Below are 144,179 nucleotides of genomic sequence, written 5' to 3'. Positions count from 1 at the left end.
TATCTTTAGAAAATTCAACTTCAAAAGCATTGCCTTTGTCACGTTTCTTCATTATTCTACAAGTTCCAAACTTCTTCATCTTCTACTATATGTGCCAATGGAAAATATGTTTTTCTTCAAATTGTTAGCCCCAACTAATAATGTAATTGATAGTGGGAGATTGTTAGTTGATAATGCTATGAATGTATTTAAAAGAGTCATATTAGTTGTTATATTTTCATTGATGTCAAAGTCTTAGCTTGCTAGACATTATGCTAACTCAATAGAGTACCATATCATTAGATTGATGAAGAGGATTTGAAGAAAATATGATAAAGACAGAAGTGATATGTAAGGTATTTAATGGGTACTTGAATGAGTTGGATAGTGATAATGTATTATTGGTGATTATTTTACAATCATGTATTGTTGTAATGTATTGAAGAATACAAGCGTAAGTGAGTGACAAAGTTAATGAAGGGGAATTTTATTCACTGAGTGACGGTAGTATTGGTAGAGTGATTAGAAAAATAAAAGAGAAACACAATGTTTCCCGAGCGAGTTAGTAATAACCAAACTCTATATTACTTGAGTAAATGTTATGTTTATTGAGTAATCGTTGGATGAAAAAGTTAAGAGAATTGGAATCTAAGGTAGACTTTTGATGAAATTTGGAAAGTTTGAGATGGTATAAGGTACGAGTCAAATTTTAATACAAGATCTACAACTGGGAAAATTCAAGAAGGATTTGATGGTGGAGATTGAAGAAGGATAAGGGTGTGCACAAAATTCTATGAAAGTTATATTTTTTTAGTGTCTCGATTCATTATATAAAGTTTCAAATATGGAAAAAAAATTACATGATCCTAAGATCGACAAATGTGATTAAGCAGGAAAAGATGGAAGGACCTGGAAGCTTTGAGAAAACTATTTAAGGAGGAGACACATACATTTTTAGGTTGTTGGTTGATGTTGTTGAGTATATTGTTGATCATATTACTAGAGTGATAATGTGAAGTTGAAGAAGGTGAAAGAAGATTTTTGAGCCAGGAGAACTGAGAAAAGTTGAAGAAAAAGAAGGTTTTAATATGCTTAAAAGTACAGAGTGAAAGGAGATCGAAGAGAAATATCAAACATAGAAAGAGAAAGGAACATAGATCTGAACAAGAAAAGGTAGTTGCTATTCTTAACAAATCATTCTATATTGTTACTTTTTAACCATTGTACCAGAAAATCTCAAAAGTACTGAGTGGACCTATCAAGTCTATTAAATCCTATATGGTAAAATTGATTAGTGATGTTTACAAGTCCTTTAAATAAAGCCACTATTCAGTCAAACACAAGGAGTGATAAGGTCTAGATGATCTTTTGGTGAAATCCTCTAACAAGGTTATGTTAACATTGTGTATGTAACCTTTAACAAGGTCATCTACTAGTAGAGCTTACTTTAGGAGAGTGAAAAAAAAAATTGGTTACCAGTCCGAGGTGGCTTTTCCCTTCATAGGGTTTCCACATTTAAAGTATGGTGTCAAATGTGTGAATGTTATTTGTGTTGCAAGTTATTTTACATATTTTACAATTTACTGCACCTTGATAATAACTAGTTTTAGTGGTTAGTGGTAACTAAGTAATTTTATTGACAACTGGTAATACAAATAACAGTAGATAACAATTTGGAATAAAGTGAATGAGAGAGCTAAATGATAAGTTGAATCACTACACTAAGTGATTGTTGTACCATTACCTCATCTCCAACCTCAAAATTATTTTGTCTCCTCTTCTTAATTTCTTTGTGTTTATATTCTTGATCACTATCGTGTGGATTAATTTTCACTTCTTCATGCAAATTCTTCATAAAGTCCACAAATTCTTCAACCTCAACACTATTCTTCACTTTAGCATCCAAACTCCTCAATTCATTAGTTTCTCTAAGACTCGTGCCATTTACAACCTCAAAAGTAGTCTTCTTTGTACTTATATTCATAAAATTATTATATGTGAACTCAACTTGTGGCAAAAAACAATCCCAATTAGAAGGTTTATCGTTAATCAAATAGCTCAAAAGGTTACCCAAACTAATCACAACTTGAGTTTGTCCATCAATCTGTGAATGAAATGTAGAACTAAAGTTAAGATTAGTATTCAGCTTCCTCTAAATTTTCCTCCAAACATAACCAGTAAACTTAGTATCTCTATCTAAAATGATAGTCTTAGGTAATCTATGAAGTCTCACAATCTCTCTAAAAATTAAATCTACTATGTGCATTACATTTTATGTCTCCTTACAATGTATGAAATGTGCCATTTTATAAAAAAATTCAACCACTACAAAGATAGAATAATTACCTCTTCGAGTTCTAGATAATCCCAAAAGAAAATTCATATTGATATCTTCCCAAGATCTGTAGAATAGTAAAAATTGTACAAACTAACATTCTGACTACTTCCTTTAGCAACTTGACATATTTTATGACTCCTCACCATCTTCTAAAAATCTTTATATATCTAAGGCCAAAAGCAAGTTTCAAAAATCATCTTCATTGTCTTATCAATACCAAAATGCCCTATAGGTCCACCAGTATGCTTCTTTTTAATGATATTATCCCTTATAGATCCTCTAGGTATACACAATTGAACTCCTTTAAACAAAATGTCTTCCTTAATGAAATTATCAGCACGATGTCTCGTTCATTAGTCACAAGGTTCTTACAAGCTTTCCAAGGTTTTGCAAAATCAAGATCAGTTTCATAAAAGTTCTTCAAATCCTCAAATCCAAGCACATTAATTCTCATCTTTGTCAACAAACTTCTTCTTCTACTCAATACATCTACAACCTTATTAGACTATCTTCTTTAATTTTGAACAACGCAAAATAAAATTTATGCATGTACTCAACACATTTCATATGTCTCTGATTCAACTTAATATGAATTTCTAAATATTGTAAGGCTTTATGATCAATGTATAACACAAACTCTCTAGGAATCAAATAATGTCTCCCTTTCCTCAAATCTTGAATAATTGCATAAAAATTTTGAGCATAGATTGGATATTTCCTCTTAGCATCATTCAATTTCTCATTGTAGAAAGTTGTATAGGATTACCTTCTTGACTCAAAATAGCTCCAATGAAATTACCACTAGCATCACAATGAACTTGAAAAACTTTGTAAAAATTAGGCAAAGCAAGAACAGGTAATTCTACAATCTTTTCCTTCAATGCTTCAAAGATTCTATATGCTCCATTTGTCCACTTGCAACCATTTATATTACCTCTCATAGTCTCTATCATAGCATTACAAATTGAAATAAAATTTATAATAAACTTTCTATAAAAACTTGCTAATAAAATTTCTATAAAAACTTACCAATCTATGAAATGATGTGACTTCTCTGTCACTTTTAGGTGTAGGTCACTTAGGAATAGCTTTAACCTTTTTAGGATCTATCTTCAAACCATCAGCAAAAATCACAAAACCAAGATACACAAGCTCCTCTTTCATAAAATAATATTTATTTATGTATATCTACAATTTCTCTTCTTTCAACCTCTGCAAAAATTGTCTGATATGCTCAAGGTGTTGCTCATTAGTCTTGCCATAGATTAGTATATCATCAAGATATACAATCAAAAACTTACCCAAGAATTTCTTTAGAACTTCATTCATTAGTCTGATAAAAGTACTAGGTGCATTAGTTAAACCAAAAGGCATAACCAACTACTCATACAAACCTTCATTACTCTTAAAAGAAGTCTTCCATTCATCACCTCCTCTGATTTTAATCTGATGATAGCCACTTTTCAAATCATTCTTTGTATAAAAATTGCTCCACTCAATCTATCCATAATGTCATACATTCTAGGCAAAGGAAACCTATACTTCACTATTATCTTGTTTATAGCTCTAAAATTTGTACACATTCTCCATTCTCCATTTTTCTTATATGCTAATAGATTAGGTGTTAATGTTGCAGCTTCAGTCATATTGAATTGACGTAGAGACAATTCCTCTATGGCTTTCAGTCAATAATAAATTAGAGAAACCTTCTTATGTAAACTCATATATTTATTATATATATTATATATATTAATATATTATATATTATTGTATGTATTTTATATATATATTATTATTATATATAATATATAGATAAGTTCTATATTAATATTAATATTAAAATTGACTAATTAATGATTGATCTATAAAGACATGTCTCTTCATGAGACATGTCTCTTCTATGAATATGTATAAGTCTTCAAAATTTGCACTTGGAGATACAACAATCACAATGGCAATATTATTTACATTTGCAAAAAATATCCCATATTACTCAACATGGTATTAGAGCCTAACTGCAAATGTAGAAATGAAGATATCATTGAGAAGGGCTAAGACTCAAATTCTCTATAGATCAGATCAAGATAGATAAAATATGATCTCAAAATGAGGCTCATGTTATGGACGAGGAACTCAGATGTAATATTATGTAGTGATCCACGCAAGACTCTTGACTTGTGGTAGCTCTATCTTGATGGATGAATGTGTTGGAGTTGATGAAAGCTCAACCTTACAACTCCCAAGAATCACTTGCATGAAAACACTTATCATAGAAAGAGAAAAGAAAAATCTATGGAGGTTGGAATTCCCAGATCCACAGATGAGACATTCTTGATGAGAAAAAAGATAAATTGTTATCATCAAAAGTGAATGAATAAATTACAAAGAGAGAACATCCTTATAAAGGAGATCAAAACCCTAACAAGTAATGAACCTAGGTTGCATGATAATAATTAATAAAAGAATTAATTATTATATGCCTAAAGTTTAGCTTAAGTAAATTAGAGATAATAAGTGACTTAATAATTAAATCAATATGATTTAATTAACAAGAAAGTAATTCATTACTCTAACACGCCCCCTTAAGCTAAACTTAGGCAATAACTAAAAGAATAGAAACTACTGCTGAAAGTAAATTTGGGTTCTAGCCAAAAGGCATGATGAGGTACCCAAGCACAACTAAATCTCTCCAAAGAGGAGAAATAGAGAAAACCACATGGAAAAATCCCTAATCCAAAAAGAGATGGAAAGAATGTTCCAGAAGATATGAACAAAAGGATGATCATGAAGAACACCACTAAAGCATGAAGCTACAAACACTGCCAAACTGTTGATCTAAAGAACCTCCACTATATAGAACATGACTAGGTAGAGAAGACTAAGTCTGAAGAGCTGATCAATCAAAGATGGAAGGTATCTTCATGGCCTCCAAAAATAGAAATGAAAGAATATCCATATGGTAAATGATCCATCTCACCGAAATGTATAGGTATCCAGCCACTGCAATTGCCTAGTACATAAGATCAAATACTAAATACAGACCTCACTTCAAATACTAAATACAGACCTCACTTCAAATACTAAATACAGACCTCACTCAATTGAACCAAGAAAAAAATAGAACCAACATTACCCCACCATAATGTTGAGAGGTAACACACGAACATTGAAACAGAATGCAATATCTCCTACAGAAAGAAGAACTAGGAACATTGAGAGTGCAAAAGAAGTACAAAAACCTATAATGGTATGTGTCATTGACACATCATGAGGCTAATGTCATGGAAGGAACACTCACTTGACAAAGGAAGATGACAAATATGGACAACATGAAACCCCCAAGGAAATTTATAATGTAGTGCGAGTACAACAAAACATAAAGACGTGCAAGATCCCAAAATGTAATAGAGTGACACTTTATCTTGGTGCGTTTGCAAAAATACAACAAAAGGATGTCAACAAAGATCAAAAGAGACATTAGGCTAGTACAAGAGATAGTAAAACCCATGAAAAATTATTTGAAGCAACAAAATCGATCTCTAGACCTAAAGCAACCAAGATATCCACCAAAATGCAAAAATGAAAAAAATTGAATGGGATGTGCCTGGAGCAGAATCTGGAAAATAGAATGTCTCAAGATATGTCTTCCAAAGAGAAAAATAGAACTCCTACTTTGATAGCCAAAATAACCATAAAAAGAACACTGAAACTAAAAATAATGAGCATCACTGAAACAGGGTTGGAACCAACTTTCCAGCGACATCTCATTTGCAAAAAACAAAGTCTCGATGAGCAAGTTATAATGAAAAAATACATGTAGGTTAGAAAAGTGTTTGAAGGGGAAAATAAAAAACATTACCACCTTAGGAGCTGTGCCAAATGCCTTAGAAGCATGTCCATCTGTACCAAAAGTTTTGTATCAAAATTGTCTCGATTTGTTTGCCAAAAAATTTCAATTCATGTGCCAAAAATCTTGATCTAGATACCAAAATTCTCAATTTGTGTGCCAAAAAATCTTGATTTCCATGCCAAAAAATCTTAATTTTTGAGGAAAAAATATCGATTGATGTGCCAAAAAATCTTGATTTCTAGGTCAAAAATCACAAAATCATCACCTCTAAAAATGTGCCCAATCTTGGAGCAATATATTTTTGCCTCAAATTCCAACTATATCCAAATTAGACAAATTTTATATGAAAATAAGGCTTTTTGGGTACTTTGAGCTCAATGGTGATGTCCATTTGGACTCAAAGTGCACCAAAAATATGTGACCCCCAGATCCAATTCAAAATTCCTCTAAAAAATGAAACCCTTTGAAACAAAGGCATAGATATAACAGCCAAGCCAAAACCACTCATTAATAGTTTTGGAAATAATCAAGACTAGCTAGGTTACTAAGAGGGGATGGGTGAATCAGTAACCTCAAAAACTTTAAATTAATTCAACACTTAACCATATATATCATTCACCATTCATTCATCTAATCTACTGCATGCATGAGAAAAGATAAACATTCATAACACATGAGCATGGTATTTTGGTGACCCAAAAACCTTTCAAATAGAAAGTAAAACTGGGGTGGAGATGATACCCACAAAACTTCACTACTGTAGTATAAATTTGGCTTGTTAGGGCTTACATTGACCACTTCTGATGATCTACCCTATTAAGAGCAATTTGGACTACTAGGTCCACCTTGTTAGAGGTTTTACAAACATAAAATGAAGTATGCACTCTGGTAGGAGGTTTATACAAAGACTGTTAAGTCTACCCTATTAAAGGATTTGGAAAACTGATTCACCTGTCAAGATGAAATAGTAAATCTGACTTACAACTTGATTACTGAATAGATCTTGAAGTACAAATCACCTCTTGTGACTAATATGTCTTTGCTACTCCTTAATGACCTTGTTGAATACTCTATTCTACTACTTATTCACATTTACCCTTCTCAAACATTACATATCCATTCCTCAACATACTCATTATCATCATATTGCAAATGATGCAATACATTACATATATACCATTTCAATAATTGCAATTGCAAGGTTGGCTAAAACAAAAGTAAACAAAATATTACTGAGTTAGCGAAATAGTAGAGAACTCGGGCTCTTCAAGCTGACTTGGTGACCTTCTGATACTTGACATCCACTGCATTACTCGGCATCGTCGTGCACTTGGTAGAAGTAGAAGCTCTGTCCATACTAATCACACAATCTAGCTTGGAACTTGGCAACCATTTAAGACTCAGTAGATATAGTGTCACTTGGTAGATACTGTGAAGCTCGATAACCACTATTTGTTCGGTGAACACTGTAAGCTTGGTATACACTGCTGAACCACACATTCACTTGGTAGCTTCAGGAATACTTAGTGAGAACTACTTAACTATTGAACTTACAAGGTAACCACTGAATGCTCGATATAAACTGTAGACTGAGTGATGAGCTTGGTAGCCATTCAGAATCGAATAAGTGTTATCACTAATGAAAAACACAATATAATGCCAACAATCTCCCCCTTTGGCATTAGTGAAAAAAACACTTATGAGCCAAAACTTATGTACACTAACATTTTGATTTTTCAAAATTGATCTTTGTAAAGTTGTTGTATATACATATCTTACATATCTCCCCCATACATATGGCATAATGTATACATAGCTTTTATCTGTACATATATCAATTTATTTTCTCCCTTGATTTCTCCACAAGTCTCTTACCATCTCTTTATTCCCCCTATTCTTATTATCTCATACTCCCCCTTTTTGACAATAATGCCAAAGAGATATGCAAAATATTCAAATAGAGACATCAAAATGTGAGAGAAATTCGAAGTGTACCTTAAGAATAAGAGCCAATGTCTTATCCCAATTATCTTACAAAATTTTGCAGGTAGAGAGGGCCACTTGAACTTCTGCAAAAATTTTAATCATATGATCTGCTACTAAAAAATTGTTATCTTGGACCAATGTTTTTGAATATGCAATATGTTTCTACATTGGATCCATAACTGGAAGGATCATATTTTGGATATCAATTAGTGTAGACCTAATCTTGGCTTCCTCTCTAAGTATCTCTGCCTACATTTTTGACAAAAATTTCACCTTCATGTGATGTGATGAGCTTGAACTTGGGTCAAGCTGTAACCTTTGAGCACTAGCCTTCATGTCCACATCAATCTTATTCAATTTCTCCTTTATATCCTTGGTGTACTCGGTAACATCACAAAGCTTACAAAAAACTGATGTTACATTTGTGAAGGATTGATCAAGGTTGCTCAAAATTGAGGATAACTCTACCTAATTTATTGCAATGTGCTGAGCAATGTGCTCAAGCACCTTATTGTCAAATTTCTTCTCTGCCTTCTCAATGAGCTTCTCTTGGCCAAAAGTGTCCTCATTGAACTTATTCACAGCCTCTTCTAATTGTAACATAATGTGTTGAGATGGATCAACATCAACACCTATAGCCTTAGTAATTATATTTTTGGCATTCTCAATTATAGTAAATTCTCTGACTCTCTCTTCTCTAAGCTGCTTCAGCCTTTCCTTTTGCTCTAAAAGTTGACTGGCTAATCTCATTTCATTAGTTGTGGCAGTATCTAGATCTATCTTAGGAATAACAATTTCTTTGTCCAAGTCTATGTCTTCATCAATTGCTTTCCTAGTAAGCAGAAGTTTTAGAGGAGTCTTTGGTTTTACTTATGTGCTTACTTCCTTGGACTTAGAAATAGAAACAATAGTTGAAGTAGCTGGACTAGCAGAAAAAACTTGAATTGGTCCAATTAAAGGAAAACTGAGAGAAGTACTAGCTATATCCAAAACTGATGTACTTCCCAAAAATGTAGTACCAATAGGTAATGTACAAACTAGAATATTTACAACTGACGAAGAACTGACTGGAACAAAAAATGGTGCAGTTAAGCTATAGTAGACAAAATTGTAGAACAAACTAAAAAACTTACTGAATAAGTTGTAGTAGAAGTTGACATAATTTGAGAACTGGCAGCTGTGCATACTGTTGAAGTAGATTGCTCGGGTGCTAATGAAGAGGGTTGCAGCTCGGTAGATGAAGTCATAGACACTTCCATTGTAGATACCTGGAGCTATGAGGTAGTGGGTGCTGATGATATTTCTGATGTAGTTGTAATCATTCCTACTAAAGCTAACTCCAACCCTGATGATGTTGTTGGCTTATGTGGAGAGTGAGGAAGGGAAGCAATGACTTCTACTGCAATTTTCATTGGATCATCTTCTTCATTCTCTTCCTTGTCTTCCTCATCAGCTTCTTCCTCTTTCTCTTCATCATCAACCCTTAGTGCCTAATAGTCTTCAACATCAACAGTAGCTTCTTCATCATCACTATCACCATCATCATCCTTGATCTCAACTAGATCATCACTAGGACCTAAGGTTTTGGTAGCTTTTGCTTTGCTCAGCATGGGAAGGCTAGTAATCTTGTAAATCATCTTTTTGGTAATCAACATGGGTTGTTCTAACCATAATTGACCATTGTGCACACGACTAAGAATATACCTAATCCATTTTATCTGAAAACTCCTTGGCAGGTGCGAGATATGGGTCAATCCTTTTGTTTCTAAGTGCTTGTGCTCGAGTTTCAATGAGCCATCAACACACATTTCCTCTAAAGCACTATCCATTTCTAGGGTTCTTATCTCCTAAATAGAACACTTAAAATGAGTGTGGATATCATTAATTAATAGTACCTTTCATAGAATTTGAGATTGCGCACCATTAGTGTCAAATGCCTTCGCAACTACTGGAACTAGCTTGAAATTTGGTGCTTTCCACTCTACACCCTTAACCAACATCTCTGAACCCCTCTTTGCCTTGCTACTATTGGTTCTTCTAGATGCCATCATTTCTTGGTAAGTGAAAGAAATTTTTGAACAAATTCTTCACTAGAAAATCACTTGAAATCGCTTGGAATCACTTAAGTGCACTTGGAAATCTCTTAGCTATGTGAATACTGAAGATGTGATGAAAAATGTAGTTGAATTCTACCCTTTTTCATGAAAATTCACCATTAATGCTAGGTACCATACTGACGTAGTGTGTGACAGACTGTCATCCACTCACTAGCTCTTGGTGATCAAAAAAAACTTTACTTCTCCCGACCTAGCTCGGTTGAGTTTGTGGCTAACCTTGCTTGGTATGAACTGAACTCATGTGATCCTTTTGTATCTGATATACTGATTTGCATCTTCCACTTTCTTCCATTTGGAACTACTCAAGATTTAGCTTGAAGATGCAATTCCTATCCCTCCTTGAAGAATCTAATTAGAAATGGTGGAGTCACCCACTTCTTGAGTGGCGTTGCCATCATTTGAATTGTTTCACTTGGTAGATTTAGGAATCCACTGCTGTCTCATCTACTTCCTGATATTATCAGCTTTAACTTTCTTTTCATCTTCAATTCTTCCTATGTTCATGTAGTTTTTAGCTAAATGACCAATTTTAGTGCATGTATAACATCTTACTATTGAATCTCTCTCTATTAAGTGATGCCTTGTGCAATCTATGCCAATGTGTCCATATTCTCCACAATAGTGACATCTGCACCAAGTATTGTAATCCCAACCAAATATTGCTTTGACAATTTGTTCAACTGGATTGAATGGTTTGGATCTACATTCAGATGTCTTGTGACCTTGTTTCTTGCATTTGTGACATTTACTTTCAAATTTTGATTTATCCTTGCACTCATTAGCTTTATGACCATGTTTACTGTAATTGTAGCACTTTCCATTGAATTTTTTTTTTCCATTGCTCCAACATTTTTTTAATGTATGACCTAACTTACCACAGTGATTGCAAGTAGGTCTTTGATTCCTTTGGGCACCTTGTTTGGAAGATTCACCTTCTTCTTGGTAACCAAGTCCTGCTTTACCCTTTTTCCTATGAAGATTTTGCTCACTTTGTTGATTCAATTTATCCATATTTTCTTGAGATTTCATCATCCTCTCATTGAGTTTCTTTTCAGACTTTAGATTAGCTTTCAATCTTTCATTGATCTATCTTTTAGTGATTAGATCATTCCTTAAGTTTTCATTTTTAGATCTCAGATTCATGATTTCCTCATTTGCATTGGAGAGCTGATTGATAAGACTTTCTTGTTGAAGGGATTGGTTTTGATTGTTCCTTCCCTCCAAGTCTTCATGTGCCTTATTCCTTTGTTCCAAGATTTCACACATTCTTATTGACTGAACTTCTTGTTCTCTTTTCAATTTTCTTACCTCTTCTTGTAGATAGCCATTCTTTGCTAGGAGTTCTTTGATTGCCTCATTAGCTTCATTTGAACTACTTGATGGAAAAAATTCTTCAATATTTTCTTCAACATACTGATGATCATTCATTTGTCTTGCAAGTTCCTTCCTTCTTTTTCAGGGATTGGGAAAAATGCTCTTTTTCTTCCTTGAGTTGAGCTATGACCATTTCTAGATCTAGCTTCTCATTCTCATTAGATTTGTCAAGTCTGAATATCTCCATTGTCCTTGATCTTTTCTTAAGCTGTCAAACTTTATCCTGAGAACCACAATGCTCTAATACCAATTTTTGGAAATAATCAAGACTAGCTAGGTTACTAAGAGGGGAGGGGTGAATCAGTAACCTCAAAAACTTTAAATTAATTCAGCACTTAACCATATATATCATTCACCATTCATTCATCTAATCTATTGCATGTATGAGAAAAGATAAACATTCATAACACATGAACATAGTATTTTGGTGACTGAGAAACCTTCCAAATAGAAAGTAAAATTAGGGTGGGGATGATACCCACAAAACTTCACTACTGTAGTATAAAGTTGGCCTATTAGGGCTTACATTGACCACTTCAGATGACTTGCCCTATTAAGAGCAATTTGGACTGCTAAGTCCACCTTGTTAGAGGTTTTACAAACATACAATAAAGTATGCACTCTATTAGGAGATTTATACAAAGACTGTTAAGTCTACCCTGTTAAAGGATTTGGAAAACTTATTCACCTATTAGGATGAAATAGTAAATCTAACTTACAACTTGATTGCTGAATAGATCTTGAAGTACATATCACCTCTTGTGACTGATATGTCTTTGCTACTCCTTAATGACCTTGTTGAATACTCTATTCTGCTACTAATTCACATTTACCCTTCTCAAACTTTACATATCCATTCCTCAACATACTCATTATCATCATATTGAAAATGATACAATACATTACATGTATACCATTTCAATAATTACAATTGCAAGGTTGGTTAAAACAAAAGTAAAAAAAAATTACTGAGTCAGCCAAATAGTAGAGAACTCGGGCTCTTCAAGCTGACTTGGTGACCTTCCAATACTCGACATCCATTGCATTACTCAACATCATCATGCACTCGGTAGAAGTAGGAGCTCAGTCCATACTAATCACACAACATAGCTTGGAACTCAATAACCATTGGAGATTCAATAGATATAGTGTCACTCGATAGATACTGTGAAGCTCGATAACCACTATCTTTTTGGTGAACACTATAAGCTCGGTATACACTACTAAACTACACATTTTCTCGATAGCTTTAGGAATACTCGATGAGAACTGCTTAACTATTGAACTTACAAGGTAACCACTGAATGCTTGATATAAACTGTAGACTAAGCGATGAGCTCGGTAGCCATTAAAAATTGAATAAGTGTTGTCACTAATGACAAATACGATATAATGCCAATAAATAAAACAAGAGAATGAAGATCTGGAGCTATGATACCATGTTGGAGTTGATGAAAGCTCAACCCTAGCTACTCCCAAGAATCACCTGCATGTAAACACCTATCACAAAAAGAGAGAATAAAAATCTATGGAGGCTAGAATTATTAGACTAAATAATTATTGTTTATGCTTTACTTACGTTTACTTAGGTTAAATGTATTTATTTATTAGTTGTCATCTAGGAGTTGTTGACAACACGAGAATTTGTTCCTACCTTTTCATACTTATCCTCTCGCCTACTTGGAGGATAATCCACCTTTTGTGGACGTATGCTTAGTTGTCAATGTTATCTCCTAGCAATTTCTAGCTTGTTCTACAAGCTTCCTAGAGGCCTTTATAAACAGACTCTCCTAGTGTATTTGAATATCATAGATCATATTGTATAGCAATTACATCAATTCATTTTTTATAGAAATCTTCTTTTTTGCTCATCAAGAAAGTCTCATCTATGGATGTGGCAATTCTTACCTGTATAGCTTTTTTTCCCTCTCTTCTATGATAGGTGTTTGCATGCAGGTGATTCTTGGAAGCTGTGGGGTTGATCTTTCATCAACTTTAACATGGTATCAAAGCCAGATGTATTGCTAGTTTGAAGGATTTTTGAAGTTGTGATTCAGAGACACAAACCCTAATTTTTTTGTATTTTTTCTTCAATTAGGAAGAAGAGAATTTTTTTTGGAGCACTTTGGGCCTAAACAGACACTGCCATTGTGTTCAAAAGGCCCATTACAGTTAGAATCCATATAAAATTTTTGATTTTTGGTGACTGTAGCTTCTAGCAAAATGTTTTTGCCCTCTTGGAAGGTCGTACAGATGAGTTTTCTAAAAAAAAAATTAAAAACCAATTTTCATAGCATTTTCATCATGCCATCATGGCACCACCACAATGCGTCCAGCACGTAGCTTAGGTGCTACCATCATTGGTAGTGCAGCTATGGTGCAGCTGCCACGCCATGACCATTGCCACACCACCAACCCTCCACCCTCCGCTGTGATGCTACCCTATTTAGTAGCTCCATTTCCACCTTTTCCAGCAACAACTACCCCTATGGCCATCACCATCCACCAAGCCTAGTGCTGACACGTGGAGCAATCAGCATGTGCCACATGGTACGGGTGCCATGTTGGCACCCACCACGTGGTCGCCATGTCAGCACTCCGTACTGCCATGTGGATGTCATGTGGCAATCTTTTTTTTCCTTGATGACCTCAAAGCCATCAAATTTAGCACTATGAAATGTTGACATCAACATGATTTCAGCACTGCATCAACACTCCTGCCTCTCCTTCAAGTCCCTTTTTGACCTACTCACAGTTTTTTAACCATAACTTGAGCATATGGAGGTAATTTTCTGATCCAAAAGAAGCACTGGAAAGCTTGTTCTAAGATGGAGACATTTGAGTAGGTACTTTGTGGTTTTAATGCAATTTTTTTGCCTATTTTTGCAATCAAAGTTGGATGTTCTATTTTCACTCGGGCAAGATTATCTTGTGTGTTCCATCTCTATTTTTTGAAAACGTTATATTTTTTGAAAGCTACTTCTGTCTACTTTTCATAAATATTTTAATTTCCTTTAGATTCTATGTCATTCTCTTTCTATCATATTTTTGGCATTTTTGCTCTATGGTGGATATCTTGGGTGTTTCAGGTCTGAGAATCATTTTCATGGTATGGGATCTTTTGTTTTGGGTTGTACTATCTTTTGTATCAATTTTTTTCCTTTCTAATCATTGTTGATATCATTTGTAAGCATCTTTATGCAAATGCACTAAGATAAAGTGTCACTCTTCCATTTCAGGTTCATGAACGTTGTTTTGAGATAGTTGTACTCACACTATTTTATAAAGTGCCATGGGGGGGATAGTTGTTTTTCGCTTTTGTTCCCTCTTAATTTTTTTCTCATGATGTGTTAGTGACACGTGCCTTTATAGGTGTCTATACCTCTTACTCTCTCTCATTGTTCTTGGTTCTTTCTACACAGAATCTTGGCCCAACTTTTTAGTTTCCTGTTACCTCACCTCGTCTATATTAAGGGGGGGGTTATTCTATTATTTCTAATGCTTCCTTGGTATGATGGTTTGATAGTGTGAGCTATGTATTTAGTATTTGATCCTATATACTAGGCGATTGCAATGGTTGGCTACCAATGCATTTTGGTGAGATGGATCATCTACCATATAGACACTCTCGATTTGTGCCTTTTATTTTCATGGAGGATCTTCAGATCGATAGTTTTTTTCTGACAGAGTTTGCAGCTTCTTCATGCTTCAATGATGTTCTTCATGATCTTCTCCTTATTCCTATTTTCTAGGAAATTCCTCTAGTTGGAGGCTTCTTCAGTTCTTCACTAGATTTTTAGCTATTTCTTTTTGGAGAGGGGTTTTCCCCACTAGGTTTTTTGGTTTGTCTCTAGTTTACAAAGATTACATTGCATTGCTTTGCATTTTTACATGGGTACCTAACATGGCCTATTTGTTGGGACCCATTCTACATTCCATCTTAGATTTTGTAAGCTTAAGTGCATTCCCCTAAGTTGCACTTAAGGGAGGGTATTAGAGTAAATAATTATTATTTATGCTTTACTTAAGTTTAATTAGGTTAAACACATTTATTTATTAGTTATCATCTAGGAGTTTTTGACAACATGGGAGTTTGTTCCTACCTTGTCATACTTATCCTCTCACCTACTTGGAGGATAATCCACCTTTTGTGGACATATGCTTAGTTGTCAACCTTATCTCGTAGCAATTTCTAGCTTGTTCTACAAGCTTCCTAGAGGCCTTTATAAACAGGCTCTCCTAGTGTATTTGAATATCATATATCATATTGTACATGAATTACATTAATTCATTTTTTATAGCAATCTTTATTTTTGTTCATCAAGAATGTCTCATCTATGGATGTGGCAATTCCTGCCTCCATAGCTTTTTGTCCCTCTCTTCTGTGACAAGTGTTTGCATGCAAGTGATTCTTGGGAGCTGTGGGGTTGATCTTTCATCAACTTTAATAGGAATTCCCAAATCCACATATGAGACATTCTTGATGAGCAAAAAGAGAAATTGCTATTATCAAAAGTGAATGAGTAAATTACAAAGAGATATCATCCTTATAAAAGAGATCAAAACCCTAACAGGTAACTAACCTAGGTTGCATGATAATAATTAATAAAAGAATTAATTATTATGTACCTAAAGTTTAGCTTATGTAAACTAGAGATAATAAGTGACTTAATAATTAAATCAATATGATTTAATTAATAAGAAAATATTTTTTGATGAACTAGATGTTTCTTAGCCAATGTAGTGATTTGAGTGAGCATCATCTATGGTGAATCTTTTAAGGCACAAATCACTTAATGAATGACAAATTACTTGTGATCAATGGTGATTTCACATTAGTAGCTCAGGTTGGATCAATCAAGAAAATAATTTTGACAAAATGATGATTTGGGGCACTGTGAAATGAGCTACCACATGTTCTAGTTATGCTTGGTAAAATCAATGATAGTACCCTCATGGATCTTCTAATATTGATCTTCAATACAAAGGTGTGACTTATCATTCAATGATATATTGGAGCCGCTATTTTTGAGAAATAAGTTCTTCTTTAGAAAAACATATCATGCATATGTTGTCAGTAATGAATTTAATCTATGCTATGTGCCAACAACAAATTTATACATCTCAGAAATCAAAGGAGATTCTTCTTGTTCAACATCGAGAGTAAACCAAACATAGATAGATATTGAACAAGAGTAATTACTTTAGACAAAATCCATCATAGGAAGAGCATATAATAGGAATCTAATTATAATAAGAAGGAAGGTATTATTCATGGAGTCAAATTTAAGAGTCATGCACTCACATTATCCTCAATAAATATAAACTACAAATATAGAATAAACAGAGCGGATACAATCAATAAACTACTTGATTGATTGTTGACCTCATTGAATAGGAAATGGATCTTATCTCCTTAATCCTATCAATACATGTGGTATCAGCAAAAAAAATGTACTTTTATAATAATAAATTGGGTTTGGCCACTTGGTTTAACCCTAATATGACTATGTGCTTGGTAATACTAGCAAGAATGCAAATTCCTTATATGAGATAGAAATAAAAGGGACCCTCAGATTGCAAGTCACATGACTAAATATGACAATATATAAGCCCCAAAGTCTATATGGAAATGATGGAAAAAGGAATTAAGGAAAATCCCATGCAAAGGTCCAAACACTTGAGCAAATTTAAGTAAGTGATGTGGCCCACAAATGAAAATTCAACTAGAGGTATGGCCAGAAATCCTATTTGAAGATAGAAGTGTATATAAAATTATAGAAAGAAATTCGATGGGGTAAGAGACCCTGAGCCAACATAAAAAGTTGGTAGTGAACAAAACAAAGACATTGATGGGCCAAGTGACTCAATTAAAAGTGCACTTAAAGATGGAAATAAACCATTTACAATAAGGTGGAATCAGTTAAACATAGTTCTTGAGGGATAAGGTAAGTATACATGTATGCATTATTTCATTCTTATGATAATATTTCAAATATTTTTTGCATTTCTATATATAATATGATGAATATGAAATATTTTGACTAATGTAGAACAAGGTGAATATATATCCATATTTTCTCTGTATTATTAAATCAATGAATATATATATATATATATATATATACATGGTGATTATACATGAAGTCAAATATATATTTTCTAAATTATTTGTAAAGAATATAAGTGAATTTGGTCACCCTAGATGTGACATTAATAAGAAAACAATATGTTGAAAATATAGATTTAAGTTAGATCTATATTATATTGAAATGATATTATTATGCATAATTATTATCATTGGGTATTATAGTATTCTCTCTCTTATTTATATTTCTATACAAGTTATTTTCCTTGATCTTTTCCTTTGAGAATGTTCTTGCAGAAAAAAGAGGGAGATTGAGATTCAGAGGGAGCTTGACATTTCATTAGATGCAACCTTGAAAGAGAGGAAGAAAGTAGAGGAAACATGTATTCTGAAGAGTAAAAAAATATGATCTCATTAAAACCAAGGCAAACCCTACTACATATCAAAATGAAAGGTGAGAAATATTCTATAAGGAAACTTCAAGGACCCTCTTGAAATTGTGAAATCAGATAGAATCAAAGTAACTGTATAGAGGGAACATTACATACTCACATCAAGGAGATGATGATATGAGGAATAATAGAAATGATGGATCAATCATGGAAACATAACTTCAATACATTCCTCAAGATACGAATTGCATAGAACAAATTTATTGCTCATGAGAACTAAGTATCACTAAATAGATACTATCACCCCACAATGTTGACAAAATGAGTGAGAATATTACATTGTGGGGGGGAATAATAGCCAATGTTTCATTACCATTGGTTGGAAAAAATTTATATAAAGACATCATCTCATTGTATGCATATGGACCTTCATTGGAGAAACTTGTATCAAGAACATTAATGTACAAATAAGTATTTATTATTATATTTACTTTCTTATTGTAGTCTCTCTCTTATTTGTAATTCTACACATACTATAAGAGTTATTTGCCTTGATATTTTCCTTTGTATCTAAATTTGATCTTGTAGGAAAAGAATAATGACACATTAGGAAGCTTATGATAGTAGCTTAAAAGAAGTTGTGACAAGGCTAGATAAAGTGAGGCTCTTGAAGAAAACATATTTGATGATTGAGATTATGAGTATCCTTCTACATTAAGAGGGAGTATGAAACTTCTTTAAAGGCAACAAAGGAGCTTAGAAGATTAATACTTAAAGGGAGTCTAGAAATACATGTGTGACTGCATGATTTTGATGGGCCTACTCTTGAGTGCATCATGAGGAAGTATTGACTTGTCACTAGAAAATCAGAATTTTGATATCAGATTTAGAGTGAGTCTAACAAGAATCCTTGGGGGAAGAGAACCTCTAAGGGAGTAACTATTGGACCTAACTTCCCAGGATCATTGTTCTAAGGGATAATTTTGAAGTGCAATCTTTTGTGAATGATATCTTCTCTATGAGGAGAAGTTCTAAGTGAAAATCCTTGTAATGCATTCTTCTTTGTGAGAGAGAATTGAGGTGAAAGCTTTTGTACCACCCTCTAACTTGGTTCATGGTGGTTACTATTTCACATATGATATGTAATGAAAGGTGGTGATCTTTCATTGACATATGTAAATAGAAGGTAACCATTGTAAGGTGACAATATTATAAATGGTAGACTTGTTATCATGACAGACTTCATTAAGTTTTTCCCCAGAGTGTTGGAAGTCATGATAACGAATGTATCATGGTTAGACAAAAGGTAACCATTGTAAGGTGATGATCTTATAAATGGTAGACTTTTTATCATGACAAACTTCATTAAATATTTTTCCTAGAGTGGTGGAAGTCATGATAATGAACTTTTCATGATCAGACTTCATTAAGTTGTTGTCCCTAAGTACCAAAGATCATGGTACTTGTCATGATAGAGATGATGACATTGTGATTTCTTGTTATTTGATATACTATATTTTTCCTAGAGTGTCAAAAATCAAATAACTCATATCCTTCTAAGATATAACATATTCCTTCAGATAAGACTAAGACCTTTCAATAAATCCCTTCAAGCCAAACAGATTTGGGGAATATTTTCTAGCAAGCGGGATTGGTGTGATATCATGGAAGATAAATACCCTGGGAGACCTTACATCAGACAATTGTTTAATGAAGACACTAATCCTAGGGGCTCTTTCATCTAGAATGGATTTCTCAAAGCTAGAGAAATGGCCAAAAGTAAGGCGAAATAGAGAGTGGAAAAGGGTACAGAGATTATGTTCTGGCAGGACAACTAGCTTATCCAGGGGCCTCTCCTCAATCTTCTAGCTTTTGATAGATGGGCTAATACTTGCATTCAAAGGTTTGGCAGCAAAGTCAGCAACTACAGATTAGGCTTAGTTTGGTGAGACCTATCCTTCATAGTATGATCTTGAATGTGGATCAGGACTAGCTAGTGTGGGAGAACACTTCTTCTGGCTTTTACTTGGTGGCCTCAAGGTACCAATCTCAGTTGAACCAAAATTTCAAACCAATATGAGCAAAGGCCTAGTACTTTGGCCTTACTCCTAAAATTAATATTTTCTTTTGGCTTCTCCTCCAAAATAGGGTGCTTACTATCGACAATCTCATCAAAAGGGGTTTTTATATTCCTAATAGATGCATCCTTTGCAAAAATTAGGTCAAGTATATGGATCATGTGTTTACTCATTTCTCTTTTATGAGAGAGGTTTGGTCTTTTTTTAGCCAAGCTTTTGGGTTGGACTGGTGTGCCCCTACTACAATTACTGAATTCCTTAGGCAATGGGACAAATTGTGCAATGGTTCTGGTCTTCAAGCCATCAATAAATGGTCTTTGCCCCACATTGGTTGGGGAATATGGAAAGAATGCAATAACAAATATTCAGGGAAAATAGCCTCCTTGTCAAGATTGTATTTGGTAAAATTCTTAATGCTCTTTTGGAGAACTACACTTTTTGCAAAGGTACTTACTTACCCATTTGCAAGAGAAACTAAATGTAGTAATTCCACATAGAAAAGAAGAGAGGAATGTCAATGGACATTGCCCCCTATTGGATGACACAAAGAAAATTTTGATGGGATGGTTAAAGGTAACCCGAGACAAGCAAGTAGTGGTGGTGTGATTTGTAATTGCTACACCTATGGCATTGTAGCGATTACCTTCCCTTTGGGGCACCAAACCAACCACTTCGCTAAGGTGTGTGCTACCCTTCAAACCACTATGCTAGTTAAGAATATTGGTGTTAAATTCCTTTGGCTTGAGGGGGACTTGAGCAACATCATTAAATTCCTAAAAGGTGAGCATCCTCTATCCTGGTCAATCAAGAATTTGGTGGAAGCTACCAAAAAAATCTTTCTCACCTTCAATAGGGTCCACGTTTCACATGAATACAGAGAGGCTAACTCAATTGTTGACTAGATGGCCAATGAGGCAGTCAAAAGGAAATGTCATACAAGTGGATCAATGGTGACAAGATTCTAGAAAAATCTAAAAGCATGATAGAGATTGAGAGAATCTAGGGGAGGATGGGAAATATTAAGAGTAATAATGAAAGGTAACAGTGCCACAATCACATTAAATTTACTGAGAGCTAAGCACGGGTTGAACACAAGTTAGCTTAATTAGGAGGCTTTTTGGCACACTTTATGGGTGATTGATAAGCTTAATTTCTATTACATTCCCAAGAAAAAAGGAAAGCTTTGTTTCAGTGAGTTTTATAAGCTTTTAGCTCTTTGTTATCAGAGGTTGCAAAAAAATTATACTCTACGCAACAAGATGGTGGGAAAAAGGCATCACAAAGAGCCGGAGGACAAGGCGGTGAAATGGAAAAGGAGGTCAAAGGTATGGGAGAAACTAAGGTATTGGAGTATTTCCAAGTTCATTGAGAAATTGCATGGCTGGAACACTAAGATAACTGATCTTATGGTCTTGTCTTGGAAAGATGGGAGAATTAAGATTGATGGGGTTGATTTTCGAGTAAATGAAGTCGTCATACTAGAGGTCATTGGTTCCTCTGCCGAGGGAATCAAATTCTTCAAGCACAAGAAAGTTTCCCTTAATGTGATGAAATATTTTGCTAAAGATACCAAGGAGATGAAAGAACTAGTGAAGATGTGAGTGTATTATGAACCAGATTCAATTTTAAAACTCTAGAGGTTCATCCTAAGGGTGATTATTTCTTACAATAGGTTGGATACAAGGTATGATAGAATCTGTACCAATCACTTTGTCATCCTGTAGACACCTAAAATTGTCCAATTGAGCAAAAATACCCTTATCTAGACCAATTAAATAGATATTTATTATTTATTTAATTTTGGTCTTATTCTACCTCTAATTAAATAAATTTACATTTATTTAATTACATTCGTCTTTATCCCCCTATCCTTGATATAAATAAATTTATATTTTTCTAATTCTATTTCCCCTCATCCCACTTGCATCTTAATCCTTCACTTTAGTTAAGTAAATTACTTCTTTTACTTAATTGATTCCTTTTAATCCAACTTGGAATTAAATATTAAATTTAATTCTATTTGAGCACATTGCTCCTAACTTTAACCCTCACCTAGCCTCACTTCCCTAACCTAACCCATCCTTCTAACCTAGGTCAATCCACTTACCCACTAATTAATCCTAGTTTCCCATTTAATCATACCCTTAATCATTTGCACAATCCTAATCAAACGATTAGAAAACCCTAGTCACATGTGACATATGACTCTTACACTCTTACACATTTGTCCCCCTTAAATGTGAACCAAAGTTGCTCACACATGTGTGATAAAACCTTGAACTTCCAACCCCTTACACATGTCATTGACCCATCACATCAAAGGTTGCTCACACATGTGTGAGCATCTTTCCCCCTTTGAATGGTCAAAACCCTAATCCACATGGAGTCGACTTGGCCTCCACCTCATCGATCCTAAGAGATCTTGGTCCTTTATCTTACATTGAATCTCAACCGCCTATTTCATCTCTTTTCCTATAAAAGAAGAACCCTCTCCTTATTTCCATAAGAAATCTTTAACTCATTGTTATGTTGCAGGAATGTGAGCAACCACATCCCAAAACAATAAAATCATCAACAAAGTGGTGATTTTAGGAGGTTTACATTAGTGTTGTTTTGAATAGTTTAAATTGTTGTGTTTTCATTTCATCACTATTTACATATTTACTTCCATATTTTGAGGTGTATGTAATGATGTAGGAAGTAGTATAGTTTCTTATGCTTCTTCTTTGTAGTATTTTACATACCATGCATCCTTAATCACTTTAGGTATGGCACATAAATCTCCATACCCTTCTACCTCTTCTCCTTAGTTAATAAGAATATAATGGGTCACAAGAAGAATTTGTATTATAACCCTACTTTCCATTAGGGTCCGTTATTACTTATCTACAAGCACTTCAAGGCTCAAACCCATGGCAAATCCATTGCTCACAAGGTGAAGTCCTCAAACGACATAGAAAGCTCGTATCTCCCTTTAGATACTGAGGATGGTGTGGGGCTCTACTCAGATGAGGAGGAGGAGGTGGCCAAGATAATTAAAGATTTGGGCAAGCAAAAGAAGAAAAAGACCAGGAAAGGCTCAGTGTGTAAAAGTTCCAAGTTTGAGGTTAATTCAACATAGGATTACAATGAAGAGGACAAGGGGATGGATACAAAAGAAGAGACTATTGTGAAAGAGGAGGGGACTTGTAAGGTTCAGACTCACAGGAAGGTGGGAAGCCCAGCCAAGAGGAGAAGGGGAATTGAAAGTGCAACTGATCAAGATTCTGGCAAGGGTCAGAAGACAACTCCCATGGCCTAGGAGGTTGGGAAGGAGGATTATGGCAAGGGGAAAACCACTATTTCTTTCAGCTCCAAGGGCAAGAAAATGGTCTAGAGGAACTTCAAGTCTCAAACTGTGAAGATGGGTATTGTTAGAGAGACTATTCAACCCAAAGTCTTAAAGGGTGATGATGGTAAAATCCATCTAGAGGAACTGATTGATCCAACAATGGTGGTTTTTAGTGACAATGTTAGGGAAGTGGGGATAAATCTCCTTAACAATGTTTGCAATAGCATGTTGGACAACTTTCAGTCAATCAAGTGGATATTCCATGAAACTAAAGAGCTAAAGGATAGGGTTATAGGGCTAGAAGGGAAGGAAGGTGCTGATGGGTCTGACAAAATCAACATACTAGAAACAAGGATCACTGAGATGGGTAAGAGAGTGGACATGATGGAGTGCACTCTTCACAGATTGGCTAACCAACACCTTAATAGTATCAAAGGTTTAAATGATAATATTAAAAAAATACAAGAGATTATGAAGGTAGGTACAGACGAGAATGTTGACATGGTCAATGAGGAAAATAGGGCTCCTAAAGCAAATACCAACCCCCTAGATGACAGCCTGAGCTATAAAGCAAGATTGAACAAGAGAAAGAGGGATAGGGAAGATACCCTAGAAGAATATTAGTTGATGACTGAAGCTGTAGAGACCATGGAGAAGCTAGAGCTCAAGACTACTAAGCTGGTCAAAGAGGCGGAGCCTTGATCTATTATCCTAGCTTTTCTACTTTTTCCCCTAGTTTTTGTTATTTAGATGGGTTTGTCTGCTCCTTTAGAGTCTTTTATGTTTTAGGATTGGTTTGTGGCTTTCTCTAGCATGTTGTTTATTGCAATTCTCTTTATGTTCTAAACTATAATTCAGTTTTATTTTGTTTACTCTGGGGTTTCAAGCACCTGTTAAAACCTGTTTTACTTAATCAAAAACATATTCTTTTGGTAGGCATCAAGGATTTGATACTAGTGCACATACCAAAATAATATGTGTATGATGTATATCATATTATTGATATTTCTCGTTGAGTCATACTTCAGATTATATTAAAATATAATATCTAAGTTGATGGCTTTATGTTGATATCCATAAATATATCATTCCAGGGATGATATGTCTTCATATACTTAAGAGCATAATGTGTTTTATAATAATCCTCCCTAGTAAGAGGGAGTGTTAATGTTGTAGCTTCAGTCGGATTGACTCAACATAGAGAAAATTCCTCTATGGTTTTTGGTTAATCATATATTAGACAAACCCTCTTATGTCTACTTGAATATTATGATATATATATTATATATTATTATATATGTTATAAATATAATATAATATATATATATATAAGTATATATATATATATATATATATATATATATATATATATATATATATATATATATATATATATATATATATATAATATATATATAAGTATATATATATCTATATATATATATATATATATATATAATATAGATATGCTATATGTTAATATTGATATTGACTAATTAATGATTGATTTGTAGAGACATGTCTCTTCTATGAATATTTATAAGTCTTCAAAATTTGCATTTGGAGATACACAATCGCAATAGCAGTGTTATTTACATTTGCAAAAAATGACCCATGTTACTCAACATCAGGTACTACACAAAGACTCAAAATTTCTCAAGTCAAACCTATCTCAAGAAATTCTTACTCTTGTATATTCAATTCTTCATTCTCTGCAAGTGTTAGCCTATTTCGTGCTTTATTAGGAAAACTAGCTACAGGTATCATATCCATAAAATGAATTATACTTCTCATAGGGGGTAATTCATCATGAAAATTATCATAAATAATGTCATGAAATTCTACCAATAAATATCTAACCTCATGTTCATGCACAAGTTCATCTCATTTATCTATCCTTCTAGGAATCGAAGCAAAGAAAACATTTTGTTTCTTCAATCTTTCACAAACTAATCTCCCTGAACCAAACAAACTCTTATAGAAGTACATTGACTTTCCTCGAATTTCTCAACCAAAGGCAACAATACTCGTTTCTTACCATTAGCCCAAATAGTATACTAATTCAATCTACCATCATGCAAAGCCTTCTTATCATACTTCCAAGGTCTTCCCAAAAGTATATGGCAACAATCCATAGGTATGATATCACACAAAACTTCATCAAAGTAATTCTCAATCTTAATTTTCATAATACATTATTCACTTACTAGAAATTTATGTTCATCCTTGATCCAACCAATGTCATAAGGCTTCAAGTGCTCCAATCTCTATAATTTTAACTTAATTACCAATTCCTCATATGCCAATTTTTTAGAGCTACCAGTGTCAATAACCACTTTGAAACATTTGTCTCCAATCATACATCTAGTCTTAAAGAGACTTTTCCTCAAAATAGGTTCATTATCCAACTTCTCATTCAATAGAGTTATTCTCATCATCAAGTTCTCTCCTTTCTCAAGTTCATTAGGTGCATCAATAACCCCTTCCTAAATCAAAATATTTCTTCTACTACTTCCCACTTTCTTACCAGAAAATGTACATTCAAAACCTCTATGTCCTTCCCCACACTTTTAAAAAGTACCTTTAAATCAAGATCTATTTTCTCTTTTTCCATTATTCTTATTCCTAGAGTAACCAACATAATTACCTCTAGTGTAGTTACCTTTTCCTCAGCTTCCTCTGTCTTCTTTCCATTTAGGTTTTTCTTTGTCATTAGATGTGCTCATATCTGCTACTCTCTCCATAAGATCTTCCTCTACATCATTGAAATCTTCCATCTCTTTCCCTTTGTCTACTCTCTTATTTCTTTTCTAATATTTCTTCAACTCTCAAGGCATACAAATATTCTTCTTCAACACTTTCCATCATTAAAAATCTAATATCATCTTGTATAGAAGTCCTCAAACCATTCAAGTATCTAGAAACTTTATCAACCTCATCATCAATATGCCTAGATGTCCAACTTATAAATTCTTTAGTATAATCTCTCACAATCATGTCTTTTTGTCTTAAGTTTTGCATTCTTCTTAACAAATTAACTCGATAATTAGCTGGAAGGAATTTATAGTCTTAATCTTTTATTTTCCCCTTCTTTGTTGGTGTTCCCATCAAAGAGATGTTTGTCCTTTCAACTTTGTGGCCACTATCATCACATTCCTATCTAAAGGGATACTTTCGTAATCAAGATATTTCTTAATCTTAGAGATCCAACCCAATAAGGCATTAGTATCAAGTCTTCCAATGTATGTAGAAAGTTCAAAAAGAGGTTTTTCATTTGCTATATGCAAAGATCTTACAATTCTCTCTTCATCTTGTTCCACCTCAAGTTCAAGATTCAGCATTGGAGTTGCTTCTTCATCACTAACATCTTCAAGATGTACTCCTCTTCTTTGGGTTGTTTCAACAACTTCAAGTCCAGTTGCAATTTCTCTCGATGTATCCATAATAGCATTATTTTCATTTCCCTTAGCTCAAACAATTTTGACAATAGCTCCTATGATAATCATAACCTTTTGCAAGTTATAGGTCAAAAACTAGTTCTACCAGTCTTCAACAAGGTTCTACACAATTCCAAACTTCACCAAGAAAGAAACTTTCTCTGATAGCACCTGACACAAGGATGGAGGGACAAAAGAGACACCTCCCAACTACCATCACTTAGAGTTACACATGGAAGACACAAAATAGGAAAACAAAAATAAATTTAAAGGAATCAATACACCACTGAAATATAAGCTTTATTCAGCATGCCAAGCATAAGGCCTACCTAGTTGCAGTTATACACATTCAAATTACAATCAACAAGATTAAGAGCTCAAGCTTACATAGTCTATATTTTACATTTTCCTTCTATCTAAATTATCCTAGATCCCCACTTTTATAGCTAGCAAGACTATAAGTTGGCCTATTAGGCAATTTTATTACAAATTATAGGTATTGTTCCAAAGGAAAATTGAACGACCTTTCAAACAAGAAAATTAACTTTTGCAAGGACATGGATAGGTCCACATGTGATCCAAGAAGAGGTCCCCAAGCATGCAAAATGCCATGATGTTGCAAAAAACCTCATTGAAGCCAAACATGCACATTACTTGAGCTACCAAGAAATCAACATGCCTCAAACAAAGAGAAGTATAACTCCCACAAATGATATAACTAAGTTTTGTGAGCTTAGACAAAGAATCCACGTAGGTTCACATTAAGGAGCTAACTACATGGAAGAGAAAAAATTAACAACAATGACCATTCTTCAAAACAAATAGGAATAATGAGAGGGAATCCTTTTTGGTGATGTGAGATTTCCAAAGTACCCAAGATGCTTCTACATCAAAAGGCCACAATGTTACTTTATTTTAATGGCAATCAAATTTTAACCCTAATATTCCTAGATAAGTTGTTATAAAAAAATTCCTTGTAGAAATTCTTCTTAGTAAAATTCTTAGACAAATTAGGATTATGATGGGTATAGCTATTGGAAAAGAGATAAGTTATTTGGAGTCATAGACAATTAATATCTTAGTCAAAATGCAATTCAATACTAAATAGATCAAACACTTAAAAGTGATTACAAATCATTTGATCTATCATTTCCACCCTGGATTTCATATAGGGTTTATCAAAGACAACCATTTTTTGAGATTTTGGTGATGGAAACAGAGAGAGTAAATTTTGCAATCTTGTAACTATGACCTTGAATATATATCATATTAGATTTTTGGGGCAAGTCCAGAATAGGGCTTGGGAGACTGGAAGATTTATGATTCAAGATGATAATAATGCAAGAACCTTAAGTGTTAATTTTTTTAAGGATGAGGGTAACACCGTGACTTCCCTTGTCTCTAAGAATTTGTGTCCCTCCCAAGAACCTCTCATTGGTTTAGAATTGGAAAGGTAAAATTGTAGAAGAGAGGAATGTTGACAACAATACAAAATCTTTAATAGATAGAGTTCATAACACTTACATTCCCACAACAATAGGCAACATCATAAATATGGATTTAAGCAATTTTGACAAAATTTTGATTATGGTTGAAGTTGGGATATCACAAGACAATATTGAAGAAAGGATCTAAAGATTATGTAATTAGATCTTGGGAAAGGCAGTAGAAGATAGTTTGAATGAAGAGATTCAACAAGAACAAGAAATCCCTCAAATGAATGATCCTTCTCTCTCATTCTCACAGCAAGAAAAGATGGTAAGGAGTGTTGAGCATAATATGGTTAATTGCAAGAAATGATGTGCAATTTTCAAAGTGTGCACAATGAAGTAAGAGCCAAACTAATTCAATGACATAAAATAGAAGCCAAGAATGGTGTTATTGATTCCATAGAAGATAACTTGGATAATGAAAATGAAAGAATGATAATAAAAAGATTTTTTCCCAAACACCACAAGTGAACAAAAAATAATCCATTTAGAAGTTGAGACAAAATATAACAGTTTAGGACTCTCTTTTCAAAAAATTGAAGAATCAAATTGAGAAGAGATGGTGGTCACTCAGGAACTTCCTAGGGGGGGAGGAGATAGGTCTATTCAAGAGGAACCTTAAACATTAACTATATGTTAAATTGGTAAGTGTTTAACAAATTAGCAAGATATTGATCATATTCTTAGTGAAGCAATTATGAGAGAAGTTGAGGATGAAAAAGATTCCCCTGAGGAGGAAGGTGTCAATTTACTTAATATGAAAAATAATTCTCTAAGAATAACCATCAATGAAAATGGAATAGATCTCCCCATTCATGGAAAAAAAATAGGTAAGTGAGGTAGGAAATCTATTGAAGAATTGAGATTATTGTATGGCGCTTCGAGTAACTAATAGAAGATAAATGATTTCTTAAATGTAGGGAAGGGGGAGTTCCTTCCCAAGGATCAATGAAGCTAACTTCATGGAATGTTAGGGTCATTAAACCCCCTAACAAGTAGCACTTATTAAAGTGTTATTTAACTACTCTTGACTTCAAAAATCTATAATTACTAGAAACCAAACTTACCCAGTTGGAAGGAAATAACTTTAGAAAGAAAATAAGAATATGAAAATGTAAATTATAAAAATTTGTAGGAGCATCTAGTGAATCAGTTATATAATGGGATCCTAGAAAGGTAGTTTGTGAAAAAAAAATCACCCTCCCTAGCTAGATGAGGGCATTAATCAAAAGCATCAAAAGCTCACTTAACTTTCATCTCATCAATATCTATGGTCAAATAACCACTGCAGATAAGAAGGCAATATGGTGTGCAATTGAAAAATGCATGGAAATCAACACAAATCTTTTACTTTATTGGTGGAAAACATTAATGTGATGCTAGACTCAAAGGAAAAATATGGGGGGCTCAAAGATAGATTCTCAACCAATGCTAGATTTCAAGGACTGGTTCTTTAGAAATTGTATAATGGATATCTCCTTGAGCAATGGATTGTACACATGGAATAATCAAAGAAATTTTTTTAGCTATATAGTTGAAAGGTTAGATAGATTCATCTTTAAGGGAAACTTTGTAGGATTCTACTACTCCTTTCCTTCTTCTATATTGTCGAATGTTGGCTCGAATCATTACCCAATTAGAATATAATTCTTTTTGGAAATAAAACCTTCTAGGAACCCCTTGAAAAAATGTGATTTTCTGGTCCATATGTTCTTAAATTCTTAGAACCTTTGTGAGAGGAATAATCCTTTACTAGAATTAGAATTTTTTGTTTTATGGAAAAAATTAAAGCATTAAAAGGAAAAAAATTTAAATGGAAAAAATAACATTTTAAAAACATTTTTGCAAAAAAATTAGAGATAGAACAAAAATTGAATAACCTAAATGAAGAAGTTATTAAAACTGGTATGGATAACAAAAATTATCTCCTAAAAAGGGAACTTTTAGCAAAACAAGAAGATATATTGGCTAAAGAACAAATTTTCTGGAAACAAAAGTCAAGGGAGACTTGGATTCTGAAGGGAGACCAAGATACAATTTTTTTTCATAATAGCAATTTGAACAAGCATAATATAAATAGAATTCTTAAAATTAAGAACTCGGGTAGTGATTTAATAGAGAACCAATATCAATTGGCCAAAAAAATTGTTTCCTTTTTTTACCAATACATTGAATGATTAGGACTCCTCAAAATTGGCAACAAGTGATGAATTTAAGTATACTAACCAAACCAAATACATGTTGTTTAGCTAGATTTAGTAGGATAAACTTGTGAGATCAAAGAAAAATTAATATAATTACAATGATACACACACACACACAACTATAATTAAGTTTTCCATTATATTAATTATATTGATGAATAGACATGTCCCCTGAAGGGACGTGTCTCTTCTCTTGGTTTATTCCTCATACAAATACAAGAAGATGTTTCCATTTGTAAAGTACATACCAAACATTATGTTAGTGCTATTACATTTGCAGTGATCCTCTTGAAAATTTAACATGGTATCGGAGTTGGATTGCATATGTAATAAAAGTTAAATTAATAAAATCTATTGTATAATGTGCATGACCAAACCATAAATGTAGAGGATGATTGTATTTAGATTGTGTTGGTCATCAAGAGAAAGTTTGGAGATTGAGGGAAAAATAAATTGTAGGAAAAGAATCAAGTCAGTGACAAACTGAAGGATTTAAGAATACAACATTGATAGGAGAGACTAGCTTTTGATCGTGTGGAAGAGATAATTATCATTAACTACTACTGGTTCTGTAATGGTAGACCCTAGAAATTATAAGCATAAATTAAAGATGGAAATAGCATCACAACAGACTAAGCAAGGGTATAGATTACCATCGGAGCCCCCACAAAATACACAAACCAACGTTGGCATACAGTTTGAATGAGATACACCAAACTTATTGCAAAACCATTACGATAGACATCTATCATTTGGAAGTACTTGGGGGGCTATGTAGTGTTTGAGTGCCTTTGAAGATCACTTATTTATTCAACAAGGTGTTTTTATTGACTCAAATTGCATTATATCTTTGACTCATGATAAATGAAGGCATTGTCCTCAACTAATTATTGCATCATGATGGAATTAAGAGGGAAAAACAAAGGGTTTCCCTTATGAAATGTGAACAAAATAGGAAAGCATTTCATTGGATAAGGAAAGAAAGAGTTTGGCACATCTAATTCACCATCCACCTATAATATTTAATGCTTTAACCAAACATAAAATATTATTGGCTCATTTGAAGAGGATTTACATTGACTCTACAACATTGGTGGTCGATGTTGATCACTTTGAAATTCTTATTATGAGGATAGCCAAAGTTGAGCTCTATGTCAAGTTGGCCACATGGCATCCACATACATGTGAGGGAATGAAATAAAAGAAAGGGACTATCCCCATATGATTGAAATACCAACATCCAACAAATAACAAATGGAAGATTATAGTTGTTTAATATCATGAAAACCGTGAGAGTTCATAACCCAAGTACAAAGTTTCCAAGCAGACATTGCACGTGGCACCGCCCTCCAATCAAATTTGTGAGAGATGTATGGAGAAGTTGAATACCACATATCACCATGAGAATGGAGAAGTTGAAAAAAGTTATGGAAAAGTTGAATACCACATTATAAAGACTCCTACATTTTATTAGGTGCTTTGAAAAGAAACAAATGAGTAGAACTAAATAGTTCAAAATTATCCTATTGCTATGGTAGGCTAAACCGAGAAGCACATTGGTACTTGGTGAAAAATATTTGGTATTTGATTGTGTTGTATACATCAACCAATGATATCATGATATAAGATTAAATGAAAAGTATGATTAAGCGTTGAAAAGTCACAACCTTTGTGTGAAAAGTTATAGAAAAGGTTGAAAGGGGTGGAGATCCACCCACCTACTAAGGAAAAAAAGGATTGATATCAGATTTAGAGGGATTTTGACACTCCATTGTAACCAAGTTTGGATAAGAAGCTCATAAGAGAAATGATCAGAGGGAGTCTGACATTTCCTTAGAGGCACCCTTGAAAGAGAGGGAGTGGATAGAGGATACGATTCAATCAACCTTCAATGATCTCAATCATATTGATTTAGAGGGAGTAAACCATGTTGAGATGGATTCTTTAATGATCAATAAATTGTAAAAGTCAAGAGGATTGTGATTTATGAACATACCTCATGAGTATGTGATTTTAATGGGCCTACCCCTTGTGTACATCATGACGAAGTGATGACTTCCAAATGATTTCACTTGTATTTGTAGAAGTTATTGAAAGGTGATGATATTTCAATAACTTAATTTTCTATTGTAATGGATATCTTATGATGACTATGAAAATCATCATAGATTAATTTTGCATGGAGGATGTTTATATGGTAAGCATTATGGGAATGCACGTGCACATATCTTATAACATTTATTGAGAACATGGTGAATGTAATGCAAATTGATGTTCTAGAGACCATTACTCACAATACTTGGTGAATATCTTGCATCTCAACATTTTGAAGGCCATTACTCACAGTATTTGGTGAATATCATATATTGTTATTTTGGAGACCAATATGAAAACATGATATCAAAATGGTGAATATCATATGTTGATATTCTAGAGACCAATGCCTTATTGAGTGCATGGTGAATATCAAGTGTTGATATTCTAGAGACCATTATTGGGAGTTTTGGGTTATATCATATGTTGATATTGTGAAGGCCAATACTCTTGATATCATATGTGCTATCAAAATGGTAGATATCTTCTAATCAAATTTATCTTTGAAATTTTCCATACCTAATGTCACCAATGATGTAATTTGCATGTCATGTGTTTATCTTCCCTAGCTAAGCAGGAGTGTTGATGTTTTGGTAGCTTTAGTAGGATAAATATGTGAGATCAAAGATCTATATATATATATATATATATATATAGATATATATATATATATATATCTATAGATATATATATATATATATATCTATATATATATATATATATATATATATCTATATATATATATATATATATATATATCTATATATATATATATATATATATATATATATATATATAGATATATATATATATATATATATATATATATATATAGATATATATATATATATATATATATATATAGATATATATATATATATATATATATATATATATATATATATATATATATATATTTTTCATTACACTAATTATATTGATGAATAGACATGTCCCATGAAGGCACACATCTCTTCTCTTGGTTTATTCCTCATACAAATACAAGAAGAAGTTGCTATTTGGAAAGTACATGCTAGACATTATGAAAGTGTTAATACATATGTAGTGGTCCTCTAAAAATATAACAATACAAATCTATGATTGGAGGTTTACAATATCTAACTCATAAAAGACATGAGATATCTAATGAGGTTTGAATTATTTCCAAATATTGAGTTGATCTGAATTATAGGTTATGGTATGATAGAGATGATGATTTCCCACTTCATGTATACATTGATACAGGTTGGGAAGGTAATATTGATGAAAAGAAGAGAACTAGTGGAGGAGAAGTCTTTCTTGAGAAGAAGTTTCATGGATGAGTAAAAAGTGAGATTGTACATCACAATCTCTATCAAAGCTTAATATGTTGATATTATTATTAAGTTTACACAAGTTATTTGGATGAAACAAACATTGAATGTTGTAAAAGTTAAAAATGAATCAATTACTCATTGTGTCAATTCAAGTGATATTAATATTTCAAAGAACATTCAAGTATCATTTCTTGAGAGATAATATGAAAGAGAAAGAAGTAAAGTTGGAGTATGTGGCTAAAAGGGAGCAAATAGTTGACATCTTTACAAAGCCCTTATCAAATGATGTCTTTGAATATCTTAGAGGTATACCTGGGATAATGACCCCTCCTTTTTTAAATTGATTGATGGAGGTGACATTAGTCCAATATTGTTAATTGACTTATCCTACATCTAGACTTGATATTTTTGGGAACTACTCGTAAGAGGGATTAGTTGTGAAGTTGAGAGATTGAGTATTGTTGAGCTATGTGAAGAGTGTCTTGGCCCAATGTCATTGATGTCAAAGGGGGAGAGAGTGATTTATGTGAAAAATATTGTTAACATAGAAGATTTTTGAAGAGAGAGTTGTTGCTTTGTGCATTGAAGGTTTTTTACATCATGTGTTTCTATTAATGTCAAAGGGAGAGATTGTTGGATTGTTGTTGAGATTGAGATTGTTAAGAGGTTGTTAGATTATTGTTGGAAAGTGAAATTGTTGTTGTTTATGTTTGGCATTAATGTTTTGTTGATGTCATCATATGCTTATTAGAGTGTACCTATCATTTTTCAATGCAAAGATAGGTTCAATGGAGACACAATTTGGTTTTTTTTTGCAAATTTTATGGAATGATATTTAGTGGTCTAGATGCTATGTTTGTCATCATAAATGGTGGTGAGTATTTCAATGAAGTTGCAGAAGAATTGATGAAGATTGGTTACTGTCACTATTTATTGATGAATTATTTCATATAGTGGTCTATTTTTTTGTTTGGAAAGCTTTGATGGAGTAGGATTTTGATCTATGATTTAAGAATCTTCCTAGAGATATACATTCTTATGTTGTTGCATATTTTCTTGAGGATAATTGGTTGGGAAGATAATTTGTTCATTGGACAAAGAAAGAGAATTCATTTCCTCACTGACTTAATCCAGAAACTTGTTGCCTTGATTATTGTGATTTTCTCCTTGAGTGTAAGCATATTAATTATTGTTGTAAGGTGTTATATATGTATTTTGGTAAAAACTTATGGAATCACATTGGTTAATGCAATTTATTTTGGTATTAGGTCTCATATTGAGTGAACCTCATACATGTTGGAGACGTGTATGAGTAAGTGAATTCATCTGTGAATTCAAAAGGGATACTGATGAGGATGATATAATGAGAAGAAATGGATGCAAAATTTGGATCAAATCATTTATCATATTTATTAAAGAAAATTATTTGTGGAATCTAATATTGTGCTTCAGGGGAACTATATCGACATAGTTGACACTTTTAGTTCATTTTTTGGATTGTTGTCCACAATGAATTGTTGTTCACTCTTTGGGTTGTTTCCCTTATTGTAATTGGATTTTTGTCCAAGCATGATAGTTGCCCTTCCTGTATTAGAGAAATGAACTCCAACTAAGTGCCTAAGTGCACGTTCATTCCCAATTGTAACTCTAACAAGGCTCTATATGTGTTAGTACATCATCTTGTGGACTTGATCCCCACTGGGATTTTTCTCTTGACCACTTTTTCCTCAAGAACAAAATATTTGGTTTTATGTGTTATGGTGTTATTTTCTTTGTATTACTTTCAAGGTTTCAAATTTGCTAAGTTGTGGATGGATAATAGTTTGATCCACTCACAATTAATTTTCCCCACTCTTACTTGTGTGTGGTGCATTGTTATTACTAACACTAAGATGGACAACAATGTATTTTTTATGTACCAACATCAATAATGAAATGATTCTCTAGTTATAACTATTTATCTTACTTCAATGACTTGTGAATTTAAATGTCTTCTACTTCTACGACTCTTGTTTTTGCACCTTTTGATGTTCCATGGGGTCTTTTCCTATGACTTTTCACATGAATTTGATGGTAGTTGGAGGTGCTTTTGAATGCATTATCTATGCTAATTTTGTGAGATTTTTAATTATATCCATTCTCCTATTTCTAGTCAACTTCTCATGGTAAGTAATGAATGTCAATTAGGATGTTGGCACACCTCTTGTGGAAAGTGCTAATGGCGAGGCCTTATCGTATAACTAGTTGGTGGAGCTTTTCTTGTGTTGCTAGATTTGTTATTTCTCATCCTTCCAAAGGTAAACCTTATTCTCTTCATTATACCAAGACATCCCCTATTATGGTTTGTGGCCTTGATATGGTTGAGTGGATTTCTATCAACAATACAAGTCAATGTATAGCTTTTATTGGTCTTGGCCTTCTCTTCTAGATCTAAATCACTAGATGATTGATCATGAAACCCCTAAGTTGTTGGTGCCATTGATATCTTCACTTGTGCTAAAGGTTTTTCATTGTTTAATTTTATTCTTCTAATGACCAAGACTTGGTGCAAAGAAATTTATGGACTTGGGGAATTAATTTTCTCATTAAAAGCTTGGATAACTTTTAATCCTATTAATTAACCATTCAATATGTGTCTAATGTAGGGTTTTCTTCTTAATCTTTCTCTTCGATTTTTGGAAGTCTCTTGTTATGATGCAATTACCAACTCTATGACCACTTGTAGAAGGTTGATGATACCACTTGCTTCATTGGTCAGAGTTAACTCTCTCTAACTAAAATCATGGACAACTTTTGACCCTCTTATTAAAAACACTTAATGTGTGTGTAATGTGGGTTCATCTTCTTAATCATTCTCTTCATTTTTAAGAAATATCTTGTTATAAGATCATTGTGAACTCAATCGGCCACCTCTTGAAGGTTGATGATACCACTTTCTTCATGGGCTATTCTACTTTTGACCACATCTTAATCGGCATTGACATCTAATCTAAAACTTTCTCAAAATATATAGTTCTTAAAGGTTATCAACTCAACAACTAGATTATGAGGGGGGGCCTTTCATTGTATGGATGCTTCTCAACCGATCACCTAACTATAGATTTCTCTCTCTCTCTCTCTCTCTCTCTCTCTCTCTCTCTCTCTCTCTCTCTCTCTCTCTCTCTCTCTCTCTCTCATGTCATAAATGCACTATTACTTGGTTGGAGGATATTAATGGTGATTGATTGGGTCTGAGGGATTCCAATTCTTCTCTTGATGACTCTTTGCAAGTTGATGATTACTTATCCTAAGATTATGTTGTGCCTCTCAATAATAGTGTGGCCTCCTCTAGTCCAATGCAATTTACTCTCGTTGCGTATGTTCTACTCTAGTCCTTAGTGGTTGATGCTTAGTAGTTTGTTGTAAGTATTATAGACATTCCAAAGGAATTTCCCTTCTTGATCCCATTTGTAATGATGTTATATACAATAGCATTACATGTACTATTATTATGAATAGAATGAAAAGGTGGCTTTTCCTCCTCCCAAACTCATCCCCAAGTTGTAAGTAAATTTATTCCCAACCCTTAGGTGGGTTCCAAGTTGTACTATAGTGTGTAGTATATGACTCATTTTGGCCTTCATTTTTATATCAAAAGTTTGTTTGTGACCCAACATATGTGGGGTCAACAAACTTTTTTTGTTTCTTTTAGTAAAATAAGTAGTTGTCACTATAAATATTTATGTATAATGTTCACAACTTAGATGTCACCTCCTACCTTTTTCATTTTTTAAGTTTTGCATTTGGGTATCCATTATTATTATTGTTAAATATCCTAGGATTTTAGATATGTTGTAACTTGTAATAGCACTTTCAAATTTTATATGTGTTTCAAGTTACCTTCTCAAAGCATATGCATATGGTTTTAAGAGGCACATCTCCATAAAGACGTGTCGCTTCAACTCTCATTAGTTATTAATAGCATTTGCTTGTTGCCATGATTAAGAGTGTGATAATAACTTATACACACACACACACTCTCTCTCTCTCTAAATGAATTAAGTATATATCTCATATACATATACAAAGTATTTAATATATATACAAATATCTTCAGTGTGTTTTATCCAACTGAAACTACACTAACATTAACAATCCCTTAGGGAGGATAAACATAGGGGTAGATATTACACCATTGATAATATTAGAAATGACACATAAGGAAATTTTGATCAGAATAAGGTACTTAATAAGGTAATAGCCTATCATAATATCAAAAAATGGTATTCACCAAATACTTGAGCAATGTCCTATCAGAATATCAACATATGATATTCACCAAGTATTCAATAAGGTAATAGCCTATTAGAATATCAACACATGATATTCACCAAATAAATATCATATATCTATACAAAAAACTCATAGATCATCAAGTGAATAACATCTAACACGTTGTTGTTGATTTACAAGATGAATCCATCATGATCTTTTTCAACATTTATATAAAATGTATAGCATGATTTAAGTTATTATAAGATTGTCACCTCCCAATAAATTATGCATTTATACAAGGATGATCATTCAAAAATTGTCACTTCCTTATGATGTAACATGGAGAAGGTAGATACGCAAACAACATTAAAACTTTACATGAATTCACCACAAATACTATCTTGTAGTGTTGTTAGTACATCCACCATGAAACATATCAGATAATAAGGTTTTCACCTCAAACTTATCTCTCATAGACAAGAATGTATTACAAGGGATTTCACTTGGAACTTCATCTTCACGAAGAAACACTAAACTTTTGACCTCCTTTTCAAGGTTACTAATAAAGTGTCAAAACTCCCTTTGAATCTGATATCAACTTTTTCTGACCTCGTAGTACAAGGTTGTCTCTAACGAAGTGTCAGACTCCCTTTGAATCTATTATCATCCCTTTAACATCCTGGCACAAGTCTTCCCATGTTTCCCTAGTTCAACAGTTATCCTAATAGAAGAAGGCCTTCCAGCCTACATACATGAAACTTTATCTCATGAATCATAGTTCTTTAACTGCTATAGTTTCTCATTACTAGAGAATCCATCTCGACATGGTCTACTCCCTCTGAATTAATACAAACAAGATCATTAAAAGTTTGACTAAAGCATATCTTTTCTCTTTATCCAAGGTTGTCTCTAATGAATTGTCAAACTCCCTCTTATAAGTCTAGGCTGAACTCCAATCCCAAAAATTATAGGACCATCATGATTGGGCATACATTTGCCAAACTTTATGCTACAACATTGAATACTATTTTATCCAGTGAGCTCGACAGGAGGAATTGCAAGGCTAAGGGTCAAGCTGGATTCAGGGCAGACTACCAGACCATGGATCATATCTTTACACTATGGGCTATTATTGAGGAGGCTCAGCATCATTTGGAGAAAGTCTACTTATATTTTTTGGATTTTCATAAGGCTTTTGATTCCATCCCCAAAGCAGCCCTTTTTCAAAGACTGAGAGATATTAGTATTTTTGAGATCTTATTGATAGCTATTGCGAGGTTATATGAGATAGTGATTGGTAGACTTAGGACCACAGAGGGCCTCTCTGACCCTATCCAGAGCACCATTGGAGTGAAGCAGGGCTTCCCTCTCTCGCCCACCTTGTTTGGGATCTATATTGATGAGCTTGAGGTTTTTCTCAATGACTCCTCACTTCCAAGTGATGGTTTTCATCTACACCAGGTATTGATCTCCATCTATACTTTACAGCTTTCATCTCCTAGGAGTCAGGCCTAGACACAGCTTATTACAACCTTCTTCTCACCCTTAACTTAGGTTCGGGGTGTGAAACGTTTGTACAGTTTCCTTAATATGGGTCACTCTAGATCTGTGGGACCTGGCAGGAACCTCTTCACCAACGAAACTCCTCTTGTAGCACTCAGCTTCATCACAAGGCCTCTAGTAGCTGCATTGATTAGTCATTGTTGGACTTTTTCCCTGTGAGGATAGATACCTAATATTTTTCATGATGTCTCCTACTTTCTTCTTCTTTTGTTGTAATTGTTATTTTGTGGACATCATTTGATGCTTCGTTTGTCTACTATTTTCTTGGTGTAAGCTTCTAGTCCCATAGGCCCTCATTTTGGTCTTTTGTGGGACATTAATAATATTATCTAATCTTATCTTATCTTGATATAGAAGGATACTTCATAATCACAATCATGAAAAATATTCTCTTTAAGAGCCTCACTTTATTTGTTGTGATCATTAGATGACTAATGAGTTCTAGATCACAACTTCTTAGGAGCTATTGCCATAAGATTGAGTTTTGAACAATATTTGATAGCATGTGTAAAGTACAAACCTTCATTTCTTACAAGAACATTTATCTACACATTAACATCATTGATCCAATGAAGGTCCATATGTGTCAAATCTGAAAATGCCTTTTGAGTCATCTACCCTATGAATCATCATCCCTCTAAGAAGGTTCATGTTGTAACATTGATTGTGTCTCTTCTCTGAAATCTCCCTAGGATGATTCAAATGGAAATAGAATATTGGTATGTCTCGTATGTATCTTCAACAAACAATCATATAAATGATACTAGCAGTTCCATACTTTTGTGCTTGAAACGATAAGTCGATAGGTGCTCAATAATAACATTATTTTTTAAAAAGAACTGCTAGAAGAATAGCTCCCGCCTGTGTTTTTGAAAACTCCATTCTTGCCCATGATGCTTCAGCTCCTACCATTTCCGCCCATGATTCTTTTTCCTGCATTGCTGTGGGGGTGGTTGGTGGTGCAGCGACAGCCTTTTTTGTGGCCAAGCTCCATGTAGCAACTTCTTCTGTTATGACTATCGATGCCTCTGGTGCAGTTGTTCCTACTATGGGAACCTCTCCTACCCGTGTGGTTATTGGTCACTCTCTTATCTCCTATATAGATGTGGTGGATTTTGAAGCAGGTATTGCTTTGGCTTTGAGGAAAGGGTCTCGTCCGGTTGTGGCTAATCGAGAGGTTGTGCATGTTCCTATTTGTAAGTCGCTCTTGCTTCACCTTGAATATAACATTGTTGATGAGGTTAACACATTTGCTAATGATTTCTCTACTACTGCTACTATCTTTTTCTTTAGGGTTTTTTGGCCCTCTCTCACAAATATGCATGCTTGGATATCCAAATTATGGGAACCAATCATTTTAGATTTAGTTTAGATCTACTTGTGGCTAGGGTTTTTTTTGTGAAATTGTCTAATGATGAGGATAGGGATTTTGTCCTGTGTCATGGGTTCTCTTGGGAGGAACGGTTCCTCCTAATGGCCAAACCTTGTTATCTGGCTTTCAACCCGACTAAGGAGTTCTTTGATAAGATTCCTCTTTAGGTTCGATTGTTGAATCTTCCCCTTCATCTATGGCATGACTTAGTCTTGGAGGTTGTGGGCGATGGCCTTGGGGATTTTTTAATGGTTGATTTGGTTTCATCCAATGACTTCAAGACAACGTATACTCGTATCCTTGTGGAGATGGATATCTCTAAAGGGCTCCCTGTTATGATTAAGTTGCCTTCTCCAAGTGGTTCATGGATCCAACTTCTTGATTATGAAGGTATTCCCTTCAGATGTAGGAAGTGTCATAATACTAGTCATCTTGTTGCTCGTTGCTCTTCTGATAAGGTCAAATCAAAGAAATCACCTTCTTGGTGGTTGGGAATTTCAGATGATCATTATACAGTTCATAAAGTTGCCTCGATTGTGGAGGGGTTGAATAGTCCTTCACATAATGATCTCACTTTGGATGAGGATTTTGTTGATATCTCGCATGTTGTACATGGTGTCCCTTCTATGATTTTCTCTCAAAGTTTTGTTGATGTTCCATCTCTTGTCGACTCAATGGTTCCTGACTCTTTGCCTACTTTGAGTCAGAATTTCATTGTTATCCCTTCTTCGGTTGTTCTTGTCCAAAACACTACTTCTAGCTCTCAAAAGAAAGGACCAAAATGTAAATCTCGATGGTCTATTTGTGACTTGGGTTATTTGCCCTCTTGTTAGGAACATTTGTGTGTGCCTCTAGTTTGTCGAGTGATTTTCCACAGTTGTCTAAGATTCTCATTGTTATATCTTTCTTGTCCAATTGTATAAAGGTTTCGGGTCCTTTCAAAACCTATTTTTACTTAATCAAAACATTATTTTTAAAATATAATCTTATGCGAACAAATTAGATTATTAATAATTTTCAATTTAAATAACATAATATTTACTAATTTTTAAATAGATTAATAAATATTATTTATTTAAATTTAATTTATCAAATACGAAAAAAATCATTAAAAAAATTTCATCAAAAAACTGTCTTTAACAAATATTCTATTAATTAAATAAATTATAGAAACTAAAAAATAATATTTAAAGAAAAAGCTAAACTAATATGAAAAATAATTTAAAATAACTTAAAAACTAAAGCCTAAATCAATTTTAGAAATGAGAAGTTAAATAAATAGATATCACAACATGAGCTAATGTGGAGAGCACAAGTAATTATATTTTAAATAAATATAAAAAGAAAAATAATAGTTAAAAGTGAAGATTTAAAATATAATTTTATGTGAACAAATTAGATTTTTTATAATTTTTAATTTAAATAATATAATATTTACTAAAATCTTTTAAATAGATTAATAAATATTATTTATTTAAATTTAATTTATCAAATATAAAAAAATTAATCATTTAAAAAAACCCCTTAAAAAATCTATTATGAAAAATTAATAAGAGAAATACAAAAAAATAATATGAAAAAATAACGACGTCTCTAACAAATGTATATTCTATTTACTAAATAGATTATAGAAACTAAAATAATAATAAATTTATTTTAAAAAAAACTTATATTAAAAAAAATGAAAATAATTTTAAATTTTAAATTTAAATCAATATTAAAAATCAAAAGTTAAATAAATAAAGATCACAACATGAGGTAATGTGGAGATCACAAGTAATTATTTTTTTAAGTAAACAGAAAAAGAAAAACAATAGTTAAAAGTGGAGATAACAACTAATAAATATCAATACAAGACTTAAAAATGGAGGTAGATAAAAATGACCGGTAAATAATTAATGGGAAGGAATTACAATTTTTCAGCTAAAATGACAACTTTTCTAGCCAACTGACAACTTTTTTGACAAAAAATCTCTTTTGGGAGGACCCTTGGGGAGGAAGCTCTCTTCTAGGAGGACTCTTGAGATTGGCATCCCCCATTAGAAAATATGAATATACTAGTTGATCTTAAAGAACAATTAATCCAAGTCTGGGGGTGTAAAGTCAGTAATTATAAAATCAAAAATGATATTAATGATAGCATAAGTTGGAGATGGAAAAATTTAGATAATATTGACTTAGAACCAACAATAAAAAAAAGGTGTATGAAGACATCATTAATAAGAGGAAAATAAAACAACTAGTGAGAAATGACAAACTCATATGGGCAACATCAAAAGATGGAAGGTATAACATGAAGAATGTTTATAAAGCAATCACTTAGTCTCAAAGATGGGAAGAAGTATATACTCCCCTTAAACTTTGTCGGGATTCTTCCTGTCTACCAAAGGCAAGCTTCTTTTTGTCGACCGCCTCACAGGATAGGATTCTAACTACTGACAGACTTAGAAAGTTGGGCATTGAGGGGCCTTCTATATGTGTGCTATGTAAGAATGACAACGAAGAAACTAATCATCTTTTATATAAGTGTTCATATACACAAAAGTGTTGGGAATGGCTCCAACATATGTTGGGTTGGACCACACCCTTGCCTGAAACTCTGAACGATCTAATTAAGGGCTAGCCTATGGACAATAGTAGAGGTATCTATGATAACCTCTGGAATATTTTCCTTTCTATCCTTGTTTGGGATATATGGAAAAAAAAAGGAATAGAAGAATATTCTTCGATCAAGAGATAATGGCTTGTGAGATAACTAATAAAATCGAAGTCTGTATAATTGAAACATTAAACTCTCATCTTAGAAAGATTCCAAAAGAGGAAGGATCATTTTTAAAATAGGATGGTCTTATGAAAAAAGGTTGGAAAAACCTAGTTAATCCCCCACTAATGTATCAAAAAAAGAATAAAGAGGCTAGGAGCAAATGTAGTTGGAACTCACCCCCAACAGGATGGACCAAATTAAATTTTTATGGAGTCTCAAAAGGCAATCCTAGTACTACAGGGATTGGATGCATCATTAACAATGATTTTGACAATAGGATCAACCACTAACAACCTTGTTGAATTAGAAGCCCTTCAAGAAGGCATCCAAATCTACCTGGAGCTAAGCACTTCAAAACTTATTATTGAAGGAGATTCACAGATTATCCTAAATGCTATCAAAAAAAGGGAGACACCTAATTGGGTTCTAAATTCTAAATTGGAAGAAGTTCTAAATCTCTTGGACCGACTCAAAGATATTTTGATTATGCATATTTTTTGAGAAGGTAATAAAGTAGTAGACCAGTTAGCAAATAAGGGAGCTAATGGTGAAAATTTTTTAATATTTAGTTGTAAGTAAACTAATCGGAAAGTAAACAACAATATTAAACAAAACTGGATAATGTAAAATTAAGTCATATTAGCTAAAATAGTATATCATACTAACTATTAATATAAATGCATACACATCTGAGCATATAAAGACATAAAAAACTATAGATATATATGTATACCTTCATGTATAAAAGTGAAAGCATTGACTCCTTGTAGAAATCAACGGGAAAGATGGAAAATTGGAAAAGTTTTTTTCCAAAATGTTGATAGATTTTAAAATAATAAATTTGAATTCAAAATAATAAAAGTTAAGATAATAATACTTTCAAATTAGAAAGGAATTGTCAAAAGGCCCTTAGTCTACTGGTGAAGTTTAAAGGCTCACAAAGAGCCCACCAAGGATCAAGTTTTGCCAAGTGCAAGCCCCCCGACATCTAAAAGGGATGAGGTCAAGATCGTGCCCCAGGCGAATTTGGCAGAATGGATACCCCTCAATCATTGGTTCTTAACCAAAGAGGCTAGGTGAAAAAGCTAACTTTCATTCAAAAAAAAAAATTAAAAGGAATGCAGTCAGTATATTTGGGAGCGCAATTTTGGACACTTTTAAACTCTTTATCCCTACGTCTAGTAGTTCTCTAGGCGGAGTCTTACAATTTAAGTTTAAACCATGTAACCTCATTAATTCTACTGTTTCTTCCATCATTTCATGACACTAGGCATCATCATATACCAATATGATTCGGTTACATGTAGGTGGAATCAACAGATGATGTCTAGTATTCAAGGCTTTTCTAGATTCTTCGTTTGAGATTTGTTAGTTCTCTATTTATAGTTTAATTGGTATTGGACGCTTCTTACTCCATAATCTGTTTCAGTCTGATTGAGTTATAAGCTTAGGATGGATACCAATATCAGTTTATTTCATGCCTCGGAGGTGCAGACCATGGCATTTAAAGGAAATGTGAAATCAGAAAGATGGAATCAACTATTAAATCATGTGGATGACATGACTAGGATTGTTGTGAGTCATGTCTTAGGGGAAGGTATGTTCAATTATAATCTCTCTTCGAGAACCAACAATGACATTATAGGTTCTTTCATAGGTTGTCTTGTCAAAGCCAAAGTAGAGAAGTGGACTATGATTAGGCTTTGCTACAATTTTTTCAACCCAATTTGGTGTGTAGGTCTTGAAGAAGCAATTATGAGTATTGATGAGAAATGTAGGATCCCTCTCCCAGAGATGTACATGGCACATCCACCTAGAAGCTTTGAGTTGGCCATTGTTCCTAGGCACCCCTCTCTAGTTATTCGAAAGAATGCCTTATTTTTTCAAGTTTGGCCGAAAATAGAAGCTAGCATACATTTTCTTCTTAGGTGGAGAGGGATCTTAGAAGATCATAACAAGGACAAGCTCAAGAATTTTCTCTGCATCTTTAACTCCTATATACAACTGGGAGTGTAGCTCAAGAATCTGGAAGCTCTGGATTTTCTATATTACGAATATGGAAAAGTCCAATAGGGAGAAAAGTGCTTTTGAATTCTCGCCAAACTTTCAAATCGAGAATCTAAAGGATATTGTTGAAATCATCATGGTTTAGTGGAAATAGGGTATGTTGTTTATTGGTGCCCCCGACATGTTGGTTTTGTTTGAATGAAAAATATTGTTGATATCAAATGTTAGTTGGAGATTTTCTCTTCATGTTTCTCCTTTCTTGTAATTGGCATATATGTATTCTGGATAATTATAGTTTAGGGTCTATTGTCTCCTCCTTATAGCCTTAGAGGTTTTGATTTTGTGATGGGCTCCTCCTTATCCACCTTTCTGGCGATATTTTAGTATGTTAGGTTTCATTAGTCCTAGGCTATTATTATCACTATAATCTAAGTTTATCTCATTCCGAAATAGAATTATAGTTAGTGTTAATCTGTGTTGGTGAGTTTTGGCAACACATGTAAGATGATTTTAGGCTCTACATACAAGTTATATATCAATTATATAATAATTGTGATATTAATTTCAGTAACTATGTTGCAAACTTCAAATTCACTCATTGCATTCATTAAGACGAGAATGTGAAAGAAACAAATAAAGAATCAAATCTATCAATTATAGTAAGAAACAGAAAAAGGCAATAAAAGAACTTAACAAGAATGGTATTCCACCTCTAATACAACTTAACAAGCCTGGATAAATATATATCACTATTTTGGATATTACAAACATGTATAATCATTTAGAGGATTAGAATAGTGAAAATTGATAAATCAAAAACTAAGTCTATCAACGCATAATATATTACATATAGATAAGGAGAGAAACGTAATAAATATGTATTAGAAAAAGCAATTGCAAATCTTGTTGAATTGCTTCATTTACTCAAGTTGCTCTAACACTACTAATATTTGTGGAAAGAAAGACATTGATATGTAGGCTAATAGAAGAATTATTGCAAAAGGTATAAGAAGTTGCGATTAGACAACCCAAATACTGAAAGGAGATTAACTCTTCAAGGCAAAATCCTTGTTAAATTTCATTCAGAACTTTTCCTTTTTCCAGTGTTATGTTCCCTTCTCAAAAGATGTCTATATGTTATTTCATGTTTATCATATTTTGTATTATTTTAAAACTGGGGTATGCCCCTTTTAAATTGTATAATATAGGACTTTAGTCCCGGACAAGATTGGAGGTTTTCTTGCTCTATTATTTCATACCAGTGTCTGCTCTGTAATTTAAATTTAATTTATTCAAATATAATACAAGGCTTCGACCGTTTACTAATAAAATAAAATAAAAACCAAAAGTTAAATAAATAAAGTCACAACATGAGGTAATGTGGAAATCGCAAGTAATTATTTTTTTATAAATAAACGGAAAAGAAAAAACAATAGTTGAAAGTGGAGATAACAACTAATAAATATCAAAACAAGAGTTAAAATTGGAGTCAGATAAAAATGACTGGTAAACAATTAATGGGAAGGATTTACAATTTTCTAGCCAACATGAGAACTTTTCCAGCCAACTGACAACTTTTCTGGCCAACTAACAACTTTTTCGACAAAAAATCAATTTCTGAGAACAAAGTTCCCACAAATAGTCTATTGGCTAAAATATTGCCTCATTTTCATTGTATTCAAAAATATTTCCGAATCAATCTTTTATTTGTATTCATGACAGCCTATATTTAGATACTTGACATTTCTAGATATCTGAATAAGATCACTCTTCAAATGCTTTCGAGTGACGAAGATTTCACAATATACACGCAAGTAGAGACCCTGCTCTGAGACCATGTTATATATTCCAAGATTTTGGATATGTTGTAACTTGTAATGGCACTTGTCGATTTAATGTGTTTTTCAAGTTACCTTCTCAAAGCATATGTACATGGTTTTAAGAGGCATGTCTCTGTAGAGACGTGCCTCTTTAACTCTAATTAGTTATCAATGACATTTAATGTCATGATTAAGAGTATATATGTAAGTTGTACACACACACACACGCACACGCGCACACACACACACACACACACACATTAAATGAATTAAGTATATATCATAAGTGTCATTCATACATATCTTATGCTCAGAGACACCCTACTTTTCCTCTACTCATTTTCATTATTATTATATATTACAGGAGTCCTACTCATTAGTTTTGGATTGTCATATTTCCAAATTCACGTTGTAGTTCCAACATCATTCTCTACTTATGATTTTTCACCATAGCTTTACAACATTATGTACTTTCATGAGCGTTTTCCTTTCTTTTTCAATTAAGAACTTGTGACTAAACTCATATTAAGGGGAAATGAGTCTTTTATAGCATATCCCAAACCTGCATATGTTTTCACAAGATGTATAAATAGTAGTTACAAACTTGCATGTTTATCTATAAACTATTATAGATTATAACTACTTTCATGTATGGTTTTTATTTTCTGGTAAATGAGGTTTTTTCAAAAACTAAAAGAAAAATTTAAATTCTAAAGAACTACTTTGTTTTCAATTTTATACTTACATAATATATCTTTGATAAACTTAATTTGACAGACAACTGATGAACATTTTTAACAGCAATTTGTGGAGCTAATAGCCCTAACATAACAAATTTGCTACTTATTTTGAGCTAAACTCTTATGTAATATTTTTTTAAAAAAAATTAAACAGTAATTATACAAACAACATTTAGAAGGTAAATGAAGAAGAGGGAAAAAATGACGATATAATATTTTTTCAGTTAGCAGAACTACTTAAATATTTCAATTTATCCTTTCCTCACGAACCTTAACTTACTTAAAAGAGAGATTGTATAAAACAACGGCACAAGGCCATGGAATTATACGTACGAGGCCATGGAATTGTACGTGTATACATCACAAAATGATAAATGATCTAAACATATTTAAATTTTCGCAATATGTACATACATGCTTATGCATAGCGTATGTCATGAGATTTTCCTGCCGAGATCAATTATGGCAATAGTAAATGATATCATATATAATGGAGATCCGCAAGTTTCGAGAGAGAAATGTGTCATGCAAAATTTAACATTTATAGGTCCACGTGGTTATGTCTGCTGCACATGAGAGAAGAACTCGAGAAGTGTCACTCCTATTAGGCTCATTGGCCAACGAGGCAAATTGCTTTCTTAAGCGAAGTGACAGGGAAAAGGTTGAAATGTGTCTTTAAAACTAGTCATGGGTTCATCATACATGATGTGAAAATGGTGTTAGGCGAAGGATATTCTGAAAATGGATCATAGATATCGTGTCGATTCTGATATTCCTGCCATTTTTTTGGCTTCCTTACATGGCAGAGGCAATGTATAGGAAACCATGTGTAGAAAAGGTATTTTGACAAATGGGAACTATTTTTAAACTGAAACAAAAAAAACAATAAAGATTAGTCACAAACATTTCTGGGGGAATAAATTAAAATTTTAGTTTTCAAAGATTTAAAATCTAAAACATTTCCACCATCACTATTTCTGTGAAAATATTTCGCCTTAGTTTATTGGTTCCGCATCAATAAAAATGCAATCAATTATTTGTTTACAATTTAACGAAAATTAGTCTAGTCGTATTTTCTGTTCATCACATATAAATCAATCATAAGATATATGTCTATTTTCCAATAGGCATTACTTGCCATAGTACACGGTGTAAATAGTCCTTTTTTGGCTAAACTTCGCTACCATGTAATCAGTATTTTTATAGGTAAATGTTCAAAGAAAAATAATTTCTTTTTGAAATATGTTTGCTTTAAACTCTATGCAAGACTATGGGAGAAAATTAAAACAATCAAAATATAGAGTTAATTTCTATCTTAAACTTCAGATTTGTATTCTGAACTTCACGGATAAGGGTCATGACATATTTTTTTTAAGTTTCTGGGAGCCAGGAACATCTTTGAAATCCTGCTTGTTAGTATTACGAATCCAATTAATATTGAAAGGCACCTGCCTTAAGTAACTCTAGATGACCAAAAACTCGGGCCATCTGGACAAAGAACATTTTATTAGCTATAACTAAACTATTACAAAAATTATTATAGCGCTTGCCTAACTCATTGTATAATTTCACTATATCGTGTTCTCAGATGAATGTACATCGTGTTATGAACAATACATTTCATCAGTCATACAAATACTTCACTGACGAAACCCTACTTTCTGGGAAAGCCAGTTACAAGTATCGAAGAGACCAATTTTTAGACCAAGTATACAAGATCAATTAGGGGAATCTATTCAATACATCGTTGGACATTGAACTGCCTAGTTGTCCTCCTGCCTCGTAAGGAAACTGCATTGCAAATTAATGTACACGGTTGTGGCAAAACCTTGCCTTTAGTCACTTTCATAGCTTGAAAGTGCAGCATCTGTCAACCCTGAGAAAAGCTGTGTCTCAACTAGAAGCTGTAGCATTAGAAAAAGGAAACATTTAGAAATGCTTCATTAAACGTACAAGATAAAAAGTCTGTGCATGTACTCTCTACACTGCTGCCTGCATGACCATAGATGAGCAAAATTACAGTTGACGTAAATCTATTATGCCATATGCTATGCAATGTCCCCAATTTGGTATCTTGGTTAGAGGGTCAATATCGAAAAGCATGAAGTTAAGTAAAGTTGCATAATGCCTTCAACGAACCTCACATGGATTAGATAGATAACAATTCAATCTTCAAAGTGACTGTGAAAGTTGATTTCTATCCTCTAATGCCTGTGAGGTGCTTTTAAGGAAATTCCTCCCTAGTTCCCACAAACACTTGCAGTAAAATAAAATCCAGTGATAATTCTGGATTCAACCGTGTCAGTTAAGTTTTTCCATCACCATTTCAGATCACGCTCTGTGATCCATCATTGGGATGATGAAGAGGGAAAGGAGAAAAAATGGATAAAACATAGAGATACCTGCCACAGTACCTCTAATTAGCTATAAGCTATGTGCAATGCAAATATGTTGTTTTCCATGTGAAATATTCATGGTTGGTAAAATGGAGGATGATGTATGAGCCATAAACTAGAATTCAAGGACTTGCTCAGCAAAAAGATGTGATGCATCAAAAGAGGTTTAAAACATGATACAGAAAAACACTGTATATTACTCAATAGGGTTACAAGTACCTTTATAAATGGTTGATCTCTGCTAGGAAAAGAATCTATGAAACTATCCTTCAGAAGAAGTGAAACCTGAGAAATATGAGCAAAACCAAAACCTGATCTTAGGTAATAGCCAAAACATTTCATTAGGAAAGACAAATTAACTAAAGAGACATCTAACCCAAAAAACTAAAATGCACTCAAAGAACTCAAAGTTTACCCTATCATTATTTGATTGCACATTTGTAATCGTATGTGAACGTAAGTCTGAGCAAAATGACTCTAAATAGGTTCTGAGAATTGCAAGGAAATCTTCAGCTGCCTTCACCTGCAACAAAATGTATTATTAACACTTCAGTACAAAAAGAGAAGTGTAAGCAACAATAACTACATTTCAAAGAATTGGACAGGACGAGACTAATACGTAAAATTATCAATGACTATTACTAATAAATAACATCTAAACAAGGCATTATAAGTTTGAAAAGTAGAAGTGCATTAAATGCAGTTAATACTATAGTCAGAGGCTAGAAGAACAAAAATATTATATATACATATTTATGACTTAGTTCTGTGCAACAACAGATAAAGCTCCCATTGAAAAATCCCTTGTGTCTAAATACATTACTAGATGTCTCAAGTACAAAGGAAATTCCCAACTCCCAAGTACGGAAATATAGATCTGGGTAAACCTTGCTCAGACTTTCTTACACTGCGTTTATTAAAGTTTCAAAAGGTCTTCCTTCAACATATTTGTTAATTTTTTCCTTTGCAAGCTGGCAGCAATGTGGGTATTGAATTGTTTTATCCAACCCTCTTAATTCCTTGACAATATGCAGTTTACAAATTGATCCAGACAATCACCTGGCAGTTTCTTGTAATGCAGTGGCATGAAAGATAAACCACCATAATTGAAATTAAAAGATTAAAGCATAAATAGCCTTTCATAAATATGCCACAATACAGAAGAAAAGAGATTTTTCAAATCATTTGCAAAAGCTTGGCTAACTAAATTTTACCTTCTGTCAACATGAATTCACTACTTTCCTTTCTATTAGTAAATTAGCATTTTAAATTTGTCAACTTGTCCACATTCACTTTCAAGGGAAAAAGAGTAAATTAGGTCTGCTAAAAAAGCCTTGAAGTTTGAACAACACCTGCACTTCATTGCACTTGTACACGGGGTGTCTTCCTGCTGACTCGTTCTCCATTGCCAATTTTGCATGAATAGGTTCTAATGCTGATGCTAACTCTTTCTGGCGAGGCAATGATGGCATTGAGCCTGTCTTTACCTGGAAATGAGACATAGTAAAACAAAACAAAAAGGTCAAGTTAAACTTGTGAAGGATCAAAAGTTTACTCTCTAATTGCAATTAGAAGGTAAGACAAAATAAAAACCCATTAATACAAATATTATATATATATATATATATTAGAAAAGGCATATTCAACATGGAATGGCATTATCAAGCATAAGTACTTGGCACTAAAACTCAAATCTGAAGATAAAATAATCCAATAATGTACAGCTTATTCGTAGAAGAGTAAAGACTTCATCCAGTTTAAAATAGCAATCTGCTAAGTACCATTTAAATAAATACTAGAAAAACGCTTAAATGGTTAAGGGGCCTCATCCATGTCTTGTGCTCTAACCACAGCAGCATTTCATTGAAAGCATTTAAATTTGAAAAATTCTGACAGAGAAAAACGTCCAACTTATGTTCAGTGTTATTATGACACACAAATTTCAACATTAAATTGTATACGGAACACACCTCTTGAGAATTCATTGCACAATCCTACGATATGTTTGAAGGCATTTCCATCTTGAAAGTCAGACTAGTTTCGATCTTTAGTACAACCAACTCACAGCATCATTACATGTGTTTACAAAGAATATGTGAATTTTATTTTGTGTTCAAGACCTAAGACTTTGTGTACTCTAACCATTTCAGACAATTAGAAGCTAAATCAGTAGTTTGAATTCCTGATCATTTAATATAAATATTTTTGGCAGGTATTTTCAAAATATGCTGAGACAATCACAACCTATATAGTCCAAGAACATGTATTCTGCAAAGAAATGTAATAATGCTTGGAGATATTTGTTTATTAAAAATCTCCAAAATTCCTTGGGTATGACTACACACAATTCAATCATTATGTGGCTCGATTTCAGAATACATCTGAAAAGGTGTATTGGGGTCAATAATTTTTTCAAGTAGAGTATCCCTATCAATGGAAATTGCAATTTGAAGGCCATATCCATTGTGTTGTTTGATCAAGACAGGATTTAATTTGCAAGAATTGTGCAAATAACAAAGCCAGATAAATTGCATGCCCATAAGCCTCATTAATTGCTAAGAAAGACATCTTATTGATCAAATGGCATCCATATAAATTGACAGCCAAGCTAGAGCATCTACAAAGATTTACCTGCCGCTAAGTTATGACATGATATAAGCCCACCAGAACAGTGCAACAATTATCTCAAAGTAAAGGATTTGCCACAATGCCATTGCTAGAACCATTGAAAAATTTTGCAGATGAACACAGATGCGACCAAAAACAACAGCAAGAAACCAAAATTTTTGTGGAGAAAAGAAAATCACCAAACCCTTGATGTCATGCTAAAATCACCCATGGAAAACTTTTTGTTTTTTGAGAGAACTCCAAGAAAACTCCTCCATGATTTTTTGTGGAGAAAAATCAGGAAACACAACAAAGATTTTTTGGGGGGTAAAAATAATAGAACCCAATAGTAACTAACCCAAAAATAATTTTTTTAGGAAAAAGTTATAAGTAAAAATAATAGAACCCAATATTAACTAACCCAAAAATATTTTTTTTAGGAAAAAGTTATAAAACACAACATACCCAAAGTCTAAAAACAACCATAAGCAAGAACAAGAAAACCTTCCCGTTGCACAGAGGAGTAAACAATCCAACGCAAGTAGAGGCGGATGAACAGAAAAAATCCATAATTTCTATAGTTAAATCACACAGAAAGAAAAAGATAGAAGAAAACTCAAGTACAGAAAACACAATCCTGCGTAAACAGGCCATTTCAAGGCTCTAAAGCATTAGTGGAAATGCATTTAAAATCTCACTGCATAAACAGATTAACTCTCTGAGCAAAAGGTTGCACAGATTTCAGAAAGCAATGCCACAAACTAGAAGAAATCCTACCATTGACCAGAACAGAACAGACACAATTTTTTAGATACCAAAATGCGAGAATAATATTTTTTTTTCATTGAAGTATAAATTAAATTTTTTGAAAAAATTCCAGATTTTTTAATGAAACAAATTCCATGTAGGAGGCCAAATATTTTTTTTGTAAAATACCAAAACTTTAAAAATCCCATTGACTCGCTCTGATACCACATGTAATTTTAAATCAATGTATACAATATAGAAGAAAGGCTCTATTTTTAAGAGATTAAATGACCAATATTGAAACATTTGGTTTTAAAATTAATAGTCATTTCCCAAAGAAACGGAAAATTTATAGACATAAATTTTTTGATCTCTTAAGATTATAAAGGAAAGTATATTCAAAGAAAAATTGACCAAAATATCTACAGGGAAGTTATAATTTCCACAAGAGCATATAATCACATGATAATTGAGCAAGACAACGATGATTTGCAAAGAATTAGCTTGAAGAATATAACAAGGCTAAAAGTATTTTCAGGGGAAAAAGCCGCTCATTAAAAATAAAAGTTTATATGTTGACTGAATGTTAATAAGCTTGGCACACACAATTCTCTGCAGTTTTTGAATCCCACCATGTAACCCTAGTCTATTAGCATGTCTATATTTGACAGACAAGTTAAAATGTAAAAATTGCATACCTGGTCTTTGTATACATTCACACGTACAAGATTTGAAACTTTAGGCCTCACGTCATTTGGCTTGTGTTGAACACCAACCTTGTAAAAAAATTAACAATCAAAATCAAAAAGAAAGTTGACAAAGAAAAGTATCACAAGAAATTTTATAATTAAAATTGTACCAAACAAATTTAACCTTTTCAAATTTTGAAAAGTTTTCCATGTATATATAATAAAATAACAGTTATCATAGGCATACACCAAGTACCTTTCTAGCAGGCAAACATATAAAAACTTCTTCTCGGTGCAAAGATGCTAGATTAAAAAAGGCTTTCATGTAAGAGTATGCAGTAAGGTAGCATGTCTATAATGAACAATTACCCAGTTATATTTCAAGTTTGGAATTTCTATTAAAAAATTGTCTCACCCATTACCACATATGATAAGACATCCTTATTTCTACAAATGGACTAGCCATCTACGAGTTTTCATTACAAGGATTATTAAATGATGAATTTCAAATAATGTGTCAGTTAAAAGCAAACACAGAAACTACTGCAAAACCATGAACGGACTTCAAAACTTACAATAAATGGAACAGGAGCATCCAAGAAGTCGAGCATTTTTTTTGGTAAAACCTGAAATAGTCAAGATCAACATTCAATTAAAAATTAAAGATAAACTAACCGGTCAAGTGAGTCATACATGGACTCACTTGCTACACAGACTAAGCCAATGTAGCAGCAACATCCAAATGCAGACACTAAACAATGTGCTGTAAAGTTGAAAACATTGAAAAAAATGCATTCCAAGATCTATTTTACAACAGTTGAGCACTCCTTACAATCATAAATGCATTCCATTTACAAAATAAAATTCAATTTAATATTAGAATTTAATTTTTAAAATTCAAATCAATTCAATTTTTTAAATTAAAATAATATTATAAGTTTGAAAATAAAATAAACTTTATCAAATTTAATTCACTTTAATATTTAAGAGTTGAAAGGGGGATTTTGGGAATTTATTATTTCGGAATATGAATTTTTCCTTAATCATTATTTTTTTAAAAGGTAATGCGATTGTAGCCTAGGTTATTTTTCCTTTTTTATAAGTATTATATATTAGGCTCGAGTAGACTCGAACCCAAGACCTCCTAAATGAGAGGTTCACAATTTACCATTATGTTGTAGGCAGTGTAACAAGGGGACTCACACACCCCTCCCAAACCTCTAAGTACCCGTCCCCAAGACGTCCCCGCACCGGGTACTTGACTACCCAAGTAACCCCACCTCTGCCATTCCGCAACCATGCTGCCGCTAGGATGGGTAATTGAATTTCTATTTTAATTTTGATTTTTGAAAGTTGCTATTGGGTATGCTCTATTTTAATTTTGTATGTTCTACTGAAACATTATTTCATAACTAGAATTTCAAGTTCTATATGTATACTATACAACACCCTTCCCTGCCTTGTCCTCTGGCCATCCCCTCGCCATCCCAAAAAGGAAACCCATTTTCCCCGCGTTCCGAAAACTTGTCCTGACATACCCCAATACCAATGTTACATTGGTTGTAGGCTCTTGCCTTAATACTTATTTAAATACTAAATTCAGATTTTGCTGAAATATTTGTTTGGGTTCTTATGAATGGGAAAAATTTGATTGAGAATTAAATATCTATGATTCTAAATTATGAGAACTAAAGCTCTTGTAACGACACTTCGACAATGAAATGAGAAGGGGTTAGTGATAGAGATCGGGAAATTGAAGCTTATTTAAGGTTTTATTTGGGGATAATTAATACGCATGAAGGATCTAATTATACTTATATGCCCTTTATAGTCAAACGGATTTCAGACTTCAGAACATAACTTGAATTTGGTTGCAAAACTATAGTTGCATTATTAATGTGATTCTTTGTATGTGTTTATGATGCAACTTTATGGTGGATATTTGGGGGTTCAATTGACCCTTAGGATTTAAGATCTGAAGGCTTTGGAGTTTATTTCTACAAGAAAGGTATAGCCATTTTTATGTCTCGGTTAGTCCATGTGTGGTATTGTAACAACACTTGTTTCGATCATTTTGCCTTTTAACAAAAAGGGGGTGACAACCATTATTTTGTTTAAATCTATCTTATTTGGTCACCTTGTTTTACCTATTATGTAGTTCTCTACTCTAAATAATGTGATTCCTTATATGTGTTTATGATGCATCTTTATGGTGGATATTAGGGGGTTCAATTGACCCTTAGGATTTAAGATCCAAAGGCTTTGGAGTTTATTTCTACAAGAAAAGTATAACCATTTTTATGTCTCAGTTAGTCCATGTGCGGTATTGGAACGACACTTGATTGGATCATTTTGCCTTTTAACCAAAAGGGGGTGACAACCATTATTTTGTTTAAGTCTATCTTACTTGGTCACCTTGTTTTACCTATTATGTAGTTCTATATTCTGAATAATTATCTTTATGGATTATGTTACTCTATGTTCTCTATGGTTTGGATGGTTATGGATTATGAACTGTGTTGGAAGTGGATCATATTGATGTTGGATTATCATTATTCTCATGTTATGAGACTTTGCAGATTGTTATTATGATTATGAGATATCCATTATGGGATGGATGATATTTGGAGTCGTATTGGGATGGACAATGGATTCTTGTATAGATGTAATATGCTTTCCCATGCTACATTACTTTACTTTGGTGAGTTACATTATTATTGTTTGAGTCTTTTGTGGAATTAGTTTAATCTTCTCTTTGTTTTCTTTTTAATGGACCAATGGGGGTGAGTGCCCTAAGTGGTAGTCAAGGAAGCTCATTGTAAGTTGACTTAATAAGTGATAATTTAATAAACTTTGGGATTGGGTTAAAATATTAATAAGATAATTGTGTTCCTTGCACATACCTCGAGTGCTAGTACATGCTAGGATGGGAGTGGGAGAATATGCTTGATCGAGGTCTTGCATAGTTAGTAGGTCTTGTCTGTATGAAAGAATACTCATGCCACACATAGCCACTAGGGGGCCAAGGTCCTAAGAGAGTGTCAAGGTAACCATAGAGTTAATTCATGTGATGATACTTCCCCATATGCATCTTATGTTCCCTATAGTATTTATGTATTTAATTATCTGTGTGAGGCCTAACGTTATCTCCTCCGCACGGTGGGAGTAGGCCATTTAGGTTCCATGTGATACCATTGATATTTCGAACAAACTTAAACCAATGTTGAATGTTCCTGTAGCAATTGTACCTCCTTATTGATTCTTCTTGTTGGAGACTTGTGTTTATCTTTACATGTTTTTTATCATGTATCTTGTATCATTTGAGTTCCTTATGGGACAATCTATTATATTTGTACTTGAATATTATTACATACCCAGTGGATTGTGTAGTGGATGTTATGTCATTGAGTATACGTTATGGCATTAGTTGTATTTTTATATTCATTTATGAGTTGATGTATTTGACGTTTATCTAAATTAATAAAACTTCAACATACAAGATTCAACATCAAGGAACCCTTGAAAAATGTAATTTGTATTTGTATTGCTTATGTGTATGTGATGTGTATTTATTATACTACTTTTGCATTGTTATCACTGATGTTGTATAAACTATTAAGGGAAAAAAAAAATTGTTTAGTAAATATAGTGACATGTTAGGTTGATTTCTCTTGGATTCCCTAGCCGGGCGTTACATATACATGGACTAGGCTTTGACAATGTAGCAGGCACATCCAAATGCACAGACACCAAATAATGTGCTGTAACATTGAAAAAATGGCACTTTCAAGGTCTATTTTACTGCAATTGGGCACTCCTTTCAATCATAAATGCATTCAAACTCCATTGAGCTCATGACTTCACTATTTTTCAAGAGAAATTTCTGCAAACTTTGAAGTTTTGACATGAATGCTTTGGCAAGGTACATAGCATTAGTAGGACGGAGTTTTCTGCATTTGCAACCCTCCAAACGTTAGTTTTTTTTTGTTTGCAGCATTTGAGTGCGTATTTGAGAATGGAATCATTTTTTGGCAACACTACAAAGCAACAAAACCAAAGTTAAGGGCATGTTTCGTTATGTTTACAATTTTTTTAAAAACCAATAAATTTTTGTGCTTGGCATAGGTTTGCTCCAGCAGCATTGAGAACATCTTTGTGTGTGGTTGTGGAGCAATGGTGCCATTTGAAACACCCAGTATCTTTGCAAAGGAACTACTAACAGAGAAGAAGACTTTCAGAGTGAATAAGGTGTGAGTGAGATTTGTGTTTGGGCCAGCAAAGAGGGACTCTTGGGAATTACCAAAGTTCAATTTTGAATTACTTATCAAGCATTAGAACTAAATTTCTTATACATTTCTTAATTAAAGTAGTGATTACATTTCTAGATTTGTTTCACGTCCATTTGAATTAATGGAGAAAATCTAGCATTCTACATTGAAAAACCATCTGCAATTTTTGTATTTTTAAATTTTAATGCTAGGATTTCCAACATTTGTTTTTCATCTTTTTCTAATACCACCGTTTACAATTGCATCTAAATAGCATTAGGAAGTGGAAGCCATGGTTAAAGGGACACCACTTTGAAAGCACATCATACCACCACCAACCGCAAGATCTATCATTTATGATAATCACGACCTCGATGAGTGTAGGCATTAATTACATAGATCCTTGACAATAACATATAATTGTGCCATTCAGCCAAAGGTTGGAAGGGAGATAAATGTAGCCCTAGCTTTGATCAACACATTACAGAAAGTGAGGACACAAGCAGCCATTGTGTCAGTAACAAATCCTGAGGCGGTGAAAATATCAATAGAATATAGGGACAGATTGTGGGCCCCTTTCATGGTCCACAAATTTGAGACTTGTCCACTTCATTTAACTTCAGCCATGGTCAGAGCTTTTTTGTGCCACTAAACACACCAAGTTAGCATCCTTCAGTTAAAGGTAAAAATTAAAACAAGAACAAGAGTGAGGAGAAAAACATGGCTTGTAGAAATTATTGGTATTACTGCAACTTTCTGTTCAACGTGACAAGAAGTTGATATTGAAATCTAGTCACAGCCTTCAACATTGTTAGTGTAAAATGCACCTAATTAACATGTCTCGAGTGATCTGTTGCTCCAAATGCAATTACAAATACCCAGTCAATTGTGGAAACTGTGTATGAACAGAATAAATCTTTCCATAAGTATGGATACAATATATTAATAGTTGATTGGAAAAATGGAACCAAACATTCATCAAGCAGTTATATGATGATCTTAAAGTCTATCAAGGGCTCATGCACTGTCAACAATGCATAGCATTTGGGTATAATGTTGGAATAGGTTGCACTCGAAGTTGAAACAATCTATCTGACCACAATGTATCCTAACCAATAAATCTTTCCTTAATAATACTATCCTAGACTTCGATCCTACAATCACAACATGAAAGAAACAAATGCAATATACACGTATAACAAATCAGTAGTCATTCAAACCATAGTATATAATTAAGTTACAAGCACCAAGCCTAAGAGTGTTTGTCCATCCCAATCTTCTTGCTTAGCAGCTTGTATCTGCCATCTCTAATCATCTGTTGTCTCCCTGTTCATAGTTGCCGTCTTGTGGTTTCAGGCGGGGGTTATAAGGAATTACTTGACTTTGCAAGTGGTGCTCTCTTTGTCCTAGGCTTCAATGGACTTACTAGGACAGGATTCTTACAAACCCCTAATATATGGCAATCAACATAGACTTGATCATTATTGATTTTATGTATATAATCAACATATGTTTATGTAATAGTAAGAACGTTAGCATAACAAATATTCCAAAGAATATGAATTTATGCCTCGTTCAAATCATGGCTTCTTGATATCTGTCTTTGCTGAGTATGCATTTCTATTGATATTGCTGTATATTCTCAGATCTTGTAAAAATAACTGCTGTTTTTATTTCTCTTTCTCCTCCTTGCCTTCTACATTTTATATCTTATCATCCTCTTGAGGGGAGGCAACCATTGTGAATAGACATGCCTCTCCTTTCCCCAATTAATTGACTAATTGCCTAAATCCTTGATCGTGCCTCTTCCCTTTAATTAAAATGTAATTTAGTTGTTGCTTTTTTTTTATAAATCTAATTGCTGGGCTTGTAAAGGAGATCACTGGTTTCGATCTGATATCGCCGGTTTGTAAATTAATCACTTGTAACATGACTTCCAATGTTTCCACTTATATTTGGAATGTTCTATTGAGACAGCAACATGAGAGTATGCCCTTCCAAGATTGATTTGTCCTCAAGCAATTCATGTTTGGATGATTGAAGATCTCCTCTCCTCACGTAGCATTTTCCTTAGGTAGGCCCTTCCATGAGATCAAGAATTCAGGCATAAACTTATCCCTCAATCACTTCTCTTTCATCATCAAATAGGAGTAACTCCACACATGGGTGACTTGTTGCCCTAGCACTTTCTTCAATCGAGATACACGAAAGATGTTGTGGATATAGTTGTTCTCAGATAACTCCAATTCCTAAGCTACTTCACCTATTTGCCGCAGGATTTTATATGGTGCATAGAGTTGGGTCTTTAGTTTCTCCGCTTTCCTTAGCTTGATGGAGCTGATATGGCTATAACTGCAAGAATAGTAATACTAATTCTCCAATTTCAAATGACCTTTCAGTGCAGTTTCAATCTGCATAAACTTTTTTGTTGATTTCTGCAAGATATGAGTTGTCTTTAAGGGTGTTGCTTATGTTCATACTTAGTTGAATGAAATATTTTGCCCCCAGTACTCAGCTTTCTTGTGAAATCAACTTCTGAAAGGTAATTAGTTCGTATTGATGCAATGCTATGAAAGGACTTGTTTGATTGAAATGTGATGAGTAGTGTTGTAGCAATATTCACCAAGATGTAACCATTTATCGATGCATTTTATTGGCCAATAACATAATTCCTCAGGTACCCCTCTATCCACTTGTTAACAATTTCTGTTTTCCCATCTATTTGAGGGTGGTAACTTGTGTTAGCTGTAAGTTTTGTTACTACTAATAAAAAAAAGGTCTTGCCAACATAGACTAAAGAAACTGACGTCCTGGTCACCAACAATGTTCCTTAGAATACCATGAAATTTGAAGATTTATCTGAAGAATATTTTAACCATTTGTGGAACTTGATGTTCAGTAGATATTTTCAAAAATTGTGTCTATTTGGTGAGCCATCTACCACCATATAGCTGCAATCCTTCCCCTGAACTTTAGGTAACTTTGTTATGAAGTCCATGGAGATACTTGCCCATGTTTTTTATAGTACAGGCAAGAGTTGTAAAAGACCTATTGTTGAACTAACCACCAACATTCCCCTTCGGGATTCGTGACATGGTTTAACCACCTCCTATGCTCTGTATGTCTAGTGGTTGTATCGGGCATTGACAAGCTAATCTTTTGGTGCAACAACCCTAGCCGGTAACAAGTGGTATCAATGCTTGGTCGTAGGTTTGAATCTCCTCAGGTAACATTGAGTGATGGATTATTAGACTAGCTGCTAACATTACCCTTTGGGATTCGTGACATGGTTTAATTGCCTCTTGTGTTCTATGTCTAGTGGTTGTATCAGGCATTGATAGGGCCAATCTTTTGGTGCAACTATAGATGGACTACTGGTAGAGTACTGTCCAAGTTGCAAAAACTGATCGAGTTTTCTGGCCTGGCGAGTTTCACTGGTGCCAAAAAACTTGCTGCATTTTTCACAAAAAACTTGTCGAGTACTTGTCAATTTTTTCTTAAAAAATTGGTCATAGTTTTATAACAACAAAAGGCCCAAATAATTTTCATTTTGCAATATTCACTTTTATTTTGCTAAGAGGGGGAAAACAGGCTTCCAAACACTTGCAGACTAATTTCTATCATTTTGAATCAGACTTGAGGCAGATTTGGAGCAAAGTTTTTGAAGAGAATGGCATCAATGATTTGAAGAGGCAGGCTATTGAGAACAGGGTAGATTTGGTTTCACACTAGATGACATTGAGTTGAATGAGTAGACATTGCTAGTGCCAAAAGAAGCTAGAAGCAAAGCTACATCCAAGATGGAGAACGAGCCACAAACTGTGTCAAGCAAATAGAGTGGGGGTACAATCATTCCCAATGCAGACTTCGAGGACTCTACCCTCTAGTTCTACCTCTCCCTTTGTTTTTACTAGAGCTAAGAAGAGGAAGATGGACTTGGAAAGATGTATTTACTTTAGTTTTACATATATTATTTATTTATTTGCTTCCAGCCATCAATATTCCTCATAAGAATGTGATTTTGTACTCACTTTGTGTTCAAAATTTTTAATATACCTAGAATAAGCTTGTTTCTTTTGTGTTCTCATTTATTGACTCATTGAATGCATCTTCTCTTTGAATTCAGCAAAAAAATGCATTTCTAATTAAATTTTAGCAATTTTTAAGTCCCAAATTTTTGACAAAAACTAGCTGAGTTTTCCCTGAATTTGCTTTTTAGGCGTTGGCAAGTTTTTGGCTTCGACGAGTTTTCCAACTATGGACCATGCAACGAAAACCCTCACCTATAACACACCTATTTGGTGGCTTTGTTTGGTTTTGTTTCTTTGGCAGAACATTGATTCTTCCACATGGTTCAAGACATCTCTCTTAAGGCCTTTTTCAAAAAATATCTCATATTTGCTTGTAGGTTTTATTATGCCCTCAGCGGCTTTCTCATAGGTTATTTTGGTTCTCCTTAATGATTCAATCCTTCATCCTTATGTTGGACACAAGGAATATCTTATCCTCATATAGGATCTTCTACTACTTTGTACTCTCCATTTGGCAAATTCCCTTCCAGTATCTGATAGGCCTATATGTCTTTTCCATACTCTACAATGATATCATTTTTCCAATCTCCAACATCTATTATTGTGTTTAAATGAAGTCGTTTAGAGAAAGCCCCTTCTATGTCATGTCCCCTTTTTGGGACATTAGAAAATTTAAAGACATTCATATAATATTAAAATTGACTATGAAAGCGTGGATTAAAATTATAAAAGGTCAATTTAGTATTATAAAGTGGGTTAAAAGTGACAAGGAGAGATAAGACAAAAATACAAGAAGCGAATCGAGGAGTCACAACTTTGGGGATTAAAAAGGAGAGAGACTCATTCATTCGACATGCTTGGTTTATGATTCTGATTTCAGTTTCTCTCTTGTGAGAGTTATTCAGAAAGCTTCAGCTTTCATCCAGCGTGAGGATGCAGCCCCTCATGCCAGTAGATAGTGGATGCAAGCCCATTGTTCGTGGAGACGTCACATCGGGTGTCTCGCATGTGCTTACAGGTTTTTTTCCTTAATATTCCAATCTAGTTGTAAAACTGTGTTTAAGATTGGATTTTGAATGTTAGTTATTGTATTGCTAAGGTATAATGCAAAACATATTTTAAGGTACTTTATGAGAATTTACTAGTGTATATTATTGGTTTGTAATGCATCTTCATATGTTTATGTTCTAAATATTATTTTGAGAAAGAAAACAGGTAAATATCGATTTGGGATATTTCATGCTACTTTATCATCCATCCCTTTGACATATTCAAATCAAAACAGGCTTCCAAACACTTGCAGACTAATTTCTATCATTTTGAATCAGACTTGAGGCAGATTTGGAGCAAAGTTTTTGAAGAGAATGGCATCAATGATTTGAAGAGGCAGGCTATTGAGAACAGGGTAGATTTGGTTTCACACTAGATGACATTGAGTTGAATGAGTAGACATTGCTAGTGCCAAAAGAAGCTAGAAGCAAAGCTACATCCAAGATGGAGAACGAGCCACAAACTGTGTCAAGCAAATAGAGTGGGGGTACAATCATTCCCAATGCAGACTTCGAGGACTCTACCCTCTAGTTCTACCTCTCCCTTTGTTTTTACTAGAGCTAAGAAGAGGAAGATGGACTTGGAAAGATGTATTTACTTTAGTTTTACATATATTATTTATTTATTTGCTTCCAGCCATCAATATTCCTCATAAGAATGTGATTTTGTACTCACTTTGTGTTCAAAATTTTTAATATACCTAGAATAAGCTTGTTTCTTTTGTGTTCTCATTTATTGACTCATTGAATGCATCTTCTCTTTGAATTCAGCAAAAAAATGCATTTCTAATTAAATTTTAGCAATTTTTAAGTCCCAAATTTTTGACAAAAACTAGCTGAGTTTTCCCTGAATTTGCTTTTTAGGCGTTGGCAAGTTTTTGGCTTCGACGAGTTTTCCAACTATGGACCATGCAACGAAAACCCTCACCTATAACACACCTATTTGGTGGCTTTGTTTGGTTTTGTTTCTTTGGCAGAACATTGATTCTTCCACATGGTTCAAGACATCTCTCTTAAGGCCTTTTTCAAAAAATATCTCATATTTGCTTGTAGGTTTTATTATGCCCTCAGCGGCTTTCTCATAGGTTATTTTGGTTCTCCTTAATGATTCAATCCTTCATCCTTATGTTGGACACAAGGAATATCTTATCCTCATATAGGATCTTCTACTACTTTGTACTCTCCATTTGGCAAATTCCCTTCCAGTATCTGATAGGCCTATATGTCTTTTCCATACTCTACAATGATATCATTTTTCCAATCTCCAACATCTATTATTGTGTTTAAATGAAGTCGTTTAGAGAAAGCCCCTTCTATGTCATGTCCCCTTTTTGGGACATTAGAAAATTTAAAGACATTCATATAATATTAAAATTGACTATGAAAGCGTGGATTAAAATTATAAAAGGTCAATTTAGTATTATAAAGTGGGTTAAAAGTGACAAGGAGAGATAAGACAAAAATACAAGAAGCGAATCGAGGAGTCACAACTTTGGGGATTAAAAAGGAGAGAGACTCATTCATTCGACATGCTTGGTTTATGATTCTGATTTCAGTTTCTCTCTTGTGAGAGTTATTCAGAAAGCTTCAGCTTTCATCCAGCGTGAGGATGCAGCCCCTCATGCCAGTAGATAGTGGATGCAAGCCCATTGTTCGTGGAGACGTCACATCGGGTGTCTCGCATGTGCTTACAGGTTTTTTTCCTTAATATTCCAATCTAGTTGTAAAACTGTGTTTAAGATTGGATTTTGAATGTTAGTTATTGTATTGCTAAGGTATAATGCAAAACATATTTTAAGGTACTTTATGAGAATTTACTAGTGTATATTATTGGTTTGTAATGCATCTTCATATGTTTATGTTCTAAATATTATTTTGAGAAAGAAAACAGGTAAATATCGATTTGGGATATTTCATGCTACTTTATCATCCATCCCTTTGACATATTCAAATCAAAATTGTAAGCTTGTATTTTTCTTACTCAAAACAATTCGCAAACATTTAGATCCTTTCTAATTCATTGAGCTTATGCTATTATAATTTGTCTTGACATCGAAATTTTTTACAAGTACAATCTGAATCTGGCCAAGCCATGCATTATGGCCAATATTTGTTTCTCATATATAAAATCGTACTTCTCCATTCTAATGAACTAATGGCTTTCAAATGCAATGGGATACTTATTATGCATAAGAATAGCTCCAATTCCTTCGTTAAAAGCATCACACTAGCATTTAAAGGACATTGTTATATTAGGGATTGCTAGAACAGGGCATGAGCTAATTGCTTCCTTTAGTCTTTCAAAAGTGTGTTGGGACACTTACTCCACACAAGGGCCCCTTTTTTGGTCAAGTTCATGAGTGGTGCAGCTATTTCAGAGAATCATTTTACAAAGTGTCAATAGTACTGCAAAGTCTCACAAAGCCCCTTAGTTGTGTTAGGGTTTTGGGTTGTCGTCATTCCTTAATGGTTTTGATCCTCCATTCATCTACACTTCCTTGTGCATTAATCTTGGTGCCTAGGTAAACAATCTCCTCCAGGGAAAACTCACATTTTGAAGCTTTAGCATACAGTGGTTCTTCTTCAAAAATGTTTAAACTTCCTCAATAAATTATAAATGTTACTCCCATGTCTTGTTGTAGATTAGAATGTCATCCAAAAATATGAGTGGGAACTTCCTTAGTTGTTTCCGAAATATATGATTCATAAACAACTAGAATGTTGCTCGAGCATTTGTTAATCAAAAGGTAGGGCTAAGAACTCAAAATACCCATATTAACATTATAAAGAAAAATTAGGAATGTCTTCTTTTCTCGTCCTTATTTGATGATACCATGATTATAAGTCAATTTTGAAGAAGCGCCTAGCTCCATTGAATTCGTCAATCAACTCATCAAGGTTCTTTGTTCTTTTTTGTTTAGATCCATATAGTCTATACACATTCCCATAGTACCTCCATCTTCTTGACTAGTACTACAAGTATAGATGATGCAAAGGGAATGGAACTAGCTTGAATATGACCCATTTCTAGTAGATAATAATTTTGTCAATCTCTTGTTTGACCTTGTAGGGGTGTCTGTAGGGTGCGGCGATCACAAGTTTCACTCCCTCTTCCAATTTTATTGCATGCTAGAAACCTATTTTTGGGGATACCCCTAATGAGTGTCATTGAATTGTTTTTTTATATTTGCTCAAGATGTGTTGATGTCAATGTGGATTATTTCGCCATAGGTGGAGATTTCAACAAGAATCATACATTGAGCAATCCACTCTCCTTGCCCATGTCTAAAAATCCTTTCCATTCCTTGGGAAAGGACTACTTTCAAGGATCCATTGGGAAACCCTTCCGAGGTGATTCTTGTCATTCATGTTTGTAGTGAATTTTCAAGTTCACAAGATCAAACATGAAGCAACCCAACGAGTACATCCAAGGGGTGCCGAATTGGAGGTCTAATGGTACTATATAGAAAATCTTCTTTAACGAAGTGTTTCCCTACTACGACTTCTACTTGGCAAATTGTTTTAGTAAATCTAACCAAAGATCTTGTGGTCTTCGCTGTTGCGAATCCTTTAAACTTTTAGGCATAGATTAAAATCTCTCTGAGAAGTTGGCCACTTTCTGCGATAAATCACAAACTTCTTGTGATACCTTAACTACTTCTCTTGAGTGGCACCAGTAAAATTGGAACGCCCAATGACTTGCCCATTCATTGCTTATTTTGCAATTTTGAGTGTTTGGAGGAGAGAAGGGTTTTGGCAAAGAGAAATAGTTATTGGCAGCCTTGAAAATCAATCACAAGGGGATTTGAAGTGGGTTCAGAGCAGACTGAAAAGGATTTTTCAAGAAAATCCGGATTCACAAGTTTTTTAAATACTTTTTCTTTTTAGTGGGAAGGGGAAGAGGAAGATATAGATGAATTTCATATTTTACTTGACATTTATATTTGCTTATCATTTTACAAAGACATTTTAATATTTCTAGTTTGCTTTAGAGTTCTAAGTCTTTGAATATGGCTGCCAGCCTCCAACATTCCACATGAGGATGCAATTTCATTCCATATTGCATATATATATACAGAGAGAGAGAGAGAGAGAGAGAGAGAGAGAGAGAGAGAGAGAGAGAGAGATCAAATTGTTTGGTTTGTTTAATCATTTACTGACTCATTAGATGCATATCCTTATTGAATTTTGCGAAAAAAAATACATTTATAATTATATTCAAGTCATTTTTTAAAATTCCAGATATTTTCTCGAGATGCTGCCGATTTATCTTAGATATTTGCTGAGAACATTATTTTTTGTCTTGGTGATAAATGGGAGAGAACGAGATTTTGAACCATGCTTTAAAGCTTTTAGTTTGCAACTTTATCCTTGCAACTACTTTCTATTAGTGAGATTGTGGGATGCCCACCATTCACTAGAGTGATACCCTTATGTCCCTTGAGGGTGCTTTTGATTCTAAATGGACAATGGTTAAAGGCTTGAGAGATGGTGGCCAACATTCCATGTTCTTCATCTTCATACCTTATCTTCTTGTTTAGGTTTTTCTTTGATCTCCTTCTTAGTGGTTACCTTTATTTTATGGGCGGCTCAACCTCCCTTTCCAGGTACACACCCATGGTTCTTTACATTTGAAACACAAATTCTTCTTTCTAATTCACCTTGGTTTGGGCATTCTATCTTGACATAATGTTTGGATTACTAATCCTCATTACAATGGAGGCATGTACTTCCTTCCCAACTACGTGTTTTATCTTTACGAGGATACCTAGTATGTGAGTTGGAGGTTAAAAAAATTGATGAGTCGGCTTCAAATTTCAATGCCTTTTGATTTGCTTCTCCTAGGTATGTCGAGTCCAATGCACTCGCCATACTTCTAATTGAATCTTTCAAATAAGTAAGTCTCTTGAGAGGTTTCCAATAACATGACCAAAAATTGAAATTTGACGACAAAACCTTCTACTATTCCTTGTTGCTTAAGTTAATTCTTTTAAGTACCATTGTGGATGCCTTTCAATCGAATCTCTTAATGACTTTGAGTAAATCTGCAATAAGTAGTTGTGCATTGATGACATTGTGTAATAAGGCCACGGTGCCACGACTCATGGGTTCTTCCAGTGAACTAGAGCACAACAAGTTTTATTGCATTATCCTGCAACATGGAGCTTAATGAAAGATACATGTCTAACTTTTCAACCCATTAACATGACATGATTTTTCCTGATTTTGAAAAGCTACTAAGTATTATCTCATTTAGGTCCATCTCTGTATGTCCATTTTTTTTCTTATAACAAGTAGCTTTCATTTCGGCATCACAATCTAAAAAAAGACCTTTTTACAATCTCATCAACATGATCTATGGGTGGAATGCTTGTTTCTCCTTCCATATGTTCCTCCCTACATAGAAAGGGAGGTTTTGTTAGCCTAGGGTTGGATCCTCAAGGGAGGCATTATCATTACTCTCGAAGTGGTCTAAGTTAGTACCCCTTTCAAGAGAAAGGTTACTATTTATATTTTGAATGGCTTGAAGGAGGAGTTGGTTCTTTCATTCCTCTCCTACTATTCCATGAGAGTTTGAGTGGTTTATGCAGTTTGTTCCATGAAGGCCCTCAACTAATTGCTCTTTTGTTTACTTATGGTGGATGTAAGCTTCCTTCTTTTTCTTCCCAAAGCCCTTTGAGCCCTTTGGCTAGTTTGCATCAACTACCTTTTGTAGATAGCTAAAAAGATGCTCTGATAGAAATTTTAATCTCCCCTTCCTAGTTTCTCTAGAAGTTGCCCAAAATTCACGATAGCATGAAATTATGGTTAGAGCTACATCTTACCCAATAATACGATCCTTGAACATGATGAGTCCATCAAAGCCTTTCTACACCAAGTCTAAGAGTCGCTATCTACCACAACCCTCTTGCTTGGGAACTTGTACCTAATTTCCCCAATCATGTCACGTTTCCCTAAAACTATTGCCATCTTGTGGAGTTGGGCGAAGGTTGTAAGGCCCTCATAAATGCCCTCTTTGTTCTAGGCCACAATAGTCCTACTAGGACGACCTTCTTACAAGCCTTCCATTCTTCTCTGACACCTTAGAACCTCTCTCTCTCTCTAAAGGTATGTTTCGAATAGATAAACACTTATCCTCGTAAGGTAATATAATCGTCACCATAGGTAACATAATTATCAGCAATACCATATGACAATCAACATAGGCTTAATTATTAATAATTATCCATATATATATATATATATATATATATATATATATATATATATATATATATATAATAGTTAGAATGTTAGCATAATAAATAAACCAATGAATATGAATTTATGACAGGGTCTGCATGGAGTTCGTACTGCTATAAGGATCTTATTGCTGAATGCAGTATAAGTAGGAAGTCAGCTTTGATGCCTTTTTCAGATTGTGGCTTCTTGTCACCATAGGTGACATAACTATCAGCAATAACATATGACAATCAACATAGGCTTAATTATTAATAATTATCCATTATATATATAAAAACAACATATGTTTATGTAATAGTTAGAATTTTAGCATAATAAATAAATCAATCAATATGAATTTATGACAGGGTCTGCATGGAGTTCGTACTGCTGTAAGGATCCTATTGCTGAATACAGTATCAGTTGGAAGTCTGCTTTGATGCCTTTTTCAGATTGTGGCTTCTTGATCAATGTCTTTGCTTAGTATGTATTTTTGCTGATATTGTTGTGTATTCTTATATGGCTGTAAACTTTCTCCTTCTCGCTTTCTACATTTTATATCCTATCATCCTCTTGATGAGAGGTGAGCACTATGAAGAGCCATGCCTCTTCTTTCAACAATTAATTGTCTTAAGATTTGATGCAGTACAAGGCAGGTATATCATCAAAGGAGATACCAAGTCCCCAGCAAACTACAACACAGCAGAAGTAAACAAGATACAATTGAAACAAACTCTCTTTATTAACAACAGATCTTGAATTACATCAAATAAACCATATACATGCCAGGTTGTAAGGCCTTCCCAATTACAGTCAATACATATTCCAGATTACAAACAAAACTTGCAACTCTCCAGCTATCCTCTTGCTCTGCCCACAAACGATACTATACAAGACACAATGACATTACATATATAGCCATCAGAACACAGGTCGGTTTTGAGTTCACAATCTCCAATAATAAGAAACATGTTATACAATATAGGACTGACCCTCAATGAATTAATGACTAGATACATAATTCATTATAAAACCTTTGACAACCTTAGATATAGGTCCACATGTTTTCCAACTGTCTAGATCCAAGAGCACATGAGCTAACTCTTAAATATACAACCTCGCCAAAACTAATACCAATTGTAGCATTAAATTGTGCGCACTTAGGATAATAATCCATGATAGGTCCACAATAAGAAGCCAAGCCCACAAAATCTGGAAAGAGAAAACGAATGTTCGCCGAACCAAATTGTCAGACAAATAACTGAAAAACAACAAATAAAGCAAAAATATTTTTGGAGATGCAAGATTGCCAACAGCCCAAGGATGCCCTTGCACCAAGATCGAACCCATTCCCCTTCAATTAAATTGTTGTTTAGTTAATGTTCTATTTACTTAATCTAATCAATGGGCCTGTAAAGGAGATTGCTGGTTTAACAAGAACACTAACTTAGATCTGATATCACCAATTTGTAAAATAATCACTTGCAACATAGCTTCCATCCTTTCTACTTGTGTTGGGTATCTTCTGTCGAGATGAGGGCATAACAGGTTCACCCAAGTGCCTGTTTGCACACAAGTATACATGAGGTGCATCCCAGGCACCAAGTGCACTGTGGGTACGCATCATGAAACCACACCATACCCAGGCCAAACTAGATGTGGACCCAAACGTACCCACATGTAAAACCCACAAGATACCCATGGGGGGCCGAATATAAAGTGCAAAAGTTCTCATCAATTATATGTACCATTTTTTTAACTGAAACTCTAAAACAGCCCATATAAAACCAATTCAACCCTGAAAGCAACGTATCTTCTGCTTTTTGCTCCCAAGTCTCTGTCTCATTTTAGCATTTTGAAGAGCAACTCATTTTCAATGACAGGAATTGATTGTGGAGCACCAGATAGCTTTATGCATCAAAATAAGTATTTGACCTTAATTTTCAGTCTTTTTAAAACTTTTTTTTCTATTAATTCTTGTTTAGAAAAAAATAAGAAACAAGTTTACTGTTTACTATAACTTTTTCTATCTTCATTTTGCACTTGTATGCCTGCATTTATTTATTTATTCTAATTTAAAGTTGTGTAATTTCTTATAATAGCAGAAAAATCAGATTGCGAGAATGGCCACTAATTCTAGTTTAGTGGGTTAGGAAGCAAGCAAAATATTCAAAATTGATAAAGCGTCTCCTTTATGTAGACATACCAAAACGACTGAACAACTTCCAAGAGGTGGGGCATATCTTAGAAATTGTAATGTATAAAACCAATTAAGGAGCTCATATTATGGTGTGAAACTTCACTTTCTGGGCCCTTCTGAGTAAGGGATTAGAATGTGTGAAGGCCCAAGTCCATATATATAGGGGTTAATTACCGAACAAATAGCAAGATGCGGAGAACAAGAATCTGATAAAATGGTTGAACAACAAAACTGATAACTCATCTTTCCACAAAAGGAAAAAAAAGGACTTTACCCTTGATTTAGTAAGGGGGTCCCAATGTTCCTTCTTGCAAATACCCTATATGGCAAGATGGAGTAGAAATTCACACCAGATAAACGAGATCTATTGGACAAGACGTTTAAAATGGAAGAAAGAGAATTAAAGAAGAAATTGCACATTGCATTTTTGTCAATGGTCTTCCTTTCAACTTGGTGAGATCATACTGGCAGGAAATGGTGCCAGCAATCAATGGTGCAACTCTTGGTTTTACGAACTTATAAGTAAGAGAAGAATTTTGTAGGGACACTACTGAAACCAATTAAAAATTATTAGCTTTAATCGAGAGTTTCCATTCATTCCAATGGATGGAAAGATCGTATAACCATCCACTCATGAATATTATTGCGATGTCCCCCAAAAGAGCAATGTTTATAAGGGTGGTTGACAATGAGGGGAAAATCAAAGATGCAAAGTCCATAACGATGCAATAGTCATGGACTCATTAGAATGTTGTCCAAGTCATTGCCAACAATGCAAAAAATTGTAAGAGCCACAAATGCTTAGAATTGATGAAGATAAATTTAGTTAATTTTATTTATGCCATGCTCTATGTATATAAATTTATAATATTTTTTTAATGTATCCTAGATTGCTAAGACACAATTTGCATAACACACAATTGTTATAAGACAACCTTTGAAGGTGTGAGAGGCATTGATTGCAATGGTTAGCAATGGTTATTAGCAATCAATAGGGTGTATAGAAGCCGAATTCAAACAGGGCTCAAAAGGTCAAGTCATCAATCTTGGATGACAACTAATGGGCTAGTGTGGAATATGTATTAAATTTCACCTAGCCTATATGACTATGCTCAATTTGCTGATATTGATGCACCATGTTTGTGGGGTGCCCATGATACAGAAAAATAAAAGTCACAGTAAAAAAAAGGATGACACCAAAGAAACATTTAAATTGATAATTCTTCGTTGCTCGAGCAAGATGACCATGTTTTGCACCTACTTGAATATGACCTAATCTCCTAAGTACCATAGCTCCAAAGTACTTTATTTGCCAAGGAGAACACCACCATAATGATTTTGAAGTTGCCACTAGATACGTGCATGCATTTGCTAGACTCTTGTCAAATCTGGAAGTCAAGGAAAATGTACGAGAGAATTTGACTTGAGGTGTTACTGACCAATCCAAAATGAGTGCTACTTCATGGTGGTACCTACATGGTCAAGATTTTATGTTCCTCCAACCTCTTGTAGTCAAGATTCTATCATAATTTTATTTTAAGATTCTATCATAATTTTATGTTCCTCCAACCTCTTGTATCAAGATTCTGTCATGTCCCCAATTTCTGCCCTTCCTTAGTGACAACATTTCTAGCAAGGTTGGTCTATTTTCTGGTTCCCATAGACCAGCAGGCCATAGAGGGAACCAACCCAGGGGCTTTGAGAGTCATGCATGAGCTTCCCAAGTAGTTTGGAGCAGTAGACAAAAGTTTCCTACAATTTAGGAGGGATTCCTAATTTGTAGGGATTGACTAGGAGTGGTCTAGGAGGCATTTGGAGACCTCGACAAACGTTTTGGACACTTAGAGTGCATCTCCTATTTTTTAGGAGGAACTCCCAGTTCAATGACAGTTCTCTCAAAAGTGCACACAGTAGGGGAGTCATTGGGACTCAATTTTGGTTGATTGGGGCTGTCTCCTACTTTTTAGGAGCATCCCTAGATTTTAGGGATGGACTGCCAGTTGACCCATCTTGTCCGGCATCAATCACAGACAGGTGACAAGGTCAGATTCATGTTTGATTGGTCATTTTGGGCCTTTTGGGAATTATTTTAATATATTTAAATATTTCCTAAGTTGTTGATTAAATAAATTAAAATAAGGTTAATAATATAACCATTTTGGAGTAATAAAGGGATTTTGGCTTCAGTTGATCAGGTACACCTATGTGTTATAGCTCGTTGGAAAGGTCTGGAATTATTATACATGATTTTTACTATCTGTAGACTTTTTGGTGCCTTCAGCTATGGAATTTTAATAAAGTAATGTTTTTCCTATAGCATGGATGACTTTAATTGGGAAAATGTTATTTTATTATATTTTATTTAAAGGGCAAATTGTAATTTCCCTTTAGGGTTCAATTTACAGTTGGAAGGGGATATAAGGAGATGGAGACCTAATTTCTTATTATCTTTTGCATATTGAAAAACTTGTTTTTGTGAATTGGCTCTGAGAGAGCAATTCTTCATCTGGGACGCAAACCCCAGGTTCTGGATTGGCTCGGACGTAGCCCTCAGCAGTTATTGGCATTGGATTCTTCAGACAGTGTGCGTTACTATCAGGGATAGAGTACACCATTCTTTATTGTGGATTCAGGTTGCAGATTTATGGTTTCAGCGTTACAGATTGATTCTTTCAGCTGGGACGTGATTCCTTGTAGTCTTACGGCTGCCATTTGCAGCAATTTGGCATCATTGTTGGATGTAAGCTCCTTAGAACTGCATTGGATTTATTATTTGGCTTTATAAATCAGAAATCTGCCTGGTACGATTTATAGCAATTCTGATTTGGCTCTATGTTTTTATTTATTTTCAGTCTCCTCTCATGTTTATTGTTCATTATTCATTACTATTGTGAAAACTATCAAAAAACACAAAACAAAAACAAAACCTTCTGCAACTTCTGTCTATTCTCAAAGACCATCAAAGAAATCATAGGAAAATATAGTTTATTAATTTAAAAACTACAGCAGATCAGCAAGGGCATCTATCAGGGATCTTTCACTCTTGTAGTCAAGATTCTATCATAATTTTATTTTATTTTAATCTCATTTTGTTCTCTCCAATTTCAACAGGTTGCAAGATCTTCTGCTGAATGGAATTGGAGAACATACTCCTTTATCCACTTAATGAGTCCTAAACAGTTGGCTGCAAAAAGAGCAGAAGACTTCACTTATATTCATTCCAATTGGATTTTCTATCACGTAAGGAATCCTGATACAAGGATGGGTCAGCGAAGCATTGGAATGTAACCCAAGTGTACCAACCTGGATGCAACTACTGAATCTTGCTAGAGTAACTATGGGTGGTGGTCATGAGATGCCATTGGTATTTTCTTACTCCTAAGTTAATGCTAATGTGTGCAAATGCTTGTAGAGATGCGTGCATAGATTACGTCAAATCATGCTTAGTGTCAAGGACAACTTTGTATTAATTGCAATCTATTTCTCATCATGGTTATATTTGACGTTCTTATTGAGAAAAAAAAGAACATGAGAACATGTAGCTGATAATTGTACGAATTGTATTTCTTCGATTTTTTTAACTAATAAATTGTGGCAGATTTTTTACTATTAATACAGGTTTTCTCTATATGATCTAACCGTTATAGATGAAATGCTTCTATTAGGAAGATGAAAAGCTTGTATTAGGAAGATGATAAATCATAGAACTTAGTGAAAAATATTATTGGCATCCAAGAAGGTTGTGGGTTCACTTCTGTTTTGCAATGCTACGCATGCAATTTCTTATTGCTGAAGCACTTTCATCAACATTATTGTGTATACCTCAGCATTCACACCAACTCAGATGCAACTATTAAAGATCTTGCTAGAGTCGCTATGGGTAGTGATGATGAGATGCCATTCTATAATATGATGAATATGAGGTAATGAAATAGCCTTTTTAAATTAGTAATTACAATAGAGACGTGTCCAAGAAGGAAAATTGTCCTCCTTTATAATAAATGAAAGTGGAGAGATCTAGTCTAAGGCAAAATAATTAATGCTACAGTACCAGGGAAACAAACCAATTCTGGCTTATATTAATAATCCTCCAAGGCATGAAAGAAATAACAAATTGATCTCTGAACACATGAAACTTACAGGAAGCAATAAGCTCTGCCATTCAAATGGGCGAATCAAGGGAATGAGTGAAAGGACAACAGCAGATAGAATGCCCTGCATAAGTCAAATCGCATTTATCAAATCAATCATACATGGGATACAACTCGATGATTTTATCTTAGTTAATTGCAACCGTCTGCTCATAGAAAAGAGAAATTGAAAAGAAAGTCATCTCCTAGAAAGCTAATTTCAAATTCATGTATCTCGTCAGTGTCATATGCAATATTGGTGGTCTGTAAACCCTCTTCTTAAGACAGCACATAGCCATGAGTCTAACAATATTCTGTATTTATAAGTAAAAGAAGCATATTTCTATTTAGTGACAAGTTTATGAGTTTGACTTTACCAGGTTTGGACATATGACAACCACCTGCTTCTCTAACAATGCCCCACCAAGTAAAGCCAGCACCTGTAATAGCACAATCTGAGTGAAAACTATTGACAAATCCACAAATGAAAATTTACATCTCTGAATGGAAGTGCAATAACAATTTCATACTTATGTATATAATGCACAAGCAATTCATGAATGAAAGCTAGAAAACCAAAAATAAATAAAAAATGAGGACCATGTGATTAACTTAAATAGGCAACTGAAGATAAAAAAGTATTTTCATGATATAGAATATGGGGGAAACTATAAAAGATAATTATGTCAAATTTAGAATGCAATGCAATAATTGACAAATAGGCTATATGTGGATCAAAAATTGACAATATTAAAGCATATGAGAAATGTGATTACACTTTCAAGTGAGAGCACTCTGCACACAGTGGCAACTGTCCATGAAGACAGTGCAAGTGCTTCCTCCCCAGCACAAAATGCTGCATTTATCTGAAATGCGATCAAATAGCAGTGAGAGTGTGTACCTTTATTGCCAGCAATAGCATCAATATTAAATCACATATTGACAAGTTGAAGATGGCACTTTCAAAATTGGTGGTGAGTATTTGAAAATTAGATAACTGTCAACTATTAGGAATGAGTCAAGATATTCTATGAAATACATGTCATTTTTACATAGATAAATACTTGCCTCAGCTACCTCCAAACTTGTTCGGTGGGACCTGACTTGTGATATTCTCCCACCCATCACTTTCAAGTCCAACTCTCCAGGTCTATGATACTTCAGTTCTGGTAAATGATCAAGAGGTTGAAATGCAATATCTGTTCCTCTTGATGGCAAGGGATACGAATGATAGCCACAAATTATCTGCAACAACTCATTATTGTGGTTCTACCATGTGACAGACCAAGAGTGGAATGTCAGTAATGGAATTTGCAAATAGATTTATAAATATACAAATTATCTTTGGGAAAACAGCAGCATGTCAATATGCAGTTAATTTTCCAGAGCCATCTTTCATGATTAACATCACTAAAACCCCAGAAACAATATCACATTGTGATGCAATGCACCAACACCAAATGCATTTAAGATTTAATTTCTAATCCATCCCATATAAAAGAGGTGAAGCTAAATTCTTAGGACAAGCAAACAAGAATTCAAATACTCTGCTAGTGCAAGAGTGCATATCATACCTTAGCCCATTCCATTATTCCATCAGTCCCATAACCATTGTCTTGCCCGGTAGAAGCTTCATCTACATCATCATCATCTGAATCAATACTACGTATTGAACTGCAATTACACATTGTCAACCATAAGAAGAGTTCTAACATTCTAGAATTATAAATTTGCATTCACTGAAATTAAGAGAAAAAATTGTTGTGATTTATATATGTCATGCCTTCACCAAAGTGGGAGATCAAAGCCTTATAAATCAGATCGCAACCTTTACCAAACAAACTCACACTTTTAAGATAATAACATAAAAACTAAAAAAATAACAGTTAATGTTTATTAGTTAAGACAGGGATTAGTAAGTATAAAGCAGCCATTAATAAAGGATAAAGTAGGGCGGCACTCAGGAAATGATAATTTAAAAGGATACCTTTTTCAAAGAGGTGTCTCCTCAAACCAGAGATGGAGATATAAATGAAATAAGAAATGGGGACCCAAGAGATCACCAAAAGAGAACAATCAAAATCGTTTAGAGGAGCCCACAGATTCAGATATAAATATATTAATTGGCAGCCTAGATATCTCTCTAAATAGTGTAGTCTAAGATATAATGCATTACATCTTGGCTGAGTTATTATTGAAGAGTATTATATTGCTACTGTTATATCTGTTTATGCATACATTGTTGTTCTTGTTATAATTCTGCCTATGCATTATAGAGTAGAAGTAATGATTCCTTAAAAGCTTCATACAATCTGCCATCCTGTGATGGAGGGAAGATATGTGCATATAGGAAGAGCAAGTAGCCGAATGGTCCACCCAAGTTAAATAGGAGGCGAATATAATGGACATACTTCCATGCCCAATTGAGGCCAATGTGACAGAGATATTCCATGCCCCTTAAGAGGCTGAATGGCGGATGTATTCCATGCCCCTAAACTCAATGGATAAGCATGATCTCCCATAGGCTTCATTATGGAGGCGAGTCCATGGATAAAGCCTCAAAGGAATCACACATATACTATGATTTGTAACCTGATTATATGTTTATAAATTATTTATCAATGAGTTAAATTTTTATTTCCAAGCATTAGCTCTTTTATGGTTCTGGATAACAATGCCAGCACTTGTACTCCTAAATTTTAAAAAACAAGATACTTGATCTCCTTCAACTCTATTATATTGGCTACATTGGCAGTTCATTCTTACGTGTGCCTTTTTTTTACGGGATTTTCATTTAATCAATCCTGGCTTTATGAATGATGACATGTCTAAGGTTTGCACATTTAGTTGTCTACCTCTTCATTTAAGGATTTCTTACTTCCCAGACACTACCTCTTCATTTACTGTTTGGTTGGTGGAAGATGACAGGAATTGGCTTTTTCATTATCTGGATTTGAAAATTTTTGCATTTGTTTCAAAATTGACAAAATGGAATTAGAATACCAGACTTCTAATTTTCTCTCAAAACCAGGTTACCAGACTTCCCACTAGCAACTAGGAATTGAGAATCAAAACCTGGCTATGTTTTTTGAGGAGTGTAAAACAATTAGTTTGGACTATTTTTTGGAGTTTGCCTTCAACTCCAAGCTTACGCATAAAAATGTATATTTCCACTAATCTTCCGAGTAAAACAAACAGTACAAGTAAAATCCCAAAAATAGGAATAAAGGTTTGCAAAACCTTGATTTGGCTAAATCAGGATTTGTAGAAAACTTGACTTCTACAATTCCATGAACCAAACGGACTAAGGATCTCTTACTTCCCGGTCTAAGTTATTAATACTTTATTTTTTATTGTTGGAGCTCTTTGCTCATTCACCTACCGTGATCATCCATGGACAACAATATATTTGGTATTGTTCCATCTGTCTTTGTTCCTAGTATCCTCGAACTCATGATAAGTGCCATTCCCTAATGGAAGTCACAAGATAACTAGAAATATATTACAAATACTAATCAGTGCAACAATAAGTTCAATTCAAACAAGCTGCTAAAATTCAAACCTAGTTTATGTCGAAAGTTAGCCCTGAGCAATGGTGGTCAATTTTTTAATTATGCTGATCACTGCAGTAACCAGCCATTATAATAGGCAGTAAATTTTGTTGAATTGTTCTACATGTTAAACTCTTATGCATAGAAACTCACATTTAGATATTCCTTGTTAATCCAAAGAAACAAAATTAGGACTGATTGTGTAAAAAGCATGCTACAATAAAAATCTGTTTTACATGTGACTAATTGATAAGGAATTGTAAAGTTGAACACACAGATCAGATACTGGCATCTACAAGGTTACCATACCATGAAAGATGGATGTCTTCCGAAACAGTAAACAGTGGTTGAAATATATTTAGCCACGGACTTCTAAGTAAAGATAAGGTTTTTTGGTATATTAGTGTGTTTTTAATGTTGCACTTGCACACAATGTGAGTATGGTGTAAACAATAAGGTCCAGTATTCATAAATCTACGGATAAGTAAGGAAAAATATTTTCCGTCACACTTGCAATGAAAGCAATAATCTCGAAATATTTAAGAAATCTTATAAGATGGTGAAAATCTGGAAAAAAATATGTTAGGCATTATATCAACAGGTTCAGACAGTACTGTTTGGCAAGCATCAATATCGAAAAAAATGCATTTTATTACAGGTGCATATATTATTAAAATAATTAATATTTCAAGTTCTAAGTTAGCAGATTGTAACTGGTCAATTATGCAATTGGCCACTGTTTATTTTTGTAATTTTGCCAGCCATCCTGGACACTTCCAGGCATTTAGCTTCTGTTCCCAGGACAATCTCAGTTCAACAGTGGAGATCAGAGTCAGTCCAGGGATTTTTTGAGGTACCCGCACATCCACTAAAGCAGGTTAGGACAGCGGAAGACAGTAAAGGCTCAAGGATCCATCCCCATGTACCCTTGTATTTATGTGAATCCACCAATTGGAGGAGTCAAATTCACAAATCATCAATCCTTCAATTATAATCAATAATCAGAAATGCACCTAAAGTAATAATGTAAAATTCAAGCACATAAAAACTAAAAAGACCAGCATAGCCAGTAGGGACTAAACCATTAATGTAAAGGAGACCCTTTACCTATAGATAGATTCACAACTTGCAGTACGCTCAATTGGGCGACCTAATGATGATGTTCGAATTTCAGGTGTATGCTGTCCATTTCCAACACCATCCTGTACCCTGTCAAAGCTATCACAAACTTCTGATGTTTCTGATATATTATCATCACCAACACTTGCAGTATGTTTAAAATCTCTATCCCATTCCCTTCCTTGGTTAAAATCTGAAGCTTCACTGGTAACTGCACTTTCTGGAGATGGAGGTTCAGATGCTCTTGATGAAAATGAGCTCACTTTGCTTTCAGAAATTAGACCAGCTGCTGCTGCAGTAGCCCCAAATACAGTATCAACAGGAATTGCACTAGCCATCCAATCATCTGGATCGGAATCTATTGGAGAGGAAGTCTTCCCATTCACTCTTTCACGCACTTTTACCATAGGAGGCACATAATCTGTCAATGTCATCTCATTGACAAATTGTGTTATCCTCTCCAGACGCTCCTGGGCAATAATGCTGTCAAATGTTTTAATAATATTAGAAATAGAAATGTTTTCAACTGGACGACCAACTAGACAATGCAAAAGGTTAAATGGCATTTAAATCAATGACTTTCAACCTCTGAAGTCCATAATGTATTTGAATAACAATATTTTATCATTCAAATTCAATCATGTCTTTTATTCAATGAAAACAAAAGTCTAGCAAAGAACAGAAATGCTATATAAAACCCAATATCAATGCTCAAATAAATGAAAACCTTAGCAATCATACAAAATACTCAGGAAAATGTGAGTAGATGCAATACCGCAATTTATTTTTTGAAGTAGAGACTGAATGCAATTTTTTACTTAACATTGAACAATAATCAAAGCAATTGAAGAAAAGACCTATGAAATTTGACAATAACATTCCTGCAGTTGCTTCATGCGCAGACAAAGGCGACTTTCTTTACAAGAAAATAAGGACAAACATGCTTCATGTATATGCCAGCATAAAGCCACATTGTTACTTTATTTTGATTCGTGCATTAGCCATGTTGCTCAGCAGTGCAGAATGACTAATTAAGATTCATGACTAGGCCTCAACTTGACATCTGAACTAAAATGAAAATTGAATAATATCAGCTTTGATGTTTGGAAATCATTACCAACGTACCTGTTCAATACTTCAAAGTGTAGTTCAAAAAAGGGTAATTTGGTGAGAATACAATAACAACGTGGTGCAGAAACCAAGAAGCGGCTAACAGATGAAAAGTTATCAGGTGTTGACGAGTTCATAGCAAGGATACCAGGTGGCCTTTGAACAATTTCTTGCACATAAACACAGATTCCATACAGTGGTGCATTATCTGCAACCTGAGAAAAATAACAGTTAACACAAATTTTGTTTGCAACTTTATTAAGTTTATGTGTTGTCAATAAAATTATAAATCCCAATAAATATAACCAGTAGGCACTGAACCCATAAAGAATGTGATTCACTGAATATACATACAAGATGCAGACTCAAAAACTAATCATTTTTTGAATTAAAATTTAAATTCATACAAATTCCTTGAATCTTTTGAATTGATCAAATTACAAATATAAATTCTAAAATTTCCTGCAAACTGACTAATTTCAATGCCTAGATTCCCCCATGCACATTTACAATAACAGAGTAAAAATAAATTGAAAATAAATGTTCTTTGATCCTGACCAATAAACTCCCAAATATAGGCATCCCCTCCAACCAAAGTACTGTTCATATTACATCTAGCCTTTTATTGTTCGACTTTGCATTAATTTTCAATATTTCCCCTTATATTATTTTGATTTCTACATACAATGCATAGGAACAAAGCAACATGTCTCCTGGGACCTTGGAGACATCTCAGGTAAAAGGATGCACCTCGGATATGCAAGACAAGATCAAAAATATATTCCAAGTTTTGGAGAGGTCAGTTGTGCTCTTCTGTCACTTTTAAAAAGTGAAGCTACGCACCAGGCTTTCTTTGCTTTGCAAAAACACTCTTTGATTTCTCCTGGATTCTAATGAAGCATTATTTATAATATTTTTCAACTAAACAGTCTTAAAGTTAAAAATAAAAATAAAATCGAAGCAATTCAACCTAGAATACATAAAGCCTAGCGAAAAGAGATCCTTCAAGAAGTTAGGAAGATTTATCACAAGATGAAAACATTTAAGAAAGCAAATTTTCTGTCCCAAAATTTTGAGATTTTCTATATTTTTGTATTTTGTGAATCTCAGGCTATTTGGTGTGGTTTTCATAATCAAACCGTAAAACTCTCAAACACATTCTACACCCTTTCGTCATGTTTTACACATTTGAATCTTTGACTTACAAAGCTGTTGTGTATATTGTTAGAAGTTAGAGAGTTGTCCTGAGCTAGCCTTTTATCACTTCCCCATGGGACCAATGGACTCCACTGCTTTTATCCCTGAATTGAAATGAACATAAGAACCTTTAAGTTTGTAAATGACCCTCTTCCAATTGAGAGGCATAATCCATCTAAAGTGCATTTTCATTGAGTATAATCATTTCTTAATAGGATGACATTAAATCAGCAAGTGGAGCTGTTGTGACGGACACTTCCGTAGAACTAAGAAGAATAAAGAGTCTAATACTTATTAAACAAGACCTTGACCAAAGTAAGTAAATTTTTCATCTTGAAACCAATTTAGCATGTTTTACAATTAAACCCTAAGTATTTGAGGAAAGATCAGATTGCTAAAGTGAATGCATGGCAAAGGTAATCTGATGCGTTAGTTGAGCATCACAAGAGACTAAGAGCAGCAACTACAAGGTTTATCAATCAATTTGTTATCTTGTACCTTTTCTTTTTTACAATTTTTTCCAACTTTTTCTCAATTTTTTGAATTTTCATGTTTTGTTACTATCACATTATTATTTTGTTTTTCTTATCAAGCTAATCCACCCTGGGGTTGTAATCTCATATTTAGTTTTTTTCTTTTTGGTTATCATACAAAATGACTGCTAGTTGCAGTTCAGTTTGTCTTAGCAATTAAACTATGATTGAGCAACTTCTTGAACGTGGGGACTTTCATTGGCATTATAGTCAATATGGGAATGAATATAAAGAACTTTTATAGTTAAATGAAAGACTGCCTAATCACAGAAACATCTTAGGAATAAGAGTTTGTCCTAGGCCAAAAAAGGGAACAAATTATGATTTATATCAAAGAAGAAGATAATACTGTAAGTGAGAGCCAAAAAAAGTGTATCCTCTATAAGCACTGGTTGGCCTCCATCCTCTCATGGCACCACCATGTTTACAAAAATGGAAAAGATAATACCCTTCTAGTTTCCATAAAAGAGGCCCATAGGAATAGGCCTCCCCAAACGAGTTAAGAGAAGCTGCAAATCAATGAATTGCCCAATGCAATCATGGCAATAGGTTCCTTTCCACCCTTATTAAATCACCATATTTGTGGCAAATGCTAATGTCCCTATTGATTGCACTAATCCTAGGCATGAAAACACCTTAGTGTCCCAAAAGTAAAAAACTTCCATAGAAACTACTTAATGTCACTATAGTTTTCCCGAATGGAGTGATGTTTCTGAAGGCAGTTGATTGTGAGAGGCAAGCAGAGGATGCAAGCATTAGCCAAGATCGTAATAGAATCCATGGAGATAGTGAACCCACAAAAAATTCCATGGAGCTAAATAATGAAATATTTTTGGGACACATATTAGTTTTTATGAACAGCAATGTTAGCAATCAGAAAAAGCAATACAAAAGACAATAAACACAGCATTTACCCCGGGAAAACCCTACTACTCAAGGGAGAAAAACCAAGCCACAAAGATCAATTAATTAATGATAAACAGGAGTCTGATATACAATACAATTTGGAGCAATAATGACTTCTCCTCTAAATCTGCAGACACTTAACAAAGATACAAATTGAACCATAGATGACCATCAGAGCAAGGAACATAAGAAAACAGTCACCCCAGAAGATCCAAATGTCATCTAATATAATGAATATATCTTCCACCTGAAGAGGTGGACTCTTCATTGCCTTACCAATGAAAAGTCTTCCATAACACATGAAGAGTCCACAGAGACAACTGAAAAGACTGCTGTTACCAAAATGAAGACTCTTCATTGTCTCCAAGTGCCTGTTGAAACAAAGAAACTGCTAATGATGAACTAGAAACATCTGATCACTAGTTATAAAGAGAGATGGCTATCACATATCTTGGGAGAAAGATATGTCCCAAAGTTATATCTTCAACAACACCATGTGACATATACTCTCACAAATGACTAATACAAATGACAGACACGAAAGATTAAGTGGATCAAAGAAATCTACATAGAGATAAGGGAGATTCAGATGTTTGTGACACATCATCATATGTTACAAGCCATCTTTAGGTCATCCAAGTAAAACTTGTTCAAGGTAAGCTAATTTATTATTATATTTTTTTTAAATTGATAGTCATCTATTTTTTACCTTTTTGCTTTTATACCATGTTTCGTTATCCCAGCTCAATTCCAATTGCATATAATCATCTTGAAATAATTCCGGTAGGAGTAAGAGTCATTGAACTCCATGATCATCAACACTCATTGGCATATACAGAGGCAATCAAATACAAAGAGCACTAATGCATCAAATCACTGATCCTCAACTGTGAGTGGTAAGCTTGTATTGAATATGCTGAATTTAACTAAAGCCATCACAAGTATTAAGTAATTATATTGTGTAATATTCTCTGCTGGAATGAACAATAATAGAACACTAGAACTGATGGAAATTTCGTCAAACAATTGCTGTGTAACCAGTATTTCTTTGAATAAACATAATACAGTATCAAGATGTTTTACTGTCTCGTAAACTAACACCAAGAAATGATTATTTCAATCAATGACACTAATACTCCAAGCAATTCAAAGCTAGAGGAATTAACTCAGAACTCAATACTAATGGCTTACAACCAGATAAAGAATTAATAACCTTTTTAACTATAGTTCTCAGAGTGCAGTACGGTTTCAACAATAACATCCAATATATGCAATAAGCAGGGATAAGTGAGTAAATGTGCACAGACCCGTACCGCTGGTGAACACCATTAAGAAATCGTAATAGCAGAAGAGTTTCGTTACTTCACTCCTCCAGACGGCTTAACCATTCAGCTGACTCCCACTCTAAACTGCTCTCCCCTTCCGTGATGCTGGAGAATACTGTCCCATACTGGAAGTAAGTCTTCTCTCACTGCGGTGGCCCAGTACTGATGCTGCTTCTCTCACTGTGGTGGCCCAGTACTGATGCTGTGAGGACCTACTTCATCTTCCGACCAAATGCAGTATCATACCCTGTTGACGACTGTGATGCCCGTGAGCTATCTGTGATTATCCAATGCTGTTACCTTTCTCAACGTTACCAGTGCAACCCAACCTGTAGCACTGGTTTTGAAGTACACTCTACCTGTATGAGAATGTTCTCCTGTCGCAGATATCTCTCTCTTATATCGTATTGCCACTGTTAAGAGAACAACACGTTACCAAACGCCAAAGTCTTGAAAGAAAGATTGACTTACAAAATTTTCACCATATTTTGTCTTGAGGAGTTTATTTTCTTAAACTGCCGCTTCACTATTTCATGGTGCCTGAAAGTGCTAACACCGGATTTCTGAATAGTTTCCTCACCACCATTATTCGTATGCTAAGTTGATAAATCTTCAATCACCTACTCGAGTTCCAACTGGAAATAAATATCCTATGAAGACTGAGGCTACGTCCAACTTCAGATTTTCTCAAGGGTTTTTGTCCCTGAGTCTGCTCAGTCACATTCAAGCAACCAGAGTTTCTGAATATCTGAGTTTATAAAATCTTGTGTGTTCAAATCCCAAGGCAGATCCCTTATTTATGACCTCGGAGTGAGGGAAAAGTGTTGGAATAAGAGATGTGGGATAAAACAACAATTTCGTCCTGTAGTCACTTAAGTCACTTTATAAGTAGAAGACTTTTAAAACAAAAGTAACTTTATCAAAGAACTTTTAATTTATTAAAAGATGAACTCAAGATAAATCTCCCAAGTGACTAGTAAGCATACAGACTGTTGATGCCGTTAATCTATTCGGATGTGGAGATAGATTAACCCAGTGCCATAGAGCTAGTGTGGGGAAAGGGACATGACAGTCCTCCCTTCCCGAGATTGCTTGCCCTCAAGCAATCTCAATGCTGGATGCTGCAAAATAGACTCACCTTCCCAAGTGGCATCCTCATACGATAAGTCTTTCCAACAAATTAGATATTCTCTGACGGACCAGTTTCGCAACTTCTTTTCCCTAGTCTCAATCACCTCTGCCGACTCCAAAACAAGCTTACCCTCCTCATCAAGCGGAGGCAAACCCTCTAAAGGAACAATATGTTGGCCAATAGCCCTCTCGAGGCACGAGACATGAAATACGTTGTGGATTCGGCTATCATCCGGCAAATCCAACTCGTAAGCAACCTCACCAACCCTCTTGGGGATGCAATAAGCTCTGTAAAATCTGGGTTTAAGCTTTTTTGACCCACTTCTCTTCAAGGAGCTCTATCTATATGGTTGTAGACAAAAATAAACCATGTCACCCAGCTCGAAGCTCCGCTCAATACGATGCCGATCAGCATATAACTTCTACTGGTTCTGTGCCTATTGAATGTTATCCCTAAGGGCTTTGAGGATATTATGCTGATCCAAAATCCAATCTTTGGCTAAGGGCGCCCTACTGTCTTGTAATGCCAAACCAATGAAACAAAGAGGATCGTAGCCATAAAGAGCATGGAAGGGAGTCATCCAAAAGGACATATGGTATGTGGTGTTATAGCAATACTCCCCCAAATACAACCATTTGACCCAAGCTCTCTATTGACCTACAATGTAGTTTCTCAAATACCCTTCCACCCATTTATTAACTATTTTGGTATGACCATCCGTCTATGGGTGATAACTGGTGTTGGGTGTCAACTCGGTACTTGCCAGTCTAAAAACCTCCTGCCAAAAGGTACTGAGAAACCTACTATCTCTGTCACTCACGATGGTCCTGGGTAATCCATGAAGACGAAAAACCTCTCGAAAGAACAACTCTGCCACCTGAGAGGCTGACCAATCCGATGCAATAGCAAAAAAGTGTGCGAACTTAGTCAATCTATCTACCAACACAAAAATACAATCCCTGCCTTGGACCCTCAGCAATCCTATAATGAAATCCATGGTTATACTCTCCCATCTCTGAGCTAGAATAGGGAGCGGCTGAAGTAACCCTACGGGAAAGCCCTGTTCTAACTTGTTTTGTTGACAAATCTGGCACTCCCTAGTATGCTGCAAAACATCATCTTTTAGCCCCTTCCATGAGGATCTCTCTCTAATCTTCCCTTTTAAGTTTAGATTCGAGTACTAGGTAGATTCTATTCTTATAATATATAATATCATTCATTACCTCGTGCCGATCATCCTGAAGTATACCATCCATAATCTGGCATGTGTGAGTATTTTTAGAATACTCCACTAACATCTGGGATCTTCAATCTTCTGAAATCTCGGAAATGGTATAGCACTCTAACATTGGGGGTCTTCGGGAAAGTGCATCAGCAACTATATTATTTTTCCCTTTGACATATTCAATGTCAAAATCGATGCTTGGACCTTACTGACCCATTTCTACTGTCTTTCGTTCAACTCCTTTTGTTCGAAGAAGTAACATAAACTGTTATGGTTAGCCTTCATTGTAAATTTACTTCCCACCAAGTATTGTCTAAACTTGGCTAAGGCGTGCATTATGGCCAGCATCTCTTTATCATATGTAGAATATAATAGCTCGCTACCCCTAAGTTTCCTGCTCTCAAAAGCTATGGGATGACAGTCCTGCATCAAAACTGCCCCGATTCCGCTTCCTGAAGCATCACACTTCAAAACAAAGGGTCTAGAAAAATCAGGAAGTGCCAGTACTAGACATGTGCTCATCACTTGTTTCAGTCTATCAAAGATTGCCTCTCAATCCTCTGTCCATCTAAATGCCCCTTTATATGTCAGATCGGTAAGGGGGGCCGCTAACTAGGCAAAACCTTTAGCGAATCGCTTGTAATAAGAACAAAGGCCAAGGAAGCCCCACAACTTAGATGCATCTCTCGGTGGTGGCCAATCAAGGATTCCCTGTATCTTTTCTTGATGTACCTTAACTCCCTCTGCACCAATCATGTGACCCTTATAGAGAATCTCAATTAACCCAAATTCGCACTTAGACTCCTTTGCAAATAAAGAGTGTTCTTCCATAAGGCTAAGGATCTCATCTAGGTGTTGCAAATGTTCCTCCCAAGTCCTGCTAAAGATCAATATGTCATCAAAGAAAACCAACACACTCTTCCATAGTTGTTTTTTGAAGATATGGTTCATGCATGACTGAAAAGTGGCTGGTGTGTTAGTGAGCCCAAATGGCATCACCAAAAACTTGTAGTGTCCATAGTAGCATCTGAAAGCTATCTTATGCACATCCTCCTCTCGGACTCGTATTTGAGGGTATCCTGATCGAAGATCTATCTTCGAGAAATAAACAGCTCCATGAAGCTCATCCAGTAACTCATCAATGCGGGGAATCAGATACATGTTGTTGATGGTCCTCTTATCAAGGGCGCAATAATCAATACACATCCAAAGGGTGTCATCCTTCTTCTTAACCAACACCACTGAAGAGGCAAAAAGGCTGGAACTAGACTTGATATTCCCCATATCTAGAAGTTCCTTAATCGTCTTCTCAATTTCTTCCTTGTAGTGCTTGGGGTGATGATAAGGAGTGGTAAAGACGGGTTTGGTGCCCTCCTCTAGCTCCATGATGTGCTCAAACCCTCTATCTAGTGGAATACCTGGGGGTAAATCCTCAAATACCCTCCTGTGCTTGTCTAGCACCGTTCGGATGTCACAATGGTACTGCTGTCCTGTATCCTGTGTCTCCTTAAAAGAGATGAAACACTGTATCGCCCATTCAATATCATCGTGCCTCAAAATGGCTTCCATCTTGTGAGCTATTATCAACCTGGGTCCACTATCCGATATGGCTTTTAGAACTACCAACCAATCACCCAGTGAGAATTCCAACTACATGATCTCGTAATCAAATGTGTACCTGCAGAGAGTCCTTAACCACTATCTACCCAGAATGGCGTCCAACCCATCCAAATCAACAACGTAGAAATCAATCTCTAAAAGATAATCATCAAACTATATCTGAAGACTAGATAATTTCTCAATGCAACTCAAAACCTCACCACCTACTACCTTCACTTCGAATTCGGGTATGCCAACTGTCTACAATCCTCTCTTAGATACCATCCGTATGCTGATGAAATTATGGGATGCTCCTGTATCCAAGAGACAAGCAATGCGATGTCTCTTACAACACCCTTCACCCTGAAAGGAAGACATGCTGGATCACTAGAAAAAGTGGCTATAGTAGAAGGTTGTTCCGTAGTGGCCTTCTTTTTATCTTTAAGAGGTTGCTCTTCAAATTCTTTCTCCTCACTGTCCTCAACATCATTACCTTCCTATTGCTCTCCTTCATCCTCTAAAAGAACCTCAACATAGTGAATCTTGCCTTTACCAAGGCATCTGTGATTAGGAGTCCAAGGTTCATTATGTGTCTCAAAATCCAAACTAGGAGGATTTGGTTTTTGTTGGTTTTTGTTCCCTTGGGACGATGTAGACCCTCTATAGGGTTTCTTCGGAGGCTGCAATAGTGAAGAAGGTGAATCCAAATCATGGGCTATCTTAATCACATCATCTAAGGTGTTTGGTTTAAGGACCTTAACCAAACCCCTAGATCTGTCATGTAACCCTTCTGTGAACAACATCACCTTACACTACTTTGTCATATCCGGTACCATCACTAATATATGCTGAAACTCATCAATGAAGTTATTCAAGGACACACTCTGTCGTAACTAAGCCAAATCCTTGTAATAAGCTTCAATATCTTTCTTGTCAAAATGATTAACCAGCTTGGAGCTGAAAATCTCGTATGAAGTTATGAGGCCATGATCCTGGGTGACTAAATCGTGATGCCACCAATCATACACTGCTCCCGCAAGGTGCATTGTGGCAAATCTGATGGCTTCCGCCTCTGCCATGGGTTTGTTTGAGTGTCAAATAGGTATCAAGTTTGTCAATCCAAGCTTTAGCGGATGTCTTACTACTGCCATCAAATGTAGGGAGAGTTAAATTGTTCATAGCATGTTTAAGGTCCCTATTTGGTGCTCTAGGTCTCCTATCCTGTTGTTGTCTATAAACCTCCCTTTTCTGATTTAGGTATTGGACAAAGGCCAAATTTTGTTTAATAGGATCGGGAAACAAATCCCATTCATCATACAATGCCATAACGTTGTCCGATAGTAAATTTGGTGTTGCTGGGGTGTTGCCTCTTCTTCTGCATTAAACACTAGCTTTAAAGGTCTGGCAGTGTTACGAGTGGGGGTTCTAACAGCTCGGGGTGACCCAGCTACACTATGTCCTCCATCATGATGGTTCAAGGCTCTCCTATTAAAAGGAGCTAACTGCTACATATTAATTGCAAGTTGTTGAAGTGCATTAGCTATGTTATTCTACCCATCTCTAATAGCCCACAATGTTTCCTGAACTTCCCTGTCCTGTTCAATTTCAAGATGTGCCATTTGGATGTTTATTTGTTCTGCCTGTCCAAAATGATCAACCTATTTAGTGAGATCAGTTTGTTCGCCTGTTCCAAATATTACTTCCTCATCCACTAAATAACTGTCTTCAATCTCAATATGATCTGAAGAACCTGCTTGTTCTCGCTGTAGATGACTGAATTTATACTATCTTTTACTCATTCCCAATTGTCATTTTTGGATAAAAATCGATCTGCCAAAATTTTGTTATTTCCCACAAGATGGCAGGTCTTGTGGCTCTAATACCACTGTAATATTCTTTGCTAGAATGAACAATAATAGAACACAAGAAATGATGGAAATTTCGTCAAACAATTGTTGTGTAACCAGTATTTCTTTGAATAAACATAATACAGTATCAAGATGTTTTACCGTCTCATAAACTAACACCAAGAAATGGTTATTTCAATCAATGACACTAATACTCCAAGCAATTCAAAGCTAGAGGAATTGACTCAGAACTCAGTACTAATGGTTTACAACTAGATAAAGAATTAATAACCCTTTTAACTATAGTTCTAAGAGTGCAATACAATTTCAACAATAACATCCAATATACGCAATAAGCAGGGATAAGTGAGTAAATGTGCACAGACCCGTACCGCTGATGAACACCATTAAGAAATCACAATTGCAGAAGAGTTTCGTTACTTCACTCCTCCAGACGGCTTAACCAGTCAACCGGCTCCCACTCTAATCTGCTCTCCCCTTTCATGATGTTGGAGAATACTGTCCCGTACTGGAAGTAAGTCTTCTCTCACTGCGGTGGCCTAGTACTGATGTCGTGAGGGCCTACTTCATCTTTCGGCCAAATGCAATATCATACCCTATGGACGACTGTGATGCCCGTGAACTATCTGTGATTATCCAACATTGTTACCTTTCTCAATGTTACCAGTGCAACCCGACCTGTAGTAGTGGTTTTGGAGTGCACTCTACCCGTATGAGAATGTCCTCCTATCGCAGATATCTATCTCTTATAACATATTGCCACTGTTAAGAGAACAACTTGTTACCAAACGCCAAAGTCTTGAAAGAAAGATTGACTTACAGAATTTTCACCGTATTTTGTCTTGAGGAGTTTATTTTCTTAAACTACCGCTTCACTATTTCATGATGTCTGAAAGTGCTAACACCGGATTTCTGAATAGTTTCCTCACCACCATTATTCGTATGCTAAGTTGATAAATCTTCAATCACCTACTCGAGTTCCAACTGGTAATAAATATCCTATGAAGACTGGGGCTACGTCCAGCTTCAAATTTTCTCAAGGGTTTTCGTCCCTAAGTTTGCTCAGTCATATTCAAGCAACCAGAGTTTTGAATATCTGAGTTCATAAAATCTTGTGTTCAAATCCCAAGGCAGATCCCTTATTTATGACCTCAGAGTGAGGGAAAAGTGTTGGAATAAGAGGTGGGATAAAACAACAATTTTGTCCTGTACTCACTTAAGTCACTTTATAAGTAAAAGACTTTTAAAACAAAAGTAACTTCATCAAAGAACTTTTAATTTATAAAATATGAACTCAAGATAAATCTCCTATGTGATTGTTAAGCATCCTGACTATTGATGTCGTTAATCTATCTGGATGTAGAGATAGATTAACCCGGTGCCATAGAGCTAGTGCGGGGAAAGGGACATGACATATTGTTACAAATTGACCTTGTTTGGGTGAAATTTACTAAAATATGGACTCCATGGTTGAAAAAAAAATGAGTCATAACTAACCCCAGGAGAATGACCTCATAGAAACATTTTTCAAGGAAGTATGAAAAATCATTCATGACCATTGTATAATGATGTTACAACACACGTACTTTCCTGGTCAAAAGGGTGGCACCATATAGAGATAATGATGTTATTGGTGGGTAAAAGGCTGCATTCAATAGAGGGAATTCATAAGCAATTCTACATGTTCTAGCTCTTCTTCAACTAAGTGGAATTGGAGTACATACTCCTATATCCAGTCAAATGAGTGCAACTAGTTGTCTGAAAAACAAAAAGAAAGATGTTGATTTGGTCTAAGTGTGTTCCAAGTTGTGTCTCTAGTCACATAAGCTAGCTATTAACAATGAGAGTCAATGAGAAATTGTGATATAAGTTAAAACCCTTGAATGTGCTCACTTAGATGTTATTGTTGTTTGCATTCCTTAGTCTCTTTACATGAGGCGGATTCCACATGACATGACTTTTGGGAGAGGCATTGTGCCTATTTGTGGTTCAACAAACCGAATGTTGAATTTGATGCTCTCAATGAAGAGCAATATGAAAATATTCGTTGCAATTTACTCTTTTGATTAGTATTTAACATGCCATCAACGAATTATATATTTATGAGTATTTTGTTTTTCAGCAATTATGAGAATGAATGTGTGTGTGGAGAGAGAGGGGGGGGAGGGAGACAGTTTCTAGACCCAAGAAAAGAAAATTGTCATATTGCACACCCAAATTTCAAACATTTACCAAAACTATAAAAAAATTGTAATATATGCATAATTGTAGCCTTTAAAAAAATTATTTTATTGTTCAATATTAAAATTAATAAAATCATGTTCACAATAGCATCACTATCTAATCAATAAAATAAGTAAATCACAAAAACTAAAAACATTGATATTTATATTTATAAATTTGTATTTTAAAGAGAAAAACTAAAAAATAATTATGAACATTCAATATGCTTATTTCAATTTAAAATTTTAAAAATAAATTACTTGAAACTATAACTTAAATTCTTGTAAGTTGGGCCATGAACAATGCTAAGAGCAGAAAAATTATGGTTGAGGAAAAACTTTGGTACGCTATCGATTTTTTCATGAGAGGTTTTAGGTTTGTTTCTCTTCTCAAAGGGCAATCTATCAAATCCAAAAGACAGGTATTATGATGTATATTTTTGGGTACTGATCTGTTTATTGTATAGAAGCAGGGAAGAGTGAGAAGCTTAATGGTTCCCACGGCCAGAAGAAAGGGCACAGTTTTTTATTTTTATCTATCCTGCTGCTATTTCTCAATGCTTCAGGCACTGCAGATCTATTCAACCATTCATGAATCCAATAATAATTTAAAACACCAAAAATAATTTTAGAATACACTTAGTCCTGTCTGGCACAAATCAAGTCCTGTTTGACAGGACCACCAACTCCCAATCTCGGCCTACAGGCTGGCAAACTGGTAAAACATAGATTTTACACACACACACAAATACAGAAATTAAAAGAGAGATGGATTCATTATCCATTCCTGGTGCATTGCATAAGCAATCTATTATCAAATAGGGCCTGGGAAATTCCGAATCCCCATCGTATATATATCGTAGCAGAATCTTCAAATAAATCTTTCAATATGTTAAAAAGACAATTTTTAAAAGGGCTTTTGGAGATATTGTAAGGACATTCTGAATTCATAAACTAAGAATGTGTTCCAACTTCCAAACATGCTTTTGACTTCTTGCCAGTAACTGATATTTTGAATTTTGATAATCAATCAGCTTCTGTCAAGAATTTAAGGTCAAATAGATATATTGTAATTGGCAGTACCAGGAAGAAGTGAAAATAAAACATCAACTTGTTGATTCCTATAACCTTACTAGATTGTTCCACTATAAAATGGATATAGACTATAGTTCTACTATCAACTACTAAGAATCTTTTCTTGTTTAAAAGCCTCGTTCTGCACTAACACATGCAACCAAATTGATCACAAAAGTTGCATGAATAAAATAAGGGCAGCAAAAACATGAGAAAAGGTGAGATTGATTATAAAGAACAGAATTTACCTTAAGTGAAAAAACAAATGCTAAATCATCTCGATTGAGGTGGTCCTGTGTAGTCAAGACCAAATAATTAATATTTTTGGAAAATGCTTCTTAGCATCTAATTTATAGTTGCCAAATAAACATCTAAAGTTGGAACATTGAGAATGTTTCCAATTTGAACTTTAAAGGGAAAATTTCTTAGAAGCCTCAATATAGATAAATGTAAATACTCCTGCTGGCATGATGAGGCAAAAGAACTTATGTCAAAAAAATGAAAAGCAAAACTAGGCTACAAAGAGAAATTTGACTCAAGCAAAAATTCAAGTAAATTAGATTAGATGTTTAAGTTTCAACACCTTAATCATCTATCTTTTAGCCATAAGAACCTCAAGTTGACTATTTATGATAGAGTTACATACCTGACCATATACAACTTCATTCAGATCACTCATTGAAGGTGTCCTTTCCATTAAGCGGGCCTGTACAAAAAATCCAGAAAAGTCAAATTCAAGATTCATCTTGCTCAAACTTCTCTAAGTATAATAAGTAAATCCTTCCCAACACAATATACAGCATGCAGATATAATGAGACGATGCCTCAACTCAAATGACACCTCCAAAATAGAAAATTAATGCTGAAAAATTCCCTGAAGCTACCAAAAAGGAATTGAAAAATGCAATAAATAATATTGCGAAATAATTGTATAATATTGCATTTATTTTGTTCAAATCATGGATCTTATACAATTATTTTTGATAGCCGAAATAGGTCAATCACACAAAGTACCCAAACTCCTCATTAACCCATTTCAGTTTAATAACAAAGATCCAAATCTGAATTGTGCTCTCATTTTTCAATTCATGTGCATCAAATTGCTTTAAGATTATATTATTTTACAGGGGGAAATCATGGAATTGTAGGGTTACTGCTCCCAAGTTTTTGATATCTCCACAAGTCCTTGCTGAGTCCAATTCAAGTGATTTAAAGGATTGATATTTTTCCCAGTAATCTTGCATGATGTACATACTACATATGATGTGCCAAATAAGGTGAAAAAGAATTGGTAGTAAAAATCTGCAAGAATCCGGAAACCTGAAACTAAGGGCAGAATAGATCTCTCAAGGCAAAATCCTTTGATAAGCCTCTAGTGATATGTAGGACATTACCCAGTCTAACAAATAATTTTGCAAAAGAACCAAGTCATTTCATCCGAATGATTTTAAAAAATACAAAAACATTTTTATCCAAATAATTACATGAGAATAATGCGATCCATCTTCACATGGGAAAGACTACAAATGAGACAGAAGAAATCATTGGTGAGGTTATCTACAGCCTAGCTAGTGATAGAGGCCCTTTGGAGATGCTTAAAGATATTTAATGAGTCCCCCTCCACCTCCAAGGAGCTAATATCAAGATTGTGGGGCATAAGAAGACCCCGGTAGAAACTAACACTTCGGCTAAATGACTAGATGAGACACCTAGATTAATTGCAAAGTATTAAGGATATTGTTCATATAGTCCCTAATATCCCCATCACGTCCTGCAGGTCCAAGGTTTACATTAAAGACCCGTCAAAATATGTTGTACAATATTATCATACAGTATATATTAAGTATATTATAAAAATATTCTACTAGGCTATAAATCTATATAATTCCAATTCTATTTAGGCTATTCCTCCAGAAAAATAAGGAAAATCAATAAAACGTGTTGTTTAGAATATAATATATAAAACTAAAGTCTAAATTAGATCTATTGAATATTAGTAAAATCTTATAAACCCATAATTATTGCTACTCATTTGTAGTTAAAAAACTAATCACTAAAAATAAACGAGATTTTTTTTAAAGAAACCGGGATTTAGAATTTATTTCAAATATGGGTACTCTTAACTTCAATTAAGAATGGAATTAGCAATGAACTTCATCAGTTATTGTTTTCAAGCATACCACACTGTAATGCATTCCTTCAAATTCCAAATGCATTCCAGATCTAGTCAATTGTGGTAATCTCCCAAATTTCAGTTCAGCAGGCAATAAGTGAGGGATCAACAAGCAAGCTATCTTTTGTTAACTTTGTCCATGCCATACAATTGAATAAAAGAAAGGAACTAGCAGTCATGGGATGAACAATATCATGTTGCAAGGGTTGGTACCAGGGCCATGCCAATGACAGCCAACTTACATTTATGATATATTTCTCTAGATTTTTCTAATAGAAAACCCTCAACCCATCAATGCCACACCCACCTACAAAATGCCTACAGATTTGTTTACCTTTAATTACTGTATTTTTTGTTTTAAAGCAAGGAAAAAAGCATTTTTCCATCAGGTTCAGCCAGATATCCTTGGGACAATTGAGGAATGTCTCAAAAATTTCCAACTGTCCCTGGGATGTCCATACATCACATTATATAGCAGTGGTGTTTTGCCACATTTCAGGGACATCTTAGCATTTCAAATATGTTTGTGGTCATCCCCTACGGTATTGCTGTGCTAAAAACATGGAATAGGATGAAAACATTATTTTAGGGCAAGGGATACATCCTGTGCAACACAGAATTTATTAATAACGTGATTAGAGGAAACATTTTATCACAAAAATTTTACATCACTTGAAGATTTCTACCCCTCAACAGAGAAAAAGGCACTAAGATGGGATTCTATTCAAAGTATTTTCTGCATATTCCGGATGGCATCATTGCCCACCACATTTGTATTCTAAACCATTGGACTAACAAGTTTAGGATTCCTCTCGGTAAATTGAGGGTATCATTTCACCAATGATCATCAAGGCTAGCCGCCATGGTCCTTGTGGTGAGAGGGTTTTCCACACTTATGATATCATTCTTTCCAAAAGGTCAAAATAGAGATGCACTTTATTTTTGCATATCCCATCTATTAAAATATTAACAGGCAATAATGTTTCTTGTATCAAAGGCAATTGGTAGTCCAACTTCAAATAGTGGCCAACTACAAAAATAAAGATTTTCTAAGGGATCCAAAGGACTAGCAAAAGGATAATGGCTCTCTTTCATTTTCTTTCAATGGTTAGAGATATTAAGCATCTCTTAGATGCTAATATTACAACAAAAAGATATATGAGAAACCACTCACCTTCAGACATAGCTCCTAAAATGTTTTCAACCCCCCCACTTTTCTCATTCCGCATATAATAGATCCAAAGTTATCAGTCTACAGAGCCATCTTCATATGCTCATTTGTGCTAGACATATATTACAAGAATCATTTCTACTTCTACAGGATCACAGATTGGTGCATTAGGAGTATTTCACAGACACATTCTTTAGGCACACCATCGTCAAAGTTCATTCCTCGGCATTCTACAATGATATCATCACATCTTGTATTGGCGCTTTAATATTGACTAATGTTGAGAGGTTCATTCCTTCACCACATGATTAAGAATATGGCAATTCATCATCTTCAGCCATTGCCTTCAGCAGCCCCAACATCCTTGGCAATGGATCTTCCTTTCTCATGGTCAACTGCAATTTTCAAAACACATTAGACCATCAACATGATACGTTAAGCATTTAATCAACTTGGCTTTATTGTTAAGTTTCACTCCCTGAGATCGACTTCAAGCATGCACTACAATAGATGAAACCTATTTTCTATTTTGTGCAACCAGTCAACAATCTCTCTTAATGTTTTCTGTTTTGTATAGACACCCAGATATAGCGCACATGGATATAAACAAATGCTGAACGAACGACATGCCCAAGAGGAGGTGAAGTTACTAAGGAGTAGAAATAATCCATTTATCTCATTTTCATTATAGGAATTAAAATAAACCAAAAAAAACAATCCTTCGCTACTGAAACTCTAGGTAATGTTAGTCTCGGTACAAAAAGTTAACAAGCTATGTTGATAAACAGATACTAAACAATTCTCACCCTGAACAGATGAGAACAGAAGAAGTTTGCCATGGGAAAAATTCCAGCTACTGTCACCATTCCTAGATAAATTCTTTAGTATCCTCATCAAGAATAAGATTACAAACAGAACAGTTCATTACACAACTAAAAACCTATAAAGTGAGAAAATACCTATGTTACCCCAGGTTTCCGAGATGGGGAAACGGGTTTCCAGGACGGATTTTTTTTTCTCAGAGCAGGGGATGGCAGGGGACGACAGTGGGAACAGCTATATAAAAAGTAGAGAAAATTTAAAATATACAGGGAAATTTTAAATATTCATATAAAAACATGGATAATGCATGCTTATATAAATTATAGAACCTTAACATATAATGTTTTTGTTAAATAATTTAACTTTAGAGTTCACATGAGAGTGGAAATCAAACAAATTTTCAGAACTGAAACATTAATTTTATGGGACAGCCAAGGGAAAAGTTTCCGGAAGTTTCCGAGTTTCTGGGACAGGGAGATGTGGGGACGGGGTCAATTTTTGCTGGAAACGCATCCCCAGGTAACATAGGAAAATACCAGAAAGGAAAGAAAAATATGGGCGCTGAAACAAATACCTTAACACCTCCAGGAAAACAAAATGCAGGTAGGTCCTTGCTCCTCATAGCTAACCTCTTCCCTGGTGGATATTTGAAAAGAATCTGCACAAAAATAGTCAATATCATTTTAGACTATGGAGTAAGCTACCTACTCTTACAAAAGGAAAACTATAATTTACCTCAAACTAGGAAAACACATAATATGTAAAAACAACCTACTCTCCATAAGAAAAGCCAAAATTAATCTTAAAAAAGAAAATTCACCAATAAATTTAAATCCAAATTGCTATCTATTATAGACATAAGGTACTATTAATAATAAATATTTAATTAGAAAAAGTCATATACTTTTTCTATCTATGGTTCTGACTCCGATACCAACAGTGCAATCTACTCATATAGTTTTATTGTCTTAACGAAGTGAAGACGAACTGAAAAACAAATTTCCATCCAAATAAAGGTTCAAAAAGGAAAGAATCTCAACATTTCACCAATATTGTTGTTGTGTAGATATACTAAGTTTCTGTATATTTACTATTCTAAATAATAATATGTATTTAGTATTTACTGGTGAACTATCTATTGAATGTCTGTAAACCGTTCAAAAGTAAAAAATAAGTTTAAGTGAATGTCTATTTACTGGTGAAATATCTATTTAAAAAAGAAAACACAATCTGAAAACCTGGAAGCCTTTTCCAAGGTGCATTTTGCTATTAATCAAATTGAAGTATCAAATCCCATAAAAATACAAGAAAAACTAGAAAAGAATTTGTTTTTGGGCCCTACATAATTGCAAGTACTCATATTCAAAAAATTAAAAACTGTAGAGAAAAAGGTAGTTATAATCATCGTAAATACACCTGCGAGACTGAGACAAACAACCATGCTACAATAAATAATTTAAAGATTTGCAAAAATATCATTCTTGATGGAAGTACATACATCTACATTGCTTTTTCGGCAAATCAAGATGCAAAATAGTGAATATACATGGAATTAGTAATATGGAACACCAGCATAAATAAGAAAATTAGAAAATAAAAGTGTTGAAACACACGCAAATTGAAATAACTCAATGACTATTATACTATGTTGCGAGTTCATACCCTGCACGCCCACAGAGGCTGCAAATGCAGGTGTATGCGTGTGTGCACGCGTGCAGGTGCAGGCTGGGTGCATACAGGTTGTGCTCCCACTCTCAGTCCTGGTATGGCAGGGTGCTCAACCCCATGCATCCGGGTACACTCACAGGGCTGGGTGCACCCAGCCCGCACCTGGGCACACAATCTTTCCTTTTGTAAGGAACCATACTTGGAGAATGTTATCCTAGCATACAAAGAATCCATTCACTCTCCAAGTATGGTCCCTTGCAAAAGGAAAGATTGTGTGCCCAGATGAGGGATGGGTGTGCACCCAGCCCTGTGGGTGTGCCCTGATGCACGGGGTTGAGCACCCTGGCACACCCACAGGAATGAGAGTGGGAGCACATCCTATATGCAGTGAGCCTGCACCCACACGTGCACTCGTGCACACACACACACACACACACACACATACACCTGTATTTGCACCTGCTGTGGGCCTGCAAGTGATGAACCCACAACATAGTATAATGCTCATTGAGTTATTTCAATTTGTGTGTTACTCCTTTTTTGTGTAATAAAACCAACTTTTAAAAAATGTTTTGAAAAAGATTAGCAAGACTACGTTGCAAATAAAAACTAAAAGTCGATTCCCACAAGAAGTTGTAAAGACTAAAGTTTACTTCTTTCCCAGAACAGCAAAGCAATGCTATTTAAAGCTGAAGATGGTGTTCTTTAACTCTGAAAAACTCATCACCTTCTTTTCACTGAAAAGGCAAAAAAAAAAAAAAATCCAGTACATTTGATTCCTTAAAACATAAAAAATAAATTCAAATGTTATAACTCCAAGAGAGTTGAACCAAAAGAATTGGTTGGGCAAGACTTAAGACTACTACCAAACCCTATCACTTTGCAAAGGGGCTTTCCTTGATATCTTTTTGATAATCCTTTTGATGATGGATAAACATTGAATCATGTTTCATGAACTACATTTTGTAATTCAGTAATTGTAATGATTTTCATTGGAATCATGAACATTGCCAGTCAAAATTGTAAATGCTGTTAACAAATTAATTGTGTATGGCCAAAAGAGTCCGGAATCTTGAAGAATAAACAGCATTAAAGTGTAAAAGAATCAGAATATCAGAAAGGTAAAACGTATAACACAACATTGTAGTCTGAAGGAGGGAAAATCTAACATGGAGCCAATTAGGTAAGAGAAGCTTCGCACTCTCATTTGAATTCTAACTAATGCAAGAAGGGCTTAACAGATAAATTACAACCCATGAGTTTTTCTATTGTAAATGTTTGATTAAAAATTCTTGGGCATTGCAGTACCAAAAGTATTCGAAACTATCACTCCCATCATAAGGTGAAACTCCTCCACTATTTTACAACCTTGAGTTAAAATTTCACACTATCCATGTACTAAATGTAGGCCAAACTGTTGACCTATCTTATCACTAATCCACCTACCCTACTTACTGGCACATAAAACCTAATTCACTGCAAAAAGAACGTTTGAATGTACAACTAGAATTCATCCATATATATATATATTATACCACTGTGTGGTCTTTTATATCACTCTCTCTGAATTCATTCGACAGACAAAGGTTTTGATAACGATACAGGACAACCATAAAAAAATCGAAGTAAGTTCATGATGCTAGAAGCCAGATGACATAAATAATATTTCATGTTTGAAAGTGGAAATATAGCAGGGTGTCCAAGAGGACAGCTCTTCTGTATCATACCAAGCTAACTATGTCCAACAAGAAATCCATTGCAACCATTTTTGACAAAAATTATTATTTCCCATGCCCACAACTTCCATAACATCTCCCATTAGCCACCCACCAAAATATCTTACTTGGGCCCAGCTTTCTATTCTTTAATTTTAAAATGAAATAGAAGGCAATACAAATTTGTGACAAGAAATAATGATTATTATGAATGCAACACAAAGTGAGACTTGAAAACACAAACCTGAGGTTCTAATGTGGGCAAGGGTGGGCCTCGATATGGCTGTCTTCTTCCATCAACTTGTTTTGCAGTCTTTGACATTTCTGTCTCCCATGTCTTCCTCTTTGCAAATGCAGCCTCAGTTGCCTCAACATTTGTGTTTGAATGCAATCCAACAACAAGAAAATGTTCGAACAAGCAATTTGGTTCTTGATGTTGTTTACGTTCCTGCAGCAATAAAAAATATTTGACCATTAAATATTTAAATTCGGGCCAGGATGCCACTTTGTGACACTACAGGGAATCATTTTCTTATTGAAACAAAGAGCTTCATATGATTAGTAAGATAGCAAAAATAACGATTAAAAAATCAAATTAAACACCCTCAGCTATAACAAAAACTAAATCAGAAATGCATAGAAATCTCAATACTCTTCTTAGTGGTGAAAACTGTACAGGAGATCTAAAAGTCTATATTGTCATCTTGTGAATATACTCTGATGATCTGATCATTTTCATTTATATTTTTCGAGTGCACCTAAAAATGTAATGATCTTCTTCATGACCACTGTAACAACTGTAGGAGCATGTTTTTTGTATAAATGAATAACAAAATATTTATAAAATTTATTTTTAATTCTAAATTATACTCTAGAATTTTTATCGTATCTGCATATTTTTTCCAAATATATTTTTCACTGAAACTCAAATATTCAGAATTCATCATCTACTAGGCAATTTCTTTTTTAAGAAAACCTAATCCATGTCCATCAAACACTCGAGTAATTTGCATTATGCATGAAATACAAGTTCAGAAATAGTGATCAATATAAACCAGTCCACCTAATCAGCTGGGAGTAAAACTCCAGTACCTTCCTAGCAACCAAAAACCAGGTTAGTGACGAAATTCTGCAAAGATCTTGTGTTCCACAAAAGAGCTTGGCTCTTCAGAACACAATTTTAAGTTTTTCTTTATTAGTTAGAGGTCTGTAGTTGTAAATCCATGGTAATGGCAACATAGTTACACCCAAATTTGGCCAGAATGATACATTATAGTCAACAGACATGCAAACAACAGGAATGGACTAAAAGAAATTCATGTAACCATCTCAAAATCAAGAAAAGAAAAACTGAGGTCCTTGAAATAAGCAGATGCAAGAGAAAGGAATAACTTTTATAAAAGATCAGAAATTGGGAAAAGATGACTGGCCCTGACAGAAGAGTCCTTAACCAATTTAACAAAGTGAAATCATTTGTCAAGCATTTTACTTATCAGAAGCGAGGATCAACACATGCAAAGTCAAATGGAGGAGATAAAACTATTTTCCTACACACATTTATTGAAGGTACATGGTACATGTGTAATTTCCACACCATCTGTTACAGGACTTTTTCCCGTGGAAATAGATTATGATTAAAGCTAAAGATAAATGTAATTAAAATTTATTATGATTGTTATGAAAGGGTATACCTGAGAACAATTATTTATATGTGTTAAATTAATGGAAAAGAGAAGGACAAAAAAAAGAAAAGAAAAGATTTCATGCAGTGAGCATACAGGGTGCATAGTGAAGGTCTTTGTTGGAATTGGAGCATTGGAGAAGGGGGCACACAGGGTGTGTCCAACTCAGGGTACAGCGTACACCTGGGAGTGTCCTAACCAGGGCTGTGTTTTTATTTCATACCGTGAAGGTATGTAGGGTTCTAAGTAAGAATCGTGTTTCTCCTGTGAATGCTTACTTGTCTGAAGAACGGAGACCTGTACGGATCCTCTTGTGCGGCTCTCCGCCAGAATATTTAGCTTCTGTTAACTACTCACAGATATGTATTAAATTCATATAATCTAAGCAATTCTTCTTTTAAATTTTCCAAACTTAATTTATAGTTGTATATTAATATATTATTGCTTATGTTCATTGTCACTAAAAAAAAATATGCACGAATGTAAATTATTTATTTTTACCTCTAGTATTTATGCATGAATGAGTTATCTAACTTTAAATGTATTTATTATTGAATGGTAAAAACTAATTCTGCATAATAAGAAATTACTGAACTTGCATTTGGTATCAGAGCCAGGTTATTAGGGTTGATAAGTTTTAAAATAAAGGTGCCCCTAATTCTAGTATCTGAAATGGTAATCTGTTAAATTTAACAGAAAAAGGCTAAAACTGTACAATTCATTACCTCAATTCACTATTCAATTTAAATATATATATATATATATATATATATATATATATATATATATATATATAGAGTAAAATGAAATTACAAGAGAACCTATTAACTTCCACAGTGTTAGCATCCTTTAGCAAAAAATTTTAACGAGAGGACAAGTTGCGGAATGAAAAAGTTCAAGGATTAATTAACAAGCAAGACCATAAGAAAGAGCATATTATAAATGGACCCTTGAATGTGATAGTGCTTTTCAAACATTAAAAACATTGTTAACTTCAGCACCTATTCTTTGCATTCCAAATTTTAATAATAAACCTTTTGTCATAGTTACAGATGCGTGTGGCTCAGGCATAGGTGGTGTTTTAATGCAAGACAGTCGAGTGGCATGTTATGAATCAAGAAAATTATTACCTGCTGAAAGAAATTATCCTATCCATGACCTTGAACGATTAGGTATTGTCGATGTATTAAAGACCTGGAGACATTATTTATTAGGAAACAGACCACCGAAGTCTTCAACACATATTTACTCAACCTCAGATTATTTTGTGACAAAGAAGATGGATGGAATTGTTAATAGAATATGATTTCACCACCAATATGTACCTAGAAAGGAAAATGTAGCAGCAGATGCCCTAAGTCAAAAACAATTATGTGTTTATGCCTGGACATTGGTTAGAAGTCAATTTGAACAAGATATCAAATCTAAGTTACCTATTGATGATCATTTTAAATTAATTTATGAACGCCTTAAAAATCAATGCCCTAATGTCCACTGAAAGATCAATAGAAAACTACTTGTTAAGTAACAATGGATTTACGTACTATAAAGGAAGATTATGTATTCCTAATATACCTAACCTAAAATCACAAATAATGAAGGAATTCTGCCCTGTGAAATCCCCTTGTCTCCAAATTTCCACCCCAAGACTTGGTCTAACTCACATTGCTGAGCATGGATTATGAGAAATCTGTCAAGTTTTGTGGAAGGAGTAAATTTTTTTTGGTGTTGTAATGAAAGAAGTGAACCCATAAGTGGTAAAATTGCTCTGATTTGAGGAAGCCCATCCCCTAGAAATCCTCCGAATTTAAAATCTCCACCCTCATTTGGGACAAGTTTCTTGATTCAGTTAAGCCTGAGTTAGAAAAGAAAGTCAAGGACGAAATGGCAAGATTTTGAGGTTGTGAAAGAGGTTTCTTGATCACCAGTAATGCTGGCATAATTCCTCTGATGAGAGGATTTCTGCCACTGAAATTCCTGTCAGAGGAATATCTGCCTTACCATGAATTCCACATTGTTTTGTTGTAATTTGAATTCGAAAGAGAAGAAAAGAGTTTAAGTGATCTGATTGGTGAAACGTTGGGCCAATTAGCAATTTAAAGAACTGCCATAAGGTGGTGGAATTCCTCTTATTAGAGGAGTTTCGCCCAGCATAATTCCCCTTTAGCCAAGAATTCTGCCCTCTGTATTATGATCAAAGCTCAATCTAAACTGATGCCATGGGTTTGAAAGCATGCATTTAGAAAGGAATCTGCTAAAGGGGCAAGTTTTTGTTAGGAATGACTTTGTACATGGATCGTACGGTGCTCACCATACGGTGAAAATTTGGTGAGTCCAACATACAGTAAGGCACTGTACGGGTGTCAGCTGCCAAGTCATATAGCGAAGATCCACCCAATGGTGAAGACAGTATGTCCGCTGAAGTGGTACAGTGAAGCTGGTACTCTGAAGCATGGTATCCAAAGCCGAAGGAAGTGATCCGAGGATGAAGGGAGTGTCTAGGCTGAAGGAAGTCTCCTCATGTCAAAGGAAGTGTCCCAATGTTGAAGAGAGTGTCCTAATGAAGGGAGTGACCAGATGCCAAAGGGAGTGACTAGATGTCAAAGGGAGTGTCCCGACTCCGAAGGGAGTGACTCCAAGTTGAAGGGCGTGACCCAATGCCAAAGGAAGCGACCCATGCCAAAGGGAGTGTCTTGATGCCGAAGGCAGTGACCCAATGCCACAGGAGTCACCATCTAGGGGAGTGACCATCTAAGGAAGTGAAGTCAAGACATCCAAGGGGGTTCAATATGAACGAAGGAGCCAGTGATATACAATATAACTTATGGAGTCACCGTACGAGTTGTGTCCGAGTGAAGACCGGTTGGATGGAGGAGTGACCATCAGGACTATCGACTGGAGGAGTGACCAAGGTGTTACAAATAGATAATACTGAGAGGGGGGGTGAATCAATATTCTACAAACTTTTGCCCACAACTGATTATTGTTATTACTTCTTTATAACTTGTATATGAAAGTAAACCAACAATGTTGGACAATAAATAGAACCATGCACATAGAGAACTCATAACAACATTATTTCTTAACTAGGGAAACCCTGGCCAAGCGAAAACCCCAGTGGGGATGATACCCACTAGATGATTCACTAAACGATAGGATCTTGTTAAGGATATTGACCTTGTTGGGAGTCTATGAAATACATATAGTGTCTCGAGTCCTTGTTAGAGGACTAGACCTTGTTAGAAGCCTCAACCCTGTTAGGAGTTGCTTCAACCCTGTCAAAAGTTGGTAGAACAAATAGAATGTATGCAAGAAAAGCCCAATGCCCTAACATGAAATTATACAATTCAATTCTTCACAAGAGTAGATATACATACAATACTTTCTTACTACTGTACTTTGCACTTCTTCTGATCATACATCAAAACTCGCATAACAGAAGGCTTGCATATCTTTCAGATACTTCGCATACCATACAACTTCCACATATAGCACATATGGCATACATTATCTGTGCAAGATAAAATCTTTACTTATACCTTGCATATTTACAAATCTCTGCTCAATTGGCCTTTATGTCTTCACACGCTTGACATTAAATAAAATAACCTATGGAGTAATATCCACATAGTCAGCTCATCATGACTTAGTAATTATTTTGTAACCAAAATAATTCCTAAAGTTGTACAATCCAATTCTCTTCTATGCTCTGTTCTGTATTGTAAAACACCCGCACTGGTATTTCAACTGTAACTTGCGTCGTATTGTTCGTACACACTTGCGCACTCGCATACGTCATCATAACACTGTCATAGAGCTTTCCTCAATTGTGCATGATCTAACTCTCAACGAGTCATTCATACACTTAACATATTTATTTGCACTACTGCAAACTATCTAACACTTAGACAATTTTCTAACTCTAAATGCATAAATGAAATGCTGAATACATGTTGCCATAAATGACAACTATCAAGACATCTATCTAACCATATTACCAACAATCTCCTCCTTTGACATTGATGGCAAAATTTGGCAAAATTGACTAAGTCCCAAAATGATGTCATACATGGTCAAAAACAAATAAAAGTAACTACACAAAACATAACAATTTTATTCATGTTCCGATGGATCATTATAGTCCTTATCACTCCTTTACATTGATACATGAGTGTACTCCCCCTTACATATACAATATACAACTTACAACTATACAATTTTCCTTTACATATTACCCCCCCCCCTTTCACATCAATGGCAAAGGTGTCAAAACTTTATCAACAAAAATTGGGTGGCCTGCTGCTGATCAACTTGATATTCTAGAAAAGCAATCTGCATATACAAGTTTCAGTCTTTCCACTTCCTTCTTCCAATTCTCCTTCATTGTATCTGAAATACTGATTAGTGCGCATAGTGCACAAGATGCCACTTCAACTCACTCAAGTCAGTATAGGCAAATTTGTCATAGAAAGTCTTTGCTGCAAGGCATTCCTCCAATTGCCTCTGCAAAATGTTGATCTTTGCTGACAAAATTTCTCTAAGACTAGAGAATCTCTTTGCTGCCTTCTCCTTATCAGATTCCAAGCCTCTGATCACATCATGTATCTTCTCAACTTCTGCTCCACAGTCCTAAATACTGGTCTCTGGGAGTTGTAACTTAGCAGTGTGTGTTTCAAGTTCACTCAACTTACCCTTTATTTGGTTCTCAAAATTAGTCAGGTACTTGTATGACAGTGCACACTGTCCATACAACCTTTTTCCTTTATCAATGTGCCTTCTCAATTCCTTGATGCTTCCATCAAGTGCCTTTAGATCATTCCTCACATTGGTGCATACTGTATTAAATAGTGTTGTATCATGTTTAGCCTGTGCTTGCGCTGAAGCTACCTCTGCTAAAGTTGTGAATTCCTCATCAAACGTTTTCACCAACTCCTTGGCCTTTGACTGTAAGTCTTGATTTGCTACAGTTGTAGTAACTATCTTCTGCATTCTATCCATGACTTCAATTAATGTCTTCTCCAAAGACTTTACTAATTTGTTCTTTTCAAGCAACTTGCTCAGTGAGCTCATAAATCCTTTTTGATCTTCATCATCTAATATTGTTGCCGATGGGCTAGTTGTTGCAACAGATATAACTATTGGGGCTACATAAGGTATGTCAACCTCATGCTAGAACACTACCTTCCCAATTTCTGACTCCACATGTTTTATATTGGGCAAGAATGTTGATTCTTAAATTACAATCTTCCACTTATGAGTAAGTTCAAAATCTTCCTTTTTCTTCTCCTCTTCTTCTTTCTTTTTCTTTTTTGCTTCCTTTCTCTTCTCATCTTCTTCCTTTTTCTTTTTCTCCTCTTCTTCTAGTTTATTTTTCTTCTCTTCCCCTTCCTTTGTCTTTTCTTCCTTTATTTTTTTTTCTTCTGCTAACCTTTATGTTTCTTTCTTCTTCTCTTCTTTGTTCTTTTTCTACTCCTCTTCTTCTTCTCCTCTTCTCCATCATCATCTAAGTTGGAGTAAGCTATAATATTGCCAACAATAGTTTGGCCATAGGCTGCAAATGGGTTTTATTTTGTGTCCACAGTTATGTGTGTACTATCCACTTGCATGGATTCAATACCCATAACAATGTGTGGTGGTAAAAGTGCCTGTTGTGTCTCCTCTGCTTCTTCCCCTTCACTAGAAGGTGTACTTGCTTGTACATAGACTGGGCTCATAGGTTTGGATTGCACACTTACCTCTGGCACTGTGGTCATGTATTTTACAATTGCATCCTCTGTTTCTTTCCTAACATCTTCATAATTGCCTCCCATCAGAAGAATTGCTCTTCTTTTGTTCCTCAGCAAAGGCTCAATACCCTTCAGAATTCTGTCGGAATCCTCCTTGGAGTCAACTTCACACAGTTTATTTATCATTGAGATCCTCATATTCAGATCTTCTTCCAATACTCTCTTCTTCCTATTATACAAATCTTCTGGTAACTGATTCTGAATGTTCTCAAACTTCTTATACCTCAAAATCATGTTTCTCGCACACGCATTTAATTGCCTTCTATCCATATTATTATACAAACTATAATACTTATTCAATTGAACAAAATTATCATTATTTGTTATCTGCATGTTAAGATTCTATACCTTTAGTTTCCATGCTCTTTTTCCAACTGCAGTTCTGCCTTCCTACACATCTTGCACTACTGGTCTATCTCCAGCTTCATCCTCAGAACTCTTTGATTCACTTACTTGCATAGTTTTTCTCCTCTTGCCTGGTCTACTAGTACTCTGCTTGACCCTTTTCTTGGTTGATTGTACAGGTTCTTACTTCACCTTCAACAATCTCTCTGATTTTCTCTGCACAATAAGTACCTCCACCTCTGGCTGCCTTCTAAGTTGGTCACTTCTTTTTCTTAATGGCTACACTGGTGCAACTGCTATGTAAGGTGCAATAAGGGCTTGCGCACATGGTTGTGCTACTATCACACCTTCTGAAGGTCCTGCACCAACAATAGGAGTTGTTGCAATCACTTCAATCTGTCCACTGGCTTTCATTTCCAGCGCAATGCCTTTGACTTCATTAAAATCTTCCCTTGTCATTCTTGATTCCTTAAGGATAGAATCAATAACCTTCTCCACTTTCTTCTTGCTCTCTTTGCTGTGTAGGTCTGATTGAACTCTTCTCATTTTCTCGTCATAAGTTCCTCATCTAGAGCACTCTGTGTCCTCTAACTGGAGTATGATCTGTGCATACCCTTCTTTGAACTTTGCGCTCATCTCATATCCTATGGGCTCTATGAACTTTACCCTTGGTATCACAACTTCCATACAGGTGTTACCAATTTCCACCATGAAGCATCGTTCATCCTTATATTTCTCCACCATGAAGGTAGGTATTCTATACCTCTGTTTCATTTCTCTCTGAAAACTCTTCAGCATCCTATCTATGTCATTAACTCTGACATTCTCTAACTTTGATTTGTAGCATTGAATCACCATCTTCATTGTGCACTCGTTGCTATCCCAATTTTTCATTCCGGGAAACTTCTTTGTAGCATAAAAGAATAAATGAGTCAGTAGGGACTCAAATCTAAAAACTGCACTCTTTGTCCTCTTCAACTTTGCAATGTTATCCAACAATTGCAATCTAATAATCTCACACAGATTAACTTTTCTTCCTTGCCTTGCCATGACATAAGTTACATGCAAAAATCCGGCTGGTACTAAGGTAACCCTTGATCCATGGTTGAAATTGTACCCTAATATCTTGCTTAGTAGCTTTACTCCTTTGTCTTGAATGGAGTCTACCTTTATGTTTCTTCCATCAAACCTTGTATTCAAGTTTGTCTCGACCATCTTCCTGACATTCTTCTCATTAACAGGATTACACATTCCTAACATTCTTCTCATTAACAGGATTACAACCTTCATTACTCAATCCTGTGACCTTATGAATTAGGTCAATGTCAATAACTACCTATGCATCACCTAGCCACAACATATCATTGTGTACCCTACTCAAAATAATTGGGGTCCAATCTTGATTATCAAACTTCATATAAAACATATACTTCACTAGATTTAAGCCATCTAGGTGCGCATACTCAAACTTCAAGGTTAGGTCATTATTACACATTTTTCCCAAATCCTAATGAATGTCATCATCACCAATACTTTCTATCTTGCAATGGATATAGCTTCTGATATCCTCAAAATGTAGCACATTCTCAAGAACTTACGAAAATGCGCCCAACAGGTCATCCACTAGCGATACAAACAGATGTTTCTTGAATACATACCATGGTCTATCACTCACATCATATACATTCTGACTAGCCATTGAATTATAACTATAAATACTAGAAAACTAGATTCAAACTTTGTAAAATACCTTAAAATCATGATTTAGGGCTTCTGCAACATTTCACTTCACAACCTTTACTTCACACTTCAATTCGTTGTCAACTTGCTCTTCAATTCGCTCAAGGCACTTCGCATGAACAACTGGTACACACAATCTTTGCTTATGATCCTTAAATCATTTCCAATTGCACTACGCATTAAATGCGCATCTACCATAGATTCAAATACTGTCTTTGTTTACTAGTAAGCTTGAATTCTCAATTTCTGCTCACTGCGATCGTATCTAGACTTGCGAACTTGACCATAGCTTCTTCTCTATGTCCTTTACCTTCTATTAACTGCGCAACTTCCAACTCTCTCTCTAACATCAGTTTTGACCGACTGATGTTTCGCTACTACTAAAATAGCTTAATTCAAATAGGATGAGTCACAAACACTCTATGACTTCAACTTCCCTTCAAATGCATCATAAGAGCTATTCTTCCAAAACTGTACAAGAGCTCTCTGGATTACAAGCTTTCACAAATGCTTCCTTGAATTCATCAACATGTTCCTTAATTGCTTCCTTCTGACTGTTGTCACTGTCATTTTCACTTCTTCTGCCATTCTTGTTTTTGTTCCTCCTATTATTAAGATTCCTGTAATAGTCCCTTTTGTCCATTCTACAGAATCTTGTTGTGTGTCCAAAGTTATTGTATAACTGACATACAGATGCATTTCTCCTCTGGTTAGTTCCATTCTGATTCTCAAGTGCTCCACAATTCCTTGCAATGTGTCCAGGGTTGTTACACTTGTAACATATAATCTGCTTTCTTTCACCATTAGGTTTCTTACCATCAATGGATCTGCTCTGGGATCTACCTTTTTCATTACTTGGAAAGTTAGTGTTCCTAAACATTCTACTATTCCCATTATTACCATCAAATTTAGGTTTCTTACATTCTACTACTTCATGTCTATAACCATGACAACTATAATAATAGAAATTAGTAATAGGTTTAAAAGACTTACCTATGCAATCTCTCTTCATATGTCTAACTCCATTACATATCAAACATCTACCTCTACCTCTAAATTCATATCTAACCTCTTTGGATGAATCAACTTTCTTAGGTTCATCAACTTGCTCTGTTATCTTAGGTTCATCAAATTTCTCAGACAAATCAATTTTCTCAACTTCTTCAGACCATTGGATCTTTTTCCTTAGGGGTTTCTACAATAGAATCTGGTTCTTTCCTAATCTCAACTTTCTTTGCTGACTTTTCTCCAATAAGGTATCCAAGACCTATCTTGTCATAATGGGGTCTCTGGTGAAATATTTGTTCATCAATCTTCTCAAAACTTGTGTAAAGTTTCTCTAACTACTATTTGGCTTGTGTCAACTCTCCTTTCACGATAATGTTGTACTTTTCCAACATCGCATGTTCTATCTTGATAGAATCTAATTCAAATGTCACTTGACTCAACTAGGATCTAAGGTCAGCATTCTCAGATTTTAGATCAGGCTCACTTTTACTGTCATTACTCTTGAGACTCAACTTAAGTTCAATAATTTTCAACTCATGTTTCAAGATCTCATTTTCTTTCTTGAGATTTCCTACCTTATCATTGTCACTAGTCTACACAATTGAGTCTTTGCCAGATTTCAAATCATCAATCTTATCTTTCAATTTGCCAATGTAAACTTTTGCATCTTCATACCTATCTTTCAGGTCTCTTTCTTCAATAAGAAGGTCAATCTATTCAAGAGCTTCAAGATTTTTCTTCAACTATTCTATATTTACAGAGATCTTACTTACACTCTTAAGCCTCTTCAAAGTAACTCTACTCTAATACTAATTGTTAGAAATAGATAATACTAAGAGGGGGGGCAGGGGGGTGAATCAATATTCTACAAACTTTTGCCCACAACTGAATATTGTTAATTACTTTATGACTTGCATATGAAAGTAAACCAACAATACTAAACAATAAATATAACCATGCACATAGAGAACTCATAACACCATTATTTGTTAACTAGGGAAACCCTGGCCAAGGGAGAACCTTGGTGGGGATGATACCACTAGATGATTTACTAAACAATAGGATCATGTTAAGGATATTAACCTGTTAGGAGTTCTATGAAATACATATACTAGGCCTTGTTAGGAGTTGCCTCGACCCTGTTAGGAGATGGTAGAACATATACAATGTATGCAAGAAGAGCCCATTGCCCAACATGCAATTATACAATTTAGTTCTTCACAAGAGTAGATATATATACAATACTTACTCACTGTTGTACTTCACACTTCTTCTGATCATACATCACATAAGGCTCGCACATCTTTCAAATAATTCGCACAATAGTTTGCATATCATATAGCTTCCACATATAGCACATATGGCACACATTATCTGCGCAAGATAAGATCATTACTTATACCTTGCATATTTACAAATCTCTACTCAGTCGGCCTTCATGTCTTCACACGCTTGACATTATATAAAATAACCTATGGAATAATATCCACATAGTCGACTCATCATGGCTTAGTAATTATTTTGTAACCAAAATAATTCTTAAAGCCGTACTATCCAATTCTCTGCTATGCTTTGTTTTGTACTGTGAAACACATGCACTAGTATTTTAACTGTAGCTTGCACCGTATTGTCCGTACACACCTGCGCATTGGTATACGTCATCATGACACTGTCATAGAGCTTTCCTCAATTGCGCATGATCTAACTCTCAACGAGTCGCTTGTACACTTAACATATGTCTCTACGCTACTGCAAACTGCCTAAGACAATTTTCTAACTCTAAATGCATAAATGAAATTCTGAATACATGTTGCCATAAATGACAACTATCAAGACATATATCTGATCATATTGCCAACACAAGGCTTACAGTAACTATTTACATCTGAAACAGTTAATGCACCAAATTTCATAACGAATTGTAATGTGTATAAATTGTTGCATGTTTCTTTGGACTTGCATGGTGAAAGTCCAGTTGATTGTAACACAATTTGAGCATGTGAGCATGTGCAAGAATTCATACTCCATTGTATGTACTATTGATTACTGTGATACAAAGAAGTTGCTCGGGTTCTTGGGTGATGGGATTTTTCCCGGAAAGGTTTCCCACGTTAAATCTAGTCTACTTGGTTTATCTTGTCTGCTTAATTTTCTATGTTCTCGTTTCTTCTGTGCATCTCAATATACTGAAGTAGATTTGCAATTTTATTATTTCCCTTGTAAATTGGCATTAGGAAGGCATTTCTGCATGTAGCTTTCCTAACAGTTTCCTTGGTCACAAACTCAAAGTAAAGGCCAACATAGAGATTGTTTAATTGGTGGTCAACACCTCCTTAGAGATTAATGGCATGCCTTAACCACCTCCCATGTGTTGTGATTTAAGGATCATTTCTACAAATGTACTAACATTGCCATTGTTATATATGTGTTCCAAATGCCGATTTGAATCTCATATAAATATGAGAGAAGACATGTCTCATGAAGAAACATGTCTCTAAGGTTTAACCATCATTTAATTAATATATAAAAATAAATAATTGTATTGTATATGTATATGTATATTGTTGATGCGAGTTTTGTATCACTTACATAACATATTAGGATTTGAATATTCGATATAAGATATCAAACATGCAACTCCTCTCTTGAAAAGTTATTGCTCATGGGATATGAGAATAACTCCGATGTTCCTTACTCTTGTGGATGCTCACTCAGTTTTATCGATGTGATTTGTTGGTAATCATGTAGGCGGCCTTATGCTATTCATTCAAGGATGACTTGGACTTTGGTGGAATGGAGGTGATGTGACTTGGTTTGTGAAATGTGCGGAGGCAGATAATGTTGATGGTGGTGGTGATGGAGGATGTGTCTACTAATGGTAATGTTGATGGGAAAGCGATGGTGGTGGAGGGTGAATGGGTGTGATTTGATATTTGACTAACTTCCCTAACTTCTCCTTCTAAACTTCGACTACCCAACTACCCACTATTCTACTCCTACTCCTATGAATGGAAGGTTAGCAAATGGACAGGGATCGGACCTAATGAGAGCTGACCAGCGGCCTCACTTCCACAAGTGCAATGATTCAAAAGAATAATAAACTAGCTTACCACACAAAGCTTCCCAACCAACCGCTAGGATGCTAGTGGCCTAGTATTGATCCCTATCAAACATTTACCAATGCTACCATACAACTATCCATCTACTTCACTCCTACTTAGCAACTTGAAATGAAATTTGCTTCAACAACTTGAAAGGAAATCTAAGTAAGTGGAAGTAGAAAACATGCAATAACACCCAATGTTCTTAATCAACATGCCAATCGCAACAATGAAAAAGAGAGCAATTTTGGTATTATCTTCACAACAATTTCTCCAACATTTTACAAATGAGAGCAAATGGCCTTTTATAGGGGCCAAAAATACAACGGACGGTGGAGATCAAAACAAGATCAACGATCCAGATTGGATGCTCAAAACCCTAATTAGGGTTGCCACCCCATCGGCCAATGAGAAGCCGCCACCTCATCAATGGACCAATGAAAAAAGTGGCAACCAATGAGAAAGCACCAAAATGGTGGCCAATCAGAAATAGACACTTGTCCTATTCTAGAAGAAAGGGAAATTGCCACTTGGGCTTAGATCAAATGATCTTCTAATATAAATCTTCCCTTTTCTTTCATTTTCTTAGCTAAGGCAATGAACTTAGCTAACCTTTCATTAACTTCTTCCATAGGAGGACAAGGTGTGTGCTTCGCCCTGAGTTCTACTGACTTTGCCACACTGCTCGCTGCTTGTAGTATCCTTTCATGATCCTTCTCATATTCCTTCGCAAATCCAATAAAAGTACTGAGAGAGGAAAGAGTGCCCAAATGCCTTTTTCCTGATGGCAACCTTTCCCAACTCATCCAACCTCGATCCAAAATCTATCTCATTGATATCCTCTTTGCCAAGGGGGATTTGTCCTTCCTTTAGTCTGTCCCTCATCCGTATCATGTCCACTGTACCGATATTGGTGTCGGTTATTCTCTTCATTTTCGAGAAGGGGGGAGTTCTAGGCATCATATCCTCTTTGTCTTTCTTAGTGTTTGCCTGCTTGGGATTCTTACTTGCACTAAAATCCTCCATGCTCGTCGCCCTATTACGAGATGGTAGAGTGGTGGACCAAAAGGCAAGAAGAACCAAGAGGACCAATCCTTAGACTAGAACGAAAGAAGGATGTTAGCTTAAGGACCCCTTGCAACTCTAGATGATGAAAATTCACCTTAACCAATAATCTTACAACGACTTTTCGGAATTAGGACTTGACCTTAAGAACTTCAAATCCCTTGCAAATCAAAAATTTATCATGCAATTTACCTCCAAATAAAATTACCCAACCTAGGGCAAAAATCGCAGCCTCTTCAAAAAATCAGAATTTTATCTTCCACAAATTTCGGCTCTCACAAAATTCACCCTCCACAAAATTCGACTCCCGCAAATTTCGGCTCCCACAAATTTCGCCAAGCAAGAAGAGTGCAGATCTACTCTTGCAAAATCACCAACGCCTTGAGAAGGAGAAGTGAGAAGTGAAGAAGAAATGGGAGAGAGGCCTCCTCTTATACCCAACTTTCTTACTCCCCCCAAGCTAGCCGACTTGGACCCTGGGAGCAAGAAAAAACAATAATTAATGCAAAATTATGGCCCACAATTAAATACTTAGCTAAAATTAATTTTGCCATGATGAAAATTAACTTTTTAAATTGCCATTTGGACCAAAATTGCAAAAAGAAAATAAATAATGCCTTAGAGGTGTTAAATATTTCCATTTAATGAAAATTTAGTAATTAATACGTCATTAAAATTGGATTTTGGCTAACCAAAAGCCATTTTTCAATATTAAATTACCAATTTCATTAAAGGCAAAAAGTTTTCAAGGCAATTTTAATCTATTAAAGCCAATTTTTTGCAATTTTTACCCAAATCAATTTTGCTATGCCAATAATTTTTTTTTTGACAAAAATAAAATAAAATTTCTTCTAGAGCCAAAAATCGATTTTTGCAATTTTATTTCACCATCACAAAAATTAATTTTCTTCACCAAAAAATAATTTAGATTTTCCAAAAGACCAAATTTAACAAAAAATTCATTTTTTGAAAATTATCCAAATTTATACAATAATTTACAATTTTATCCTGCCAAATATTGCTCTTTAAAATTTTGTTAGGCCTAAGGATGAAATTGGTGGCTCTGAAAAATCAAGTTGAAACTGGGTGAAAAAAAGTTAAGTCTCTCCCACTGGCCCTGAAGGTGTCCAAGGCATGAAATCTTCAAATTTGAAACCTCTGGACCGAAAAATTGCTAACGCAATTAAAAAAAGGGGGTCCCCAAAATTTTGGAGCGATGGTGTGAAAACCTCACAACATATATGTATATATATATATATATAAGAAATGATGACTTACTAATGACAACAATGTATCTCAGATCGAATTAATCCGACTGAAGCTACAACTTTGACACTCCCTCTTAGCTAGGGAGGATTATAGAACACGTTATGCTCTCAAGCATATGGAGAGATATCATCTCAATATGATATTTTTGGAATGGCATATCAACATATATCCATCAACTTAGATTCAACAAGAAATGTCAATCTTGTGATGTTTGTCATACTTATATTCTTTTTGGATGTGCACTGGCACCCAATCCTTGATGCATATCAAAAGAATATGATATATCCTAGTAGGATATGAGTTATCTAATTTTCGGCACTCCGAAACAACTTAATGAAGTCGATCAGATAAGTAGAAATCACTATATCATGAACTCTACCATGCCAAGTATCATGATATCCAGCACTTTGGGACAACAACTTAATGAAGTCTAATCATGATATGTTTGTTACCATTTATAAGGCCATCACCTTACAATGGTTACCTTTTGTTTATATATGTCAATGAAAGATCATCACCTTTCATTACATATCATATGTGAAATAGTAACCACCATGATCCAAGTGAGAGGGTGGTACAAAGGCTTTCACCTCAATTCTCTCTCAAACAGAATAATGTGTTACAAGGAATTTCACTTCGAACTTTTCCCTTATAGAGAAGAGCACTTCACATTTCTCCCTTTGAACAACAATCCTAGGAAGTCAAGTCCTCTATTTACTCACTTAGAGCTCTCTTCACCTAAGTATGTCTATCGAACTCCCTCTGAATCTCAATCTTCTAAGCTCCTACGCTGCCTTTGAAAAAGTGTTAGACTCCCTCTTAATGGAAGATCCCTTTGTCTAGAGTTTATTGCATAGTCATGTATGCTCATAATCTCAATCATCAAGGATATTCACTTCAAGTGCCTCACTCTATCTAGCCTGGTCATGAGATGACTAATGAATTTTAGATCGCAATTTCTTTGGACCTATTGTCATAAGATTGAGTTTGCACAATATTTGGTGGCATGTGTAAGGTACCAACCTTCTTTTCCTACAAAAGCATCCTTAGACATAAAGGAAAAGATCAAGGCAAATAACTCTTATAGTATGTATAAAATTACAAATAAGAGAGACTATAGTGAGTAGATAAATGTAATACTCGAAGATGATGGATACTTATCTATGTATCCTTGATGCAAGTTGCTTCAATAAAGGTTCATGAAATCATTAAATTCCTCCATACAAGCACCTATCAAACAATGAGAATGGACCATTGTTAATTATTCTCCCCCACAACGTAAAATTCCCACTTGGTCCATTTTATAGAGTTTTCAATCACATCCACCATCAGAATTGTAATGTCTTCTTTCCACCATTATTTGGTAAATTTGATATTGTTACCTTAAACTTTTCAATTTGTCATTTATAATATATGACCCACTTATGTTGCAAGCCTTGACTCCTTGATGGTTCTTGCCTTCTTATTGTTTAAAATTAGAAATGTTACTCCTCTTCATAAAATAATAGAATATACTTCTTCCAAGTAGTTCTCTGCACTACAATTAGTAGATTTTGGTAAAACGTTGTCTTCTTAATACCTTCCATAAATGATGTCTAATCATCATACTCGCTATTGAAATTGTGCCTCCTTATGAAGTTATATAACCATTTATTTTTAACATGCTTGTCTTATTTGGATAATATAATTGATATCTTTAAGTTGTTGACTAATCAATTATAAGTAACAATTTTGACTTGTATCTTCCTTCCAATAGCTTATTGATAATTGTATATTGTCCTTGACTTTCGTAGATCACTTGGTATCTCATTTGATTTTTGGTAGTATTCTTCATTTGGATCTAGAATATCTTGTTCAATCTGTTTAATACTTGCAATTGTGCTGAAGTTTATCTTGAGCCAAATATTCACTAATGTAAAGAAGCAATATGTTTGGTATTATAGATCAATCTTGTTATTGTTTCAGATATTTTCTTTGATAAGTATGTAATTTATTTATTCATTGATTGAATCTTATAATATGTCTCTATTGATTGTTCGATGTGCGAACTTCCTTCTCCCATGGTATTGTTTTCTCCTTTATGCATGGGATATGTTTTTAATTCTACACTTTATTTTTCATCGAGTTTTCTGTTCCCCCATCTAATTCTTTCTTTCTTAGTCCATGCCAAGTTTGATACTTGCATCCAACGCTGCCTTGGTGAGAAATGTCTTCCAGTACTCAGTCATGAGAGAATATTCATCTGCCCTCTTGTTCAGTGTTCTAACTGCACTTCCAGAGTTTTGTCTAACTTAATCCAATCACGGGATCACTCCACCCCCAACCTCTCTATGGCTGGTCAGACCTGGTCTACTACAATATGCGGTTCATAGCAAGCTCACCATTCATTAATGTCGTCTCTTCATGACTATGTTCAAATGATTTTATTAACCATTTCTTATATTCTGTATTGCACACCATTTGTGACTCATTTTAGAGTGTACACGAGAGGAGATTTTAAGGAAACTCCCCTCTCCCACTCAGTGGTAACCAGGTGGGCTATATTGCAAGCGAGCTGTTATAAATTGGCAATATATGTGTGTGTTCCCTTAAATACTTCAATTTCAAACTTATGTCCCTCTATGTAATAATCAAGAGGCCCCCTTTTAAATGCTTTGCCACAATGACCTTACCCATCTGTGTGGATACAATCTACAGAGTGTAAGTGGATTATTTGCCACCATCAAGGGAAAGAGCATAATTTCGGGAAACCAAATCATCATTCCCAACTTTGGAAGCAATGGGTATGGGAATTGGTGAGTATTTGAGGGACTTTGCATTTGAGCCTCAAGAGACTTGGAAAGCTTCGATGCTCCAGATTCAAGAGCTTTTGAAAGCCTTAGAAGTCAACAACAAATGTTTTGTAAATGAATGAAGGATCTTAATGATGTCAATGAGACCATCAGTCTAAGGGACCACAAATCAGAAGTCTTAATCCTGACTCCTTTCTAGATCCAACCTCCTACTATGAATCTTGACAATCAATCCAGCAGTTTGTCGTATCTTATCATCATCAAACAAATTGTGTAAGCTTATGCCATCCCCTAAGATGACCCTGTATTGAGCCTGAATATCCTCATATGCCTTACAATCAGTAAGTGACATTCTGTCTCAACCACCCCTTTTTCGCAGAATCTGCAAATCCTCTCCTCTCACTCCTCTTTAGGATTCTCCCATCTACCAATCTTACAACTGAGATGATGTGATCCAATCCTCAACTGAGCAATTAACATCCTAGCCTTACTATTAATAGCTGACCCCAGATATGCTTGATCCTCATGCCCCTTAGAAGGATTAAAATTTTTGATATAATATGTCTTTTTCCAACCCACGTTAAGAGACCACATGGCAGTTTGAAATTTTCCCCTAACAAACTTCTTTACTTACGTGTTAGTGAGAGCCTTGATAAACAAAAACCAATATTCTGAGCAAGGCAAGATCACAATTGACATTTTAGAAAATGATTTATTCTCACTCATCCTCCAAATTTGGGGTTTCATTTTCTCCAAATTCACAGTTTCATCCAATCCAATTGGATGTTCGCCGACTCACAAGGGAACACTTTACAATATCATTCAAAAAACTGGTCTCATCCTCATTATTGCTGACCTTGTAGCCAAAATGAAATGAAATGTTATGATGTGTCGTTTTCTACTCATTGAGCTTTTTCTTGTCGTATCTACCTTTCTCTTTGTGCTATGAGAATGCATCAACATACATGCACATTCCTTCTTGTACCCATCGGAGATCGGAGATGTGAACGTGATAGAAAATGGGAATGATAGTTGCACCAATTTTAAGCATGAAGCATAGCTCAAAGAGACACAATAACGATTGGGCATAGTTGGGAGAAAACATTGTAATGTGAAGGGAGGACTTCTCCATTGTTGTTTGATTTCCTGCAGGAATGAAATCACCAAGCTCAATTTCTACACCGAGGAAAGCTCAAAAAACCATGTTGATAAGTGTGTCATAAATTTTGGTGGCAAGTGTGTTTTATATGCTCGACATGCTATGGTGGGTCAGTAATTCAAGTATGAAACTACTTAGGGAGTTCACTGGCAGGCCTCGAACTGTCACCGAGAATTACCATATCTCATGGAATCGTCACTCATCCTTGATCAAATTTGGATTATTACTATTATCTACCTCCATGGTATCTTCGCACGATGAGTAGTTTGAAATTTCCTCTCAATCCATTTCCTTCATTCGCTGACTATTGTGTCTACTTCCCATTGAGGAGGCCTTTGTGTTTGTTTATTTATGTTTTCCTTTTTTTTGCTTTACATTTGCAGTTGGCTCTGATACCATGTTAAGATTTAAGGATCGTTTCTACAAAGTACTTACATTGCCATGGTTATAAATGTGCTCCAAATGCAGATTTCAATCTCATATAAATATGAGACAAGACATATCTCATGAAGAGACATGTCTCTAGGGTTTAATCATCATTTAATTAATATATTAAAAATAATAATTTGTATTATGTATATGTATATGTATATGTATATGTATATATGTATAATATATATATATGTATTATATATAATATATATGTATGTATGTGTATATATATACATATATATATATATATATATATATATATATATATATATATATATATATATATATATATATATAATATAATAATATATATTTATATAACATGAATAAATATATATAGGAAATGATGACTTACCAATAACAACAATGTATCTTAGACTAAAGCTACAACTTTAACACCGTGGATTGGGTTAAATTTGACAATTGTATCGAGCATTGATAGTTCGAACTTTTGGCACAACAACAAATGATTCCAACAATTGGTATTAGAGTCTTGCGTCACGGGTTCAAGTCTCCCTTTAATGGATGTTGAAGGCTCATTCGGTGTTGAGAGAGAGATTGTTGACTTGGTGGTCACCATATCCTTAGAGATTCATGACATGGCTTAACCGCCTCCCGTGGTTTAGGTTAAATCTAACATTTGTATTGAGCATTGACAGTTCAAACTTTTGGTGCAACTACAAATGAACAAAGATGTGGCAGAATCCCTTAACTCCTCAAAATCCAAAGGTCTCTCCTTCTATAACATGGTCAAAATGGAAATGAAATGGATGATAACAAGGTTGCAAGATTTTAGGAAAAATTGGTTGCAAGGGAGTGTTTCTCTGAAGTTGTAATAAAGGGAAGGAAGACTCAAGGTGGCTGAAATCCTTAAACTTGAGGAAATCATGCCAAAGTGTCTTATTTTCTCACTAGTTAGGAAAGTTACCATTATTTTCTTATTGGCCCATAAATTGACACCCTCATGTAATTGGTTGTAAATTTGACAACCCTAATTAGGGTTTGTAAGGTTAAATCATGGCCCTTGATCTTGGATTGATCTTGGCCCTTAGTGTAATTGGACATCTATAAAAGACCAAGGACTTCTCAGTTGCAAAGAGTTAGACAGTTGGAGGAGATTAGAGTGGGCTAGCTAAGGGAAAGACTTGATCAAATCCTTGCTATTATGCTTTTAAAGTAACAGATAATTCATTGTTGGTTCTTCACGGTGATTTCCTTAATGTTACTTTGAAGTGTTGCATGGTTCCCTCAATATTTCACTTGGATTCAATTTATTTTTGTGTTGTAATAGTTTAGTTGAATGAAAGTAATTGTAGGTGTTTTCTTAACAGACTCAAACAAATCCAGGTCACTAACCTCGTGCTGATGGTGAGAGTACCATGTGTGGCAAGTCGAAGATTGAAAGCACTTAACTTCAATTGATATTCAATCTTTAGTTTGCATCCATTTGATGGGATTGAAGAAAGGATATTGATTTGAAAGTCATTTGAGTGTACCTTAAACGATTGCACTAGGAGGGTGGAGCTGTTGATTAAGCTACATCTAGTGGTGTCCAAGTCATCCATGATTCCTTGCAGTCATAGTTAGAAAGTAGAAGAAGTAAGTTTAAGTGGAATAGAAATTGGAAAATCAAATATATTTTCATTGCACACTCTAAAGCCAAATCTCTAGAGGTAAGAGCAGTCGATATCCATTGACTCAATAGCATAAGTCCCCTAACTGATTATCCACAATTAATGTGACCTTGAAGTCATGTCATGATCTTACTTTGCAAGCTTAGGAAGTAACAGTGTTATAATACTCACAACAACAGTAGAATATGCCACTCCTCTGGTCTTCTCAAGTTCTCAACATGCATCATCCTGCCCATGCATTTTACAGATCCTTTGAACCATTAAAAATAACCTTTCAAATACACAAAGCAATGTACTCATCCACCAATTACACGAGATAATTCAATATATACATCATATTCCAATATATAAAATCAAACATCATATTCTTTTGCAACACAACAGGGGCTCAAAACAATTACATTTTTCCCTCTATTTGATGACTTAGCCAATAGGGACCTCTTAGCCACCTCCTCTAAATGCATGGCTTCAAAACTTTGTGCAAAAGCTCCATGACCATGTGAGCCTATGTACACGTATCTCTTCTATGTGGTCTTCACAAATCTAACCCTACTATCTCCGTCTGTATTTATTCACTTTGGCACAATTTAACTTCATTTTCTATGAATATATCAGATTAGATTGCATTGGCCTTTGCATGTTTGGTATGGAATTGGATCGAGCCCTTTCAAAAAGTTAACAAAAGAGAAGTAATGTGTCTGGGATGAATATGTGATGACAAACAAGCAGAAACATTCCTCAAAGGCACTAATGTCTCTTAAATTCGATGTGCCAGACAAAAATATCATATTACATTGAATATCTAAAATATTAATATATTAAGGCTTAAGCAATCTTTTCAAGGAAAATTTAACTAAGCTCAATCCTTGCTGTGACCTGTCAATAAATGATGTTGTGGAAAGATAGCCAACTTACAAAAAAAATTCCTCATTCAATCTGTTGTTTGTCAATTTCAAGTGGCACAGCCTGGAAAAAAAACACTAAAACATTGTCTAAACATTCAGAAGATGAAAGGAAAACAAGATCCAAGGACAATGTCTAATTACTAAAGGGAGAGGCTGTTCCCAGGACCAAATCAAAGACACAAATGAGGGAAGATATATATTAGAAATTCTCAAGAAATCCTATATTACTGAATAGAAGTTTGCAGCCAAACAATGACAGTGCAGCCTAATATATGCAACCTTGTAATTTAAGTTTATTCTGTTGAAAAAGATGCCATTCAGATCAACAAAATTTATCCTCGGCATTCGGTGTAACATCTATTTTCCAAACCATACTTGCTTGTTATAAGCAATACTGATTTAGTAATATTAGAGAACATCTCTCCCATGAATATTAAGCTTTAGGAGATCATTTTCATCTTTACTGATAGAACTGCAAATGCGAATCAATTTGAAGTGAAAAGGACATTTCTTTAAGTGGGCTTATGTCTGCATTATGCATATCCAAAAAGTTCTTAGGATATTCTGATTGCAATTATTTACAATGATGATGTGAACTAGGATTGACTTGTATCATCCAAAGTTGTCATTAATTGACTTGTAAGGTTGATAACCTGAAAAAAGAAAAGTTCAGTAAATGGCAATGAGTTAAAGAAAATAAAAATGGCAAATTCTGTTTATCCCATGCTAAACATAATGTTCATTGGAAGAGGGAAGAAAGGGAGGGGAATATCATGGGTTCAAATGCCTACAAACAAGTCCACTGAGAATAAATGGTTAAAGAATTAATTTGCGAATTCAACAGAAGGATTAAATCAAAATTGTATAAAATAAGATCACGGAAAAAAGAAATGAAACAGGCAAACATCTGAATCCATTGCAACCCTTTTCAACATTAAGGTTTGCAGTCAATTTCAAGGCACTTCCTCTAATTGACATGTTGGAAAAGCTTGAGATTAGGGCTCCTACAATAACAAGTAATGTGTACATTACAAAGTCAATGCCAGATAAGCATAAATAAAAATCTATGAGTACCATCGTGCCATATGAATAACTGATGCAATTGAGGAGAATCATTTTCTACTTTCCAGCCCTTCTGGTGAAGCAATTTGGAGCTGATGACAAACATGAAGGATGCAACGCATCTAGATAGATCTGATAAACAAGGTTTGTCAATCCCAATAGCAATATGGGTTGGTAAATGGAGAAATCTTCTCCTAATCAATGCTATCTTCTCAAAAGATCATCAAAAAATGCATAATGGTGATTATATCAGGATGCATATTAGGCATGTTCATAGAATATGCACACCATTTACTCTGTACAACAACTTAACAATAGAAACCATCTGAATTAACAGCAATGGGGCCAAACGATCAAACAAAATACTGCAACAACTACAAATAAAAGGTATCAAATAGAACATGTAACAATGCTAATAACAATTTTAAGAAATAAAGCTGGTACACAAATAAGTAAGGCCGGTCTTGTGGCAGAACAAATAAATAGCCTGGTTTGAACTTTTTTTCTCCCAATTATTCCTGTCAGAATCCATACAAAAAAATTTTGTAATGTTCAGAAAAGATATCATGCATTTTTTGTCTCTAAGAAGTGATGACAGTGCATCCCCCAGGAATCAAGTTACAACTATGGTTCAAAAATCTCAATAAAATGGTCGAATAAAAAATATTCGAGTAAAAAAAACTAACCAACAACTTGTCACTGCCATTTATACAAAGAATTATATCAATCCCAGAAAGAAAATGCCAACCACAGCAAATCAACATAATTTTTTAAAGAAAATTGCAATAAAAAATCGACTCACCAAGGCCTGTAAGTGTAATGCATACCACTGGCGCTTCTGAGTTGTTAACAATTCTGGATTGAAAGATGACTTCCACTCAGACTCCCGGGAATGCAAACCCCATTTCCAAACTTTCTGCAACTGTCGCTTCCATTTCTGCAAATTATGGTTATGTTGTTGCTTTGCAGAAACAACTATTGAGGGACTAGGTCGGACACTTTGTGCTGCTACCACTGCAGCTCTAGCTACCTCTTCAGTAGTCTGATTCAGTATCGAACCTAAATTCTGATCCATTCCTGCATTTAACTCTCCCATTATAATATCATCTATCCTGTATCTGTGCCTACCTCTTCCTGCTCCTAGATGGAATTTTAACTTAAAATTCCAATATCTTCTGAGCAAATAATCAAAATGCCAAAGAAATTAACTGAAACTGAAAACTGCTAGCCAGTCTGTACTGTATCACGATGCAGAAATCCTAGCAAGACCTCTTAAGTTATCAAAGCTAAACAATTCTTCCAAGCCATCCAGCTACAATAAACTTCTCCCTTAATTCTTGCCTAATAATTTGGGAAGTGAAAATGTTTACTGTCCAGCTCTTGATTGGAGCTTCAAAGAAATCAACCTGATCACTGCAACTTAGAAGTTACAAACAAGGTAAACATTACAATTTACCTATCCAAAAAACGAGATACAGCTATTACCATCCACCGTTTAAAGAATTTAATATACCGTGCAACCAAAAACAAGATGCACTTATTGCCATCTCCAATTGAAGGAATTTAAAGCACTTTGCACCCAAAAACAAGCTCCAAATTTTATAAATGGAATTCCTTTTCCAGTCAACTGCAGTTCAACAACAAAAATTTGGAAGTCCAATTAAAATCTGTTCAGTCTCAAGAGAAAGTCTCAAACACGAAATCAATGAAAAACATCCTCTCCTCTTCTAGACTGCCTTGTAAACCAAACCTTTTCCTCCTCTAGAACTGTAAATTCTGCATTAATTTGTGCTCCTTGAAAACTAATTCAGCGAGTTATCAAATTTATGAGCATTTAACTCTCTGCTCTTCAAAATGAGCTCATAACTCATACTTCTCCACCTAAAAATGCCTGTGAATTCTGCGCCTAATATATTAACCAACAACAACACCAAACTTCGTTTCCCTGAAGATGATAAAAACATCGACAGCTTCAACACGGCTTGTTCATAAAGACTTCAATACATCATCCCTTTTGCCAATTCTGCAGCCCAAAGAAACTCTGGATAGACCAATGTCCAAAACCAGGCATCTCCTTCCTCCTGCTGCTCATAACCTATCTGATACCTCGGATTTGATCTTGAAACTACACTAGCAACTTCGTGCGCTTTATAACAAAAATCTTCCCTCATGTTTTGCCCTTCTGCACCATCGAAGCATGAAAATCCTCAACTTTTCACCCATCATTCAACCTAACCGCCATAATAATAAAACATAACTTCCACACTGCAATAAGCAGTCTGTAGCACTAATATTCACCCAATATCCAGAAAACGTGAAAAGAAAACCTTAAATACCAACAGTGATTTAAAACCTATATCCTCTGTATTTCATTAAATAGATGAATTCCCCTGCAATTCGAAACATCCACTACCCTCGTATAACAGCCCTGATATACGCACAAAATGTATGCTCTGCATATATCCCTGTAAAACTATCCGCCGTCTCTTTCTACCGGCAGTTCCGTCTTCAACCACGCCTCTGGTTCCAGTACCTAACCAAAAAAGATAAGTTGTAAAATTCAGTCCATTCACCTAGGTTAACTGATTTATTCCCACTGAATTTTCAACTGGCACCGATCGATACTGAAATGTTTAAACAAGACTTTCAATATTTTATGTATACTTCATATATTTCCATACTGGAAACATAATCGAATCTCCGCTACATATGTATATGCGTATACTGCAAAAAACAAGTCTTTCTCTGTTTGTACTTTAAATGTTTCCATCCTACAAAACTTAAACAAATCTTTCCTACATGTTTGCTTGTCTATAGTTCAAATCTTTCCGCAATGAAAACGATCAACAAAGATTCCTTGTGCATAGTAAACATTTTATACAAATCGTTCCTCTATATTTCTTTGAATATTCCTATAAATTTCTCAGTATATCGTTCAAATCTTCGCATAACGAAAAATACTTAACCAACCTCTAAATACTGAAAAATCTTTAAAAAAATCTTTCAATTCTCAAGAAATCAGATACAACTTTCTTGGGCAAACTTCAAATCTTTTCCATTCTGGACATTTAAACAAAAATTTCCATGTATACATCTCAAATCTTTTAATCCTGAAAACTAAGGACAACAATTTCCCTAAATAAATTCACTGCCCATGCCTCAAACCTTTCCTATATATTTACCTGCGCAGCCAAATTTCAAGAAAAATTCCACATAGCTTTAATGGATTTGCTTCCTAGGATTCCATGCTTCATTAATCCTTCAAAGATTGCATGCAAATAATCACTGAACAAAGAGAATCGCACCAGATGCTGTGGCAATTCAGCTTCCTAAAGACGCAATAAAAAGCAATAACAGTGCTTTTCTCTGCATATTATTCGGCATTCAGGCCATGGATGTAGAGGTTGTAACAAACTTTGACAGAAACACTGATTCGAACTTGAGACCCGTGATGTGCAAAGTCTCGTTTTATTATTGTTAGTGTTTTTTTTTTCACTCTCTTGTTTGTTGCGCTGTATGATTGCAACAGAGGCCGAGTTGTACGGTCGCTGCAAAGAGGGGCCGAAGCATTTATGGCCGGGAATAGGATGCGGGCGCTAGAGGGATGCTGAAGCTTTCTAATTTTTTAAGCGGTAGGGTCACATGGGGCGGTTGAAAGCTAAGACCTCGTAATACATAGGGTTAGTTGATTTTTACTGTTTTGTTAACTACAGTTGATAACTAGACCCAGATTTTTATCAAGGGAGAGGAAATTACTAGACCCAAATTTTGGGGTTTGGGGGAAGGTCGACATGACTCTATTAAGAATATTTTTTTCTTATGATATTAAATGTTATTCTATTTTATTATTATTAATTGAGTTATTTTGTCTTCTTTTTTAATAGTAAAAGTTATTTTATTTTATGTACTTAGATTAATAAGAATGGATAAATGCTCTTAAAAGTCATTATATTTTTATGGGAGTTGAATTAATTACACTGGATACAAGTGGACCATTTTGAAATGTTATACTTTTAATTAAATAAGTTTTTATTAAATGTAAGTGGATTGGAAGGATTTAATATAAGGTGAATATATTCTATTTAATATTTTAATATATTTAAATGAGTTTATGTTTTAATTGAAAATTTTAATTAAATTATTCTTATATTATCTAGTGGCTATATCATATATAATTTGGTTATTTTATATTTGATAGATATAAAAAATCTGAAATGAATAGAGAGATTCATGGTATATCATTAATTCTTCTTTAATTAAGGTGGTCCATTTTTTAAGGTCAATATCTCATTTTCAATTGAGTTTTTTAGTGAAAAGTAATTGAATTATATAGATATCGGCATTTTTTTTTTATGTAGTGGATAATAATATTATGGAGGACCATACATTTAATGTAGAGGTTGTCTTCGAATTAAGTTGTTATGAATATAAGGATCTAAAGTCACCAAGATATTAACTTCACTTTTTCACACCTCTGTGAAATTTGAACAATGGTAGAGATGGTGCTTAAAAAAATTTGAGTGCATCATATATGAATCTTGTGTTTTGGTGGGTGAAAGTGTCTTGTATATTAGAATAAGATATATGAAGTTCATCTTTTATTTTAAATATATGTTTTTATAATTGAAACATTAGTAAGAATGATTCTATACAATAGTGCAATAAACCTTAAAAGTGTGCTAACATTGTTTAAATGAAAAAATTATTATGTAAGAGAAAAACAACCTTATATGAGTTGAATTGTGTTAGTTAAATCAGAAGAAAGTCAAATTCTAGCCTATTTCAATAATATATGACATTTTTTCTCATGCAAAATGCTCCTTCAAATTGAAAAAAAGAGAGGTCATGTGCATTTAATGCTTCTTCAATTGAAATGGTTCACACAAGTTAAATGAAGAGGAAATCAAACCCTCTTAGTATGAGGTAAGAATAAGCTTCATATAGAAAATATTATTTGAAAAGAGAAAAAAACAATAGAAGACCTCATGCATAAAACATTCATTCAGATTCTTTTATCGTACATATAGAATTATATTAAAAAGGAAGGAGAACTTGAACCATTATAATCTTTCCTTTCAAATACATAAATGTGTATTAAGATCTAAACATGTTTTTAATGTGAGAAGAGAAGGAAGGTTAATGGTGTCATAAAATCAAAATTGAAAACTGAGTTAGTTTGAAGAAATCAATGTCCTTCAAACCTTAGTGAAATGCTTTTAAATCTTAATAACTACTTTATCAACAAAGTGTTTAAACCATAACACTGCATATTAAAAATATTTTTTTAACACCTAAACAATGACACAAAAAGTTACTAATGACATTAGAATAGTTTAAACAAGTAAATACATCATATCCGCTTTTGAAACATAATGATCAAAGATACTAGCAAAATGAAATTTATTAGAGGGGCCATCATTGGGCATACTAAGAAAGGACTTCACCCCCCTCATACTTACAATTACAAAATAGGGGTGAAGAATAGTACTAACTAAAGGCATATATATTCACAATTTTTATTAATCGTACTACTATCAATCGAGCAAGTATATAGCAGTGGTTTCAATTATGCCAAAATTAAACCTTGAAAATAAGAAATCTTTTCAGAATCACATGCCCCAACCATCATTAACATTGAGGGCATTAATCATATCAACAGAGCAAAACTAATCATCCCAACTGACAACTTCATGGTCTGTTAATAAGATAGTTGCATATGTAGAGCTTCCCATATTAGGATTATCATTCAAGCAAGCAGTAGTTCTTCCATTCTCATATTTAATGCTAAAAGATTTCATTGTCATATCTAACTTTTCAAGCTCCTCCAACAATGATTTGTATTGGTTCAAATATTTGACAACGTTAGCATCATCTTTATAGACAAGCACATATCCTTCTCAAACAAGCACCATAAACTAGGTCATAGAGATTTCCAAAGATAGGGAAACCTGAACCATAATGAAAAAATGAGTGACTGATTTTAAGCTTAAACTCAATAAGTCTTCTAACATTCTTTGGAAAAACCTCTCATTCATTTCTCTCCACAACAAAACAAACAAGAAGTTATTAATAAAAGATAACACAAAAAATTATAATCAATCAATTGTAAAAGAAAAATATAAAACCTGAATTAATCAAAAATAAATTAAAATTACTAAAATAACAACTACCATACCATTTTAAAACATTTAAAAATGTCATTTATATGATTTTATGTATTATAAGTGGTCTTTAACATTATAAAAATAAACTAAGCATTAAAATAGGAAGAAACATCAAAACATTCATCACAATTTCAAAACAAAAGAATTTTGTAAAACCATTAAAAACTTGAAAGTCAATCTTTTGCCTCTTTGAAAGTTGTGACAATAAGCTCCATGTTCAGCCCCGAATTATTTGGAATAATTTTTACTATTGAACAATGGAGATTCACTATTTATTAAAAAAAAAACAATTTCTATGGTTTGACTGTAGGCCACGATCTCGTGCTATAATGTCCATTTTCATGCTGGATGGGATAAAATTATATATTTCATGATGCTGGCTTATGCGTACTCAATTCCCCATGAAAATGTGGATAATAAAATATAATCGATTGGAAGGAAAAAGTGGGGTTTGACTATAGAATATAATTTTTTAATCATTTACACTGTAAAAGAATTGTTTTAAAAAGGGTGAAGGTCACATAGGTTTGAATATTTAATATGCGGAAAGGACAAAGTGATCCCTGAGCTTAGACCAATGAAAAAGTATGTCTCTCGTTGCCTTCACAAAGGTAGAGTGTGATGTGTTTTATGTGGTTGGACACTTCCTCTCTCTTCTAGAGATGTTGGTCTATGTAAGGTTGGTATCACCTACCGAGGCATCCTATGAAGTCATAGCCTTACAAGACTTGCAAATGCATATAAAGATGTCACAATATCTAGTTTGTGCTTCAGGAGATCATGCATGATCCATATTATAAGATTTTGGGACAATATATGAAAATATGAAGGGAGGTGCGTCTAATTAGAGGAGGATTCCACTAAGGTAGATTATAATATGAGATTATCTAAAGTGGGACAAGGTGCTTGAGTGTTCAATTATTTGAAAATAATAGAATAAATATTAAAAATGAAATTTTATTGAAGAATTATATTATCTATATTTTTTATTTCAATCAAATTTAGATTAAGTTAATAGATGTATATAAGAATGTGGGGTTTTGTTGGCAATGGTATGATTAGCATGATTGGTTCTCTTTGGATGTATATTTGAATTTGTAAATGACTATAAATTAGTCTAGTCCTCAGCTTCTTTGTGTATGTAAACAAGAGTAAGTAATTAGGTAAGTGCGATTTCTTTTGCACTTTTTTTCTTAGTTTGGAATGTTAGTTAAAAGTAAAATTATTACAAAATCAATTTAAAAAAGTAAAACTATTAAAAGAAGATGTATGAACTTTAAAACGTGTATTTGATGCTTAGATTAGGAATGTCAATAAAAATAATATAACATCTTGAGTATTTTTGTATTCAAAGCATATTCAAACTAATGAGGGTTGTAAGAATCATTTATATGAAATTTTCCTATACAATGTTTAAGTATGATTTTTCTATTATTTTATTTTAAGTAAATGATTTTCTTATCATTTTATTTTAAGTAATATAAAAATGAACTTGTTTATTTTGAGATGTACTATTTCAAGTTATCTTGTGGTTAATTTGGTATTAGTATGCACAATAGGTGAATGCATTAAACCTTTTGAGTTATTCTCATTGAGTTGGAAATAATTCAAATCTATATAAGTGTGTGTGTTTGTGTGTGTGTGTGTGTGTGTGTGTGTGTGTACATACATATGTATATGTGTATATACACATATACATATCTATATGTGTAAATATAGATATACATATCTATATTCTCCTATACAATGTTTAAGTATGATTTTTCTATTATTTTATTTTAAGTAAATGATTTTCTTATCATTTTATTTTAAGTAATATAAAAATGAACTTGTTTATTTTGAGATGTATTATTTCAAGTTATCTTGTGGTTAATTTGGTATTAGTATGCACAATAGGTGAATACATTAAACCTTTTGAGTTATTCTCATTGAGTTGGAAATAATTCAAATCTATATAAGTTTTTGTGTGTGTGTGTGTGTGTGTGTGTGTACATATATATACATATGTATATGTAGATATATACATATATATACATATGTATATGTAGATATATATATGTATATGTATATATATATATATATGAATGTATATATATGTGTATATATATGTATATACATACATACATATATATATATATATATATATGTATATGTGTATATATATGTATATCTATGTATATATATGTATATATACATGTATACATATATATGTATATATATCTATGTATATATATGTATATCTATGTATATATATATATATGTGTATATATATATATATATATGTATATATATATATGTATATATATATATATGTATATATATATATGTATATATATATATGTATATATATATATGTATATATATAGATACATATGTATACATATATGTACATGTATATATACATATATGTACATGTATATATGTACATGTATACATATATATACATATGTATATATACATATATATACATGTATATATATATGTATATATATACATGTATATATATATACATATATATATACATACATCTATATATACATATATATAGATATATATGTACATATATATCTATATATACATATATATAGATATATATGTACATATATGTGTATATATATATATACATATATATATATGTATATATAGATGTATGTATATATATATATATGTATATATATATATACATATATATATACATACATCTATATATACATATATATAGATATATACATAGATATATATGTACATATATGTGTATATATATACATATATATATACATATATATATATATACATATATATATATACATATATATATACATATATACATATATATATACATATATATATATATATATATACTAGTTTTTTTTTAATGATAAACTTATTAATTGTAATAGTTGGAGAAAAAAATTGCAGATTTGTGCAAAGTTTAGAGTTTCCTCACAATAGTATGTGTGCATCTAATGACATTTTAGTTATTATTTTTTCTTTTCTTGGTCTCTTTGCCTTCTACACGTAATATGATGTTATTCAAAGTCCTTAGGGATGTGTATGAAATATTCATAGCAAATGATATGCATTCATGTGTGTTGTTAAACAAAATTCTACATGTATAATGTTATGCATTCATGAGTGTTCAAGTTACAAATTTACACTAGAGCTCTTGAACCTTGTTATATAAAGTAGTTGTAGATACTAAGAATGGTAGTCTCTTTGAAAAGATTAGTTAAAGAATAGTTGTTGTAACTAACTTTGTGCATTTATCGATCATAAATGGTACATTATAGATTGAGAGCATCGCAAATTAATAACAAGTTATAAATATTAATTTGGAAGAGATTTCCATATATTGTACTTAGAGATGGTTTTCATGTTATTTTATTTTAAGTCATGGGAATGTACATGTATATTTGAACATGCTTTATTACAAGACTTGACACAATTAATTTGATTTGAGTATGCATTATAAATGAATACATACAACCCTCTAGATTTGATTTTCATATTACTTTAAGTGTAGCAGAGTAATAGGTATTGTATTGGGGTTGTACATAAGTTGTATTGGTTGTGTTTTCAATTACGTACATTAATGCCTATCAAGACTAGTTTGACTTGGGTAATGTTAGTTGGTGTTTTAACCCCAATTTTAAAACTTGGCAACTTGGTCCCCTTGATAACTTTTTTCATATTTTTCCCCTTAGTCTCCCCTAATCTATGTTGAAAAATGCTTTATGGAGTCTTGTTTCAAGAAGTCAATGTTTAGATTGATTGCTATAATAGTGAACCAAGTGACACATGTGCCAAAACTTAAGATCGAGAAAATAAGTTCAAATGGTACGAAGCAGTTTTGAATCACTTTATACCTGTTGAACAAGGTTCAGTGATTCAATGGTTCAGAGTTCAAGTTTGCAGAGCTCAAGTTCCAACTTAATTTTCAGATGTATACCATTGTCAAACTTGGAATGTGAATTCAAACACAAATTCACTGGTCAACTTTCAAGTTTAGGTTCAAGGTTTAGAATCAGAGTTTCAGTTTCAGATCTCAAATTTTAAGTTCAAAGTTCAAAAGGTACGAATCAAAGTTAAATTTCAAGGTGTGAAGAAGCAAACTACATTCCATGAACCCAATCACATGATATCAGTCTCCCTAGATACCCAGAGATCCATATTTTGCTTAATAAAGCTACAATTGTTCATAATTGAAATGATAATTGGCGAAGTTTAATTGAATTACTTCATAAGTGAAATGGCATTCATCCACTCTATAAAGTATGTCTTGGATCTACTGCAATTGGTGTGGTTCACGACATATGTACCAACTGTTTCACATAATGCCCAAATCATGAAAGCATTGCTTTAGTGTATACTATTGGCAGTTTCCATGAGAGGAGATATGATTGTGAAGTTAAAATTATGATGACTCTATTCCATCATCGAGTTCAAAGGTAAAAGAAAATCTCAATAGAAGGAAGAAGAGAGATCCTCATTTTTATCAAAATTTCATTCTTTCAAATTATAGTGCCCTTTCGAAGAAGCTCTCGGATGTGCAGTTAAGAGATCTTCATTCCAATTGAGAAGGCAATACCTTAAATGGCTCCAGTGCGGGAATATGAGCACGTGGAAGGCATGTTGGTGGTCTTGAAAGATATTGATAAGAATAAGGAATTGTATGGCATGATGAAAGGGATCATGGGTTCTTAAAGAATTTTAGAATCGCACAAAAGAGTTGGTACACGCATAGAAGTAAAGGTTTGAGTCAAAAGATATACTCATGACATGATGGCGTCACCTTTTGAAATCCATAAGCGAGTATAGGATATACATGCAACATGTTTGATGGAGAACATGCACCAACTATTTGACCAAATGAAACTCCATACTGACAGCATTAGTGGTGATAGATCATGCATGTATTGTGTTTGTTGGAGAAACCAGACTCCTGTGGTTGGAAGACATCAAGCATAGTGCTCGAAAGGAGAATGAATGAGCTTGACTTTCCTTGATAGATGGCACACGGGCAATTGATAATCTTCAAACATCCAATGAATCTTAACGGCTCATCATGAACTGTTTTCCCAGAGTCTGGATGCACAAGGATGTATATGTCAATAGTTTGGCATTGAAACTGTTTGTGTGTCACAGGGATGTCCTGTACCAAAAGAAATGAAAACATTACTATGCTCATTCCGTTCCCCATGACATTTCACTTAAGTCAACTCCCAACCAATGTCTATGATAAAATAAGTGGCATCTTTAAATGAATTCAACATACAGGATGTATGAAGGCATGTTGTCATCCATAGTGTTGAAGCCAACCCAAGTTGATATCGGTTATGACCATAGTAGTAAGTTTTCCCCACCAAGTCCTATTGATCTTAGATTGGTTTTGACAAGTGAGTGTCAACACACTTAAGCCATTTACTTAGTTCACACCGAACTGGTAATATATGCCGAGTACAACATATAAACATTAGACCATGCTGAGTTGCAATGAGTGTCAAGTCACTCATGCGTTGAGTCACTCAAGTGTCGAGCAGATAGACCACACCAAGTGATTTAGGAGCCAAGTAAACAATGGATGCTGAGTAATGCAGGTGTTGAGTCAGAGCACAAATACATTACATGCCAAGCATCAATGACTTCATATGTCGAGTGACATAGTTTTGACATATTTGTTTGTAATGACACAAACAACTATGTAAACCATTTATAAGCCAACTTAAGATTATATTTTGATATTTTGGAGATAAGGACGAATCTATATTTGGATTTCCTATGCAATTACATGTAGCCAATCAGAAAATGGGAAGGTTTAAGTAGAAATATGGATGAGTCTCAGCTATAGATTCATACCTAACCCTAAGTCTCTTAGTCTTCTTAAGGAGGACGAATCCCTAAACTATCTATGAGTGTGTAAGGGATTAAAGGAGAAGTATAGAGAAGTTTGCATGCACAAATAGAGCATTCACAGAGACTTAGAAGTTACGAAGAAAGAGTGAATTGCAAAATCAATTAGAGAAGAATAGAGGATAGAGAGAAGGATACAACATTGAGACATCTGATCGAGAAGGATCAAAAAGATAAGTGTTTAGAGGTGATCTATCATTAGGCAGGCAAGTGCCAATTACAGGATCTATGCTAAGACATTTTAATAGGTGATTTCAATCAAATCTCTAAATAGAGTAGTCCTAGCAGGCTATATGAAATACTTTAGCAAGGTGCTTAATTAGTTGTAAGTTGAAGTCCTCTAACAAGGCACACTTCTAACAAGGTGTTGAAATCCTCTAACAAGATGAGACCTAACAGCCTTTGTAAGCCTTTAACAGGGCAAACCTTTCACAGGGTAGACCATGATTCATGGTCAAAACATTGTAACCTTAATTGGATACACTTTACAACTGCAATAGTGAAGATTTGTGGGTGTCATCCCCACCTCAGTTTTGCCTTCTCACTTGGAAGGTTTCTAAGTAATCATATATGGTGTTATGTGTGTGATTGCTTCAATGTTTACATGATTTAGATGTATGTACTTTACATGTTATTTTAGTTTATCTATTGAATGAATGAGATGGATGTGTGGTGAAAGTTTTATGGGTTCAAGTTTTTACTACTGATTCACACCTCCCCCCCACCCCACCTCAGAAGTTTACCTTTCCTATTGTAATTCCAATAATTGGTATCAAAGCTTTGTTCTCTGAAAGAGAAGCTTTGCAGCTTTGAGGAAAGATCTTGAAATGGAAGTGTACAAGTTGGAAAAGACTATTGAGAACCAGGAGATTGAAATGCATCTTATACTACATCAACTGAATGAAGCAAGAGAAGCTTTGAAGAGTTCCTTGAAGAGAAGAAAAGAAATTGCTATTGCGGAGAATGACACACAATATAAAGAGATAGACACTACTAAGTTATTTGTAGATGGAGACTCAAATGAATTTGATGCAGTAGTTGCAGATCTAATGAAAAATAATAGAATCCAAGCTAAGGAAATTAGAAATCTCAAGTTAGAACAAGAATCACAAGCCATATGGTTGAACAAAAGAAGAAAGCCATGGAAGACAAAGCCATGATTAAAGAAGAGAAAAGAGTTTTGACTAATAGACTAGAAGAGAAGCCAATAGAACTAACCAAGATTTCCAACATGCAATTGGATACTCTAAGTCAAATGATGAATGCCAACCACAAACTAAATGTCAAGGACATTGAGATAACTACATTGAAGTTGAAAAATGAACAATTGCAAAATGACCTAAAGAGAGAGAAGGAATTTGCTGAGAGTTTCAACAAACCAAATGAAGCCATCAAATACTTTGAGCAATTGCTGAAATCCCCTAGATCCAACAATGATACATCTAGACTAGGATACACAAGCATTGAAAAAGCAGAGTCATCCAAAAGTGCTAAAGAAAGGAACAACAAAGGTAAGAACTCCAAACCTACTTGTCATAATTGTGGTAAGAAAGGAGATATTGCTAATGTGTGTAGGAGAAAAACTACAAATCAAAATGCTAAGCCCAATAACATGGTTCACTGCCATAAATGCAACAAGCAAGGTCATCAAGCACATGAATGCAGAACTAGGACCATGAACTCACAAAGATTTGAAGGTTAGTGCTACAACTATCAGAGTATGGACATAGAGCTTTTAAATGTAGATCCAAATCCATGTGGTCATCAAACAAGCAAACAAAGGTAAGGAACAATGACAACTCTTATTATTGGGATTATAATACATTATATATCTGTCATTATTGTCAAGAATATGGACATGTTCCGGAGAATTGTATTAGGACACACTTTAGTAGTAACTACAAAAGGTGGTTAAGTCAAACCACATGCTTTCGTTGTTTGGAAACTGGTCACATCAGTAAGCATTGTCCAACTAGGTCAAAGGCACCAAGTTGTGAAATTGATAAAGGCAAAGGCAAGGCAGATGTTGAACACATTAGAGATGAGATGAACAAGACACGAAAAAAGAAAGATGATTGCAGCACATCAAATGGAGAAGCGATCACTTTACCCAATTGGTCATCAAGAGGTATGTGGGACTGATATTCAAGTGTTATATCATACATCAGTTCCAAAGGAGATAGTATAGAAAAGACTACATTAGCATGAATAAAGATGTAAGATGTTGAAAATTCAAGCTAAATCTTTACGTTTTCCATGTTGTTGCCGAGTATGAAATATTTCCTATGTATGCCAAGTGGAATGCTAGTTGATGTCGAGCTAGCAGTCTGACTAGTTGATGTCAAGCTCATAGTAGCTGTTGAGTGATGGAAATATCAATGGATGTCGAGTGATGGAAATATCAATGGATGCCGAGTGATCCTGAAATTGGTTGATGTTGAGCTTACAACTATGTAAGCACTCAACATTGAATGCAAGGTTTTTGAAGGGTATATGATCGATTTTTGCTCATTATTCATCATTTTGAATTTGAGCAAGAGCAAGTAGAGTAGAAGGCAATTTATAAACCTATTCAAAGTGTTTGCAAAGATTTTAGCAATGATCTCACACTAGTTTATTAGATTTGACAAGGTATTTATCACAAGCCAGTCTATGTAGTTTAATTTTGCATAAACCCTAGTTTGACAAAATGGCATCTAGTTCAAAAAATGTTGAAGGGAAGGAGATTTTAAATGTTTAGCTTGTTAGTAATGAAGTTAAGCAATCCATATTTAAAGCCATTCCTAAAATCGCCTATAAATAAGATCCTTCTGGGGCATTGTTAATGATCTCGCCAAACATAATTATGGTGCAAGATGTGAGGAGATATTACAATTTCAAGATAGGAGACATTAATGACATGGAAATTAGGAATGCATATAATAGGTTATGTGAAAATGGTGTTTTAAAGGGTGAATTCCAAATCATAAGGAGAAAGGGTTTAACACGAGCCCTAGATTTTCCAAATGTGTTTAAAACTGAGTGGATACGAATTATGCTAAGCCAAATTCATAATGGTTCCTTGTGGCTAGAAGGAGAACCAATCAAGATTACCAAGAGAATAATTCATAAGGTTACTGGCTACCCAACCCTGGAGAGGCCAAAGACACTCAGAAGTGATTCCAAGGAAGTAATTGAGAAGAACACTAGAGCAAAATGGAATAAGAGAGGCACAAAAATAGATACTATTGTTGATCCATTGTTGAGCTTTGTTGTAAAGGTAATCTCACATAAATTATATCAATCTAGTAGATTGAATAGTGTACCCTATATAGTTGTGGATGTTGGCTACAAAAATGTAAAGAAAGATCATATGTATGATCTAGCAAAGCTACAATTACAACAATTGATGGAGAACCTTGGAGCTATTAGAAAAACCAAGAGTGCACAATGCAAGTTTGGTTCAATACTGATTTGCATATTCTTTTATGTACAAAATACATTTTCCCTCTTTTGGTAATGTAGGATGGAAGACCAATAGGTCAATTGTGGTGCAGATCAATGAGTACATTGAGCAGATGGGAGAAAACTTTAAAACCTTGATGACAAGTTAATTTGAAGATTTCAAGAAATCAATGAAGGAAAGAATGAGGATACCGGTTTCTTTGGTCGAACAACACTATAATGACATATGCTTTCTTGTTGATGCTAATTACACTTTTGTGCAAGTTGCCACACTAAGGGTAAGATGGTTAAGACCACTTGGGTATGAAATTAATGTTGATGAAGCCTCAGAAGCCATCACTGCACTACTAGCAAAGGAAATAGATAAAACTGCAAAGATATTTGGCAACTATAAGATGGTAAAGTCAAAGATTACCATGGAGTTGAAAATTGCATCAGCCATTAAGAAGAAATATAAGATAGTGAAGAAGCTAAAAGACAAATTTGAAGAAGGTGTCGAGGAGGAAGAAGAAGAAGAAGAGGAGGAGGAGGATGAAGAAGAAAAAGAAACACAAACTCAAGCACCTCTTGCATTGACCCAAGGCATGGGAGAAGACAAGGAAGAGGAGAAAACTAAAGGTGTCAAGGGAGAAGAAGTCGAGGAAGCACCTACTCTTACCGAGCCAAAGAAGAGGAAGGCTAAGGCACAACCAGTGGCAAGGGCAAAGAAGATTGTCAAACCTAGCCCAGCCAAGCCCATTGCTCCTACCGCTAGAGCCAACACACATGCTACAACTCAGAAGGCCAAGGAAAAGACAAAGATAACATATCAAGGAGGCCAAGTGCAAACAAAAAAAAAGAAGAAAGTATGTGGCACAACTAGATTCTAATGAAGAGAAGACTAAATCATATGACAATAGCCAAAAACTTATGTGAAAATGTTAAGAATAATGTAGACATGTCAAGGTTTTCATAGGTTGTTTTTGATAAATTATGTAAAATAGAGAAAAAACCAAGTGGGAGAAGCATTATATGCTATGATGTCAAAGTTTAAGACTACTCCACTAGAATTTTCCAACTCTGTACCTAAGAGTCTATATGACATAGTTGAGCAAAAATGGCATTATTGTCTAAATTTGGAAAGATAGATTAGGGAGACACAATTAGCCCAAGTAATGCCAAAGTTGACTAAGGGACAGATTGCTAAGGCTACCAATAAATATGTAGTTAGGTTCACACCCAAATATAGAGCTTTCAACATTCTTCAAAATGATATTGAGGATGTTGTGAAAAGTCAACACAGATATGGAAACTCATTTATGGGTTAACCATAGTGAAGGAAGGAGAAACTAATCCTTC

At 34.4% G+C, this 144,179-nt stretch overlaps 1 protein-coding gene and 1 long non-coding RNA gene across 2 annotated transcripts; both read right to left on the bottom strand.

Moving 5' to 3' along the window:
* Positions 1-50,083: 50,083 nt before the first annotated feature.
* On the bottom strand, positions 50,084-130,866 carry LOC149528413 (DENN (AEX-3) domain-containing protein). The gene is made up of 19 exons (XM_089809495.1): positions 130,506-130,866; positions 128,126-129,856; positions 103,588-103,791; positions 100,535-100,618; positions 96,441-96,500; positions 96,043-96,087; positions 82,729-82,928; positions 81,592-82,086; positions 78,508-78,607; positions 78,002-78,202; positions 77,710-77,799; positions 77,311-77,373; positions 76,944-77,018; positions 55,609-55,659; positions 55,043-55,120; positions 52,343-52,477; positions 51,406-51,513; positions 51,210-51,275; positions 50,084-50,498 (listed from the first exon to the last, which is right to left on the bottom strand). The coding sequence occupies exons 2-19, from the start codon at positions 128,417-128,419 to the stop codon at positions 50,430-50,432; spliced, it is 2,418 nt and encodes an 805-aa protein (XP_089665621.1). The 5' UTR covers positions 128,420-129,856; positions 130,506-130,866; the 3' UTR covers positions 50,084-50,429.
* Positions 125,215-125,871, bottom strand: LOC149528414 (uncharacterized). Its single transcript, XR_016358635.1, has 3 exons — positions 125,758-125,871; positions 125,528-125,584; positions 125,215-125,292 (listed from the first exon to the last, which is right to left on the bottom strand). It is a non-coding gene; the product is annotated as an uncharacterized LOC149528414 (long non-coding RNA).
* Positions 130,867-144,179: the final 13,313 nt, after the last annotated feature.

This window comes from Cupressus sempervirens, chromosome 11, assembly GCF_028749045.1.
Source record: "Cupressus sempervirens isolate cs-2001-9-10 chromosome 11, ASM2874904v1, whole genome shotgun sequence".
In the NCBI taxonomy this organism is placed as follows: domain Eukaryota; kingdom Viridiplantae; phylum Streptophyta; class Pinopsida; order Cupressales; family Cupressaceae; genus Cupressus; species Cupressus sempervirens.
Note: the sequence above shows the minus strand (reverse complement) of the source record. Positions and strands in the feature narration are given on the sequence as shown.

Coding starts and splice junctions, on each gene's coding strand:
- LOC149528413 (XM_089809495.1), bottom strand. CDS start 128,419: ATGGGAGAGTTAAATGCAGGAATGGATCAGAATTTAGGTTCGATACTG. Junction 78,203..78,507: donor GAATAATGGAATGGGCTAAG/GTATGATATGCA, acceptor GTCACATGGTAG/AACCACAATAATGAGTTGTT. Junction 51,514..52,342: donor ACAAGTGCAATGAAGTGCAG/GTGTTGTTCAAA, acceptor ATTTTGTTGCAG/GTGAAGGCAGCTGAAGATTT.